The 144179-nt window shown below is 47.4% G+C and overlaps 5 protein-coding genes across 7 annotated transcripts; 3 read left to right on the top strand and 2 right to left on the bottom strand.

Annotated features, from left to right (window-relative positions):
* Positions 1–17479: 17479 nt before the first annotated feature.
* Positions 17480–18513, top strand: LOC109778886 (uncharacterized). Its single transcript, XM_020337471.1, has 2 exons — positions 17480–18118; positions 18172–18513. Exons 1-2 carry the CDS (start codon positions 17480–17482, stop codon positions 18511–18513), a joined length of 981 nt encoding a protein of 326 aa, XP_020193060.1.
* A 17554-nt stretch (positions 18514–36067) lies between these two features.
* On the bottom strand, positions 36068–45511 carry LOC109781821 (probable LRR receptor-like serine/threonine-protein kinase At1g06840). 3 transcript variants are annotated; one of them, XM_040397143.2, is made up of 21 exons: positions 45372–45511; positions 44207–44394; positions 43857–44007; positions 43331–43402; positions 43149–43220; positions 42794–42937; positions 42643–42714; positions 42495–42566; positions 41808–41882; positions 41558–41626; positions 41293–41361; positions 41097–41168; positions 40708–40794; positions 40522–40590; positions 39932–40422; positions 39144–39293; positions 38600–38883; positions 38112–38163; positions 37261–37511; positions 36742–36876; positions 36068–36626 (listed from the first exon to the last, which is right to left on the bottom strand). In XM_040397143.2, the coding sequence occupies exons 2-21, from the start codon at positions 44304–44306 to the stop codon at positions 36255–36257; spliced, it is 2859 nt and encodes a 952-aa protein (XP_040253077.1). In that variant the 5' UTR covers positions 44307–44394; positions 45372–45511; the 3' UTR covers positions 36068–36254. The 3 variants fall into 3 exon arrangements, with proteins under 3 accessions (XP_040253077.1, XP_020196005.1, XP_073359186.1); XM_020340416.2 differs by lacking the exon at positions 45372–45511 and adding an exon at positions 44889–45127; XM_073503085.1 differs by lacking the exon at positions 43857–44007 and having other exon boundaries at positions 45372–45487.
* A 1682-nt stretch (positions 45512–47193) lies between these two features.
* Positions 47194–49397, top strand: LOC120968145 (uncharacterized). The gene is made up of 3 exons (XM_040394686.3): positions 47194–48479; positions 48634–48901; positions 48993–49397. Exons 1-2 carry the CDS (start codon positions 47348–47350, stop codon positions 48867–48869), a joined length of 1368 nt encoding a protein of 455 aa, XP_040250620.1. The 5' UTR covers positions 47194–47347; the 3' UTR covers positions 48870–48901; positions 48993–49397.
* Positions 48890–50585, top strand: LOC109781814 (uncharacterized). The gene is made up of 3 exons (XM_020340411.3): positions 48890–48901; positions 48993–49139; positions 49617–50585. Exons 1-3 carry the CDS (start codon positions 48890–48892, stop codon positions 50217–50219), a joined length of 762 nt encoding a protein of 253 aa, XP_020196000.2. The 3' UTR covers positions 50220–50585.
* A 15324-nt stretch (positions 50586–65909) lies between these two features.
* On the bottom strand, positions 65910–67430 carry LOC109781817 (putative E3 ubiquitin-protein ligase SINA-like 6). Its single transcript, XM_020340414.4, has 2 exons — positions 66985–67430; positions 65910–66890 (listed from the first exon to the last, which is right to left on the bottom strand). The coding sequence occupies exons 1-2, from the start codon at positions 67246–67248 to the stop codon at positions 66186–66188; spliced, it is 969 nt and encodes a 322-aa protein (XP_020196003.1). The 5' UTR covers positions 67249–67430; the 3' UTR covers positions 65910–66185.
* Between the last annotated feature and the right edge of the window lie 76749 nt (positions 67431–144179).

Genomic DNA, 144179 nt, shown 5'->3' with positions numbered 1-144179 from the left:
GTGAAGGTTGGTGGTCTATGGTAAAGAGAAAAGTGTCCGGATTAATTGTAAGCCGGAGATTATCATTCAAACTACAATGGCGGCTTATGAAGAGGACTAATGATATATATTCAGATACGGTGGGTTATCTAAGCCGTAGGGGCATTCAGAATAAGTTGGTCATCTACGGCTTACTGCAGTTAAGCCGGAGGATTCTACAGAGCATGGTTCTCTTTAAACCGGAAAGTTCTACGGCGCGTGTTTTCTTTAAGTCGGAAATATAAGCCGCCAAGATTCAAGGGCTGCAGTTTTTACTAAGTGTGGTAAAACAGATTTCACATATTTCAGTAACTTTTTCGGATCAAAATGGTCGGGTGAAATGAAACTCTTCTAGACCTAAAAAACAGAGGCGGAAGAAGTTCTTGAGGATTGAACATGGTTCTTATGCAGTAAAAAGAGGGTTTTTTGCAGGTGAAATGGATCCCAAACATCTACCGCACTGACTTTATGCAAGGTAAAAGATCAACCGAGTGGGGTGACTACAAGAGCTACTGAGGTTTGCGGCAATGGTGATGAACGCGAAGAACACAAGATGAACCCTACCGTAGATCTATCTGACAGGGCAAAGGAGACTCACCGGAGTTGGAAAGAGCGGAGGTTGCTGCCGTGAATCTGGTCCGAATCAGGGTGATGCAGCGGCCGGGTTGATGAAGACCAGGGGCGCGACAGCGGCGGCAGTGGCGGAGCTCGGGCAGAGAAGCGACGGCGCGAGGAGGAAGAAGGAGAGCGTGAGAAGAAAGCGCTAGGCCGGCCTATTTATAAGGCAGAGTCATAAGTGGGCGCGAGATTCAAGGAGACCACGGCGTGGTTATCTCCCCCTCACGGCGCCTCGATTTTCGGAATGACAGTAAAAGCAAAGATCCGTTGCGGATCTGGCGGAGTAAAAAACGGACTTAATGGAGGATGATGTCACGGCGGATTATCCGGAGTCCAGAGGATGACGTCACTCCGGGTTATGGCCTTCACATGAATGGTAAGCCGGAGATTTTTTCTGTTGGCAGAGTTGAAGATTGACACGAGCCGGCTCAAGTCAATCTGGGGCCTAATGTTGAGGATATAGACCTTGGAGTCACCCGCCAGGAGGGCCGGGTTACTCTAAGGGTCATTGCCAGAAGCCCGGAGCTAAGTTTCAAGATGATGGGCCAGAGATGGGCTGAGACCCGGATATGGCTTAAAGCCCGTAGTTACAATCATTGTTATAGTAGACTTGTAGTATAAGGCAAGTATTGTTTAGAGTCCGAGCCGGACGCTCTTATGAGCCGGCCGGGTCTCTGAGGGCTGCTGGGCGTCAGCCTCCCTATATAAAGGGACGACCCGGCAGCGGTTCGGGGCGACAACAATCTCATCGAGAGCCAGGCATAGCTGTTCAGCTCCCTGGCGATCGTAACCCTAATCAATAACACCTCAAACTGGACGTAGGCTTTTACCTTCACTGTAAGGGGCCGAACCAGTATAACTCCTCGTGTTCCTTGTCCCGCATAACCCCTTCAAGCTTCCTAGTTGCGATGGTTCCACGACTAAGTCCTAGCTTAAGGACATCTGCCGTGACAATTCCACGACACCCAGTCCAGTCCCTTGTTAAGCAACGATGTAAGCTGCATTGGAGGCCCGGATTTGAACTCAGGAGTGGCGGCCCATGTGGCGTCGCGAGGTTCCGTGATATAGAACCACTCCTGTTGCCATCCCTTCACGGTCTCCACAAATGCCCCCTTGGGCCATGTGAGATTGGGGAGCTTGCTCACCATGGCGCCGCCGCACTCCGCCTGTTGACCATCGACCACTTTTGGCTTCACGTTGAAGACCTTGAGCCATAGGACGAAGTGGGGGGGATGCGGAGGAACGCCTCACACACGACGATGAACGCCGAAATATGGAGGAAGGCATTCGGGGCTAGATCGTGAAAATCTAGCCCATAATAGAACATGAGGCCACGGACAAAAGGGTGGAGGGGAAACCCTAGTCCACGGAGAAAGTGGGGGATGAACACTACCCTCTTGTTAGGCTCCGGAGTAGGGATGATCTCTTTTTGGCAGGAAGCCGGTGGGCGATGTCCGCGGCCAAATACCCTGCTTCCCGGAGTTCCTTGATGTTCCTCTCCATGACGGAGGAAGCCATCCACTTGCCCTGCGAGCCAGATCCGGACATGGCTTGAGTGTTTGGTGGCGACGGAAAGATCGAAACTTGGGCGCTGGAGCTCAGGGATGGAAGGGCTGAGGAAGAAGAAGGCGTGAGGTAGAAAGATGGCTCCTTATCCTCTTATAAAGGCAGTGAATATCAAGCGCCCCCTCACAAGCCTTAAAACTCGCCTATTCCCAAGGGGTCGTTCGGACGGCATGGTTGGATTACTCAAACTCATATTGATGAGAATCCCGCAATAACGGGACACGACCTCTACTTTGACAGGACGTGTCAATGGAGGCCGCACCTCGAAGCGCGAAGCGGGAGGCCACAAAACGGTTCAGAATAGTGATAAGGCCAGACATAACGTCTCACCGAAAAAGCTGTCAGTGGACATGACTTATTTTGTTTAAATATTTCACCCTTGTGGTTCAGGGTTGTAGCTGTTATGCAGAGCCGGATATAGTTCTCTTGTTCAACTGCTTTGAAGTATTCGGAGGAGGAACCCGCCTTGCAATGCCGAAGACAATCTGCTCGCCGGACACATCATCATTGAAGCCTGGTTCAGGGGCTACTGAGGGAGTCCTTGATTAGGGGGTCCCCGGGCGTCCGGGCTATGTGACATGGGCCGGACTGATGGGCCGTGAAGATACAAGATAGAAGGCCTTCCCCCGTGTCTGGATGAGACTCTCCTTTGCGTGGATGGCAAGCTTGGCATTCGGATATGAAGTTTCCTTTCTCTGTAAACCGACTCTGTAAAACCCTAGACCCCTCCAGTGTTGATATAAACCAGAGGTTTTAGTCCATAGAGGCAATCATAATCATACATGCTAGACATCTAGGGTTTAGCCATTACGATCTTGAGGTAGATCAACTCTTGTAACCCCTATACTCATCAAAGTCAATCAAGCAGGAAGTAGGATATTACCTCCATTAAGAGAGCCCAAACATTGGTAAACATTGTGTCCCCTGTCTCCTGTTACCTTCGATCCTCAGACGCACAGTTCGGGACCCCCTACCCGAGATCTGCCGGTTTTAACACCGACAGCGACCCCCTCGTAACTCCGTTTGACCTAATTCTGAGCCAATAAATTCCCTAAAATTTATAAACCACCAGGGGGTGACCCGAAACAATTATTTCGCCGCCGCAAGCCTCTATTTTTCCGCGATCCCATCTGGAGGCCTCCACCGGTACTCTGCTAGAGCGGAATCAATCATGGAGTGACTCTACATGAACGTTGCTGCCTCTCCGATGATGCATGAGTAGTTCCTCACAGGACCTACGGGCCCATAACAGTAGCTAGATCTCTCTCTCTCTCTCTGATCTTCAATAAAATGTTCTCTTGAACTTTATTGTGTGTGATTCTTATAGCTATGTAATGCTTTCTGATATATGAGTTTTCTTTGGCCAAGTTGATGAGTAGATCTTCAGTGGAAGTGGTGCATAATAGTAGGTTCAATCTTGCAATGTCCTCATCTCGTGACAGAAGGGGTAGCGAGGCACGTATTTGTATTGGTTCTACTAAGGCTAAAATGGCGGGCTTCGATCATATTGATTGATCTTATTTTGTCTACATTATGTAATCATGCTTAAACCATTACTCTGTTTGTCGTGAACTTAATACCTAGAGAGGCAAACATAGAAGCGCTCTCGAAGTGGAGTAATAGTAGTAGAGACGAATCATTTCGGTCTACTTGTCACGAACATAATGCCTATGTACTGATCATGCGATGAATAATGTCATAACTATGCATTTCTATCAATTGCCGAGTAATTTGTGTACCCACCATTGCTATGTTTTTGAGAGCCTCTAGTGAAAGCTATGCCCCTTGGTTTATTCGCATCATATTACTAAAACCCTAAACACCTTGCTGCAATTTATTTACTTTCATTTAGTTTCACAATTTACATATCTACCACTATCAGAATTAATCCTTACAATTAATGAGTACAGGGGGATTGACAACCCTCTTGCGTGAGTTGGGTGCAAGTATTTGCTTGTGTATGTGTAGGTACTATTGAAAGTTGGTTGATGAATCTCCTATTGGTTCGATATACCTTAGTTCTTTACTAAGGGAAATACTTTCAGCTACTATTCTACATCACCCTTCATCTTCGGGGAAATCTCAACGCCTATCACAAGTAGCAGGTTGCCCTAGGTCAACCTGATCACCCCTAGGGCCTTGTGGATCACTGCTCTCCAACACGAAGAACGAACAAAGCACGAGGAAGGAGAAGAACAAGGGAGAAAGGAAAGGTAAAGGTAAAAATATGATAGATAGATAGATTGATTGTGTGTTGTTCAATCGGCCATCACTCTCATCTATATATGAGGCGGATGGACTTCTTGTACAAGAAAAAGGCTCAAAATCCCGACCAACAAGTCAAAACCTAGTCTGAATCGGACAAAAATGTGTTTTCTGGCAGGTTTAGACATTGGGTCGTATTGTTCGACAAAGTTCGGAGCATCGTGCTACTGTCAAACATTAGGTCGGATATTTCAACTTGACTGCCTCAGCTTCTGTCAACGGCCTTGTTTAGGATCCAAAGGTTGCATACAACCTTGGATTGAGATGATCCAAAAAGTAAACTTGTTCGTTTTGACGGTACTAATAATTTTCATATTGAGCACGTTTTCATTTGAACCTGTGTTTCTATCTATGTCATAATCTTGTGACAACACATGATTGATTCTGTGAAATTGTCATAACTTTCACATCCGAGCTTCGTTTTGGACCATCTTTATAACTATTTTGATCTTCTCGGAAAGGATCAATGGTGACTTCCAATCATAATTTCGACTTCATCTTACTATGGCTTCAAAGCTACTCTTTATGATTGTGCCATTTTTGTCAACACCAAGCTTTATGCTCGTTTTAGTGTTTGTAGTCGTTGATAGTTGGTCTACATGTCTAGATGTAATTTTTATTATTTTTTATATTCTAGTGCTTGTACTGTCATGATACATGATAAATAGACCGGTTTTTTCCCGCAAAAAATATTGGCAGTGGTTGAAAATGCATCAAATCCATGGAAACCAACGTGATAAACAACTGCATGAACTTGAATCAATTGTATAAGCATGGCTAAAACTGGTGGTAGCATGGATGGAAACAGATGTGTAATTGTGTGAAGGAAACGAAGGCAACTTAAATCCCAGTGTATAAATCATCTGCGTAGTTCTAGGTCATCGATTTGAGGATTTAAATATGTGTTATATGTCATAAAAAGTATATCACTAGATTTCTACACGGATGTACTTTATATATATATATATATATATATATATATATATATATATATATATATATATATATATATATATATATATATATATATACATATATCATATATAATACATATTTAGATGGTTAAATTGTCGATCTAGAATGACACAAATGACTTATACACCGAGACAGAGGTACAATTTTCGTTACGTAGAGGTTGCCGTAGATGGAGTTATAATTTTCATCCATCGACTAGTGATTTTCCGGGAGCAATACAATGTTATAGACCAAAGTGTGATTTTCGGAGCAGTTTTTATTAGGAAGCAAATGTTGTACATATATATACAAGCTAATTTTTTTTAAATAATACATTTTTTAATTAAATTACACAAATATTACGCCCAAACAATAATTTCCAAAAATAATACACCGTCGGCCTGCCGCAGGCCGACTGGACCTAGTCGGCTCACAGCAGGCCGACTGAGATCCTATCGCCTTGCTGCTGGCCGATTGGCCTGTCGGCCACCAGTTTAGGTCCGGTCGGCCAGCAGTGGGCCGACAGGGACTAATTGGCCTGCAGTGGGCCGACAGGGATTAATTGGCTTGCTGTGGGCCGACAGGGATTAATTGGCTTACTGTGGGCCGACTGGTGCATGCCACCATTTTTTCCCGAACGATCCCCGGATTTTTTTAAAACTATGACGTATTCCACGCAACCCTTTCCCCACCATATGTTCCCGCCAACTCTTTCCCGCCACCCCTTTCCCGCCATATGTTTGCGCCAACTCTTTCCCGCCACCCGTTTCCCGCCACCAATTTCCCGCCATACCGCAGTCGTTCTTCCCCGCCATTTTCTCCTCTCTACCTATAAAACCCCCTTCAGACGGAGGTGGATAAGCATTCTAGTGTAGTGCAGTTGAGATGTCCCATTATCCTTTCGATCGTAGTTTTCACCCTGGGATGAGCACGACTCTTCTGAGGCTAGCTACCGATTTCAGGATGGACAATAGGATAGTTCCATGGGACGAACTCACCGGTAGTGACACCATAATGAATGAGTTGGCTCACGAATTACGTAGGTCTGGGTGGCCTGAAAGGACCTATGAGGAGGTACGTAAAGAACTTCTTAGGTTGCATGAAAGGTGGAAGAAGGTAGTGGTGCCGAAGAGTGAAACTTTCAGAAGGACTGCAGCAAATAATCCATGTTTATGGACTGAGGAGAGCGAGGACGAAGATGATATCTTCATGCCGCCGCTTCCGGGTTCTGCATCGTCGAAGGGCAAGAGTTCTTCATCGTCGAAGGGCAAGGTTTCTGCACCGTCGAAGGGCAAGAGTTCTTCATCGTCGAAGGGCAAGGTTTCTGCATCGTCGAAGGGCAAGAGTTCTTCATCGTCGAAGGGCAAGAGTTCTGCATCATCGAAGGGCAAGAGTTCTTCATCGTCGAAGGGCAAGAGTTCTGCATCGATCGAGGATGACGATGATGACTTCATGTAGTTTTTATGCTGTATGTTGTGAGTTCAGTCGTACGTACCATTTAATTTAGATGTAGTTCTATCTAGTTGTTTGTAATGTCTTGTTGTATGAGCATTATGTTCTATCTAAATATGATCTTGTAGTTCGGATAACAGAGTACTAAAATAGAGTAGGCATATGTCTCATACATAAGTACATAGTCATTTGCCTCATACATAGAATAGACATAAGTCTCACACAGAAATAGATGGTAATGTCTCTACTGATAGATAGAAGCGTCAGTGACGACGTCTGGCCTGGCGGGGAGGCGGATCTGGAAGCGGCGACCATCCCCACCTGTCGGGTGCCCTAATGTGACGAGGAGGAATCTCAGACTCTCCCTGTTCATGTTGTGTATCCTGTGTGGGGCCTGGTGGAGGAGTCGAAAACATGTTCATCCACTGGGTGTGCTGCGACATCTGAGCCTGTATGTTCTCCTCGGGATGTTGATCACTCCCCCACGTATCATGTGATGCCGACATAGACGCCTGATATCCGTAGGCTCCTGCGCGATGGAACGTTTCTGTTGGAAATATGCCCTAGAGGCAATAATAAATGGTTATTATTATGTTTCTTTGTTCATGATAATTGTCTATTGTTCATGCTATAACTGTGTTATCCGGAAATCATAATACATGTGTGAATACATAGACCACAACGTGTCCCTAGTAAGCCTCTAGTTGACTAGCTCGTTGATCAACAGATAGTCATGGTTTCCTGACTATGGACATTGGATGTCATTGATAACGGGATCACATCATTAGGAGAATGATGTGATGGACAAGACCCAATCCTAAGCATAGCACAAAAGATCGTGTAGTTCGTTTGCTAGAGCTTTTCCAATGTCAAGTATCTTTTCCTTAGACCATGAGATCGTGTAACTCCCGGATGCCGTAGGAGTGCTTTGGGTGTACCAAACGTCACAACGTAACTGGGTGACTATAAAGGTACACTACGGGTATCTCTGAAAGTGTCTTTTGGGTTGACACGGATCCAGACTGGGATTTGTCACTCCGTATGACGGAGAGGTATCTATGGGCCCACTCGGTAATGCATCATCATAATGAGCTCAATGTGACTAAGGAGTTAGCCACGGGATCATGCATTACGGTACGAGTAAAGTGACTTGCCGGTAACGAGATTGAACAAGGTATTGGGATACCGTCGATCGAATCTCGGGCAAGTAACGTACCGATTGACAAAGGGAATTGTATACGGGATTGATTGAATCCTCGACATCGTGGTTCATCCGATGAGATCATCGTGGAACATGTGGGAGCCAACATGGGTATCCAGATCCCGCTGTTGGTTATTGACCGGAGAGGCGTCTCGGTCATGTCTGCATGTCTCCCGAACCCGTAGGGTCTACACACTTAAGGTTCGGTGACGCTAGGGTTGTAGAGATATGAGTATGCGGAAACCCGAAAGTTGTTCGGAGTCCTGGATGAGATCCCGGACGTCACGAGGAGTTCCGGAATGGTCCGGAGGTGAAGAATTATATATAGGAAGTCCAGTTTCGGCCACCGGGAAAGTTTCGGGGGTTATCGGTATTGTACCGGGACCACCGAAAGGGTCACGGGGGTCCACCGGGTGGGGCCACCTATCCCGGAGGGCCCCATGGGCTGAAGTGGGAAGGGAACCAGCCCTTAGTGGGCTGGGGCGCCCCCCTGGGCCTCCCCCTGCGCCTAGGGTTGGAAACCCTAGGGGTGGGGGGCGCCCCACTTGCCTTGGGGGGCAAGCTTCCCCCCTGGCCGAAGATGGAGATCAAAGGAGAAAAATGATATTGGCCATATCATGTCACTATTTGATTGCATGTGATGTTTATCATGTTTTGCATCTTATTTGCTTAGAACGACGGTAGTAAGTAAGATGATCCCTTATAATAATTTCAAGAAAGTGTTCCCCCTAACTGTGCACCGTTGCGAAGGTTCGTTGTTTCGAAGCACGATGTGATGATCGGGTGTGATAGATTCTAACGTTCGCATACAACGGGTGTTGACGAGCCTAGCATGTACAGACATGGCCTCGGAACACACGCAATACACTTAGGTTGACTTGACGAGCCTAGCATGTACAGACATGGCCTCGGAACACGGAAGACCGAAAGGTCGAGCATGAGTCGTATAGAAGATACGATCAACATGGAGATGTTCACCGATCTTGACTAGTCCGTCTCACGTGATGATCGGACACGGCCTAGTTAACTCGGATCATGTTTCACTTAGATGACTAGAGGGATGTCTATCTGAGTGGGAGTTCATTGAATAATTTGATTATATGAACTTAATTATCATGAACTTAGTCTAAAATCTTTACAATATGTCTTGTAGATCAAATGGCCCACGTTGTCCTCAACTTCAACGCGATCCTAGAGAAAACCAAGCTGAAAGATGATGGCAGCAACTATACGGACTGGGTCCGGAACCTGAGGATCATCCTCATAGCTGCCAAGAAAGACTATGTCCTAGAAGCACCGCTAGGTGAAGCACCCATCCCAGAGAACCAAGACGTTATGAACGCTTGGCAATCACGTGCTGATGATTACTCCCTCGTTCAGTGCGGCATGCTTTACAGCTTAGAACCGGGGCTCCAAAAGCGTTTTGAGAAACATGGAGCATATGAGATGTTCGAAGAGCTGAAAATGGTTTTCCAAGCTCATGCCCGGGTCGAGAGATATGAAGTCTCTGACAAGTTCTTCAGTTGTAAAATGGAGGAAAATAGTTCTGTTAGTGAGCACATACTCAGAATGTCTGGGTTACACAACCGCTTGTCTCAGCTGGGAGCTAATCTCCCGGATGACGCGGTCATTGACAGAATCCTTCAGTCGCTTCCACCGAGCTACAAGAGCTTTGTGATGAACTTCAATATGCAGGGGATGGAAAAGACCATTCCTGAGGTATATTCAATGCTGAAATCAGCGGAGGTGGAGATCAGAAAGGAACATCAAGTGTTGATGGTGAATAAAACCACTAAGTTCAAGAAGGGCAAGGGTAAGAAGAACTTCAAGAAGGACGGCAAGGGAGTTGCCGCCCCGGTAAGCCAGTTGCCGGGAAGAAGTCAAAGAATGGACCCAAGCCTGAGACTGAGTGCTTTTATTGCAAGGGAAGTGGTCACTGGAAGCGGAACTGCCCCAAATACTTAGCGGACAAGAAGGCCGGCAACACCAAAGGTATATGTGATATACATGTAATTGATGTGTACCTTACCAGTACTCGTAGTAGCTCCTGGGTATTTGATACCGGTGCGGTTGCTCATATTTGTAACTCAAAACAGGAGCTGCGGAATAAGCGGAGACTGGCAAAGGACGAGGTGACGATGCGCGTCGGGAATGGTTCCAAGGTCGATGTGATCACCGTCGGCACGCTACCTCTGCATCTACCTACGGGATTAGTTTTAAACCTCAATAATTGTTATTTAGTGCCAGCTTTGAGCATGAATATTGTATCTGGATCTCGTTTAATTCGAGATGGCTACTCATTTAAATCCGAGAATAATGGTTGTTCTATTTATTTGAGAGATATGTTTTATGGTCATGCCCCGCTGGTTAATGGTTTATTCTTGATGAATCTCGAACGTGATGTTACACATATTCATAGTGTGAATACCAAAAGACGTAAAGTTGATAACGATAGTCCCACATACTTGTGGCACTGCCGCCTTGGTCACATTGGTGTCAAGCGCATGAAGAAGCTCCATACAGATGGACTTTTGGAGTCTCTTGATTACGAATCATTTGACACGTGCGAACCATGCCTCATGGGTAAGATGACCAAGACTCCGTTCTCCGGAACAATGGAGCGAGCAACCAATTTATTGGAAATCATACATACCGATGTGTGCGGTCCAATGAGTGTTGAGGCTCGCGGAGGATATCGTTATGTTCTCACTCTCACTGATGACTTAAGTAGATATGGGTATGTCTACCTAATGAAACACAAGTCTGAAACCTTTGAAAAGTTCAAGGAATTTCAGAGTGAGGTTGAGAATCAACGTGACAGGAAAATAAAGTTCTTACGATCAGATCGTGGTGGAGAATATTTAAGTCACGAATTTGGTACGCACTTAAAGAAATGTGGAATCGTTTCACAACTCACGCCGCCTGGAACACCTCAGCAAAACGGTGTGTCCGAACGTCGTAATCGCACTCTATTGGATATGGTGCGATCTATGATGTCTCTTACCGATATACCGCTCTCATTTTGGGGCTATGCTTTAGAGACTGCTGCATTCACTTTAAATAGGGCTCCGTCGAAATCCGTTGAGACGACACCGTATGAATTATGGTTTGGGAAGAAACCTAAGCTGTCGTTTCTAAAAGTTTGGGGATGCGATGCTTATGTCAAGAAACTTCAACCTGAAAAGCTCGAACCCAAGTCAGAAAAATGCGTCTTCATAGGATACCCTAAGGAAACCATTGGGTATACCTTCTACCTCAGATCCGAAGGCCAGATCTTTGTTGCCAAGAATGGGTCCTTTCTGGAGAAAGAGTTTCTCTCGAAAGAATTAAGTGGGAGGAAAGTGGAACTTGATGAGGTGATAGTCACTCCTTCCGAACCGGAAAGTAGCGCAGCACGGGAAGTTGTTCCTGTGGTGCCTACACCGACTGGGGAGGAAGTTAATGATGATGATCATGAAGCTTCGGATCAAGTTACTGCTGAACTTCGTAGGTCCACAAGGACACGTTCCGCACCAGAGTGGTACGACAACCCTGTCTTGGAAATCATGTTGTTAGACAACGGTGAACCTTCGAACTATGAAGAAGCGATGGCGGGCCCGGATTCCGCAAATGGCTAGAAGCCATGAAATCTGAGATAGGATCCATGTATGAAAACGAAGTATGGACTTTGACTGACTTGCCCGATGATCGGCGAGCCATAGAAAATAAATGGATCTTTAAGAAGAAGACAGACGCGGATGGTAATGTGACCATCTATAAGGCTCGACTTGTCGCTAAGGGTTATCGACAAGTTCAAGGGGTTGACTACGATGAGACTTTCTCACCCGTAGCGAAGCTGAAGTCCGTCCGAATCATGTTAGCAATTGCCGCATACTATGATTATGAGATATGGCAGATGGACGTCAAAACGGCATTCCTTAACGGCTTCCTTAAGGAAGAATTGTATATGATGCAGCCGGAAGGTTTTGTCGATCCTAAGAATGCTGACAAAGTATGCAAGCTCCAGCGCTCAATCTATGGGCTGGTGCAAGCATCTCGGAGTTGGAACATTCGCTTTGATGAGATGATCAAAGCGTTTGGGTTTACACAGACGTATGGAGAAGCCTGTGTTTACAAGAAAGTGAGTGGGAGCTCTGTAGCATTTCTCATATTATATGTGGATGACATACTATTGATGGGAAATGATATAGAATTCTTGGAAAGTATAAAGGCCTATTTGAATAAGTGTTTTTCAATGAAGGACCTTGGAGAAGTTGCTTATATATTAGGCATCAAGATCTATAGAGATAGATCAAGACGCCTCATTGGTCTTTCACAGAGTACGTACCTTGACAAGATATTGAAGAAGTTCAATATGGATCAGTCCAAGAAGGGGTTCTTGCCTGTATTGCAAGGTGTGCAATTGAGCACGGCTCAATGCCCGACCACGGCAGAAGATAGAGAAAAGATGAGTGTCATCCCCTATGCCTCGGCCATAGGGTCTATTATGTATGCCATGTTGTGTACCAGACCTGATGTAAACCTTGCCGTAAGTTTGGTAGGAAGGTACCAAAGTAATCCCGGCGTGGAACACTAGACAGCGGTCAAGAATATCCTAAAGTACCTGAAAAGGACTAAGGATATGCTTCCCGTTTATGGAGGTGACGAAGAGCTCGTCGTAAAGGGTTACGTCGACGCTAGCTTCGACACAGATCTGGATGACTCCAAGTCACAAACCGGATACGTGTATATTTTGAATGGAGGGGCAGTAAGCTGGTGCAGTTGCAAGCAAAGCGTCGTGGCGGGATCTACATGTGAACCGAAGTACATGGCAGCCTCAGAGGCAGCGCAAGAAGCAATCTGGATGAAGGAGTTCATTACCGACCTAGGGGTGATTCCCAATGCGTCGGGCCCGATGACTCTCTTCTGTGACAACACTGGAGCTATTGCCCTTGCCAAGGAGCCCAGGTTTCACAGGAAGACCAGGCATATCAAGCGTCGCTTCAACTCAATTCGTGAAAGTGTTCAAAATGGAGACATAGATATTTGTAAAGTACATACGGACCTGAATGTAGCAGATTCGTTGACTAAACCTCTCCCTTGAGCAAAACATGATCAACACTAGGACGCTATGGGTGTTCGATTCATCACAATGTAACTAGATTATTGACTCTAGTGCAAGTGGGAGACTGTTGGAAATATGCCCTAGAGGCAATAATAAATGGTTATTATTATGTTTCTTTGTTCATGATAATTGTCTATTGTTCATGCTATAACTGTGTTATCCGGAAATCATAATACATGTGTGAATACATAGACCACAACGTGTCCCTAGTATGCCTCTAGTTGACTAGCTCGTTGATCAACAGATAGTCATGGTTTCCTGACTATGGACATTGGATGTCATTGATAACGGGATCACATCATTAGGAGAATGATGTGATGGACAAGACCCAATCCTAAGCATAGCACAAAAGATCGTGTAGTTCGTTTGCTAGAGCTTTTCCAATGTCAAGTATCTTTTCCTTAGACCATGAGATCGTGTAACTCCCGGATGCCGTAGGAGTGCTTTGGGTGTACCAAACGTCACAACGTAACTGGGTGACTATAAAGGTACACTACGGGTATCTCTGAAAGTGTCTGTTGGGTTGACACGGATCCAGACTGGGATTTGTCACTCCGTATGACGGAGAGGTATCTCTGGGCCCACTCGGTAATGCATCATCATAATGAGCTCAATGTGACTAAGGAGTTAGCCACGGGATCATGCATTACAGTACGAGTAAAGTGACTTGCCGGTAACGAGATTGAACAAGGTATTGGGATACCGTCGATCGAATCTCGGGCAAGTAACGTACCGATTGACAAAGGGAATTGTATACGGGATTGATTGAATCCTCGACATCGTGGCTCATCCGATGAGATCATCGTGGAACATGTGGGAGCCAACATGGGTATCCAGATCCCGCTGTTGGTTATTGACCGGAGAGGCGTCTCGGTCATGTCTGCATGTCTCCCGAACCCGTAGGGTCTACACACTTAAGGTTCGGTGACGCTAGGGTTGTAGAGATATGAGTATGCGGAAACCCAAAAGTTGTTCGGAGTCCCGGATGAGATCCCGGACATCACGAGGAGTTCCGGAATGGTCCGGAGGTGAAGAATTATATATAGGAAGTCCAGTTTCGGCCACCGGAAAAGTTTCGGGGGTTATCGGTATTGTACCGGGACCACCGGAAGGGTCACGGGGGTCCACCGGGTGGGGCCACCTATCCCGGAGGGCCCCATGGGCTGAAGTGGGAAGGGAACCAGCCCTTAGTGGGCTGGGGCGCCCCCCCCCTTGGGCCTCCCCCTGCGCCTAGGGTTGGAAACCCTAGGGGTGGGGGGCGCCCCACTTGCCTTGGGGGGCAAGCTTCCCCCCCGGCCGCCGCCCCCTTGTAGATGGGATCCCGGGCCGGCGCCCCCCCTCCCAGGGGGCCTATATATAGTGGGGGGAGGGAGGGCAGCGGCACCACAGCCCCTGGCGCCTCCCTCTCCCCCTGCAACACCTCTCCCTCTCGCAGAAGCTTGGCGAAGCCCCGCCGAGATCCCCGCTACATCCACCACCACGCCGTCGTGCTGCTGGATCTCCATCGACCTCTCCTTCCCCCTTGCTGGATCAAGAAGGAGGAGACGTCGCTGCTCCGTACGTGTGTTGAACGCGGAGGTGCCGTCCGTTCGGCGCTCGGTCATCGGTGATTTGGATCACGACGAGTACGACTCCATCATCCCCGTTCACTTAAACGCTTCCGCTCGCGACCTACAAGGGTATGTAGATGCACTCCTTTCCCCTCATTGCTAGTATACTCCATAGATGGATCTTGGTGATGCATAGGAAATTTTAAAATTCTGCTACGATCTCCAATAGTTTCATCATGAAGAATGAGGTCGCGTCAATTAATATTGAAAACAATAAATATGAAGACACATACCTGCTGGCTGTGACGGTTGCTCTGGCTCAAACACGAAACTGGACGAGGGACCGTGCTGCTGTGGCTGTGGAGATAACACGAAGCTCGACGAGGGACCGTGTTGCTGTGGCTGTGGAGAAAACACGAAGCTCGACGTGGGACCATAGTGCTGCGGGTGCTGCCACGTTGACTGCCAGGTTTGTCAGGACGGGGTGGCTTGGTTGTCGGCTGAGGTGCTAGACGTGGACGTGGTTGATGTCGGTGCATGGAGTGACGCGGCTGCTGCTGCTGGTGTTGAACAACGTCGGTTCTCCGGGTGCACGTGATAGCCTCGTATACAGTCTGTATCTTGTTCTGAATTCGTTCCAAGAAGGGTTGTAGCACTGGTGAAAACCCTTTGCGTGGACATTGCCCAATTAATTATTGCATCCTTCAGGGCTTGCTTGTTCGGATACATAGCACCCGTCGCAATATTGTTCTGGTGATATTGCCAGGCTGAATCATGTCCATCATTCACGGTCATTGCAGATGAGAAGTCATGATTCCACGATTCAGGATTCGGGACCTCCTCTGCATTTTCTTGTTCATCTGACTCGTCAGAATCATCGGCATGACCCCTTTCAACATTGGTGTCTTCTTCTTCCATCTAGTCCTGCATGTGCCCATCTACCTCGTCAGCGTCCACCTCGCCATTGTAATCACCATCGGCATTTCCTCCTTCTACCTGACTACTCTGCCCTGGTTCATAACCATAAGCATTTCCTCCTTCTACCTAACTGCTCTGTCCTTGTTCGTAATCATAAGCATTTCCTCCTTCTACCTGACTGCTCCGTCCTTCGTAGCCACCCTCGCCTTCATGTGCAGTGACCTCCTTCACGACGGGAAGCACTAAAGCAACAGGATTGCATCCCCTTCGTTCGCAACCTTGTAACCACCGCACCCAATCAGAATCTCCCTCTATTGGCCTCAAATAAAAGTAAATTATTGAACTTGACCGTGTCCACAATGCATGAACACCGACAGTGTGTGTTTCAGTATCAAGACCTAAACTTGCCGCAATCCATTCTTTCAACTGACAGACAGACCATGTTTGAGGTGCGCTCATTGGCACCTCTATGTGAGTAAATTCACTCAGATCTTCTCCCATCTCAGTTGTTTGGACAGTACCAGGACCATAGTAAAATCTGAACTTCACTACATCGGACATCTCGGCTCACCTTTTTTTTCAACAACGAAATACAAGTATTAAGCAACAACTTAATATACCCCCACTAACAAATATTAGACATGTCTATATATTAGCTAGCTATATATTACAGAATATTAACGGAGCACCTAATACAATTCACACACCTACAAGTATATTACGAATATTTGCTGTAGCAACTACAAATATTGACAGATTAATATATTTGACTGGACTGCCTATATTACGGACCTTTTTTTCGGAGCTACTACAAATACTGACACTCCTAAATATTTGACATCCACATATAGTACGGAATATTACCGGAGCAACTACACATTTTTACACAACTAATTAGTTGACATCTAAATATATTTATGTATACTACCAGGGCAAATAACAATAATCGCACACCTAATTTATTTCACATCGAAACATATTAACAAATACTACCGGAGCACCTACGAAAAATAAAATGTTTGCTGAAATATACCCTTGAAGCGTGCGTGCGAACGAAGAACAACGAACGGCGGCCACCAAACTGCCGGTGCTCCGCCTCCAACGAAGAAGGACGAACGACGACCTTCACCTCCACCACCTCAACCACACTGCCCCAACTTCACCACCACCACCTCCACCAAAATGCTCACCACGACCACCACGAGCTACCCCATCAGTAGATCGAGACCTCTTTTGGCTGCCCTAACTAAGTTGAATCCATTCACGGTGCCAAAATCGCAAAAAACTGGCTCATTTAGGTGTAGAAATTGGTGGCATTTTTGTATAGAGAGAGGAGAAAGTAAGAACAGAAGAAGAACAGAAGCTTGGGCGTGGAGCGTGGAGGAAAGGGAGGATAAGGCCGCAGGGAGCCGGGCCAGCCGCGCGCGAGGTGGGGCCGCACCCTGTCGGCCAGCAGCCGGCCGATCGCCCCGCGGTAGGCTGACAGGGGCGCACCCGCGCCGACAGCTCCCTCCCTCCCCCTCGCGACGTGGCCAGCCCAATCCGAGGCCGACACGTGCCAGGCGGGCCAGCTGTCGGCCGGCTACTGGCCGACTGCGCCCACTCGGCTGGCTGCGGGCTGACTAGGCCCAGTCGGCCCGCTGCGGGCCGACGGTGTATTATTTTTAAAAAATAATTTTTCAGCGTAATATTTGTGCAATTTAATAAAAAAATATTATTTTAAAAAATTAGCTATATACAAGGGAAATCAATACAGGTTTCTAATCCGTTTCTGATCCAACGATTGGCTCCTTTTTCAGCGACCGAGCCCGCACGAATCGTGGGGTCCTGCTCATGGGTACGATACGAGGGGCAGCAGAAAAAGAAAGGTCGCACCTCGTCAACCCGGTCACTGGCGAGCAGGCGGCGCTGCCGGACGTCACCACCATGGGGACGATCCACGCCGACTGTGCCGGATTCCATTACGCTCTGGAGATCGAACGCTTCGTGCAGGTCCGCTTGGGCAGCCCGCACCCTCCTAGTCTCAGGGGCCCGGTATGGGAGGCAGTCGGGCCGCGCTCGTCGCTCACGCTCGCCGGTACCCAGATGCTCCAGTACTTCTACGGCAAGGTCGTCCTCTCGGCCTCCCCGCACCCGGGCTGCTACGCCGCGATGCTCATCCTGCACAGGGACTTCGGCGCCCCGGCCTTCGCGTCGGCGGAGGACCCCGTGTGGCGCCTGGCGCCCTCGCCCGACGCCATCGACGACGCCATCCACCACGACGGCCGGTTCTACTCCGTCACGTGCTCGGGCGTCGTGCAGGCGTGGAAGCCCGACCCTGGTGTCGACGGCGAGATGACCGGCACGGCGGTCGCGCCGAGGCTGACGCTGGCGGATCAGGACAAGGCGGCGGAGTCGGCAACCCCGAGGCTGACGGACAATTACTCGATGTGCCACAAGTACCTGGTGGCGGCGCCGGACGGCCGGCTGATGGTCGTCGTCAAGCGCTCGGAGGAGCTCTGGCTGAAGTGGACGTGCTCCATAAGGTGTACGTCCTCGACGGCGCGGCGGGGCAGTGGGAGGAGACCCACGACATCGGCCAGGCGGCCCTGTTCGTCGGGCTGAACAACTCGCTGTGCGTGTCGACGAAGGAGCACGCCGGGCTCAGGGCCGGCCGCGTCTACTTCACCGACGACGAGCTGGAGCACGCGGCGTGGCGCACGGAGGAGCGCAATCGCTATCTCTACGGCAGGCGTGGCTTCCAGAAGCGGTGCATCGGGGTTTACGACCTCAAGAGCGGCAGGATGAAGAAGGTCAGGTCGTCCGTGGAGCGGCCCAGCTTCTGGCCGCCGGCAGCCTGGTTCACGCCTTCGACGGTCTCAACGTAGCCACCAGCTTTTCGCAATCAATCTCAAATTTCTCAATAGTGTTATTTGTTTCCTTTTGGCGACTGGGCAGCGACGCAATAAGCTTGACGCCAATGGGGCTACCCGTTTCATCCGCCCGCGTCTGTTTGGGTCGGCGCGGACAAAAGTGGCGGCTCAACGCGCCGACCCAAACGGACGCGTGTCCGTTTTTCGTTCGCGGGTGACCCATTCCAAGCCTAATTTTGAGCCGGATTTGCGTCGGCGCGGACACGAGACGGACGCGCGCGCGCCTACTCCTCTCCCCGGGCCCGCCGGTCGGTGGCAGCCACCAACATCCCCCCCATTTTCCCCAAAAACGCTTCCGCCTGCGCGCGCCCCCGTCCCCCAACCAGCCATGGAGGACGCCATCGACCTCGACCTCGACGCCGCTGCCGGCCTTGCCTCCCTCGCCTCGTCCGGCGCCGTCGCCCCTCCGGGAAAGGCAAGCCTCGTGCCCCGCGCAAGACCGCCGCGGCGACCAAGCCGAAGAAGGCGCTGACATCCGAACAGCGGGCAAGGGAGTCGGCCAAGAGGAAGGGCCGGAGGCACGCCGCGGGCCATCTTTTTGTATGCACCACGGGAGCCGCGATGACGTGGTCGAACTCAAGTCCCACCTTTTTTGTGTGCAACTATGGTATTTTCTGAAGCCGGCATTGTACGCCGGCGCTGGCATGGTGCCGGTATGAGACATGGCCGCTGGCATGACCGGCCGCGGGCCTTTTTTATTTAGAAGTTGAATGCGGACATGAAATGGGTCGGCGCGTTGGGCGCATTGCCGACCCAAATGCAAAACTGGGCGGACGCCGGGCGGACGGCCGACCCAAACGGACAAAAAGCGGACAAATGCGTCGTCCGTTTGGGTCGCCCCATTGAAGTTGCTCTTACCCCTCCTTTTCTTTTGTTTTGAGTTTTGGCAGCAACGCCGTTAAGCAAGGCTAAATTTGTTTTACACTCCATGGAGTACCAATTCGGCAATGAAACTGTAGTGCGCATGAATATGAATTCAATTGTTCGGTTGTTCACTGAATTGGCTCATGGAATTCTTGGGAGGTTTCAATATCAAATGTTATCATTAGAGCAACTTCAGTGGGCCGACCCAAATAGACGGCGCATTTGTCTGTTTTTTATCCGTTTGGGTCAGCGGCCCGCCCGGCGTCCGCCCTGTTTTGCATTTCGGTCGGCATCGCGTCCAACGTGTCGACCCATTTCATGTCAGCACTCAATTTTTAAAAAAGGACCGCGCCCATAGATCATGCCAGCGGCCATGTCTCATGCCGGCACCATGCCAGCGCCGGCATACATTGCCGGCTTCAAAAAATATCACCATAAAGTTCATGCTAGGGCACTCGCCAGCGGCCGGCACACATGCCAGTACAAAAAAAAGGGATGGGACTTGAGTTCGACCACGCCATCGCGGTCCCATGGTCATGCCAGCACACAAGCCGGCATACAAAAAAGGAAGGCGCTCGCGGCCACGAGATCACTCGTCGGTGAACTTGAGCATGTCGGCCCGCATCTTCTCGAACCACGGCCTCTTCCTTGGTGACACGGTGTTGAGATCCACCTTCATGATCTCCACCCCGGTCATCATGCTCGCGAGAGCCACTTCTTTCGCCTTGGTCTTGGCGTTGGCGGACTCGATCTCTAGCACCTTGGCTTGCTTCTCCGCCTCCATCTCAAACTGCTTGGCTTGCATCTCCGCGTCCATATCAAGCCTCCTCCTTTGGATCTCCACGAAGGCGTTCATTTGTTCTTCTTTGAAACTCCGCCGCTCCTCCTCCCTTGAGTCTTTCTTGTTCATCATGCCCTCCACGCTTGCGATCAAGGCGTTCGATGCCGCATCCTGCTTGTCCTCCTTCTTGGAGTTGGTCTTCCCCCGCGGCCGTGCCGGCTCGCCGTCCCCAACCTCCTCCACGGCTTTCTTCCCCCCACGCGACTTGAGGGCGGCATATTGCGCCTTGAACTTCTCCTCGTCCTTGATGACCCTAAAGCAATGGGAGAGATTGAAGCACTTGCCATTGTGTTGGACCTTGAATGCCTCCAAAGCTTGAAATGCCTACAAATGTTTCCATGCAAGCATATTGGCAAATGGTATGCAAATGAACACGCAAGCATGAACAAAAGAGGGCGTCTTGCTAGCATACCATGTCTTGCATGCCGATGCCGCTCACGGGGCGGGCCTTGACGCTCTCAAGAGTGGCACAAAACTTGTTGCACTCTTGTTGGATCACCCTCCATCGCTTCGAAATGGACACCCACCCGCACGTGCTCACAATTTGGTAAGGCGGAAACTTCTTGCGCTCATGAAACTCCTGGTGGACACGAATCCAAAAAGTTGAATGCTTTTGTTCGGCACCGGTCTTGGGGTCTTGTCCAATGTCTCTCCAACACTCGCAAAGAAGCTTGTCCTCGGCCGTCGTGTATGCCTTCGTCCGCTTGCTTTTGCGCTTCGTCTTCAGCCCGGCGGCTTGGTTGGCGAGCTCGTCCTCGAACAAAGGCTCCGCTTCGATGTCGCACTCGTCCTCTTCCTCTAGCCCGTAGTCGTCCGGAAACTCGTGGTCAAGTGGGAAGCCGTCCAGGTCCATGCTGACCTGATCACGCATGAAGGCCGCCTGGTCGGGATCATAGCCAGCGGCCGGCCTGAACGCCCCGCGGCCGTCCTGGCTTTGTGTCTCGTCGGGATCGTAGCCAGCGGCCGGCGCACTGCCCTGGAAGATGAGGTTTTGCATGTAGTCCTCGTCGCCGGCTGCCGGCATTCCGTCGAACAGGTTGCGGGCATCCGGTAGCATGTCGGCCGGCAATTGCCGCGCGCGTTTCCTCGCGCCTCCGGATGACGAGCCACCGGCCACAGGTGTGGCGTTGAGGTCGATGGGCGCGGGCGCGGGCGCGAGCGGGGAAGGCGCCACCACGCTCACCTCGGGCGAGCACTCCCCAGAGAGGCAGGAGGCCTGCGGGTAGACGTGGAAGCCGGGCATCGGGGTGCAAACCGACGCGCAGGGTGAGTCGGGCAGCACCATCCGAGGGAACGCGGATGAGCCGGTGCTGGCCGTGGCGTCCACGACGGCGTTGACAAGGCCGTGCTGGTTAGGGTTTAACCCTAGCATATAGAGCGCCTCCCTTGTTGCCACCGCGACGCGGGCGTTGGTGACCTCCTGTTGGGCGGCGGCGGCGGCGGCCGCCGCCGCGAAAGCTTCATCCCTCGCGTCCGCGGCGTGCCTCCGGCCCTTCCTCTTGGCCGACTCCCTTGCCCGTTGTTCGGGCGTCAGCGCCTTCTTTGGCTTGGGCGCGACGGCGGTCTTGAGCGGGGCACGAGGCTTGCCTTTGCCGGACGAGGCGAGGGAGGCGAGGCCGGCAGCGGCGTCGAGGTCGAGGTCGGTGTGGGGCGGGAGTGTGCGCAGGCGGGAGGGTTTTGGGAAAAATGGGGGGAGGGGGGGAATGGTGATGGCTGCCACCGACCGGCGGGCCCGGGGGAGGAGTAGGCGTGTGCGCCCGCGTCTGTCTCGTGTCCGCGCCGACGCAAATTCGGCTAAAAAATAGGCCGGGAATGGGTCGGCATGAGGACGCCAAGCGGACGCGCGTCCGTTTATGTCGGCGCGTTGGGCCGCCTTTTGTGTCCGCGCCGAGCCAAACGGACACTCACGGACGAAATGGATCGCCCTGTTGGAGTTGCTCTTAGGATGACAAGCTCTGAAATTGTATAATAACATTGGTATGAAGATAATGATTATGTGTGAGTATTGCTTCAAACTTGGTGTGAGTAGTTATCATGTGGACTAATTTGGAGTTAAGGGCAGCTCCAACGCTGACCCGTAAATTGTACACCACATCCGTTTAAATAATCCTTGCGATATTATTCATACTTGGATAATTTTTACAAATGTCGGCCTAAGATGACCACTGCTGTTCGTTCCCCATCATTGACAGGGGTGGTCAGAAGCGGACGTGGCAGCGATCCAGACGCCTGTAAAGCCCTCCACCCCACCCCTCCTCCTTCTTGTTTCTACTTTGCGTGAAAAATCACATCCGGGCCGGTCAGCGCATCTATACAGGTTTGCATTAGATGGCAAAATAAGTCCGAATCTAATAATCCGAATGGATGCCTAAGGTACCACAGCTTGTGTTGTACGCCGCCACTTTATTCATTAGTAGAACCAAATCATTCACTATGTGCAAGCTGGTCGATCGAAATAAATGCTTCTGAAATAGGGCACTGGGACAGGTTGATATGGACAGCATACCGTAGGGCAGTATGAAATATGAACCATTTTGCCATCTCGATCGTATTCCAGAAATTAGACAATCTGGCCATTATTTGCACAGTTCTCAAAACCATGTTCGGAACGGATACATGTTCTGCCTGCAAATAGTTTCGCAAAATCCGCTTTCGAGAAATATTGTTTATATCGTGTGAATTTTCACTACAGCTAGTTTCCACATTTTTTAGATGTAGATGATCTCACAATGCCAGTACCTATTGTAAGATAATATTATTGTGTAAAACAACCTGAGCATGGTAGTTTCAATATAGCTATAAAAATATTGTGACGATAAGTGGTTGGTATTATGATGTCCGAATCACTTCTGTCATTTAATGAAGACCTCTATATGGCTAATTTTTTTTAAATAAGACATTTTTTTAAATTACAGAAATATTACGCTGAAAAAAGAATTTACAAAAATAATACACCGTCGGCCCGCTGCAGGCCGATTGGGCCTAATCGGCCCACAGCAGGCCGATCGGCTAGCAGCAGGCCGACTGCAGGCCCGGCTGGCACGCGGCGGCCTGTGGTTGGTCGGGCCACGTCGCGCGAGGGGGAGGGAGTGGGCTGTCGGCTTGTGCGCCCCTGTCGGCCTACCGCCCGCCGATCGGCCAGCTGCTGGCCGACAGGGTGCTGCCACCTGACGCGCTGCCGGCCCGGCCTTATCCTCCCCTTCCTCCATTCTTCTTCTCCCGTTGCTCATTTTCTTCTGTGCTCTTCCCTTCTCCTCTCTCTACAGAAAAATGGCACCCATTGATACACCTAAATGAGCAAGATTTTCGCGATTTTGGCATCGTGAATGGGTTCAACTCATTTAGGGCAGCCAAAAGAGGTGTCGATCTACTGATGGGGTAGCTCGTGGTGGTCGTGGTGAGCATTTTGGTGGAGGTGGTGGTGGTGAAGTTGGGGCAGTGTGGTGGTGGCGAAGTTGGGGCAGTGTGGTGGAGGTGAAGCTGTTGTTCGTCGTTCTTCGTTGGAGCCGGAGCACCGGCAGTTTTTCGTTCGTCGTTCGTCGTTCGCACGCACGCTTCAAGGGTATATTTCAGCCCACATTTTATTTTTCGTAGGTGCTCCGGTAGTATACGTAAATGTTGTTATTTGCCCCGGTAGTATACGTAAATATTGTTATTTGCCCCGGTAGTATACGTAAATATTCTTCGTTCGCACGCACGCTTCGTTCGATGTGAAATTAAATTTGTATGCGATTATTGTTATTTGCCCCGGTAGTATACGTAAATATTTGTAGTTGCTACGGCAAATATTCGTAATATAGTTGTAGGTGTGTGAATTGTATTAGTTGTTAGTGGGGATAATAAGTTGTTGCTTAATACTTGACACGTACACAGGTGCGTGATAAGAAGTTGGAAACATGAATAAAAAGTTCCAAAGAAGAGACAAGTTTTTTTAAAGAGTTCGGGTGGGCATGTGCATAGCATGTCAGTGTGATGGAAATTTAACAAGCAAACAAAAAATGGGTGCTGATTATTCTTAAAAAACGTTAAAGAGTTCGGGTCGGCAAGTTAAAAAACGTTTCAGTCCGTATCCGATGCCACACTGTTTTTTTTTAAAACTGCCACGCTGTAGTTTAACCCATAACAAGCAATAGCACCCCGCTAATGCCTCAACGTGGGCCTACTGACAAAAAAACTTCGGATAAAAACTTCTTTGCAAGGAAGAATTTTACATGATCGTAGAAAAAAGACGCATGCCTTTTTCTAAATTATTCTTAAAATAGATTAGATTAAAATAAAAAATACATCAACATGGGCCATATAATTCAAATAAACTGAATTATCATATTTGTCGATTATATTATTATTATTATTTGAGGCCTATTTATTATTAGTAAGCATGGACCTATTTATTATATTATTATTAAAACAAGAGTCAAGCAACTCATCATAATCGTCCACATAGATTAAATTATATTGATCGTGAAATTTACTATGGTCCTGGTAATATATAGACATGTCTAATACTTGTATTTCGTTGTTGAAAAAAAATAGGTAAGTCGAGATGTCCGATGTAGTGAAGTTGAGATTTTACTATGGTCCTGGTACTGTCCAAACAAATGAGTTGGGAGCAGATCTGAGTGAATTTACTCACATAGAGGTGGCAATGAGCGCACCACAAACATGGTCTGTTAGTCAGTTGAAAGAATGGATTGCGGCAAGTTTAGGTCTTGATACTGAAACACACACCGTCGGTGTTCATGCATTGTGGACACAGTCAAGTTCAAAAATTTACTTTTATTTGAGGCCAATAGAGGGAGACTCCGATTGGGTCCGGTGGTTACAAGGTTGTGAACGAAGGGGATGCAATCCTGTTGCTTTAGTGCTTCCCGTCATGAAGGAGGTCACTGCACATGAAGGCGAGGGTGGCTACGACGGACAGAGAAGTCAGGTAGAAGGAGGAAATGCTTATGGTTACGAACAAGGACAGAGCAGTCAGGTAGAAGGAGGAAATGCTTATGGTTATGAACCAGGGCAGAGTAGTCAGGTAGAAGGAGGAAATGTCGATGGTGATTACAATGGCGAGGTGGACGCTGACGAGGTAGATGGGCACATGCAGAACCAGATGGAAGAAGACACCGGTGTTGAAAGGGGTCACGCCGATGATTCTGACGAGTCAGATGAAGAAGAAAATGCAGAGGAGGTCCCGAATCCTGCATGGTGGAATCATGACTTATCATCTGCAATGACCGTGAATGATGGACATGATTCAGCCTGGCAATATCACCAAAACGATATTGCGACGGGTGCTATTTATCCGAACAAGCAAGCCCTGAAGGATGCAATAATTAATTGGGCAATGTCCACGCAAAGGGTTTTCACAGCTCAGGTGTCCAGTCAGAAATTCCTGACAATGGTATGCAAGAACGCAGATTGTCCCGCCAGGGTGCACGGCTTTCTCCCTAAGTATGGCACAAGTTGGGTGATAAGTGACTTAGTTAATCACACTTGCCTTATTCCCTGCATCCCTCAAGATCATGCCAACCTTTCATCCACGCTTATTGCTCGATTGTTTTACGATGAGATAGTGCAGGGCAAAGCTATGGAAGTGAAGGCAGTCCAGACAAAAGTCTTCGCCAGGTTCAAGTACAGAATTTCTTATGGCAAGGCTTGGAGGGCTAAGCATGCAGCGCTTGAGAGGAGATTTGGTTCTTATTTTGATGCATATGACTCTGTTGTCCACCTCCTCCACACCCTGCAGCAGCGGAATCCAGGCACCTATATCGATATCCAAGACATGTTCATGCCAGAGTTCCCAACTGTGAGGGTATTGCATCGTCTCTTCTTCTCTTTCGGTGTATGCATCGAAACTTTCAGGCATTGCCGACCGGTGATATGTGTTGACGGTACTTTTCTCACAGGCAAGTACAAGGGTCAGATCCTGACAGCCATAGGTCAAGACGGCCAAAATCAAGTTGTCCCACTGGCATTTGCTTTTGTGGAGAGTGAGAACATTGAAAGTTGGACATGGTTCTTCAGGCAGTTGAAAATATCAGTTGTGAAGGAGAAGCCCAATGTGTGCATCCTTCATGACAGGCATGCACGTATACTCAGTGCGATAAGGACACTGACAAACCCAGGCCCTGAGGAACAAGTTCCATGGAAGGACTTGCAGAGCCGTTGGTGCATGCGCCATCTCGGGGCTAATTTCTTCTCGCAGTTTAGAAATAAGAACCTGATGAATCTGTTCAGAAAACTCTGCAAGCAGAACCAATTATGGAAGTACAATTTGATACGCGACAGACTTAATGTGTGCACGCAGAGACACGTGAGGGACAGGAAAGCTGCAAGAGATGCAGCGGTGAGGGCACATGTTGAAGCAGTAGCTGCACAGTTGGCAACAGGAACATCGGCCGTGGAGGAGGAGGCTGTTGGGCTATGTGACCTGCCAGGCTTTGACCCACCTGGTACTAGGAGAAGGCTCGGGAGGTCGATTAAAACCTTCGAGCAGTGGATAGAGCATGAGCCTCTGGAGAGGTGGTCTTTGCTACATGACACACATGGAGCAAGGTACGGTGTCATGACAACGAACCTCGCGGAAACATACAACTTTGTCCTCAGAGGAAACCGGGCATTGCCATTTACAACCATCGTTGAGGGTATTTTCTATGGCACCGTCAAGTATTTCAGAGACGGACGTCAAATAGCAGAGCAGCATATCTTGAACAACCCAAATACACGGTACTGTGAAAGAGTCACGAAGTACATGGACAACAAGATGCAAAAAGCTAGGTCACACACTGTAGTCGCCATCGGTAATCAAGAAAGAAGGTTTGAGGTCCGCTTAGCCAACAACAAATTCGGATGTGCAAATGAGTTGAGGACGCATGAGGTGAAAATTGGCAATGAAGCCTGGCCAACGTGTGAGTGCACATGCAATAAACCGAAATTGCTTCACCTACCTTGCTCACATGTACTTGCTGCTTGCGGGCAGCTTGGAATGGACGCAATATCGTTTGTGTCTCCATATTTTCTGAAAGAGGCTGTCCTCAATACCTGGACAGGTGAGCTGATGGGTTTTCGATCAATGGGTAATTTCAACAGCGTCAACCCCGCCGAAAGGCGTTACATTCCAAACCCAGAGCATATGCGTACAAGTAGAGGCAGACGACAGTGTCAGCGCATCCGAAATGATATGGATGAATCTGAAGCAGGAGGTCCGACTAGGCAATGCATTCTATGCAATGAATTTGGCCATAGGGACACTAATTGTCCCACTTTCGTCACTGGGCGTGGACGAGGCAACCGGGGAAGAAGAGGAGGTAGAGGCAGTAGAGGAATAAGGGCGAGAGGAAGAAGCTAAGCTAGCACTAGTTTGTTCTGAATTTGTATTAAGTGTGGTGTGGCACTATGTTCTGAATTTGTATTAAGTGTGGCACTATGTTCTGAATTTTTATGAAGTGTGGCACTATGTTCTGAATTTGTAATAAGTGTAACACTATGTTTTGAATTTTTATTAAGTGTGGCACTATGTTCTGAATTTTTATTAAGTGTGGCACTATGTTCTGAATTTTTATTAAGTGTGGCACTATGTTATGAATTTTTATTAAGTGTGGCACTATGTTCTGAATTTTTATTAAGTGTGGCACTATGTTCTGAATTTTTATTAAGTGTGGCACTATGTTCTGAATTTTTATTAAGTGTGACACTATGTTCTGAATTTTTTATGTGCAGGAATGTCGGGATTGTGGTTGCTGAATGGGGACATTGATAGGGGTCATCATGCTGCGATATGGTATGAGCGCAAGCTTGAGCCTCTGATCACTCGCACTCCTAAGGAAAACTGGAAGATACACTCAGGATGGCTTCAGCGGTACGTGCTTTATTAATTTGCACACTGACATGCATATTAATGGTTGAAATGGGAGACACTAACTGAAAAGTTCTCTGATGAAGGTTGAAATGGGCCGGCCTTTTACCTTTCGCGCGTCTGGTTGAGTCTATCCCGGGTGAGAAACGCCTCGCCATCGATGGGTCTTTGCTGAGCTGCTTAGTGGACCGTTGGAGGCCAGAGACCCACACGTTTCACTTCAGATGGGGAGAGATGGCTCCTACTCTGGAGGATGTGTCACTTTTGCTCGGACTACCGTTGGCAGGTCATGCCGTAGGACCGTTGGACGCACCGGCTGGTTGGGAGCGAGCTCTTACAGAACGTTTTCATGGTGTTTTTCCGGATGCTCCGGATCCGGTATGGGAGCATCACGGACCTAAGTATGAGTGGTTGCTAAATTTCCAGGTAATTTCCCCTACCTAGTATCTACAAGTTATCGTGCATAAAGTTTTACAGAAAATAATTGCGGCTTACTAAAACTTTCTCTTTGCTTAATGCAGATCCAGAACTTCCGGGCGCCGTTGACTGCGGAACAGATCACTCGGAGCCTGGAGGGCTACTTACTGTGGCTTTTCGGCAAGGTGATGTTCACGGAGAACCATGTCACCACTATTAGCGCCCTCTACATCCCTATGGCACTCGAGATAGCGAGCGCTCAGACGGCGGATCAGATCAGACAGAGGAGTTTGGGTTCGGCGGTCTTAGCGGCTACATACCGAGGTATGTGCAACGGTTGCCAGCTTACATCGAGAAAGCCAGTCCTTCTTGGATGCCCTCTATTCCTATAGCTGTGGTCGTGGGAGAGGTTCTCTATAGGGCGACCAGATGTACGTGTTCATGAGCCTATAGACGCCATGTTTGATGTTGACGGCATCGACATGCCTACTTTCGGTCTGTGTTGGACTCGTCGCGAGGTATGCACCGTGTTGTAGTTTAATGCAACTTTTTCTGCACAAGAGATAGTTCGATGCTAGCGGCTACTAACTTTTCTTCTCTGCAGAGACGCTTTGCTAGTGATCAGACCAGGAAGGCATACACAGCATTGAACGAGCAGTTCGATGCGTACACCGGGGTCATCTGGCAGCCCTACACGGAAGCAGCCATACAAGCGAGATACCCTGCTGGTATGTCTGTGCTATGCACAAGGGACCGAGATTACTGGATGACAAAATCTAAGATCATCTTCGATGTCTTCGTCGAGGAGATGGCACAACAGAGGGTTATGAGGCAATTTGGTCTTCTGCAGTTGGAGCTACCTCCCCCTATAGAGAACCCGGTGCCAGCACACATCCACAGGTATTAACCAGTTTTTCAATGTTGCATTATCTTTCATAGTACTCCATTCGAAGCTTTAGGTAATTGTTGAACACACACCACAATTTTAGGACGACAAGGAAGGGCATGAACAGGACAACTGCTGACTGGCTAGTTAGACTAGAGCCGTATGTTATAGAATGGGAGACAGCAAACACAAATCTATGGCACGAGAATCACAATTTCGATCTCGATGAATTCAATCTCTATTTGCGGCGCTACATGACCGGAACACGGTTACGCATTGTTGAGTACTCCCACCCAGAGGAGATACCGGATCCTACTCCGTCGGATATGTACCCGAGCTATGATACTTCGGGCTCTAGGCAGTACGCGGTAAGATATATTTTCTTTACGTAATGTTGTCACATACTTTGACGTGCAAGAGACAGACATTATTGATCATCATGGAAATTTGCAGGCTACCTTGACACGCGAACTCTACGACGACGTGACCACCTTTGGACGATCACTATCGTCTGGACCTCTTCTTCATCATCGTCCAGTGGTACAGCCCTTCTTGGAAAGAATTCGGAATAAGATACGGACTGTGTACGAGGCTATCACGTGCACCCGGAGAACCGATGTTGTTCAGCACCAGCAGGAGCAGCCGCGTCACTCCATGCACCGACATCAACCACGTCCACGTCTAGCACATCAGCCGAGAACCAGGCCACCACGTCCTGACCAACCTGGCAGTTCTACGTGGCACCCGCAGCACTATGGTCCCACATCGAGCTTCGTGTTTTCTCCACAGCTACAGCAACACGGTCCCTCTTCGAGCTTCGTGTTATCTCCACAGCCATAGCAGCACGGTCCCTCGTCCAGTTTCGTGTTTGAGCCGGGGCAGACGTCACACCCAGCAGGTATGTGTCTTCATATTTATTGTTTTCAATATTAATTGACGCGACCTCATTCTTCATGATGAAACGTTCCATCGCGTAGGAGCCTATGGATATCAGGCGTCTATGTAGGCATCACATGATACGTGGGGGAGTGATCAACATCCCGAGGACAACATACAGGCTCAGATGTCGCAGCACACCCAGTGGATGAACATGTTTTCGACTCCTCCACCAGGCTCGACACAAGATACACAGCATGACCAGGGAGAGTCTGAGATTCCTCCTCGTCACGTTAGGGCACCCGACAGGTTGGGATGGTCCCCGATTCCAGATTCGCCTCCCCGCCAGGCCAGACGTCGTCACTGACGCTTCTATCTATCAGTAGAGACATTACCAACTATTTCTGTGTGAGACTTATGTCTATTCTATGTATGAGAAAAATGACTATGTACTTATGTACGAGACATATGCCTACTCTATTTTATTACTCTGTTATCGGAACTACAAGATCAAATTTAGATAGAACATAATATTCATACAACGAGACATTACAAACAATTAGATAGAACTACAAATAAATTAAATGGTACGTAACTGAACTCACAACATACAGCATAAAAACTACATGAAGTCATCATCGTCATCCTCGATCGATGCAGAAACCTTGCCCTTCGATGATGAAGAACCCTTTCCCGCCATATGTTCGCGCCAACTTTTTCCCGCCACCCGTTTCCCGCCAACCCTTTCCCGCCTTACCGCAGTCATTCTTTCCCGCCATTTTCTCCTCTCTACCTATAAAACCCCCTTCAGACGGAGCTGGATAAGCATTGCAGTGTGGTGATGGTGAAGTTGGGGCAGTGTGGTGGAGGTGAAGCTGTTGTTCGTCGTTCTTCGTTGGAGCCAGAGCACCGGCAGTTTGGTGGCCGCCGTTCGTCGTTCTTCGTTCGCACGCACGCTTCAAAGGTATATTTCAGCCCACTTGTAGGTGGTGAATTGTATTAGTTGCTCCGTTAATATTCTGTAATATATAGCTTGGTAATATATAGACATGTCTAATATTTGTTAGTGGGGATATTAAGGGGTAGGTTAGGTACTCAATGCGATTTGTGTGTTGCAGATGGCTAAGGGTACTCAGTGGGTGCTTAGCCCTATTGTTCATGTCCAAGGCTTTTCTCCAACTGTTGTGCAAGTTAGTGAAGTGGACCTCACTTTTGATTGGTTGAAGACTAAATTCATGTTGAAGCAAGGGTTGAAGGAAGACGATTTTGTGTACTACGTCAGCAGGAAGCAGTCAGATGGCCCTGGGGAAAGAAAATTGATTGACATAACTGATGATGGCAAGATTCAAGAAATGCTGAGCGAATGGGAATGGAAAAGGGTTGTTGAGTTGCATTGCTACAGGAAACCGAGTTATATGTGATGAATTTGTCATTCGAGATCCGCCTCCCCGCCAGGCCAGACGTCGTCACTGACGCTCCTATCTATCAGTAGAGACATTACCATCTATTTCTGTGTGAGACTTATGTCTATTCTATGTATGAGACAAATGACTATGTACTTATGTACGAGACATATGCCTACTCTATTTTAGTACTCTGTTATCGGAACTACAAGATCATATTTAGATAGAACATAATATTCATACAACGAGACATTACAAACAACTAGATAGAAGTACATCTAAATTAAATGGCACGTAACTGAACTCACAACATACAGCATAAAAACTACATGAAGTCATCATCGTCATCCTCGATCGATGCAGAACTCTTGCCCTTCGACGATGAAGAACTCTTGCCCTTCGACGATGCAGAAACCTTGCCCGATGATGATGATGAACTCTTGCCCTTCGACGATGCAGAACCCGGAAGCGGCGGCATGAAGATATCATCTTCGTCCTCGCTCTCCTCAGTCCATAAACATGGATTATTTGCTGCAATCCTTCTGAATATTTCACTCTTCGGCACCACTACCTTCTTCCACCTGTCATGCAACCTAAGAAGTTCTTTACGTACCTCCTCATAGGTCCTTTCAAGCCACCCAGACCTACGTAATTGGTGAGCCAACTCATTCATTATGGTGTCACTACCGGTGAGTTCGTCCCATGGAACTATCCTATTATCCATCCTGAAATCGGTAGCTAGCCTCAGAAGAGTCCTGCTCATCCCAGGGTGAAAACTACGGTCGAAAGGATAATGGGACATCTCAACTACACTACACTGCAATGCTTATCCACCTCCGTCTGAAGGGGGTTTTATAGTTAGACAGGAGAAAATGGCGGGAAAGCGAGCTCCAGTATGGCGGGAAATGGGTGGCGGGAAACGGGTGGCGGGAAACAGGTGGCGGGAAAGGGGTGGCGGGAAACGGGTGGCGGGAAATGGGTGGCGGGAAACGGGTGGCGGGAAAGGGGTGGCGGGAAACGGGTGGCGGGAAATGGGTGGCGGGAAACGGGTGGCGGGAAAGGGGTGGCGGGAAACGGGTGGCGGGAAATGGGTGGCGGGAAAGGGTTGTGCGGAATACGTCAAAGTTTTACAAAAAAACCCAGCGATCATTCGGAAAAAAATGCTGGCATGCACCAGTCAGCCCACTGCAGGCCTATCGGCCAACTGCAGGCCGACTGGACCCTGTCGGCCAACTGCAGGCCGACTGGGCCTGATCTGGTCGCCGACAGCCCAATCGGCCAGCAGCAAGCTGATGGGCCACCAGTCGGCCTGCTGTGGGCTGACTGGGCTCAGTCGGCCTGCAGCGGGCCGACGGTGTATTATTTTTGAAAATTCTTTTTTCAGCGTAATATTTCTGTAATTTAAAAAAAATGTATTATTTAAAAAAATTAGCCTCTATATGTGCATGTCCGTTTTCCCATATTTTGAAACCAATTGCAGGGGGCTATGGCCTATAGGGGAGTCCGGACATCCACTTGACCAATGAAAAAGCAACCTTGTGGGCCTCTCTTTTCTCTCTCTTCTCTCAACCACACACCACACATGCACATATCCAACCAAGCGGACAGGGCTTGCCTGCTCCGCAGTTGTGCTCCCATCTGTGCTCCCACTAATCCCTCAGCGCTACCCACGTCTCCCTAAAATCAGTAGAGAAAAAACCAACAAATAAACCACAAGCCACGGAGCACGGATGGGAGCACAGCTGCGGAGCATGAATGGGAGCACAGCCGCGGAGCAGGCAAGCCCCGTTCACCACAAGCAACCACATGCATGGGTCCCTCCCGCATCGCAGACATTTACATTTACGCTGTTCGTTTTTGGGGTTTGCATTGGAGATGCACTAAGCCCATAAAAAATCCTTCAGAGTTATTCCCAAGGCTTAGGGGGGGGGGGGGCCTTGGGTAGCACCCCATATATATAAGACACTGAAGAACTCTGAAAGTGTTTTTTTTTTCAGTTGAAAGTTAACATTGAATGTAACTAGAGAAGTTACTGCTATTCTATATAAATGTACTACTTTGCAGGTACTAACATAAATATTCCTATTACATAATGAAACCATATTGTGGGAACAAATATGAAAATGAGTAATAATTTACCAACTCTACACCAAAACTTATCCTCGCAGAAAGACCAAGGAAAAAAAATCAAAATCAGCCTCGTACGGAATAGAGTAGACCGATCCGATGAACGTTCGAAGCTCCAACGTCGAAATGAATGGTGGCCCGTTGTCACAAGCATATGTCTCCTTATCAGCACAATGACCTCAACAACCTCAACCGAGCTCGGATTGTCGATCATGACAATGGACCAGTGAGCAGCCCTGAGTAAGATCTCAAACTTGGGGTAGATAGAGCTCGTCGAAGCTGCCCTAGAGAAAAGTTGCACCCACAAGCAGATACCGCGCCCTCTCCCTCACATCTATGGTGTAGCAGTACTTCCTGGTCTCTACAGGGAAGTTACATCCATAACATACCCGACAAACACGATCAAGAAGAGACACCCGACAGGTTTGTCTCCAACTCTTTCCACTTCCAACTGCAGATATGCCATTTGCTCAAGTCAATTATAGCAGAAATTATAAGTTTTATTTATCTATAAACTGAATAGAAAAATGGTATAACCTTTCAAAGTATAGAGCAAAGGGAATAAACACAACATCAACCATACTTCCATAAAATAGTAACAAAAATATGATCGTTCTAGCGTTCGCGGCAAGTTGAACCATGCATAGCGCTAGTTTCCACCAGCCTCCCGTGTGACAATTTTAAGATTAATATTAGAGGTATTTCCTTGAAGTAAAACAAATTGAGAACCTCAGTATAGCCCGTGTGAGTGTGTGTGTGGACGTCATTTCCAAAGCAAATTGAGAACCTCACTCCACACATACCGTTGGTTTGGCACGGGGGGCGGGAGGGGGGGGGGGCATTGCCTCCATTGGCCCTACTAAAGCTTTGGCAATGCGTGTGGCTACCAATATACCCTGGCGGCTCCTGGTGCCAACAAACCCCACATCAACTCTCATTGTTGTGTGGAGGCTCACGGAGCACCACACGCCACACAAAATCCAGAGGCGATGAAGAAAGAGATTTGGTGATGGAGGCAACGAATCCGGGGGTTTACCATGGTCACTCATGGTTGACCACTAAAAGTTGGCGCATATGCTACTGTACTACTAGGGAAAGTATCAGGTACTCCCATTCTTGGGGTCCTTCTGGTGCTCCAAGTTTAAAAAAGACATTCATAAATATTTTTAAAAATTCCGGGAAAATATGTGAATGTTCGGAAGGAATGTGACTACAACCCCTAAAAATTTCAGATCCAAACTCGAAATGTACATTAAGAAACAAAAATGTGAAATCTGGCATCAATAGTGTAAAAAAAAATTCAACATTGACACTATTCACGTCTGGATTTCACATTTTTGTTTCTCAATGTACATGCCGAGTTTAGACATGAAATTTTTAGGGGTTGTAGTCATATTCCTTGCAAACATTCACATTTTTTTCCGGAATTTTTAAAAACATTTAAGATTTATTTTTGAACTTGAAGCACCAGGAGTACCCTAAGGATAGGAGTACCAGATATTTTGTACTACTAAACCCCTGGACTCCCAGAGCTCGTGACGGACGTGTAGTACTAATCAAATAGTACTCACTTGTCCTTCGTCCACCACAATGATGATCTCCGCGTACTCCTGGCATTCGACCGCACATGCTTAGTTGCACTCGCACTACCACCATGGTCGGCAATGCCTCAGCGGCTCCGGTAAAGCCCTCGGTTCTCGGGGAGGCATGGACGGGCGACGAGCGCATGCCACTCAATACACTAGAGCCAGCGTGGTGTGGGGGAAGTTGTCGATGCACGGGGAAGGGAGGTGACGGGGAGCGTTGCTCCGGGCGTTGTGGTCTTGTGGACGTGGACATGGCGACGGCGAGGCATGTACAGGAGGTCCCTGAGACAATCCTCACAGTCTGCCGGATTGTTTCAGGAGTGAGAAGCCGAGAAAGGAACGTGCCATCCCTGAAATGGGATTTTGTGTTCTACCGTGGATCTGACAAGGGTCATGTGCAACGGTTTGTACTTGGGCTTCAAAGTTTCAATGAAAATTCCAGAGGGTGCCCAAATAGCTTCCGGCGACAAATTCAAATTATGTCCAACTTCAATGAAATTTAGACAAAATTATACCAAAATAAATTCCAGAATCTTGGATCAAAATTTCAGCGAGACCCGAGGGAAGTCTAGTGGGGTACCTGGTGGTGGCAAGGAAATCTGAAACATCGTATGGCAGCAAACGCACGTTAATATTGTAGCCTTCTAGGCACGCACCTGCTACACTAGATGATACCCCGCGCATCTTTATTTAATACCTTAATATTACACACATCTTTATTTATTTACAAACAGGGGGTAGAAACGAATTTCAAACAACTACCAGCACGAATGAAACTCACAAATTTCTAATACTCCTGCCTACCAGGACAAACATCATCACCAACTAATTAGGCTCTCACATTTTCTCAGCGAGGGTTAGTGCTGGGCACCAAGCCGCTGGGCAGGTTGCTGCCGGAGACGTCCGACGACGACATGTACTGGTAGGCCATCATCGACCCCCCGGCAGACCACGACGACGGCTGCGTGCCTGTGCGGCTGGGGTCCATGGACACCGACTCCGACTCCAACTCCAACGGCACGCTATCCGTCTCTGGTGTCATCTGCCATATCGTCTCCAGCTCCCGCACCACCTCCGCCATGGACGGCCTCGCGTCCGTCTCGTCCCGGCAGCACCGCAGCCCCAGCGCCGCGAACCTCTCTAGGCACTCCCCAGGGCACGGCCCCATCCGCGTGTCCACCACCGACAATATCATCCCTGACTGGTTCGCCGCCACAACCTGCATATGCATGTAATGTATTTTTGTCACAATTCAGTTTCAGTTTGCTACCATCACAAAAATCACCACAGTGCAATATATTCCCTGCTCCATCGATTTAAACTTTGATGATTACCTCTCTGACCAGGTTTTTCCCATGAGAAATGGGCTGCATCCCAGTCAGCAGTTCCAGAAAAACGACACCGAGGCTGTACACGTCGCTCTTGTCCGTCAGATTATGCGTGAGGAAATACTCCGGGTCAAGATAACCCTGCATGGTGTAAACAACAGCAACTAAATCAACAATGCGGTGTCGTTAACATGACGCCGAGAACTGGCATGTTACCGAAAAAGGGTTTCCCCCGCTTTGTATTCCAAAGCAACCAACACCGATACAGGATCGCTGAGGCGAACAGCACAACAAGCCCAAAAGAAAAAGAAGAAGAAGCAAATGCCAACAACGGCAGCTCGACAGAGCGCGGATGACCCGCCACCGCTACGCCCACCAGAGACAAACCACTACAACCCCCGCTCGACAGAACTGGCATGTTAAAAGATACGTGACACTCAAAACTAATACAGATCCTCACCTCAAGTGCCACATGCTTATTTATGCGCAACTAGTTGATGCCAAGATATAAAATGTTATACTCACCGGGGTACCCTTTACGACAGTGGACACATGACCAGGGGCGACCCCCTCCATTGCCGGCAGTGGGGCAAGCCTCGAGAGACCAAAATCAGCAACCTTTGCTACAAACTTCGAGTCCAATAAAATATTGCTAGACTTGATGTCACGATGATATATCGGAGGGTCCGCTTCCGTGTGCAAGTAGAGGATCCCTCGTGATGATCCCAGTGCAATTCGTAACCTCATGGGAAAACTTAGAGCCTCTTTAGCTTGAGCTGTTACGTAAATAAAGCACTAGTTAGAGGAACTTTACAGGACAGGCAGCACACCAAAAGCAAGGTAGAGGGATATCTTACACACGTACAATAAAGCAAAAATAATTTGCAAGCAAGCAAAAATGCATGGAGATTTCATTGGCTTGAGCCTGACCATCAAAATCCAAAACATAGATATCCAAAATTAGGTTCCTTCACACCTCATGAGTGATTGAATTTCCCTGCTGTGATCAGTTGTGAGTTCTAGCTGAGGAACTATTGATGGAACAGAGACATTTATCATCAAGATGGCATGCACTAGACTATTATGTGTGTCACAATGATCACGACAGGGAGATTTCATACGTTTGTCTCGATATCATTTCTCAGCTGGATCTAACACCTAATTGAGTGACTGTAAGTCTGTAACTATGTGATCTGTGGCAAGAGAAAAGGCCAAAGATTGCATATCTGTGCATGGTAGATAAATAGAAAAACACCCTTGCCTGACAGGATAAACATGGAACAAAGTAATTCAGTAAGATAAGCACATTTCAGAAATTATGACCAAGTGTACAATTCTGAGGTGCAGTTTAGTGGCTACAGAAATGAAGTTCTGACCTGAAAGATGATCGCGTAGATTACCATTTGGCATATACTCATACACCAGCATCTGCAATACATGGTTCAAAGTATGAGTTTAATCGTCATAAGGTTGGACCAAAAATTAAGTAACATTAGGCATAAACAGCAACAGGCCAGCTTCTGCCATTAAGAGTGCCCTGAAGATGAGCTCTCGATACCAAGTGCCAATCAACAGAAAATGAGCTTACAATGTCTATGGACAAGGAATCACTTCTGCACTAAACAATAAACAATATGTTGAATTGATCTAGCAGAAATAGCCTAAACGTGTGTTGATGTATAGAAATGGGTTGATAATGTGTTGATGCATATGTACTTCACCAGATACATGGATCGCAATAAATATGGATATCAAATTTTCCATGGCCCATTCTAGAACACGAAAGCAGCTGAATAATAAAGCAGCATTTGATGAAATTAGTATTTCTGATTAGTATATATAAAAAAGAAGTTGGGGGGACAACCTGCTCATTATCTTCGTCACAATAGCCAACCAAAGAAACCAGGTTTCGGTGATGCAGCCTGGACAGCAATTCTATCTCTGTGAAGAACTCCTCTGAACCCTGAAGAGATCCCTGTTGTGTACGTTTTACTGCAGCTCCTGTTCCATCAGCCAGAATCCCCCTGTATACTTTTCCATACCCTCCTTGACCAATTAGTGCCGAGTCACTAAAATTGCTTGTAGAATTTGATAATTCTTCAAAAGTGAGGTCTTTTACGCCATCAATCTTCATCTGAATTTTTTTCGCTGCAAAGTCAGTAGAATTTTGTCATTGAATGACCATAACAATTTCATCACAACAAGCTCAGATGAATAGCAACTCATATAAAAAAAATCATGACAATACGTACAATGCTGCAACTCTGTACTAACAAAATCAGAAACAAAAGAAGTGACAACTGTTTTAAATAAGAAAAGGTGGATAACTGAAATATTACAATGTATTTGAAAAAGAGATGAATAATCTAACAATTTTAGACCATAGAAAGAACAAATGAATGGTTTACCATTGCGTCTCTTTGAAATTTGACTTGAATGCCTTCTCAATATAATTAGAGTAATGAGGGATGAAAGAATTGCCGCTGCAGCAAATGCTGCGATGACAATACCAACAGTGGCACCTGTAGTGAGACTGGACTTTGTACGACGCGGTAGTACTGAAAAGAAAGCATGGGAACATGTGAGTTCTCTCTTCAATAATTGTACAACTGCTGCATACCAAGCTGGCAACACTTTTGTAGTGGTTACATTTGATAAAGAGCACCATATATGATGGATACTTCCACAACAGTGCTATCCACATCCTCTTAGATCCCAAACTATTCATTTAAGATCCCAAACTATTCTTTTCTGTAGACCTAGATATATTGTATTCGATCCAATATTTTTTATTTATCGTGAGCCAAGAAAACCGTTAGATGTTGTGTTACTCTCTTCTTTGCTTATTTTTACATGCATGTACATATACATATATTGGCCTTTGGCCCAGGGAATACAGCAAGGTTCCAGCACAGGGGTATACTTGACCAATTAATTAAAAAGACATTTGAGACATACAATGAAGCTTACTAAGTTAGGACAAGTGGGCAACGGTAATATGCTTATTCGTGGGGTTTGGGGATCTGCGTTGGGGAAGATGAAGAGAGGAGGCCTCGGCAGTTCGAATGTGCGCACGTAACTGCACGTGTGATCACTAATACAAACATCTATACACGACCAAATAAACATGGTGACAAAAAATTGCAACCAAACGAAATATAGAATGGAGTGAAGATAGAGTAACATATATACATACCATTTTCGTACCACCCTGGGATGAAGTCGATAAGCTCATAGGGCCCAAATATATCCGAGTCCGTGATTAGCCACCCTGTGAACATGTCTCTCAGTCTCAGCACTTCACCTGAGTTAAACAACGCAGTGTTGTTTGGGAAAAGCTTCAGGTTCATCTTCAGCCTCGGGCCTTCTTCCCACATAAAAGTAGAGACTTCCAATTGGTACGAGGACAATGAAAGACCAGATGATAAGTAGTGTTGAAATTCGGCTTCGTATGGAACAAAATCCCAGAATCCTGGACTCTTCAGCCGGTAATCGACGTGAAGTGGAATAGCACATAAGCACGGGATTGGTGACCTTAGTATGTTTTCGTGAGGAAGGTCAGTTGAGCATGGCGGGCAAAGTGTATCGTTATTTGTGGAACCTCCAGGAACAACAACTGAAGTTGATTGACAATACTGAGATATATTCAGTTGATTTTGTGATGTGCATATGGGGTTACCAGATAACCTAAAAACATGGATGGTAAAGGAAAGAAAATATAAGGTACCGGAAATGACGAATGGATCTGAAAAATGGAAAAGATAATTGTTCAATAGAAATGCGTACAGGATGGTAACATTCGCAGGGGGTGTAAGAGGATTTGCTAGAATCGTGAGAGCGTTGTTATGGAAATCCCTGCAAAATATGTAAGGGGGGATATTAGATTACCAGTCCTGAAGAAATATGTCAATTATATACCGTTCTCTAAAATCAAAAAGCTGAAGCAGAAGGTTCAGTTTATGATGATCTTACAATATCAGGCTTCTATTTCCACTGAAATCAATATTTCGCCAGACATCAGATGGAACAGAACCATCCAAGTTATTATTCTCCATTGACCTAAATGAAGACCAAAAAAAAATCAGCTCAGCCTGATTCAAATGATCATTCATGAACAGTACTGTCATGCAAAACTGTTTAAACTTATGTTTGTTGAAAATTAAAGTTGTTGTCATGGCATGGACCCGCAGAAGGTACTCTGCAATCAATCATTGTCCATGCGAGAATACCCTAAGGGACAAAGGGAATGATTCACTACTATTGAGCAATAATGAAGTAAGAGCATCCCCCTTTTCTAGAGATTTATCCCTTATCAAATATTAAAGGACATAATAGCATGGTGAATGTAATATCAGACTTACAATCTTTGGAGATTAGGAAGGCCAGAGAAACTTCCAGGAATAGAACCGTTAAGACGATTGTGGGAAAGATCTCTGCACAACTTGCAAAAGTGAGTGTAAACTGAAAATAGAAGTTTCCTTGGGGGGAAAGGGATCAATAAATAATACTTAAAAAACAAAATGGCATGAAATCTTTGCGAGGGCCTTATTTTTATACATTGTAGTTATGTTGCTCGCTAGTTTGCCAGATGGTATAGGACCCGTCAACTGATTCCAACTAATATCCCTGAAACAACACAACAAAGATTAGAGCAAGTAACATTAAACTCTCTCTTTTCAATACAATGAAACGCAAAGGTCCTTTGCGTTTTCCCGAAAAAAAAGATTAGAGCAAGTGATAGCTGCCAAATTCCCCTAAGCATCACGGGTGAGATTTTTTTTCCTAAACAAATAGGCAGTACGTAGTTCAGAATTCTACGTACAAGTAGCCAAGTTGCGGTATTCCACTGGCATCAAGAGCGGGACCTTCCAAGCTGCAGTTTCTCAAACTCCTAATGTAGACCATATCAATTAGATTAATCTGAAACTGTCATAATACTTTAAAAGAAAAGCAAGCCAAGATTCTTTATTTCTTTTAATCAACCAAATTAAGGGCCATTCTCATTGCAATAATGATGACCAATGTGAAAATCGTTCTGGCTACAAAAGCAGAGAGATGTAGAACATACTTACAATTTCAGAAGTGTGGTGATATTGCCATAAGATGAAGGAATTGAACTTCCTGAGAAGTTGTTATTGTCTAGCTGGCTGGGATCATTTTGAAAAGAGGTAATCAGACATACAGTGAGTGTATATATGTCTTATAAATGTGATATCTCAAAGACATGACAAAAAAACTAAGAAAATGAACTGGAAGTTACTCGAATTGCTATGGGTCTTCTTTCCAATTACTTTGAATTACTCATGGTATATAAATAAGAGAAAAATGCAAAATCGACTAGCAGTTATATTGTTTCAGCAGCATATAAGCTTTCAGTGGTTTACTACTGGCAAGAAATAATGCCGTAAAGATCAGGGTAAAATCAGAAGTAATCCTAAACAACTAACTCAGCTAATGCCAGTTAAAGCAACTTACCATTGAATAAGTTGGCACAGGAAACATGCCAGCAGCTACTTTTCAGTAAAAGAGAACAGTGGAGCAGACATTCTTTGTTTGTGTTGCTCTCTAAGTTGTAAGTAAACCGTAAACTATTCATTCAAGCTACAAAACAACAAATAAAGAACTACTGCTTATGAGCTTCATTTAAGACCGAGAAATTTAGTCCAATTCAAGCTCAAAGATTGATATCCAACCCACCCAACAAAAATAATCAAGAACTGTATATTATTCAAACTACTGCACAATAGTAGGTTTCATACACAATAAGCAGTTTTGGTAGCTGTGATAATTCTGGAGGAAGATAGCCCGATAAGTTATTGTTATCCAACAATCTGCAAACCAATTATACTGTCAGTAGGGTATAAATGAGAACCAATATTATGGCACGTGCAGAGGTCAGGTACTTACAGATGAACAAGTGAAGGTAATCTGGACAGTTCAGGTGGAATTTGACCACTCAACGAATTATTGTTCATGTGACTGGATAGTAAATGGAAATCCATTAGGATAAGGATAACTATCACTCGTTAACAGAGAGGCTACAACATATCCTACTTACAAGTGCTCGGTTTTGTTCAGGTTAGCGAATGATTTAGGTATGGATCCGGATATATGGTTCTGATCAATCTGAATCCTATTCAAATTAGGAACGAAGCCAATTTCCTCTGGTAAAGAACCAGTCAACTGGTTCCCATTTAAGAGCCTGCAAATATAAACAATGCACACCTTGTTACAGGAGCAAAACAAACTGTGAAATCATCTCAGAGAAACAACTATTTATTGAAACACCTGCAAGCAATAACTAAGTTAACATATACAGAAAAATGATAACCTCCATGTCTAAGCAGAAATATATTAAGGAAATTGATTCAGGTAGACCATGTTTCTAATCCGTGGTGTAGATTTCGACTTACAATAGTTCCAGGGAAGTAATGTTGCCAACCTCCTTAGGAATGCTCCCACCAATTGAGTTCCACATAAAATCCCTTGAAAGGAAATTAAAAGAAGTACTCAGTCACCCCTTGTGCATGTAGGACTGGATTAAATGAACAGGCAATCCACATGATAATTAGCGAGCTCAGCTCACTGCACTTACATTATTTTCATGCGAGACAGCTGGCCAAGCTCAGGAGCTAGAGTCCCAGATAAATTTAACCGTAGAAGCTCCCTATAATCACATAATACGAGGATATCATCAAGCAAAACATATTATAATAAAATGTCACAGGAATTAGATTCATCTGGAATTAAAATAAGCATGAGACTTTTCACTTTTCAGAGGGAAAATGCTCCTCTACTCCATCTATACACATTTTGCATCCTTTTTTTACTGCACTTTCAGCTCCATCAAATATGCTGATACCATAAATAATATGGTTTATTTTGCAAGAAGGTAATGAACGCTGAAACATTTTTCTGGTTTATTTTAAATGAATCTGTCAACGAATCAAAACAGAATCAAGGATGGCAAAATGATCTATTAAGAAAGTCAACAAAACAGTATATACGACCAAGCCCATGTTCTCAACTCCTGACCAAAAGCAAGCCAGAATAGAAGCAAAGGAGAAGGGTTGTATAAATGATATGGACATGATTGACAAGGAGAACACTTATGCACATACAGTTGCCGCACATGAAAGTATCCATCGCTTGCTGTTACATTGTAACAGATAACACGGGACCAATTTCCGCCGCATGGATCTCCACGGTTCCAGTTATCGAGACGTCCCAGTGGATCACTCAAGCTGCCTCTGATAGCTCTCAAAGCATCGACTGCAGACCAGTTGAACCAAATGTACAGCAAGTTGGTCTCATAATGCAGGAAGAATACAGAAAAAAAAATGTAGCACCCTGGACTTGTGTGCTCCTTTGCATCTCTCCTCAAGTGGGCCATGGTTATGAGGAAAATGTAAAATGAACAAGAACACCTACCAAACTAAACAAGAGGTATGGTGGTGAAGGTGGATTTTACCTTCCCATGGTGCCGTGATCTGTGCAGTCGTCTGTTGCACATGGGCAAAATAGAATGTGAAGATAATGGAGCAAATATAGAACAGTCGGGACCGTAGCATGATGCCGTTGCAGAGAAAAAATCCCTGATTTGGCGGTAATATTCAGAGTTCAGCGATGCAGGTTCCTTGTGATGGCAGAGCCAATTTCCTGAAAAGAAGCAGAGGAGAAACAGTTACTTGTCCAGATCCAGGAACACGAAAATGATCTTGTCAGCAAACTCGTGACGATGTGCCCTTATAGTACTTGGGACTTTGTTGACATGTGTATCCGAGAATTCTCAAAAGTCTGAGGAACACTCTGTGAAAAGCATACAGTCATGAAGAGCTTGGCAACCAGTAACCACAATAAACACCAAAAATGGATTCAAGTGGTTATGTGATTGGAGGCATAAACTTGATATGACATGGGAGATTTGGTGAAGGAAGAAGCGTCCAAATCCTTCCGCCGATGCTCAGCGCACCGCGTGCATATCCACTGGAGGAGGCTAACAATCATGGTCATGGCATCATAACATGAAGGAAGCTAACAAATAACAATCATGGTCATGGAGGAACCTAATAATCATGGTCATGGCACCACACCATAGCATGAAGGAAGCTACAATGTCTACGCTTTTACGGAAGAAGGAATGGATTCGATACCGCGCAAGGAAGACACCGGTGGAGAGGAATCGGTCGATACGATGATGAAGTGAAATGACAAACATAGGAGAAGGAGACAAGAATGGTGGCGGTGGGCCAGTTAAAAGGTGTGGGCAGTAAGCAGCACCGAGTTCTCTAGACAGTAGAGAACTGGAGTACGTGTTGTGCTGGATGTTGGAGAGGGGATTGACTAACGGGGAGGGAAAGGGACGGCAAGCTGAAACCTTTCCTTCCTTCCCATGCTCTTCCATTCTTGAATCCATCCAAGACCCGTTCCTCCATATCTCGATCTTGGACAGTTCCATCTGTCGCTCGCCATTGAAAAGGAAACGAGAAAAAGAATTGAGAGATTGGGGATGTGTCTCCCCTGACCTCAGCAGCGCATACAATTCGCCGTTGAATCTGGTGTCAGCGGAACTAGATTGGGCCAGCAAAACCTAGGCAAGTAAGAAGAGGAACGAGTCAGGGTGAAAGAGGCCGTACTTGAACGCCACGCCCACCCTGACGTCGCGTCATCCTCGCCGGCGCCGCTGGCCATGCTTGCTGCGCCGCGGCGATGTGTTCCCACGGATCCACCGGACATCAGTTGACACAAGGACAAGGGGATGGAGGGATGGAAAGATGCCGTTACTGACGTGTGGGTCCATCATTTTCAAGAGCGATAAAAATCTTGAGACCCTCTATTTTGGTCAAATTTCAACCATAAATTTATCTAACAAAATATAAGTAGTATATGTTACAGTAATTATTTTGGTCTCATAATTCATACTTAGTTAAATTTATGGTCAAAATTACGCCGCAAACAAATTATGGTCAAAATTGGATAAAAATACCAGGGAGACTTTGTTTTGAGCAACCATGAGAAGAGAATTGTCCGGTTAATAAGGAGAGATGGCCGAAAATCAATACAAATGCCCCATACACCCCTCCCCCCCCCCCCCCCCCCGATGTTGCGAGTCGACGACTACGTCACCCGCATGGCCATAGTCAACACCCTACAATACGAACCAGAGCCGTCGCTCCGGCATACAGACCACAACAACGCACACCATCCCGAGGCCTCTTGACAGACGAGTCGACGACTCTGCCTCCCAAGAGACCCAAATCGACATCTTGCAATAGAAGACACCCTCCAGAGTCATGGCTCTGGCTTCCACGCATGCACGAGGACGTGTCGCACACGAGCAGATAACTCTACCATCCAAGTGATGAAATTCGACGCTCTACAACCAACCATGCTCTCCAGAGCCGCCGTCAGGGTTCCACACCGGTCCCTAGACCGCGCATCCACCTAACCGATGACGAAACTGTAGGATGACACAAACCATCGAAGTTTGACAGAAGACCATCGCCAAGGAGGAGAGATGAGTACGACGACACACACTCCATCCGTAGTCGAAGCTTGGTTTTCATTCCAAGTTTTAACACTTTGATTTCTCGCTAACGTGGGTTATTTTCTAGCGGAAAGGACATTCCCGTCAGTGACAAGGCACTTATGAGACTGAAATGTCCACGACAAACCATTAGCAATAATGGAGGCTAAAAAAATCTGAAGTGGATCTGAGGCCACAAGTATATGAGTGAGTGCAAGTGAAGTACCTTTCCTTTTCAAGTCCTCTTATGTGGTACAACGGTAGTATATGAGCTCATGCACAAACTCAATCCGCACACACACCATTGACACCAACACACAAGCTAGACCCCAACTATCCACACAAAATCACTAAAGGATTTTGTTGTTGTGGCACATCCGCGTGGGAGGGGAGGGGGGACTCCGACGAGGGCTTGAACAGAAACGACATGAAGTTGACGACGATGGCATGACATCGCAGGTAGAGGGAAGTCCGATGGAGTGAGGGTTGACCATCGGATGGGGGGGGGGGGGGGGGTGCCGGTGCGAGAGGTCGTGGGGTAGAGGTTGCAACAACACAACAGTTGGCAAAGTGGAGGGGCTGACGAGGCGCAGGGGAGCACCGCCCGACATTGGGGGTGGGAGCGGATGGTTCGACCGAAGCAGACAAGGGCGGGAACCAGAGGAAGAAGAAATCGTGTGGGCGTGGAGAGAAAGATGAACTAGATTATTTAGACGATGAAGAAGGCAGGGCAGCCGATCCAATTGCCCGTGCCAATCGACGGATGAATGAAACAGGTTTTTTTTATCATGAATTTTCGGTCACATGATGAATGAGTGCTCCACACATAAATTATTTTTCTTAATTTTTTTAAAGGATCTTAAAACATATACAGGCCCTCGGCAGGCTCGGGTCTATTTTCGCGCCAATGCCAAACGATTTTGGCGCGAAAAGTAGGCGCGCGCCTAATGCGAAACGATTTTGGCGCCATATCAGTACATCCCAAACATCTTGGCGCCGAACGTGGCAAGAAAGGAGAAATCCCCTCCCTCGCAAGACAGAGCGAAGCAGAGCAGTTCAGCGGTCCAGCAATCTCGTCAGAAAGAAATGGAGCCATGGCGGAGAGGCGAGGGGTCCAGCCTCAAGAAGCCCATGGCCCCGCCCGTGGCCGCCCTCGGCGCCGAACTCCTCGGGAAGATACTCCGCCGCCTCCCCGACATGGCGTCGCTCGCCAGCGCCGCCCGCGTCTGCAAGCGCTGGGGCCGCGTGGCTTCCGACCCGGCCGTCTTCCGCCGCTTCGGCTCCCTCCGCAGGCCCCCGCTCGTCGGCGTCCTCGTCACCGACCGCGGCCGCGAGAAGTTCCCCCTCTACCGCCCTGATGTCTGCTTCATCCAGGCCCCCTCGCGCAACAACCCCGAGCTGGCCTCCGCTGCGGCAGACGGCGACTTCTACTTCATGCACCACCCCAACGTCCACGACCACGACGAGTGGCGCCTCCGCGGCTGCGACGGCGGCCTCCTCTTCTCCCTCGGCCGCTACAGTACCGACCTCGCCGTCTACGGCCCCCTCGACCGCACCGTCGTCTTCTTCAAGCCGCCCGACGACCGGCTCTTGTTCTTCTACGCCATCGTCGCCGACGAGGCCGACGCCTCGTTCCAGGTCATCGCCATACAGCCCGGGGACGACGAGACCTCATTCGTCTTCTCCCCCCGCACCGGCAGCTGGGTCGAGAATGGCTCCGTGTGCTCCGAGTGCTACACTGACGGCATTGCCGCGGGGCGGTTCGCTTACTGGCGGTCCAACACCAAGAAGGACGATTACAACGAAGTGAAGGAGGGTATACTGGTGGTTGACACGACGACCATGGTGTGGTCGTACATGACCGCGCCGTTCCCCGTCGGCGAATCCTACTGTGTGGCGCACATGGCGGAGCACGGCGGGCTGTGCATCGTGTCCAGCAAGGAGCAACGCGTGCTGCTGTGGGTCCGTGACGCCAATGGTGGATGGGTGGTCAAGCAGGAGGTCTCGCTGCTGAATCAGTTTCCCTCCCTGAAAAGGCTTCGTCGTTACCAATGGATGAAGAGGGTGCGCATCCTGGCAATGAAAGCTGGCTATCTCTACATGGAGTTCTGGTCCATAAGGAATAATGACTCCTATCTTCTTGTGCTCAATCTCAACACCGTCAAGCTGGAAATGTTTCTCAACAATGGGCTCAACAATGAGGGCAAGCCTTACAGAGGTGAGTTAATTGCACGTTGGTACCACACTTGCGCACCTACTCACGAATCAGTACTACTACTCGTGCATGTCGCGGTTCAGTACTAACTCAGGGCCTAACTATTACAAAATTGACTGACAGCCGTATAAGTGAGTATTGACCATGTATCTGACAGGCCGGGCCCACCTGTTAGGTGACACGGTGGCCAATCGGTGCGTGCCCGGTGCGCTGACTAGGACGAGGCCGGTGCGGTCGGTTACATGGGCTCGGTCGGCTCGGTCGTGGGTCGGACTCGCCTCACTCTCGCTCTCCCTCCTCTCTCTGATTCGCCACCGCCGCCGCCACCTCAACCGGCTCGCCGTCGCGCCATGGAGGACGAGAGCAGCCAGGACTCCAGCGTGCAATACATGAACCTCTCTGACGACGAAGCCATGCATTACCGGGTGAGTTGTAAAGCTAGGGTTAGGGTTTGGTTATCTGATTTGGGGGGATTTGATTTGATTTGGGGATTTTCTATTCCTTTTGTTCCTGTAGATCCCTGCTAGCATTGAAGACCAAGACTACAGTGGCATTGAGATAGCACCCAGAGTTCTTTGCCATCAGCATGGTGTGGCGGCTGAGAGGCGTGTAGCATTCGAAGCATTTAACACGGGCAAGAGGTTCTTAGTTTGTCCTAAGAGTGTAAGATTCTGTCCAAACTCTGTGTTAATTGTATTGTTTAATCTAGCCATGTGCATAGAATTGTCCAGTCCAGTGCATAGAATTCATGTTCTTTAATCTAGCCATGTGCTGATGCACATTGTTTAATGAGTACTCTTGTACCATAACTGTGATGGTCATTTTGTAGCTGTGATGGTCATTTTGTAGCTGTGATGGTCATTTTGTAGCTCAATGTCAGAGAGATTCAATGTCAGAAGCTCAAAATCCAGTTAGTGTTTAGTGTCAGAGGTTCATTCTTTAGTTGGCTATATTATTAAAGTTGTTTCTCAAAGATGCTTAAAGTTCATTTTTTTTAATTCAGTGGCTAGTCATTTAGGGTCCTACATTGTTTAAAGATGCTCAAAGTTCATTGTTTAAAGCCAGTTGCTCAAAGTTTATTGCTCAAATAATTTGCCTAGGTGATTGATTTTGCACATGCTATGGTTGTTTATATTGCAGGAAGATGACAACTGTGGTATTGTTCTCTGGGTTGACCCAGAGTGGCCTCCTACATTGCAGAATGCCTTGTTGAAGCTATGGGAAATGTATCATGACAGCAAGAGTGATAGGAGGAAGGATAACCTGGAGAGTTCACTCACTATTCACCATTTGATTGAAGAAAAAAATAATCTAGAGGCCAACTATGACAAATTGGTTGAGGATGTGCACCAATTGTTCAATGCTCAAGAGGATAGGATGGTAGATTTCAGCTATTTGCAGGCTAAGATGCAGAATGTGCATGTTTCTGATTCAGTTGTATCTGACATGAAGACAGAGATGGGGAAGAAAGATGCAGAGATCTTCAAGCTGCAGGAGAAGTATAAAGTACTGATGAACCTGACACAATCTCAAGGCACTTGCATCAGGAACCTGAAGTTCAATCATCTAAAAGAGAAGGAAGTGCTTAGTACATCCACCAGGAACCTGCAATTCCAGGTTGATGAACTCAAAAAATCTGAGGAAAAGCTCATCCAGGAGAACACCCAGCTGCTCCTTCACATGGGTGATCTCAAGAAGGGGCATGACAAGCTCACAGCAAGGAGGGATCAGCTAAAGATTTAGATTGCTGAACTGTTGAAGTCAGAGGAGAAGAACAAGCAGAAATTGAAGGGGATGCTGGACATCTTGTCAGAATGAAGATGTAGAGGAAGAGCAAGAGCAAGAGCAAGAGTAAGATCCAGATCAACATGAAGAAGAAGAATGCTTGCTTTGCTGACCTTTTGTGAAGTATGGTGTTGTTGTGAACTAAGTTATGTACTATGGATGTGTAGTTGTTGTGAACCACTATGTTGTTGCTTTAAGTTGTTGTGAACCACTATGGTGTTGTGGTGAACCACTATGTTGTTGCTGTGAACCACTATGTTAACTCTTAGTTGCTGTGAACCACTATGTTAATCAATATGTTGTTGTTGTGAACCAGTTTGTTAACTCTTAGTTGCTGATGTCGAGAACCCCCTAAACCAAAGTGGTTAGGTATTTAGGGTCCGTCGACGTCGACCCCCTAAACCAAAGTGGTTAGGTATTTAGGGTCCGTCAACGTCGAGGACCCCCTGAACCAAAGTGGTTAGGCATTTAGGGTCCGCCGACGTCGAGAACCCCCTAAACCAAAGTGGTTAGGCATTTAGGCTCCGTCGACGTTGAGAACCCCATAACCATTATCAAACCTTAACATTGCCAATAACACTAATCATCAAATCTCATAATCAAACCTTAACATTGCCAATAACACTAATCATCAAATAATCATCAAACCTTAACATTGCCAAATTGATAGCATAACATTGCCCATAACACTAAGATAGTTGATAGCAATTCAGTACACTCAAACATAATCATCCAACCAGTTTGACTTGTTGGTTCAGTACAATCAAACCTAAGCATCCAACCATGGTTCAGGACACAAAACATTGATCAGTACCATAGTTTTGAGAAACAACAACTCATTACACTCATCTGTTACCCCTAGGAGAAAACCAGGTCATCCAACCAGTGTGACTTCTTGGGGCAGAAGATGTAGAAGGAGTTGCATATCTTGGGGCAGTGAATGGCCTTGCACCACTAGTTGATGGCTGTGAACTTGCACCAGACCTTGCTCCAGATCTTGCACCAGTCCTTGCACCAGACCTTGCTCCAGATCTTGCACCAGTCCTTGCAGGTGGAGGCTGTGATCTTGGTGCAGGCTAGGATCTTGCAGGTGGAGGTTGCTGCTGTGATCTTGCAGGTGGGGGCTGTGATCTTGCAGGTGTAGGTTGCTGTTGTGACCTCTTGGTCTTGCAAAAAGAAGTGAGATTGGTATTAGTAGACAACATTAAAATATTAACAAATGCACTAGTCAACTAATACAAAAGAAGTGAGATTTGGTATTACCACATGCTTGTTTTTCCTCATAGCCAAATCTGGTTTCAATTGTTTCAGGCAGTTGGTGTATCTATGGCCTTGGAGACCACAGTTAGAGCATGTTATTTGGCCATTCTACTGCTGTCCTTTGGCTTTGGCACTTCAAACTTGCCCTTGATCCTCTTCTCTTGCTTTCTTCCTCTCCTAACATGAAATTCTGGGGGCTCTATGTCTGGTCCAGGTGTCCTTATCCAGTCATGTTCACCAGGAACAGGAAAGATCATAGGTTCATATGCTGCCACATAAAATGGTTTTCTGAAGAATTTACAAACAAAGTCCTCTGGAAACCTCTTGGCCTTGTTAATTGCTGAAATTGCATGGTTGCATGGTAGGCCACTGAGGTCCCATTTTTTGCAACCACATGTATGATTATCCAAGTTCACAGGGTGTGTTTGCTACCCACTGGTCACTTGCCATAAATTAACACCAGCTTGAATGGGTTTGCAGTATCTAGCCCTCTCCTTTTCCAGCTCTAGCTTCTCAGCATAGTGTGGTGTGATCTCCCAGAAAGCTGCCTTTCCTCTCTCTCTCTCTCTCTCTTCTCATGCCACCTCACCATTTGCTTGTCCTTAATACCATCAACCATAGTCCTAATAGGCTTTTTCCTAAAATCAAGGATATACTTGTTGAACACCTCAGATAGGTTGTTAACAACCAAATCTGTCTTGCAGTTAGCGTCAAAAGCATGCCTTGCCCATGTTTTCTTAGGAATTGCATTAAGCCAGATCCAAGCATCCTCACACTCATTTCTCAAATCATTCATAGCAATATTAAACTTATATTCATTGTAAGCATAATTGGCATTATCCATGAATTTCTTTAGATCTTCCCCCCTAAAACCAGCATTCTGAAAATTTGCATATAAGTGTCTAAGACAATATCTCTGGTGGCAGTTTGGAAATACTCTATTCACTGCATTGAGTAGCCCTTGTTGAAATTACAACAGCAAACTAAGCTACTGACTACAGATACAGTTGAAAAAACCCAACAAAGTATGCTACTGAAATCACACAACAAACTAAGTACTTACCTTCTGTCTATCTGACATGATAGTATAAGGACCAAATTGGCCAACTTCTCCTCCTAGACATATCTTGAGTTGGTGCAGAAACCAGCACCAATTTGATGTATCCTCCTGACCAACAATGGCAAATGCAATTGGATAAATGTTGTTATTGCCATCTCTGCCAGTTGCAGCAAGGATCTGTGCACCTGTGGTCAGCTTAATAAAGCATCCATCAACACCTGTTTTGCAAAAAAAAGAACCAATTAAGTTAGTACATAGCAAAGAAACTACAGCAAAGGTGTAATCATGTACATAGCAATGAAACTAAAGCAAAGAAACAACTAACTAACCAATGAAAGGTCTGCATCCATTGAGAAATCCCTCCCTTGCTCCATTTAAGCAGAAAAACATTGCATGAAACCTTGGCCCTGGATGTGGTATTTTTTTGTTGCTTTAGGAACTAGAGTTGTAACTACAACCCTACTTCCAGGGTTTGTCTGCATGATGGTTGCTGCATAGTCCCTTAACCTGGGATACTGCTTCTTGTGCTCTCCTAAGACAGCTTCCACAGCTAAGTTTTTGGCCCTATAGGCCATGTGCTTAGGAACCTCAACACCATACTTCTCATTGCAGGCATCAATCAGAGTTTGTATGCTAGTGGTTGGATCAGACCTGAACAATGACTCATATGTCTTTGCAAGCCACTTTGCACTAACCCTGGAAGACTCTGTAGTGGTAGGGCAAGTGTGCTCCAGGTTCATTTTTTTATAGCAGAAGTCTTTTCACCTTTGATCACAGCAGCAACAATATGGAACTGACAGTGCTCATTTCTGCAACATGCAATGATCCTTTGGTCAGAGTTTCTATGATATCTGAAATCTCTTGCCTGTGAAATGTGCAAGCTCAACAGAGCATCTCTGAATTGCTGCTGATTTGTGAAGCACATGTACTTACATAATTGCTGGTGTGGGTGCTCCATTTTTTTCATTGAACCATATCCTAGGTTTTCTTTTCTGTGCCCTACTCTTCTTGCTTTTCTTTAGGACAAATTGCAGTGGCTCATGCCCATCATCTTCACTATCCATCAGCCAACCAGTTTCTTCTTCATCTGATGAAGGAATGAAATCTTTCTTCACCTCCTTTAAAACACTAGAATGTGTTCTAGTGGTGGGGCACCTCCTAATTGGCAGCTTCTGTCTCTTCTTTGGAGGTTCTATCTGCAACTGTTGAGCTAACTCCACATTCAAGCTCTCCTCCCTCTCTTCATCCCCACTCTCTTCCTCCTCCCTCTCAAACAGATCCTCAACCTCAGTGTCACCCTCATAATGCAGTTGTTCCTCCTCTTCTGACTCATCATCTGAATATTCATCTTGATCATCTGCTAGTTGTTCCTCATCTGCTTGTCTCTTTCCATCTATTATCTCCGTGTCTTGAGAAATCCTGTACTTCTCCAAGTAGTTGTCACTGTCATATGCCCCTTCTGAATTATCACTACTGCAATATCCCTCCTCCAACAAAACTTCATCCTCCATCACAGATTTCAGCTTTTGTTTACCTAGATTTTTGCTCTCTTGTGTGCAAAAACCACTAGCTTCAACATTGGTACTGCTACTGCCCTGACTATTAAAAACAACCCCTTGGTCATCAACAGCAAGCACAGCTGGCTCACTGAGATCATACACAACTGGTGGTGCATAAAGAATGGTTTGTAGTTCAACATTTCTCTGAATTGCAGCACTGTCAGTGGTTGTTGCTCTAACTAACAGATTCAAAACTAAAGTATGCTCATGCTGCTTCTTAATTTGCTGCAATTTAATGTTTGTGTCAATCAAGTCTAGGCCATGCTCTCTCTGCTCTCCTATGCATGTGTTCTCCATGTGATACAATTCATCAAAGAATGTAAATTCTTGTGTATGCAACAGTGCATACAGATTGAGAAAAGTGACATCAGAACTGCATATCTTCCTATCCAAATTATGTAGGGCATCAAAGTGAATCCTAACATCCCAGATAGCCTCCTCCACACTACAAGTGCCAGCAAATTTGGACATTTTCATTAACACTAACCCTAGCCCCCAAATTGGAAGAAAGAACAGAGGAGAGGGAGGAGGACTTACAACACTCCACCACATCCATGGGGTCCAGTGATGGCTCGTGAAAGGGTTGGCGACCCAGATCTCTGCCATCCGCAGGCACTGCTCCATGGTCAGCGGGGCCTCCTCCATTTCTTCCTCGCCGCTCGAGTAGTACGACGAACTGTCGCCGTCGCCCTCGGCCAATCCTGGGTGCACATCGGCCCCGAGGCAAGGAAGATCTCCATACCCGCCCACACCGCCACCGCTGCTCGAGCCGCCGCCTACACCGCCGCCGCCCGGATTCGCCGTCGCCATTGACACAGAGGAGCACGGGGAGGAGAGGGAGAGGGGAACGAGAGTTAGGGTTCGAACCGGCGGCTCGGTTCGACCTAGCCCGTTAGGTCGGACTCGTCCGAGTCAGCGACCCGTCCACGCGCCGATTCGGCCAGCGTGTCACCTGACATGTGGGCCCGACCTGTCGGATACGCGGTCAATACGCGCTTATACGCTCCTTAGCCCGTTATGCACCACTTAGGCCCTGAGTTGGTACTGAACTGCGACATGCACGAGTAGTGGTACTGATTCGTGAGTAGGTGCGCAAGTGTGGTACCGACGTGCAATTAACTCTACAGAGGTCCTGCTTGAGCAGTGCTACGCGTACGATAAATACTTGTACGACTTTGTACGACACTGCTCAGTCACCCTCAGATCAAATCTCTGCATCAGCGGCAATCGTGGGATCACTGGATCAGACTGAATCGTACATTTTAAAGTCGTACGCAGAGCAATTTCGGGTCCTGCTTTTCCGTTCTTTTTGCGGATGGCACCTCTACCTGCCGCAGATGACGACGAGAAGCTTCAAGATGCTTGATAACATGGAGTAGGTGATCTCTGTGCGATCTGTTTGTTACATTTATTTGTCTCGTGTCTACTTCATTGGTACAAATTGCTCACCATGTCACTTGGATCATGTGTGCCCTGCTCTGGTTTTTTTTCATGGATTCGTTAGCATTATAAACAGTTGCGTAATGCCTGTTTTGTTACTAGGGGGTCCAGCTTCCCTGGCACCAATCAGTTTCCTAGACCCCCCTCCCCCCAGAACTCACAATCTTGTGTACGATTTGTTGCTTGAATTGTGACTTGTTTATTTATATGAATGTACCCTTGTTTTCAGATTATTTTTCTAGAAATCACCATCACTTGTAGAAGTAGTAGTTGATTTGTTTTCAGAAGCTGTTGAATTAATTTATCTTGTTTGATCGAGTGGTAATCTATCTTGTTTATTAGGCTATTGATATGTTGACGAAAATTTAAGAAGGCCTACCTAATTGTTTAATTAATAGTAATTTTTTCTCGGACATTACAAACATAACATCAGAGTTAAACTTGTGAGTTCATGTGTGCTAAGTGAAAACTGATTACTTGATATTGCCATGTTGCAAATAACTGAATTTTCTTGCTTGTTTGCTATTTCTTTTGTCACTTCAGACCTCACTTTATAGTCTGTAGTTAGCAGCTGAATTCGTTGTGGATAAACACACTACAGTTGAGTTGGTTTTCAGGAACACATCAAGGCTTAGTATCGGGTCATAATTTGCATCCTTGACTTGTATGCTTAACTTCACTATGTTTTCTTCAGTTATCTCAGTAAAAATGACAAACTTAAATTCCATAATTTTTCTTTACCAAATAATTTTGCAAAATGCTCTGAGTATTTGATTACTTTGGAATGCATGAATCACAATCAAATTGTCAACCATGCTCCCCCATTTCCAAGTATCTAGTAGTCAAAAATGGTGCATTTGTGTATCAACTGACCTCGAGGTGACCCATGACTGTTATAGTTTGTTTTTCGACAAAGGACTGTCATAGTTTTGTTGGAAATATGCCCTAGAGGCAATAACAAATGGTTATTATTATATTTCTTTGTTCATGATGATTGTCTGTTGTTCATGCTATAACTGTGTTATTCGGAAATCGTAATACATGTGTGAATACATAGACCACAACGTGTCCCTAGTAAGCCTCTAGTTGACTAGCTCGTTGATCAACAGATAGTCATGGTTTCCTGACTATGGACATTGGATGTCAATTGATAACGGGATCACATCATTAGGAGAATGATGTGATGGACAAGACCCAATCCTAAGCATAGCTCAAAGATCGTGTAGTTCGTTTGCTAGAGCTTTTCCAATGTCAAGTATTTTTTCCTTAGACCATGAGATCGTGTAACTCCCGGATGCCGTAGGAGTGCTTTGGGTGTGCCAAACGTCACAACGTAACTGGGTGACTATAAAGGTACACTACAGGTATCTCTGAAAGTGTCTGTTGGGTTGACATGGATCGAGACTGGGATTTGTCACTCCGTGTGACGGAGAGGTATCTCTGGGCCCACTCGGTAATGCATCATCATAATGAGCTCAATGTGACTAAGGAGTTAGCCATGGGATCATGCATTATGGTACGAGTAAAGAGACTTGCCGGTAACGAGATTGAACAAGGTATTGGGATACCGACGATCGAATCTCGGGCAAGTAACATACCGATTGACAAAGGGAATTGTATACGGGATTGATTGAATCCTCAACATCGTGGTTCATCCGATGAGATCATCGTGGAACATGTGGGAGCCAACATGGGTATCCAGATCCCGCTGTTGGTTATTGACCGGAGAGGCGTCTCGGTCATGTCTGCATGTCTCCCGAACCCGTAGGGTCTACACACTTAAGGTTCGGTGACGCTAGGGTTGTAGAGATATTAGTATGCGGAAACCCGAAAGTTGTTCGGAGTCTCGGATGAGATCCCGGACGTCACGAGGAGTTCCGGAATGGTCCGGAGGTGAAGAATTATATATAGGAAGTCCAGTTTCGGCCACCGGGAAAGTTTGGGGGGTTATCGGTATTGTACCGGGACCACCGGAAGGGTCCCGGGGGTCCACCGGGTGGGGCCACCTATCCCGGAGAGCCCCATGGGCTGAAGTGGGAAGGGAACCAGCCCTTAGTGGGCTGGGGCGCCCCCCATGGGCCTCCCCCTGCGCCTAGGGTTGGAAACCCTGGGGGTGGGGGCGCCCCACTTGACTTGGGGGGGGGGAGTTCCCCCCCCCCCCGGCCGCCGCCCCCCCTTGTGGATGGGTTCCAGGGCCGGCGCCCCCCCTCCAAGGGGCCTATATATAGTGGGGGGGGAGGGAGGGCAGCAGCACCACAGCCCCTGGCGCCTCCCTCTCCCCCTGCAACACCTCTCCCTCCCGCTTGCGCTTGGCGAAGCCCTGCCGGGATCCCGCTACATCCACTACCACGCCGTCGTGCTGCTGGATCTCCATCAACCTCTCCTTCCCCCTTGCTGGATCAAGAAGGAGGAGACGTCGCTGCTCCGTACGTGTGTTGAACGCGGAGGTGCCGTCTGTTCGGCGCTCGGTCATCGGTGATTTGGATCACGGCGAGTACGACTCCATCATCCCCGTTCACTTGAACGCTTCCGCTCGCGATCTACATGGGTATGTAGATGCACTCCTTTCCCCTCGTTGCTAGTATACTCCATAGATGGATCTTGGTGATGCGTAGGAAATTTTAAAATTCTGCTACGATCTCCAACAGTGGCATCATGAGCCAGGCCTATGCGTAGTTACTATGCACGAGTAGAACACAAAGCAGTTGTGGGCGTAGATGTTGTCAATTTTTCTTGCCACTACTAGTCTTATCTTGTTTCGGCGGTATTATGGGATGAAGCGGCCCGGACCGACCTTACACGTACGCTTACGTGAGACAGGTTCCACCGACTGACATGCACTAGTTGCATAAGGTGGCTAGCGGGTCTCTGTCTCTCCCACTTTAGTCGGAACGGATTCGATGAAAAGGGTCCTTATGAAGGGTTGGCGTGACAACTTCATGAAGACACAATGATGGAGATCATGATGATGGAGATCATGGTGTCATGCCGGCGCCCCGAAGATGGAGATCAAAGGAGCAAAATGATATTGGCCATATCATGTCACTATTTGATTGCATGTGATGTTTATCATGTTTTGCATCTTATTTGCTTAGAACGACGGTAGTAAGTAAGATGATCCCTTATAATAATTTCAAGAAAGTGTTCCCCCTAACTGTGCACCGTTGCGAAGGTTCGTTGTTTCGAAGCACCACGTGATGATCGGGTGTGATAGATTCTAACGTTCGCATACAACGGGTGTTGACGAGCCTAGCATGTACAGACATGGCCTCGGAACACACGCTATACACTTAGGTTGACTTGACGAGCCTAGCATGTACAGACATGGCCTCGGAACACGGAAGACCGAAAGGTCGAGCATGAGTCGTATAGAAGATACGATCAACATGGAGATGTTCACCGATCTTGACTAGTCCGTCTCACGTGATGATCGGACACAGCCTAGTTGACTCGGATCATGTTTCACTTAGATGACTAGAGGGATGTGTATCTGAGTGGGAGTTCATTGAATAATTTGATTAGATGAACTTAATTATCATGAACTTAGTCTAAAATCTTTACAATATGTCTTGTAGATCAAATGGCCCACGTTGTCCTCAATTTCAACGCGTTCCTAGAGAAAACCAAGCTGAAAGATGATGGCAGCAACTATACGGACTCGGTCTGGAACCTGAGGATCATCCTCATAGCTGCCAAGAAAGATTATGTCCTAGAAGCACCGCTAGGTGAAGCACCCATCCCAGAGAACCAAGACGTCATGAACGCTTGGCAATCACGTGCTGATGATTACTCCCTCGTTCAGTGCGGCATGCTTTACAGCTTAGAACCGGGGCTCCAAAAGCGTTTTGAGAAGCATGGAGCATATGAGATGTTCGAAGAGCTGAAAATGGTTTTCCAAGCTCATGCCCGGGTCGAGAGATATGAAGTCTCCGACAAGTTCTTCAGCTATAAAATGGAGGAAAATAGTTCTGTTAGTGAGCACATACTCAGAATGTCTGGGTTACACAACCGCTTGTCTCAGCTGGGAGTTAATCTCCCGGATGACGCGGTCATTGACAGAATCCTTCAGTCGCTTCCACCGAGCTACAAGAGCTTTGTGATGAACTTCAATATGCAGGGGATGGAAAAGACCATTCCTGAGGTATATTCAATGCTGAAATCAGCGGAGGTGGAGATCAGAAAGGAACATCAAGTGTTGATGGTGAATAAAACCACTAAGTTCAAGAAAGGCAAGGGTAAGAAGAACTTCAAGAAGGACGGCAAGGGAGTTGCCGCGCCCGGTAAGCCAGTTGCCGAGAAGAAGTCGAAGAATGGACCCAAGCCTGAGACTGAGTGCTTTTATTGCAAGGGAAGTGGTCACTGGAAGCGGAACTGCCCCAAATACTTAGCGGACAAGAAGGCCGGCAACACCAAAGGTATATGTGATATACATGTAATTGATGTGTACCTTACCAGTACTCGTAGTAGCTCCTGGGTATTTGATACCGGTGCGGTTGCTCATATTTGTAACTCAAAATAGGAACTGCGGAATAAGCGGAGACTGGCAAAGGACGAGGTGACGATGCGCGTCAGGAATGGTTCCAAGGTCGATGTGATCGCCGTCGGCACGCTGCCTCTACATTTACCTACGGGATTAGTTTTAAACCTCAATAATTGTTATTTAGTGCCAGCTTTGAGCATGAACATTGTATCTGGATCTCGTTTAATTCGAGATGGCTACTCATTTAAATCCGAGAATAATGGTTGTTCTATTTATATGAGAGATATGTTTTATGGTCATGCCCCGCTGGTCAATGGTTTATTCTTGATGAATCTCGAACGTGATGTTACACATATTCATAGTGTGAATACCAAAAGATGTAAGGTTGATAACGATAGTCCCACATACTTGTGGCACTGCCGCCTTGGTCACATTGGTGTCAAGCGCATGAAGAAGCTCCATGCAGATGGACTTTTGGAGTCTCTTGATTACGAATCATTTGACACGTGCGAACCATGCCTCATGGGTAAGATGACCAAGACTCCGTTCTCCGGAACAATGGAGTGAGCAACCAATTTATTGGAAATCATACATACCGATGTGTGCGGTCCAATGAGTGTTGAGGCTCGCGGAGGATATCGTTATGTTCTCACTCTCACTGATGACTTAAGTAGATATGGGTATGTCTACCTAATGAAACACAAGTCTGAAACCTTTGAAAAGTTCAAGGAATTTCAGAGTGAGGTTGAGAATCAACGTGACAGGAAAATAAAGTTCTTATGATCAGATCGTGGTGGAGAATATTTAAGTCACGAATTTGGTACGCACTTAAAGAAATGTGGAATCGTTTCACAACTCACGCCGCCTGGAACACCTCAGCGAAATGGTGTGTCCGAACGTCGTAATCGCACTCTATTGGATATGGTGCGATCTATGATGTCTCTTAACGATCTACCACTCTCATTTTGGGGCTATGCTTTAGAGACTGCCGCATTCACTTTAAATAGGGCTCCGTCGAAATCCGTTGAGACGACACCGTATGAATTATGGTTTGGGAAGAAACCTAAGCTGTCGTTTCTAAAAGTTTGGGGATGCGATGCTTATGTCAAGAAACTTCAACCTGAAAAGCTCGAACCCAAGTCGGAAAAATGCGTCTTCATAGGATACCCTAAGGAAACCATTGGGTATACCTTCTACCTTAGATCCGAAGGCAAGATCTTTGTTGCCAAGAACGGGTCCTTTCTGGAGAAAGAGTTTCTCTCGAAAGAATTGAGTGGGAGGAAAGTGGAACTTGATGAGGTGATAGTCACCCCTTCCGAACCGGAAAGTAGCGCAGTGCGGGAAGATGTTCCTGTGGTGCCTACAACGACCGGGGAGGAAGTTAATGATGATGATCATGAAGCTTCGGATCAAGTTACTGCTGAACTTCGTAGGTCCACAAGGACACGTTCCGCACCAGAGTGGTACGGCAACCCTGTCCTGGAAATCATGTTGTTAGACAACGGTGAACCTTCGAACTATGAAGAAGCGATGGCAGGCCCGGATTCCAACAAATGGCTTGAAGCCATGCAATCCGAGATAGGATCCATGTATGAAAACGAAGTATGGACTTTGACTGACTTGCCCGATGATCGGCGAGCCATAGAAAATAAATGGATCTTTAAGAAGAAGACAGACGCGGATGGTAATGTGACCATCTATAAGGCTCGACTTGTCGCTAAGGGTTATCGACAAGTTCAAGGGGTTGACTACGATGAGACTTTCTCACCCGTAGCGAAGCTGAAGTCCGTCCGAATCATGTTAGCAATTGCCGCATACTATGATTATGAGATATGGCAGATGGACGTCAAAACGGCATTCCTTAACGGCTTTCTTAAGGAAGAATTGTATATGATGCAGCCGGAAGGTTTTGTCGATCCTAAGAATGCTAACAAGGTATGCAAGCTCCAGCGCTCCATCTATGGGCTGGTGCAAGCATCTCGGAGTTAGAATATTCGTTTTGATGAGATGATCAAAGCGTTTGGGTTTACGCAGACTTATGGAGAAGCCTGTGTTTACAAGAAAGTGAGTGGGAGCTCTGTAGCATTTCTCTTATTATATGTGGATGACATACTATTGATGGGAAATGATATAGAATTCTTTGAAAGTATAAAGGCCTATTTGAATAAGTGTTTTTCAATGAAGGACCTTGGAGAAGCTGCTTATATATTAGGCATCAAGATCTATAGAGATAGATCAAGACGCCTCATTGGTCTTTCACAGAGTACGTACCTTGACAAGATATTGAAGAAGTTCAATATGGATCAGTCCAAGAAGGGGTTCTTGCCTGTATTGCAAGGTGTGCAATTGAGCACGGCTCAATGCCCGACCATGGCAGAAGATAGAGAAAAGATGAGTGTCATCCCCTATGCCTCGGCCGTAGGGTCTATTATGTATGCCATGCTGTGTACTAGACCTGATGTAAACCTTGCCGTAAGTTTGGTAGGAAGGTACCAAAGTAATCCCGGCATGAAACACTGGACAGCGGTCAAGAATATCCTGAAGTACCTGAAGAGGACTAAGGATATGTTTCTCGTTTATGGAGGTGACGAAGAACTCGTCGTAAAGGGTTACGTCGACGCTAGCTTTGACACAGATCTGGATGACTCGAAGTCACAAACCGGATACATGTATATTTTGAATTGAGGGGCAGTAAGCTGGTGCAGTTGCAAGCAAAGCGTCGTGGCGGGATCTACATGTGAAGCGGAGTACATGGCAGCCTCAGAGGCAGCGCAAGAAGCAATCTGGATGAAGGAGTTAATTACCGACCTAGGGGTGATTCCCAATGCGTCGGGCCCGATGACTCTCTTCTGTGACAACACTGGAGCTATTGCCCTTGCCAAGGAGCCCAGGTTTCACAGGAAGACCAGGCATATCAAGCGTCGCTTCAAATCCATTCGTGAAAGTGTTCAAATGCAGACATAGATATTTGTAAAGTACATACGGACCTGAATGTAGCAGATCCGTTGACTAAACCTCTCCCTAGAGCAAAACATGATCAACATCAGTACGCTATGGGTGTTCGATTCATCACAATGTAACTAGATTATTGACTCTAGTCCAAGTGGGAGACTGTTGGAAATATGCCCTAGAGGCAATAATAAATGGTTATTATTATATTTCTTTGTTCATGATGATTGTCTGTTGTTCATGCTATAACTGTGTTATTCGGAAATCGTAATACATGTGTGAATACATAGACCACAACGTGTCCCTAGTAAGCCTCTAGTTGACTAACTCGTTGATCAACAGATAGTCATGGTTTCTTGACTATGGACATTGGATGTCATTGATAACGGGATCACATCATTAGGAGAATGATGTGATGGACAAGACCCAATCCTAAGCATAGCTCAAAGATCGTGTAGTTCGTTTGCTAGAGCTTTTCAAATGTCAAGTATTTTGTCCTTAGACCATGAGATCGTGTAACTCCTGGATGCCGTAGGAGTGCTTTGGGTGTGCCAAACGTCACAACGTAACTGGGTGACTATAAAGGTACACTACAGGTATCTCTGAAAGTGTCTGTTGGGTTGACATGGATCGAGACTGGGATTTGTCACTCCGTGTGACGGAGAGGTATCTCTGGGCCCACTCGGTAATGCATCATCATAATGAGCTCAATGTGACTAAGGAGTTAGCCACGGGATCATGCATTACGGTACGAGTAAAGAGACTTGCCGGTAACGAGATTGAACAAGGTATTGGGATACCGACGATCGAATCTCGGGCAAGTAACATACCGATTGACAAAGGGAATTGTATACGGGATTGATTGAATCTTCGACATCGTGGTTCATCCGATGAGATCATCGTGGAACATGTGGGAGCCAACATGGGTATCCAGATCCCGCTATTGGTTATTGACCGGAGAGGCGTCTCGGTCATGTCTGCATGTCTCCCGAACCCGTAGGGTCTACACACTTAAGGTTCGGTGACGCTAGGGTTGTAGAGATATTAGTATGCAGAAACCCGAAAGTTGTTCGGAGTCCCGGATGAGAACCCGGACGTCACGAGGAGTTCCGGAATGGTCCGGAGTTGAAGAATTATATATAGGAAGTCCAGTTTCGGCCACCGGGAAAGTTTCGGGGGTTATCGGTATTGTACCGGGACCACCGGAAGGGTCCCGGGGGTCCACCGGGTGGGGCCACCTATCCCGGAGGGCCCCATGGGCTGAAGTGGGAAGGGAACCAGCCCTTAGTGGGCTGGGGCGCCTCCCATGGGCCTCCCCCTACGCCTAGGGTTGGAAACCCTGGGGGTGGGGGCGGCCCACTTGACTTGGGGGGGAAGTTTCCCCCCCTGGCCGCCCCCCCTTGTAGATGGGTTCCAGGGCCGGCGCCCCCCTCCAAGGGGCCTATATATAGTGGGGGGAGGGAGGGCAGCAGCACCACAGCCCCTGGCGCCTCCCTCTCCCCCTGCAACACCTCTCCCTCCCGCTTGCGCTTGGCGAAGCCCTGCCGGGATCCCGCTACTTCCACCACCACGCCGTCGTGCTGCTGGATCTCCATCAACCTCTCCTTCCCCCTTGCTGGATCAAGAAGGAGGAGACGTCGCTGCTCCGTACGTGTGTTGAACGCGGAGGTGCCGTCTGTTCGGCACTCGGTCATCGGTGATTTGGATCACGGCGAGTACGACTCCATCAACCCCGTTCATTAGAACGCTTCCGCTCGTGATCTACAAGGGTATGTAGATGCACTCCTTTCCCCTCGCTGCTAGTATACTCCATAGATGGATCTTGGTGATGCGTAGGAAATTTTAAAATTCTGCTACGATTCCCAACAAGTTTGTGGTTGGATGGTTTACATAGTTATCTACATTTGATGCATACCCTATAAAACAATCACCATGTGTGCTCTGTAAGGAATAAATCTAGATCTTTGGATTTCAGGTCAAGTTGCTAGAAGTAACTTAATCTGGAGCATGAGGGCATCATCCACTCATCCTGTCGAAATGGAACTGCAGCAGCAGATTGGCACATGTTTTCTGTTTGACATGGGAATGGAGGCATGCAACTACTATGCAAGCCATGTATGGTTTATTTTGCGGAAATGGCTTGAATGTAATCTGAACTTGGTCCTTTCAGTTGTGAGACCTGTTTGATGTTAGTTAAATGAAACTTCAACTTAGATGGTTTAATTTAATTCTGTTTGTGTACTTGCGTTTCATATTAATTAGACCAGCATGACATCATAATTCAGTTGGGTAGTAGAGCTCTACATTTTTTATACTAGTCTAGTACTTTTACCGAAATGCTAATACTAATATAGTACGGTAGTATCATGGGATTACTATTTCAAAAGTGTGGAATATATGTGTGGTAATTCAAGTTGCACGTGAGAGCATGGTCCTAGGGTACAAAAGGAAATTCATATGTAAAATGTTTATGAAAATTCACACTTGATGTGTGTAACACATGGAACAAACTTGAATGTCAACGTGCGTGCGCCAGTGATTTTTACATTGTAAATCTATTCTTATATATCCTCTTTTAGAGTTAATCTATTATTCCTTTTTCTCTTTTTTCAGTGGTTATACCTATCCTCTGTTTGTGTGCTCAACAGAGATATTTTGCGGCATGCCAAATTATGTGTCCCCAATGTCATGTCATAACACATTATCTGATCGTCATATAAAGCTATCTTCAACTTATATGGACACTCTGCTCACAAATACTAGTACAACTGAAATGCGTTGTAGCTAGTACTCCCTCCGTAAAGAAAATATAAGAGCATTTAGATCACTACTTTAGTGATCTAAACACTCTATATTTCTTTACAGAGGGTATATGTTAAAAAAATTAAAGCAACGAACCATCACATAATGCATAACTTAGTGGAATAAGTATACGGCAATTTCTTAATAAACACATGTAACCACCATACATTTAGTTCACTTGCTACCCCAAAATATCTTACATCCAACAGCCACAGAATACCTCTTGCACTGTTGGAAATTAACAAGTAGAAATACTTGTCGGATGTTGAAGTAATTGCTGCAAGGCTCACAAGCTGAAGTAAACCAAACTAAACTAGATCATATGTACTATTAGCATAAGAAGGTCAGTAGATTACTAAGCTTCATGGAATCATTTAGGAGGTGATCTTGTCTATGCGAATGTGGAGAGACACCGTCCTGGACGGCCCAGCCCCACCCAGCAGCTTGGACGGCACCGTCAAGAACGTCAGGTCCTCGACGGCGATGGCGCCGGGCTCCTTGCTGCTCGTCACCTCGATGTCCGCCCTGACGATGTCGGCCCTGCCGTTGGCCGCCGCCGGTGGCCCCTTGGCCCACACCTTGGCCGCGTAGTGCGGCAGCGAGGACGCCCCCGTCCTGATGCACACCACCGACACGGCGATAGGCGCGCCCAGGCCAAGCGTGCCGCCGACCACGAGGAATGCGCGGCCGTCCTTCTCCGCGAACAGCAAGCGCCGTGGCTCCGACACCGGCACCTGCAGCTGGAGCACCTTGCCGTACTGGACGCTATGTACGGGCACGGAGTGGAGGGTGTTGAGGTGGTGGAGGAGCGCGGGCGGCGGGCCGGCGAAGTCGCAGCCGGGAACCGGGCACCTGCATGCCGCGTGCGGGCACGCGCTCTGGTGGTCCTCGAGCTTGTGGTAGGTGATGTACCTCCCACAGCCGTCGTGCGGGCACTCGACCCTGGCCGAGGAGACGACGGCCTCCATCGCCGTGCTGCGTATGTGGAAGGGGCCGCCGCGCTCGCACCTCTCGCACTGCCACTGGCTCCCGGGCCGCTCGCCGCGGCAGTCGCCGCAGGCCAGGTGGCCGCCGCTGCACTGCACAAATTGATCCAACACCACATCAAGAAACCCGCGCCTTCCTGGATCAGGTGCACGGAACAAACAAAGATCGATGGGGTGTAGTCTGAACCTGGAAGACTGGTGGCTTGAAGGGGAGGAAGCAGAAGGGGCAGTGGAGCACGGCGACGTCCATCTTGACGGAGACCTCCATCGTCGGGCCCTGTTCCGCCGGCACGATCTCGCCCGCCTCGTGCACGACCATCTGTCGCTTCACAGGGCCGTTGGCCACCACCAGCTCCAGCCTCGCCTTCCTGGCGCTCTGGTCGCCGCCCTTCTCCATGGCCGACGGCGAGCCCCTGCTCCTTTCCTCCGAAGTAGCACCAGCAGCCTGCATCCTCAACGTCTCTGCCTCTCTCAAGTGTGAACTGCTCTGCTCGCGAGGTGGAAGAGGACCAGAAGTAGAGGGATGGTAAAAGCAAGCGCGGCTCCGTGAATCAATGCCCAGCTGGCTCACCAGCCGATTGATTTGACGTCAAAGCGGAGGGCAGCGGAAGAGGAAAACGGGAGAGGCCATTGCGAGCCAGCATCGCATACCCCAAAACGGAAAGAAACAGGACAATAATTTGAGCCTGTGCAGCCTTTGGTGCATTTTCGTTTTGACTGTTCAAAGAACTGAACCTTATCAGAGAGACTGTATAGACTGTATGTATTTGCGGTGATTTTCCATTTTATAGTTGCTTTACAAAACCGAAAATGTGGGATTTGATCTTACCGAAATTTAACAGTGTAATACACCCTTGCAAACTGCGTGGTTAGTCGTGGGATTTGTGGTTTGGGAACAATTTAGTCCACAAATAAAGTAAAAAAACATTACAGAATCACAATTCTTTTTAAAAATCATCAAACATTTATAGTGGTAAATTACTCACATGTGTGCGCATGAAATTTTTCTTTCAGTTTTCAAAAGAATTTCAAGTACTCCCTCCGTTCCAAAATTCTTGTGGTGGTTTAAGTTCAAATTTCAATTAAAACCACAACAATTATTTTGGAACGGAGAGAATAGTTTTTATCTGACAACATGAATCTAGCAACAACTTTGTCATTCCAAATATTCACATTCCCTTGACTGGTCAACAGGGACAAACAATGTTTTTATGTGAAAGAAATGTATATGCATACTCGGGTCCTCAGCCTTGGTATGTGCAAAAAATGAGAACAAGGTGTCACCCTGTTTGCTACTTTGCTAGGATAGCACAGAGCTATCTAGCCCATTCGGGTTTGAGTCACGGAATGACTTGTGGTGCTTAGAGTTTCTTCTATAAAAATATGCCTCTAAAGGCTAGTCTCGGATGGTTTTTTTAGTTGTGCAAAACTCGTACTCAATATTTGCAATGGTAAATAAAGTTTGATGCCATCATATGTCATAGAAGATTATCCTTCTTTTGGTCACACTCACGCCTTCAGGACTACTAGATCGAGATCTAACAACTCATCAAACCCATTTAGTGCTTTTTATTGTTATCTCAAGGACCAAATGTCCTCATCCTCCTACGCGTATGCACGGAGGCCTCTTTTTCACTATCCACATTCAGCTCTCCCTATTTTTTCTTAGGATTTCTCACCAACGCGACAACGCCTTCTCAACTTCATAATAAAAGTCATAGAAGCGCCCCACCCCCACCCCACAAAAGAAAGCACCCTTAGCCACAGGGGAAAATCATCAACATCTCTACATCCAAATTCCAGTCCCACACATGCCACATCTTTTTCGCTCCTCTTATCAATGGGAATGTTACTAACGTTCACCCATGCCAGTACTCCTTTAGCACCTACAACAACGGACCACTGTGACACATTCACGAGAACCCCAAATGATTTTAGGTTCATCCGCTCCTGAAAACATGGTTTCTTAACTTCCCTGGGATTAGGAAACCTCATCACATAGGGCGAGAAGTATGTAAGTGCAAAAGATTGCTTAATTTCTCTACAAGTGGGGACCCCCTTCAAAACCTGGATCACACTGCTACTAGATCTATTCTTAACTCGCTTAGTCGTACATGAATGACGAATGTATTAGAAACCCTACCCTCTAGCTTGAAATTCACACATAGCAGCAACGCATTCCCAAGAAGGAAAAGCAATGAAAACAAAAGCTAAATGGTCCATTTATTGCAACACTTGCAAAAAGCTTGATGGCACTGCACAGGAACATGCCTAACAGACTTGCAAATTGCGTATACTTCGAGTTTTTAAGGATTAGGTTTCACCTGAGTGGGATTCTCATGCCCCGCTCGTCGTGGAGGACCCGCCTCGACAGTCGGGCGGTTAATTTATTGTTGGAATTGCTGCCACCATCTTGAGCTTTGTCAGCCACCTCGTAGCGATCTATCGCTCCTAACTCGGTGACCACGTTGGAGGAAGAATTTTCAGTTTTCTAAAAGTCATAGAAGCCGCCTCCTTAGCATCCTCGTGGTTCCACACAAAGCACCCGCGTCCTTAATGAAGCTGCTTATATATCGGGCATCAAGATCTATAGAGATAGATCAAGACGCTTAATTGGACTTTCACAAAGCACATACCTTGATAAAGTTTTGAAGAAGTTCAAAATGGATCAGTCAAAGAAAAGGTTCTTGCCTATATTACAAGGTGTGAAGTTGAGTCAGACTCAATGCCCGACCACTGCAGAAGATAGAGAGAAAATGAAAGTCATTCCCTATGCCTCAACCATAGGTTCTATCATGTATGCAATGCTGTGTACCAGACCTAATGTGTGCCTTGCTATAAGTTTGGCAGGGAGGTACCAAAGTAATCCAGGAGTGGAGGTGACAAGGACTAAGGACATGTTTCTCGTTTATGGAGGTGACAAAGAGCTCGTCGTAAATGGTTACGTCGATGCAAGCTTTGACACTGATCCGGATGACTCTAAGTCACAAACCGGATACGTATTTATATTGAATGGTGGAGCTGTCAGTTGGTGCAGTTCCAAGCAAAGCGTCGTGGCGGGATCTACGTGTGAAGTGGAGTACATAGCTGCTTCAGAAGCAACAAATGAAGGAGTCTGGATGGAGTTCATATCTGATCTAGGTGTAATACCTAGTGCATCGGGTCCAATGAAAATATTTTGTGACAATACTGGAGCAATAGCCTTGGCGAAGGAATCCAGATTTCAGAAGAGAACCAAACACATCAAGAGACACTTCAATTCCATCCGCAATCAAGTCAAGGAGGGAGACATAGAGATTTGCAAAATACATACGGATCTGAATGTTGCAGACTGATAACCCACAAGTATAGGGGATCGCACCAGTTTTCGAGGGTAGAGTATTCAACCCAAATTTATTGATTCGACACAAGGGGAGCCAAAGAATATTCTCAAGTATTAGCAGTTGAGTTGTCAATTCAACCACACCTGGAAAACTTAATATCTGCAGCAAAATATTTAGTAGCAAAGAAGTATGAAAGTAACGGTAACGATGGCAAAAGTAACAGTGGAAGTTTTGTAGTAATTGTAACAGTGGCAACGGAAAAGTAAATAAGCAAAGATCAATATGTGAAAAGCTCGTAGGCATTGGATCAATGATGGATAATTATGTCGGATGCGATTCCTCATGCAACAGTTATAACATAGGGTGACACAGAACTAGCTCCAGTTCATCAATGTAATGTAGGCATGTATTCCGAATATAGTCATACGTGCTTATGGAAAAGAACTTGCATGACATATTTTGTCCTACCCTCCCGTGGCAGCGGGGTACTATTGGAAACTAAGGGATATTAAGGCCTCCTTTTAATAGAGTACCAGACCAAAGCATTAACACTTAGTGAATACATGAACTCCTCAAACTACGGTCATCACCGGGAGTGGTCCCGATTATTGTCACTTCAGGGTTGCCGGATCATAACACATAATAGGTGACTATTGACTTGCAAGATAGGATCAAGGACTCACATATATTCATGAAAACATAATAGGTTCAGATCTGAAATCATGGCACTCGGGCCCTAGTGACAAGCATTAAGCATAGCAAAGTCATAGCAACATCAATCTGAGAACATAATGGATACTAGGGATCAAACCCTAACAAAACTAACTCGATTACATGATAAATCTCATCCAACCCATCACCGTCCAGCAAGCCTACAATGGAATTACTCACGCACGGCGGTGAGCATCATGAAATTGGTGACGGATGAAGGTTGATGATGACGACGGCGACGGATTCCCCTCTCCGGAGCCCCGAACGGACTCCAGATCAGCCCTCCCGAGAGAGATTAGGGCTTGGCGGCGGCTCCGTATCATCAAACGCGATGAATCCTTCTCTCTGATTTTTTTCTCCCCGAACGTGAATATATAGAGTTGGAGTTGAGGTCGGTGGAGCTCCAGGGGGCCCATGAGATAGGGGGCGCGCCCAGGGGGGTAGGCGCGCCCCCACCCTCGTGGCCAGGGTGTGGGCCCCCTTCGGTTGATTCTTTCGCCAGTATTTTTTATTATTTCCAAAAATATTCTCCGTGAAGTTTCAGGTCATTCCGAGAACTTTTATTTCTGCACAAAAATAACACCATGGCAATTCTGCTGAAAACAGCGTCAGTCCGGGTTAGTTCCATTCAAATCATGCAAGTTAGGGTCCAAAACAAGGGCAAAAGTGTTTGGAAAAGTAGATACGTTGGAGACGTATCAACTCCCCCAAGCTTAAACCTTTGCTTGTCCTCAAGCAATTCACTTGACAAACTGAAAGTGATAAAGAAAAACTTTTACAAACTTTGTTTGCTCTTCTTGTTGTAAATATGTAAAGCCAGCATTCAAGTTTTCAGCAAAGATTATGAACTAACCATATTCACAATAACACTTAGGTCTCATGTTTACTCATATCAATGGCATAATCAACTAGCAAGGAATAATAATAAATCTTGGATGACAACACTTTCTCAAAACAATCATAATATAATATAACAAGATGGTATCTCGCTAGCCCTTTCTGAGACCGCAAAACATAAATGCAGAGCACCTCTGAAGATCAAGGACTGACTAGACATTGTAATTCATGGTAAAAGAGATCCAGTCATACTCAATATAAATTAATAGTAATGGATGCAAATGACAGCGGTGCTCTCCAACTGGTGCTTTTTAATAAGAAGATGATGATTCAACATAAAAGTAAATGGATAGGCCCTTCGCAGAGGGAAGCAGAGATTTGTAGAGGTGCCAGAGCTCGAGTTTTGAAATAGAGATAAATAATATTTTGAGCGGCATACTTTCATTATCAACATAACAACCGAGAGATCTCGATATCTTCCATGCTATACACATTATAGGCGGTTCCCAAACAGAATGGTAAAGTTTATACTCCCCCGGTGAGAAATACGTCCCCCCCACCCAAGATTAGGCTTTTGGCCTAAGTTGGTCTATGCCCAAGGATCAAAGTGGTCCTCTCTAGTCTACTGAGAAGAACCCTCTGGGTGCCACTGGTTGGCGATCTCCTCCGGATCCCACTGATAAACAGACTGCCGATAAGGGTCAAGTGGTGGCTCCGGCTCAGCCTTTGGAGCAGGTGTCACGCTTAAGTATGCATGAACGGCCTCCGGCAAAATGAGGTACGTGCTGTTCGCGCTGGTCGCGGAGGAAGTCAGTGAGGCCTGCATTCTCAGCCAAGTGATAAAAATCATCATAAATTCCAGCGGCTCTCAGGAACTCATCAGAAGGCCATTCACACGGCCGAACCTCCGCAGTGCGAGGGAGATTATATTTGGGCTTCTTATTCTCCTCACTTTGCTTATCCTTTGAGCTTCGGCTCGAAGAGCCCCTCAATAATCTGTTCATCATTTTCTGAAAATTTCTGAAATTTTAGTGACTCAAAATAAAAGTGAACCAAACTCAACAAAATTGATAGCAACTACTCCCACAAGTGCCTAGAGACTATATCATGCATTAGAACTACTTGGGACCAAATAAATTTGACATGCAAGCTCAAGAACAGGGTCACCTAAGTAGCAAAAATTTGCAATAAATAAAGCACTAGAACAAAAACTAATTGGACCATTGGAGGAGTCACATACCAAATAACAATCCCCCAAAGCAGTTTTGTGAATGGAGCTTTGAGCAAGGAGATCGAAAATCGCAGCAAAACGAGCTAGAACACGAGTTTGAGCTGTGTGGTGATTTTTTCTGGAGGAAGACGAAGTGTGTGGGTGCAGGAATAAGTGGAGGGGGGTCACGTGGGGCCCATGAGGCAGGGAGGCGCGCCCAGGGGGTGGGGCGCGCCCTGCACCCTCGTGGCCAGGTGGTTGCCCCCTCTGGTGTGTTCTCAGTGCCAGATGTTCTTAAATATTCTACAAAAAAATCATATTTCAATTTTAGGGCATTTGGAGAACTTTTATTTTCGGGGTATTTTTTATTGCATGGATAATTCAGAAAACAGACAGAAAATACTATTTTTGCTTTATTTATTCTAAATAACAGAAAGTAAAAGGAGGGTACAGAGAGTTGTGCTTTCTAACTTCATCCATCTCATGCTCATCAAAAGGAATCCACTAACAAGGTTGATCAAGTCTTGTTAACAAACTCATTCCGAATCGCATGAAACCGGAGAATTTTCGAATAGCACTAGGTTACCTCAATAGGGATACGCACGTCCCCAATAATAAGAATATCATATTTCTTCTTGACAGTAGGACGAGGAAATTCAAAACCTCCAATAGTAATTGTTGAAGTTTTTCCAATAGAATTTATACTGTGGACTTGAGGTTGTTTCCTCGGAAAGTGTACTGTATGCTCATTACCATTAACATGAAAAGTGACATTGCCTTTGTTGCAATCAATAACAGCCCCTGCAGTATTCAAAAAGGGTCTACCAAGGATAATCGACATACTATCGTCCTCGGGAATATCAAGAATAACAAAGTCCGTTAAAATAGTAATGTTTGCAACCACAATAGGCACATCCTCACAAATACCGACAGGTATAGCAGTTGATTTATTGGCCATTCTCAAAGATATTTCAATAGGTTTCAACTTATTCAAATCAAGTCTATGATATAAAGAGAGAGGCATAACACTAACACCGGCTCCAAGATCACATAAAGCAGTTTTAACATAGTTTCTTTTAATGGAGCATGGTATAGTTGGTACTCCCGGATCTCCTAGTTTCTTAGGTATTCCACCTTTAAAAGTGTAATTAGCAAGCATGGTGGAAATTTCAGCTTCCGATATCTTTCTTTTATTTGTAACAATATCTTTCATGTACTTAGCATAAGGATTCATTTTAAGCATATCAGTCAAACGCATACGCAAAAAGATAGGTCTAATCATTTCAGCAAAGCGCTCAAAATCCTCATCATCGTTTTTTTGGATGGTTTAGGAGGAAAAGGCATGGGTTTCTGAACCCATGGTTCTCTTTCTTTGCCGTGCTTCCTAGCAACGAAGTCTCTCTTTTCATAACGTTGTTTCTTTGATTGTGGGTTATCAAGATCAATAACAGGTTCAATCTCTACATCATTGTTATTGCTAGGTTGAGCATCAACATGAACATCATCATTAATATTATCACTAGGTTCATGTTCATTACCAGATTGTGTTTCAGCATCAAAAATAGAAATATCATTGGGATTCTCAGGTGTGTCAACAACAGGTTCACTAGAAGCATGCAAAGTCCTATCATTTTTCTTTTTCTTCTTCTTAGGAGAACTAGGTGCCTCAACATTAGTTCTTGAAGAATCTTGCTCAATTCTCTTAGGGTGGCCCTCAGGATACAAAGGTTCCTGAGTCATTCTACCACCTCTAGTCACAACTCTAACAACATTATCATTTTTCTTATTATTTAATTCATTGAGCAAATCATTTTGAGCTTTAAGCACTTGTTCTACTTGAGTGGTAACCATAGAAGCATGTTTACTAATGAGTTTAAGTTCACCTTTAACTCTAGACATATAATCACTCAAGTGTTCAATCATATAAGCATTACGTTTCAATTGTCTGCCAACATAAGAATTGAAGTTTTCTTGGTTAACAATAAAATTATCAAACTCATCTAAGCATTGGCTAGCAGACTTATAACGAGGAATATCACCTTCATCAAATCTATAGAGAGAATTTACCTTTACTACCTGTGTCGGGTTATCAAGACCATGTATTTCTTCAATAGGTGGTAAATTCTTAACATCTTCAGCTTTAATACCCTTTTCTTTCATAGATTTCTTTGCCTCTTGCATGTCTTCAGGAATGAGAAATAAAATACCCATTTTTTCGGAGTTGGCTTAGGAGTTGGTTCAGGAAGTGTCCAATTATTATCATTACTCCACATATTATTCAATAGCAATTCAGCTTGATCAACAGTTCTTTCCCTGAAAACACAACCAGCACAACTATCCAGGTGGTCTCTGGAAGCATCGGTTAGTCCATTATAAAAGATATCAAGTATTTCATTTTTCTTGAGGGGATGATCAGGCAAAGCATTAAGTAATTGGAGAAGCCTCCCCCAAGCTTGTGGGAGACTCTCTTCTTCAATTTGCACAAAATTATATATTTCCCTCAAGGCAACTTGTTTCTTATGAGCGGGGAAATATTTAGCAAAGAAGTAATAAATCATATCCTGGGGATTACGCACACAACCAGGATCAAGAGAATTAAACCATGTTTTAGCATCACCCTTTAATGAGCACGGAAATAACTGAAGGATATAATAGTAACGAATTTTTCCTCATGAGTGAATAGGGTGGCTATATCATTTAATTTAGTAAGATGTGCCACAACAGTTTCAGATTCATAGCCATAAAAATGATCAGATTGAACCAAAGTAATTATCTTAGGATCGACAGAGAAATCATAATCCTTATCAGAAATACAGATAGGTGAAGTAGCAAAAGTAGGGTCATGTTTCATTCTAGCATTCAAGGATTTTTCTTTTATCTTAGCTAACCATTTCTTAAGATCATATCTATCATTGCAAGCTAAAAAGTCTCTAGCAGTTTCTTCATCCATAACATTACCCTCAGGCACAACAGGCAATTCATATCTAGGGGGAGAATCTTCATCATCACTTTCATCAATATTATCAGTTTCAATAATTTCATTCTCTCTAGCCCTAGCAAGTTGTTCATCAAGAAATTCACCTAATGGCGCAATATTATCAAGCATAGAAGTAGTTTCATCATAAGTATCATGCACAGCAGAAGTGGCATCATCAATAACATGCGACATATCAGAATCAATAGTAGGTGTAGGTGTCGCCAATTTACTCATAACAGAAGGTGAATCAAGTGCAGAGCTAGATGGCAGTTCCTTACCTCCCCTCGTAGTTGAGGGATAAATCTTGGTTTTTTCGTCTTTCAAGTTCCTCATAGTGATCAGCAGATATAAATCCCAAGTGACTCAAAGAATAGAGTTATGCTCCCCGGCAACGGCGCCAGAAAATAGTCTTGATAACCCACAAGTATAGGGGATCGCAACAGTTTTCGAGGGTAGAGTATTCAACCCAAATTTATTGATCGACACAAGGGGAGCCAAAGAATATTCTCAAGTATTAGCAGTTGAGTTGTCAATTCAACCACACCTGGAAAACTTAATATCTGCAGCAAAATATTTAGTAGCAAAGAAGTATGGAAGTAACGGTAACAGTGGCAAAAGTAACAGTGGAAGTTTTGTAGTAATTGTAACAGTGGCAACGGAAAAGTAACTAAGCAAAGATCAATATGTGAAAAGCTCGTAGGCATTGGATCAATTATGGATAATTATGTCAGATGCGATTCCTCATGCAACAGTTATAACATAGGGTGACACAGAACTAGCTCCAGTTCATCAATGTAATGTAGGCATGTATTCCGAATATAGTCATACGTGCTGATGGAAAAGAACTTGCATGACATCTTTTGTCCCACCCTCCCGTGGCAGCGGGGTCCTATTGGAAACTAAGGGATATTAAGGCGTCCTTTTAATAGAGTACCAGACCAAAGCATTAACACTTAGTGAATACATGAACTCCTCAAACTACGGTCATCACCAGGAGTGGTCCCGATTATTGTCACTTCGGGGTTGCCGAATCATAACACATAATAGGTGACTATTGACTTGCAAGATAGGATCAAGAACTCACATATATTCATGAAAACATAATAGGTTCAGATCTGAAATCATGGCACTCGGGCCCTAGTGACAAGCATTAAGCATAGCAAAGTCATAGCAACATCAATCTCAGAACATAATGGATACTAGGGATCAAACCCTAACAAAACTAACTCGATTACATGATAAATCTCATCCAACCCATCACCGTCCAGCAAGCCTACGATGGAATTACTCACGCACGGCGGTGAGCATCATGAAATTGGTGATGGATGAAGGTTGATGATGACGACGACGACGGATTCCCCTCTCCAGAGCCCCGAACGGACTCCAGATCAGCCCTCCCGAGAGAGATTAGGGCTTGGCGGCAGCTCCGTATCGTAAAACGCGATGAATCCTTCTCTCTGATTTTTTTTCTCCCCGAACGTGAACATATAGAGTTGGAGTTGAGGTCGGTGGAGCTCCAGGGGGGCCATGAGATATGGGGGCGCGCCCAGGGGGTAGGCGCGCCCCTACCCTCGTGGCCAGGGTGTGGGCCCCCTTCGGTTGATTCTTTCGCCGGTATTTTTTATTATTTCTAAAAATATTCTCCATGAAGTTTCAGGTCATTCCGAGAACTTTTATTTCTGCACAAAAATAACACCATGGCAATTCTGCTGAAAACAACGTCAGTCCGGGTTAGTTCCATTCAAATCATGCAAGTTAGGGTCCAAAACAAGGGCAAAAGTGTTTGGAAAAGTAGATACATTGGAGACGTATCACAGACCCGTTGACTAAGCCTCTTCCACGAGGAAAACATGATCAGCACCAAGACTCCATGGGTGTTAGAATCATTACTATGTAATCTAGATTACTTACTCTAGTGCAAGTGGGAGACTGAAGGAAATATGCCCTAGAGGCAATAATAAATTTATTATTTATTTCCTTATATCATGATAAATGTTTATTATTCATGCTAGAATCGTATTAACCAGAAACTTAATACATGTGTGAATACATAAACAATACCGAGTGTCCCTAGTATGCCTCTACTTGACTAGCTCGTTAATCAAAGATGGTTAAGTTTCCTGACCATAGACATGTGTTTTCATTTGATGAACGGGATCAGATCATTAGAGAATGATGTGATGGACAAGACCCATCCGTTAGCTTAGCATAATGATCGTTAAGTTTTATTGCTATTGCTTTATTCATGACTTATACATGTTCCTTTGACTATGAGATTATGCAACTCCTGAATACCGGAGGAACACCTTGTGTGCTATCAAATGTCACAACGTAACTGGGTGATTATAAAGATGCTCTACAGGTGTCTCCGAAGGTGTTTGTTGGGTTGGCATAGATCGAGATTATGATTTGTCACTCCGAGTATCGGAGAGGTATCTCTGGGCCCTCTCGGTAATGCACATCACTATAAGCCTTGCAAGCAATGTGACTAATGAGTTAGTTGCGGGATGATGCATTATGGAACGAGTAAAGAGGCTTTCCGGTAACGAGATTGAACTAGGTATGAGGATACCGACGATCCAATGTCGGGCACGTAACATACCGATGACAAAGGGAATGACGTATGTTATCATGCGGTTTGACCGATAAAGATCATCATAGAATATGTAGGAACCAATATGAGCATCCAGGTTCTGCTATTGGTTATTGACCGGAGATGTGTCTCGGTCATGTCTACATAGTTCTCGAACCCGTAGGGTCCGCACGCTTAACGTTCGATGACGATTTGTATTATGAGTTGTGTGTTTTGGTGACTGAAGTTTGTTCGGAGTCCCGGATGAGATCAGGGACATGACGAGGAGTCCCAAAATGGTCGATAGGTAAATATTGATATATTGGAAGGTTATGTACGGACACCGGAATGGTTCCGAAGAGGTTCGGGGATTTTTCAGAGTACCGGGAGGTTACCGGAACCCCCCGGGAAAGTTAATGGGCCTCATGGGCCATAGTGGAGAGAGGGAGGCAGGCCACAAGAGGTGGCGTGCCCCCCATGGCAAGTCCGAATTGGACAAGGGGTGGGGGCACGGCCCCCCTTTCCTTCTCCCTCTCCCCCTCTTTCCCCTTTCCCCCTCTCCGTTGGAAGGAAGGGGGGAACCGACTAGGACTAGGAGTCCTAGTGGGACTCCCCCCACTTGGCGCGCCCCTAGGGCCGGCCACCTCCTCCTCCCCTCCTTTATATACGGGGACGGGGGGCACCCCAAAAGGTGCATCAATTGTTCTCTTAGCCATGTGCGGTGCCCCCCTCCACAGTTTACTCCTCCGGTCATAGCGTCGTAGTGCTTAGGCGAAGCCTTGCACGGATCACATCACCATCACCGTCACCACACCGTCGTGCTGACGGAACTCTCCCTCGACCCTCTACTGGATCAAGAGTTCGAGGGACGTCATCGAGCTGAACGTGTGCTGAACTCGGAGGTGACGTACGTTCGGTACTAGATCGGTTGGATCGTGAAGACGTTTGACTACATCAACCGCGTTAACCTAATGCTTCCGCTTTCGGTCTATGAGGGTACATGGACACACTCTCCCCCTCTCATTGTTATACATCTCCTAGATAGATCTTGCGTGAGCGTAGGAATTTTTTTGAAATTGCATGCTACGTTCCCCAACGGTGGCATCCGAGCTAGGTCTATGCGTTGATGATATGCACGAGTAGAACACAAAGAGTTGTGGGCGATAATAGTCATACTGCTTACCAGCAGCGTCTTACTTTGATTCGGCGGTATTGTTGGATGAAGCGGCCCGGACCAACATTACATGACCACGTTCATGAGACCGGTTCTACCGACGTGCTTTGCACACAGGTGGCTGGCGGGTGTCTGTTTCTCCAACTTTAGTTGAATCGAGTTTGACTACGGCCGGTCCTTGTTGAAGGTTAAAATAGCACACTTGATGAAAGATCATTGTGGTTTTGATGCGTAGGGTAAGAACGGTTCTTGCTAGAAGCCCGTAGCAGCCACGTAAAACTTGCACCAACAAACTAGAGGACATCTAACTTGTTTTTGCAGGGCATGTTGTGATGTGATATGTTCAAGGCATGATGTGATATACGTTATTGTATGAGATGATCATGTTTTGTAAAAGTTATCGGCAACTGGCAGGAGCCTTATGGTTGTCGCTTTATTGTATGAAAATGCAATCGCCATGTAATTGCTTTACTTTATCACTATGCGGTAGCGATAGTCGTAGAAGCAATAGTTGGCGAGACGACAACGATGCTACGATGGAGATCAAGGTATCAAGCCAGTGACAATGGAGATCATGACGGTGCTTTGGAGATGGAGATCAAAGGCACAAGATGATGATAGCCATATCATGTCACATATTTTGATTGCATGTGATGTTTATCTTTTATGCATCTTATTTTGCTTAGTACGACGGTAGCATTATAAGATGATCCCTCACTAAATTTCAAGGTATAAGTGTTCTCCCTGAGTATGCATCGTTGCTACAGTTCGTCGTGCCGAGACACCACGTGATGATCGGGTGTGATAAGCTCTACGTTCACATACAACGGGTGCAAGCCAGTTTTGCACATGCAGAATACTCGGGTTAAACTTGATGAGCCTAGCATATGCAGATATGGCCTCGGAACACTGAGACCGAAAGGTCAAACGTGAATCATATAGTAGATATGATCAACATAGAGATGTTCACCATTGAAAACTACTCCATCTCACGTGATGATCGGACATGGTTTAGTTGATATGGATCACGTGATCATTTAGATGACTAGAGGGATGTCTATCTAAGTGGGAGTTCTAAAGTAATATGATTAATTGAACTTTAATTTAGCATGAACTTAGTACCTGATAGTTTTTTGCATATCTATGTTGTTGTAGATCAATGGCCCGTGCTACCGTTCCCTTGAATTTTAATGCGTTCCTAGAGAAAGCTAAGTTGAAAGATGACGGTAGCAACTACACGGACTGGGTCCGTAACTTGAGGATTATCCTCATTGCTGCACAGAAGAATTACGTCCTGGAAGCACCGCTAGGTGCAAGGCCCGCTGCAGGAGCAACTCCGGGCGTTATGAAAGTCTGGCAGACTAAAGCTGATGACTACTCGATAGTTCAGTGTGCCATGCTTTACGGCTTAGAATCGGGACTTCAAAGACGTTTTGAACGTCATGGAGCATATGAGATGTTCCAGCAGTTGAAGTTAATATTTCAAGCAAATGCCCGAGTTGAGAGATATGAAGTCTCCAACAAGTTCTATAGCTGCAAGATGGAGGAGAACAGTTCTGTTAGTGAACACTTACTCAGAATGTCTGGGTACCATAACCACTTGACTCAGCTGGGAGTTAATCTTCCTGATGATAGTGTCATTGACAGAGTTCTTCAATCACTGCCACCAACCTATAAAGGCTTCTTGATGAACTATAATATGCAAGGGATAGAAAAGACAATTCCCGAGCTCTTCGTGATGCAAAAGGATACGGAGGTAGAAATCAAGAAGGAGCATCAAGTGTTGATGGTTAACAAGACCACTAGTTTCAAGAAAAAGGGCAAAGGGAAGAAGGGGAACTTCAAGAATAATAGCAAGCAAGTTGCTACTCCCGGGAAGAAGCCCAAGTCTGGACCTAAGTTTGAAACTGAGTGCTTCTACTGCAAAGGGACTGCCACAAGTATTTGGCGGATAGGAATGATGGAAAAGTGAAAGGTATATTTGATATACATGTTATTGATGTGTACCTTACTAATGCTCGTAGTAGCGCCTGGCTATTTGATACTAGTTCTGTTGCTAATATTTGCAACTCAAAACAGGGGCTACGAATTAAACGAAGATTGGCTAAGGACGGGGTGACGATGCACGTCGGAAATGGTTCCAAGGTTGATGTGATCGCCGTTGGTACACTACCTCTACATCTACCTTCAGGATTAGTTTTAGACCTCAATAATTGTTATTTGGTGCCAGCGTTGAGCATGAACATTATATCTGGATCTTGTTTGATGTGAGATGGTTATTCATTTAAATCAGAGAATAATGGTTGTTCTATTTATATGAGTAATATCTTTTATGGTCATGCACCCTTGATGAATGGTCTATTTTTGTTAAATCTCGATCGTAGTGATACACATATTCATAATATTGAAGCCAAAAGATGAAAAGCTAATAATGATAGTGCAACTTATTTGTGGCACTGCCGTTTAGGTCATATTGGTATAAAGCGCATGAAGAAACTCCATGTTGATGGGCTTTTGGAATCACTTGATGCTTGCGAACCATGCCTCATGGGCAAGATGACTAAGACTCCGTTCCGGAACAATGGAGCGAGACACTGACTTATTGGAAATAATACATACTGTCGGTGTTCTGGGAACGGGGGTCCCCAGACTTGCCTTCCTGCGGCCCACAGCGTGGCTAAGCCAGCAGGCCGTACGGCCTATCTTCATCAACAAGGCATCCAAGACCCTCGCGAGGCGGACGACGCAAGACCTCCTCTGGAGTAGCCTAGCCAGGCAGGCTCACGAGGAGCGGAGATATCAAGGCGGGGCAAAACCTCACGAGGCTCTCGTGACGTGAGCCATGACGAACGGCACCAGGCGGGCGCCAGCGCGCGCAGCGTCCTTATTTCCTCTTTGGTGCTAAGAAGGCCAGCGCAGGCGAAGAGTACCGAGGCATCAGGCAAAGGTTGCTATATTGGTGCAACGAGACCAAGACCAGGAGGACGGCAAGATGGAGGTCATCGTGGAGCCGAAGACGACGTCACCACCAGAGCTTTTCGCAGGCGAAGACCACTTTTGTCAGGATAGCTTGTACTAGCTGTCCCCCTTCAAATTTGCCCGCCGTTGTTGGCTCCCTTCCCGCTCGACATTTGGGAAGAGGACCGGGGCCTATATAAGTAGAGCTAGCCACCATAGTAGAGGCATCTCATCTTAGCTTGATCCAACCCGATCGAGAGCCTAGCCACAAGAACACCTCAACCTCAGGAGGCTGTTCTTCCCTTGTACTGTTCATCATCAGCCCTAGAGGCAATCCACCACCACCACACTGGAGTAGGGTATTACACCACAGCGGTGGCCCAAACCAGTATAAATCTCGTGTCTTTCTGTGTTGCGAGTTCGTCCAGTTCGTCTGCGAGATCTAAGCGAGCTAGGGCGTAGATCGGTAGGAGGGAAAGACTTCGCGCGCACCCCAGTGTTCGAACCTTAAGGGTTTGCCGGAACCCCACATCCGACATTTGGCACGCCAGGTAGGGGTGCACTGGAGCTCCTCTCCACCACCCTGCACCCCGTACCGCCGCACTACGCTCCCATGGCAAGTGCCCCGCCACCCACCTCTGCGGCCGACACCAGCAGCAAGGAGTCTGGATACCGAGCCCTGGCCCCCGCCCTGCGGCGAGTGCAGTGGCCGACCAAGTTCAAGCCGGAGATGCCGTCACGTTACGACGGCGTGGCAGACCCGGCGCCATTCATGCTGGCGTACGAGGAGGCCGTCCTCGAAGCCGGAGGCGACGACAAGATCATGGCCAACTGGTTCCCCATGGCCCTCCCGGCGAGCCGCGCGCCTAGCTGCTCAACCTCCCGGGATCCACGGTGGCATCTTGGGGGGACTCCGCAACCTCTTCACCGCGCGCTATGCGGTGCCGGCACACCATGCAGTCGCGGCACTGCTGGGTGGCTCTCAAGCACCGCCTTCAGATCGCCACGTCAAACCTTTCTTCCGTCAGGTTGGGGCAGCCTCCAAGCGCCCGGGGGCTCCACCGGGTTGGGCTGCGCTGGAGGCCGACCTCACCTTCGGCTCGGAAGACCACCCTGACTCCATCGCCGGCTCCGGGATGCTCCCGATGCTCTGCACGCCCACCATCTGCAATGTGGCCGTTACCAAGACCCTCATCGACGGCGGCGCCGGCCTCAACTTGCTCTCCGTAGAAGCCTTCAGCCTTCTTCATGTGCCGCTCGAGCGGCTCGGCCTCAGCAAGCCCTTCATGGGAGTGGGTGGTGGAGCTGCCCACTCTCCGGGACAGATCCGCCTCCTTGTCACCTTTGGCATGCGAGACAATTATCACACTGAGCTGGTGGACTTTGACATCGCCCGCATCGGTCTCCCGTACAATGCCATCCTCGGGTACCCGGCTCTCGCTTAGTTCATGGCGGCGACTCACCCGGCCTACAACCTCATGAAGATGCCAGGGAGCAAGGGCGTCCTCACCATCAAGGGGGACACTAAGGAGGCCGTGACGGTGCTCAGGCTCGCCTTCAAGACCGCGGCAGCAGCACAGCCAGCCGACGCCGGTACGCCCGAGGCCAAGGAGACCGCGCCCACCAAGAAGAAGCAGGTGTTCACCCAAGACAAGGCGGAGACCAAGCAGGTGCCGGTCAACGAGGACGGGTCTTCAGGAGCCACCTTCACCATAGGAACCGGCCTTGACCCGGGAGAAGAAGAAGCTTTGGTGAGGTTTTTGCATGCGAACAAGGAGATATTCGCATGGGAGCCCAATCAGCTGGTAGGGGTCCCGAGAGAGGTAATCCAGCACCATCTAAGGGTGTGCCCCAGCGTACGCCCCGTGAAGCAGCGAGCAAGACGACAGTCCACTGAGAAGCAGGCCTTCATCGTCCAAGAGGCACGCAAGCTGGAGGCGGCAGGTACCATCCGAGAAGTTCGATACCCCGAATGGCTGGCGAACCCCGTCGTAGTACCGAAGAAAGGCGGGAAGGAACAGATGTGCGTCGACTTCACCAACCTTAACAAAGCTTGCCCCCAAGATCCGTTCCCACTTCCACGCATCGATCAAATCGTCGACTCCACCGCCGAGTGCGACTTGCTATTTTTCCTGGATGCATTCTCAGGATACCACCAAATCAAGATGGCGGTGGAGGATGTGGAGAAGACAGCCTTCCTGACACCATGCGGGGTGTATTGCTACACCTGCATGCCCTTCGGGCTGCGCAACGCGGGCACAACCTTTCAGCGGTTGATGCACATCGCTTTGGGGCGGCAGCTCGGCAGAAACACAGAGGCCTACGTTGATGACATAGTGGTCAAATCTTGCGAGGCGAGGACATTGATTCAAGACTTGGAGGAGACCTTCGAGAGCTTGCGCCAAGTGAACTTAAGGCTTAACCCGGAGAAGTGCGTGTTTGGCGTCCCCTCCGGCAAGCTACTGGGGTTCCTCGTATCCCACAGAGGGATCAAGGCGAACCCGGAGAAGATCAAGGCCATCGAAGACATGAGCCTACCACAGACCCTCAAGGAGATGCAGAAGCTAGCGGGGCGGGTGACCGCATTAGGGCATTTCATCTCCAAGCTAGGCGAGCGCGCCTTACCCTTCTTTAAGCTCATGAAGAAGAAGGACCCGTTCGAGTGGACCCCGGAGTCCAACCGGGCCTTCCAAGACCTCAAGAAATACCTCACCAGCCCCCTGGTGATGGTGGCACCAGCGGCGGGAGACCAAGCTCAGCAGGGCAACATCGCAGAAGCTCCTGAGGACGGTCAGGTCTCAGGAAATCCACCACCTCAGGATGTGCCAAAATCTCCGCAGGACCCGAGCCTCGACAGTGTGTCAGCCCTCGTCGAGCACCCGGTGTACTTCGTCAGCACCATACTGCGGGACGTGAGGGCGCGCTACCCCATGCCGCAAAAGCTCCTGCTCGCACTCTTGGTGGCCTCGCACAAGCTGCGGCACTACTTCCAGGGCCATCCCATCAAGGTTGTCTCAGCCTACCCATTGGAGAGGGTACTCATGAGCCCTAACTCAGCCGGAAGGGTCGCTGAGTGGAAGATCGAGTTGCAAGCATTCCAGTTGGAGTTCAGCACTACCAGGATCATCAAGGGAGCCGCGCTCGCCGATTTTGTGGCAGAATGGACAGATGCCCCGGCTCTTGAGGAAGGAGAAGACTGGTCCACCTCCCCAGGAAGCGAGGCACCAGACGGCTGGGTCATGTATTTCGACGGCGCCTTCGCACACCAGGGCGCGGGGGCTGGAGCAGTGCTCATCTCGCCCACTCAGGACAAGCTCTACTACGCCGTGCAACTCTGTTTTCAGCACGGCGAGAAGGTCTCCAACAACATCGCAGAATACGAAGGCCTCATAGCAGGCTTGAAGGCTGCGGCGGCTCTAGGGGTGAAGCGCCTCACCGTCAAAGGCGACTCGCAGCTCCTCGTCAACTTCTCCAACAAGGTGTACGAGCCGAAGGACGAGCACATGGAGGCCTACCTCGAGGAGGTGCGCAAGATGGAAAAGCAGTTCTCGGGCCTGGAGCTGCAGCACGTGCCCCAGGGCACCAACAAGGAAGCCGACGACATCGCCAGGAGAGCATCCAAGCGGCAACCACAAGAGCCCGGCGTCTTCGAAGAGCGGCTCTTCAAGCCATCAGCTACGCCACCTCTTTCAAGCACGACTCAGCCTCGGGAGGAGCTCCCACAGCCCCCGGCCACGGGAGCCCCAGCCTGTGGCCCGACCTCAGGAGCTCGGCTGCTCTTGGCGCTCGAGCCCCAGGAGGAGTGCTGGACCAAGGAATTCATAGAGTACCTGATGCACGGGACGCTGCCGAAAAAGGAAGAGGACGCGGAGCGCGTGGCCTAGCAAGCCACATACTGTATCCAAGACGGCGAGTTATACAGGAAACGACCGAACGATGCATCTCCAGCGATCAAGGAAGGGAGTTGCTGATTGACATACACGGCGGTGACTGCGGACACCACTTGTCGTCACGGACCCTCGTTGGCAAGGTGTTCCGCAGTGGGTTCTATTGGCCTACAAGACTCAACGACGCGGCCGAGCTGGTGAAGTCCTGCGAAGCTTGCCAATTCCACGCCAAGCAGATCCATCAGCCTGCTCAGGGCCTCCAAACCATCCCGCTCACGTGGCCGTTTGCGGTCTGGGGGCTGGACATCTTAGGCCCGTTCCCTCGAGCGCCAGGGGGCTACCGCTATCTCTACGTCGCCATCGACAAGTTTACCAAGTGGGCGGAAGTGGAAGCCGTCCGTACCATTCTAGCCGGCTCTGCTGTCAAGTTCATCAAGGGCCTCGTGAGCCTCTTCGGGGTCCCCAACCGCATCATCACAGATAACGGTTCGCAGTTTACTAGCAACCTCTTCAAAACCTACTGTGCTAACCTTGGAACGCAGATCTGCTACGCTTCGGTGGCCCACCCCAGGAGTAACGGTCAGGCCGAATGCACTAACGCAGAGGTCTTGAGGGGCCTCAAGACCAGGACCTTCAAGAAGAAGCTGGAGGCCTGCGGCAGGGGCTGGCATGACGAGCTCCAGGCCGTGCTGTGGTCCATCCAAACCACCGCCACCAAGCCAACGGGCGAGACTCCATTCTTCCTCGTCTAGGGAGCTGAAGCAGCCCTCCCTCACGAGGTCAAGCATCGCTCCACGCGGGTCCTGGCATTCGATGAAACGCGGCAGGACGCCATGCGGGGGATGGACCTCGTGCTGGGGGAGGAACACCGACGCGAAGCTGCATTGAGGGTGGCAAGGTACCAACAAGCGCTGCGGCGATACCACTGCCGCAACGTGCGCTCCAGGACGCTCGAGGTGGGCGACCTCGTCCTGAGGCGGGTCCTCTCCAGAGAAGGGCTGCACAAGCTTTCACCCATGTGGGAGGGCAGTTCAGGGTCGTCCATGTCTCCAGGCCGGGTGCAGCGCGCCTGGAGACGCAGGACGGGATACCCATCCAGAACGCCTGGAACATCCAGCACCTCCGGAAGTTCTATCCATGAAGCAAGGCCCAGAGCCTGAGAAGAAAGGCCCAGAGCCTGAGAAGAAAGGCCCGAAGCCCGTGAAGAAGGCCCAGTGCCTGTGAAGAATCACCACCCGTGACACTCTCACGTAATAATGAGTGGGGCTGTACACACCCCGGAGTCTCAGGAGCGCCGGCCTCAGGCCCTGGGGCTCCCTCCCATGCCTAGTGGACAGCACTTAGCTTCGCGCTGGTGAGAAGACTTGAAGACTAGATTAGGTGCCGGACGCGGCTTTTCATTTGCTTTCCGTAGTTGGCCCGCTTTTCCTTAATCAAAGTTTGCCTTTGGCGTTCCTTGCTGATTTGGTTCCCTCACCTCTCACTGCATTTTTTCCGGCTCGAATTTGCTCGTGTTCTCTCTCTCTCGCATGCCTCACGAGGGGGCTAGGAAGGTGCCCTCGCGAGCATTTTTTCTCCTTTCTGCCTTCTCGCGAGCCACCCTCATTCGAGCCCAAAAGCTGGCGCACCTCTCCTAGTCCGTGCCCCTCGGGTACCGCGATACAAAGCGCCAGGTCAGGGCCAGGATGAACGGCAAATTTTTTAACGCACTTCCTAACGAGTTTTTCGCAGTTCCTGAGCGAATGCAAGCCACCGAGGCAAGATGGATGCGAGGAAATAAACGCCTCGCGAGGAAGAGGGCGTCCTGAGTATACCAGGTTAAGTTATCCTTGCGCAAAATAACGACACATCACGAGAACAACACGCATACTGTTATAATCGAGGAACCATAGTTCGATACGCGCCCCCTGGGCCCATACTGGTTTCATTCTTGATGCAGGAAAAGAGTAAAACAAAAGTAGCGTTGCAGCGATCCGCGAAGACAGGCCCCTAGCGCTACCCCGAGCCTAGCCGGATCCTTCCTCACGCTTCATGGAGGTACGGCGACGAGACGACCCACTGCCGCCTTCGAAACGGGCGCAGCGGCACGGCGGCTGGTCATAGCCGCCACTGCTGGAGCTGTTGCCGGAGGAAGAGCCTCCGTAGCTGGATGAGACACGGTCGTCGCCGAGGGCGGGCTCGCCCTCGTCCTCGTCGCGACCGTCCCCAAGTCCGAGTACCTCCTCACCGTCGTTCGCCTCGAGGCAGCACCCGGCGCGGTGACCATCTTCCCCAAACACCCTCACATAGAGGGTCGATCCACCAGTGTACCTGAAGTGGAGGGTGCACTGCCTGCCCAGGCCACGCGCGTGGGCGAATGTCTGCCAGCTGCGGGCCAGGAATATGTTGCCCGCGGCGGAAGTCTCAACCGCAACCCAAGACGCCTTGCTGCAGCAGCCATCCGCCTACAGCCAGAGTCCGCCTGGATCAGAGGCCCGCAGTTCACCGGTGAAGAAGCGCGGAAGTTGGAGCCAGTTGTCGGCCGGGTTCTCCGACCAGACGACAAACTCCGGCGACACCTCCGCCGTGTGGAAGCGCGGACGAGGAGGCCGCTCTACCATAGTACGCCTCCCCTCGTCAACTGGACCGCCATGGCTGGGATGACCCGATCCACATGCCGTGGCGCCGTCTCGACAATGGGCCACGGTGGGGGTCACGGCATGCTTGCGTGGGCGGCCGCGGCCGCGCTTGGGCGCCGGGGAGCCGGGTCCCTCGCGAGGAGCCTTTCCCTTCTCGGCCGCAGAGAACTTCCTTCGTGGCGCCATCGGTGGCGCTGCAAGCAGTGGAGCGAAGAGGAAGAAGCAAGCAAGCGGGGAAGAGATGGGCGACGGGGGCTCCGCCCTACTCCCCATTTATAGCAAGAGAAGGCCAACCGGCGTCTCCCACGATCGCAGGTAATTATGGTTTTCCTTGCATGTCGCAGGGACTTATCAAGTCATGCAGTTGCCGAGGCGGCATGGGGAAGCGGAGACGCCCACGTCCAATCAACCGCCACGCGTCAACCAAGGCCGCAGGCTTTTGGGGCCCGCGGTGCTCCGCACTTGACCCTTGGCTTAGCCGCGAAGCCAAGCCCGAGCGCACCTTGGGCCCGGGGGCTACTGTCGGCGTTCTGGGAACGGGGGTCCCCAGACTTGCCTGACTGCGGCCCACAGCATGGCTAAGCCAGCAGGCCGTACGGCCCATCTTCATCAACAAGGCATCCAAGACCCTCGCGAGGCGGACGACGCAAGACCTCCTTTGGAGTAGCCTAGCCAAGCAGGCTCACGAGGAGCAGAGATATCAAGGCGGGGCAAAACCTCACGAGGCTCTCGTGACGTGAGCCATGACGAACGGCACCAGGCAGGCACTAGCGCGCGCAGCGTCCTTATTTCCTCTTTGGTGCTAAGGAGGCCAGGGCAGGCGAAGAGTACCGAGGCATCAGGCAAAGGTTGCTATATTGGTGCAACGAGACCAAGACCAGGAGGACAGCAAGACGGAGGTCATCGTGGAGCCCAAGACGGCGTCACCACCAGAGCTTTTCGCAGCCGAAGACCACTTTTGTCAGGATAGCTTGTACTAGCTGCCCCCCTTCAAATTTGCCCGTCGTTGTTGGCTCCCTTCCCACTCGACATTTGGGAAGAGGACCAGGGCCTATATAAGTAGAGCTAGCCACCATAGTAGAGGCATCTCATCTTAGCTTGATCCAACCCGATCGAGAGCCTAGCCACAAGAACACCTCAACCTCAGGAGGCTGTTCTTCCCTTGTACTGTTCATCATCAGCCCTAGAGGCAATCCACCACCACCACACTGGAGTAGGGTATTACACCACAACGATGGCCCGAACCAGTATAAATCTCGTGTCTTTCTGTGTTGCGAGTTCGTCGAGTTCGTCCGCGAGATCTAAGCGAGCTAGGGCGTAGATCGGTAGGAGGGAAAGACTTCGCGCGCACCCCAGTGTTTGAACCTTAAGGGTTTGCCGGAACCCCACATACCGATGTATGCGATCCGATGAGAGTTGAGGCTCGCAGCGGGTATCGTTATTTTCTGAACTTCACAGATGATTTGAGCAGATATGGGTATATCTACTTAATGAAACAAAAGTCTGAAACATTTGAAAAGTTCAAAGAATTTCAGAGTGAAGTGGAAAATCATCTTAACAGAAAAATAAAGTTTTGACGATCTGATCGTGGAGGTGAATATTTGAGTTATGAGTTTGGTCTTCATTTGAAACAATGTGGAATAGTTTCGCAACTCACGCCACCTGGAACACCACAGCGTAATGGTGTGTCCGAACGTCGTAGCCGTACTTTATTAGATATGCTGTGATCTATGATGTCTCTTACCGATTTACCGCTATCGTTTTGGGGTTATGCTTTAGAGACGGCTGCATTCACGTTAAATAGGGCACCATCTAAATCCGTTGAGACGACACCATATGAACTATGGTTTGGCAAGAAACCTAAGCTGTTGTTTCTTAAAGTTTGGGGCTGCGATGCTTATGTGAAAAAGCTTCAACCTGATAAGCTCGAACCCAAATCGGAGAAATGTGTCTTCATAGGATACCCAAAGGAAACTGTTGGGTACACCTTCTATCACAGATCCGAAGGCAAGACATTTGTTGCTAAGAATGGATCCTTTCTAGAGAAGGAGTTTCTCTCCGAAGAAGTGAGTGGGAGGAAAGTAGAACTTGATGAGGTAATTGTACCTTCTCCCGAATTGGAAAGTAGTTCATCACAGAAATCAGTTCCAGTGATGCCTACATCAATTAGTGAGGAAGTTAATGATGATGATCATAAAACTTCAGATCAAGTTACTACCAAACCTCGTAGGTCGACCAGAGTACGTTCCGCACCAGAGTGGTACGGTCATCCTGTTCTGGAGGTCATGTTACTAGACCATGACGAACCTACGAACTATGAGGAAGCGATGATGAGCCCAGATTCCGCGAAATGGCTTGAGTCCATGAAATCTGAGATGGGATCCATGTATGAGAACAAAGTGTGGACTTTGGTTGACTTGCCCGATGATCGACAAGCCATAGAGAATAAATGGATCTTCAAGAAGAAGACTGACGCTGACGGTAATGTTACTATCTACAAAGCTCGACTTGTTACGAAAGGTTTTCAACAAGTTCAAGGAGTTGACTACGATGAGACCTTCTCACCCGTAGCGATGCTTAAGTCTGTCCGAATCATGTTAGCAATTGCCGCATTTTATGATTATGAAATTTGGCAAATGGATGTCAAAAACTGCATTCCTTAATGGATTTCTGAAAGGAGAGTTGTATATGATGCAACCAGAAGGTTTTGTCGATCCTAAAGGTGCTAATAAAGTGTGTAAGCTCCAGCGATCCATTTATGGACTGGTGCAAGCATCTCGGAGTTGGAATATACGCTTTGATAGTGTGATCAAAGCATATGGTTTTATACAGACTTTTGGAGAAGCCTGTCTTTACAAGAAAGTGAGTGGGAGCTCTGTAGCATTTCTAATATTATATGTGGATGACATATTGCTGATTGGAAATGATACAGAATTTCTGGATAGCATAAAAGGATACTTGAATAAGAATTTTTCAATGAAAGACCTCGGTGAAGCTGCTTATATATTGGGCATCAAGATCTATAGAGATAGATCAAGACGCTTAATTGGACTTTCACCAAGCACATACCTTGATAAAGTTTTGAAGAAGTTCAAAATGGATGAGTCAAAGAAAGGGTTCTTGCCTGTATTACAAGGTGTGAAGTTGAGTCAGACTCAATGCCCGACCATTGCAGAAGATAGAGAGAAAATGAAAGTCATTCCCTATGCCTCAGCCATAGTGTCGTGGACTTAACACGGCAGATGTCCTAGCGTAATGACTTAGTCGTGGAGCCATCACAACTAGGTTATGTCACGACCGGTTTTCCAATAAAAATATTTATTGAGAAATCGATCCCTTTTACGGACCAGTAGAGAAGAATCCTTCTTACTGGTAGACAAAAATCTTGGTCACAGAAGAAAATACCAGGAGTACTGAATATAATACAAGGTTGAGCGGAGACTGCTCAACAATTTATTACAAACACGCCAATAACACATAAAGGCGGATAGGGTGGCATAACTACTAACTCACGATAAAAGCGGTGGTGGAAATATCACAGCGAAGTGGGTGATATGACTCCTGAAACTAATAGCTCTTCGAGCGTCGGAGTGAGGCTCGAGAATACTTATTGTGGGTGGCGGAAGCGTATATAATACAAGTGACCAATATCCAGGATCGCACGGGACTGACTGGGACTCCTCTAGGCGTCGGACTCACTATCAAACTCTTCATCCATGAGATGCCTTCGTCAACATCTGGCCAAATCAACAAGCCAGGTGAGTACTATGAAAGTACTCGCAAGACAGTTTGGACATAGGATATAACAAATGTAAACATGATGCATATGAACAGATTAACAAGCGCACTTAGACAATGAGATAATAATGCATGGGAAATAAAAGAGAAGTCGGGCGGTAGTCCTCCCGAAATCCCAAAGTAATACTGAGGGCCAATCGAGTGTCTGAACGACTCCTCGAAAGGATACAAAAAGAATAACAATGCCGCAGTCGGGCGTCAAGGCGACACCACATAAAGGGCTTATAATGGGAAAATAAATAACAGTACATGCCACAGTCGGACGTCTGAGCGACATCACATAAAGGGCTTATATTAAAAGTAAATGACAAGAATGCCACAGTCGGACGTCTGAGCGACATCACATAAAGGGCTTATATTGAAAGTAAGTGACAAGCATGCCACAGTCGGACGTCTGAGCGACATCACATAAAGGGCTTATATTGAATGTAAAAGACAAGAATGCCACAGTCGGACGTCTGAGCGACATCACATAAAGGGCTTATATTCACAACTTAATAATTTAGTAGCTCATGAATTTAATATCGCAACAAGGGAATATTCAGATACGTGATAAAATAAAGGTTAGTCCATCCACAGGAATAACAATTCAAACGGGTATACCACTCAAGCTTGTTCACCGGGGATTTACCACGAGGATTGACATAGATATGGATACACTGGCCATGGTCTTTGACCATGGACACGATGACTCGGAAGGATTTGACTCTGCAGAGTTTGTACTTTAACCACTGCCAACGGATTTCAGTAGTCACAGGGACTAGTTCCGTTTACGGTGTTTTAGGAGAAACACATCTAACCAGTACACACCCATTCAACATTCCGATGCCAGGAATCACCCTCGGCAGCGTTCAAGAAAAACTTTGAGACGGGGAGGCTACAACCTCGCGTAGCATGGGATCAAATTTATATACGCGCGCTCTAAGGGGTGCCCCCCTCTCGGTCCCAACCGGAAACACCCATGCCCCCTGACCGGATGACTGGCTTTAATCCAGGGCCATGGAACCCTCATCCCGGCCCCTCTATTTGGTGTGTACACGGAAAGAGGTTAACAACTTACTAAACCGTATCCTTTGCAGAAAACATGTGGCAGCACGAAAGGGGAAGAACGATAACGTGACTCAGTTCACGTTAACGTCGGAGTTTATCGGATGTCGTAAGGCTGGCATGCTACAACAATACCACCTAACTGTCTTTCATGTCACCACATGACTAGGCCATCTCCCATCAGAGATCACGGTAACTTCGGAACACACGGATAGTTGCCTTACATGCAACGAGATACTCACCGATGCTCATATGCCATGCACAAACCATTCAAGCAAACATGCAAAACACCCGTCATATCAAAGGTTCAAACATGCTTGCCTGGTTCGGAGAAGTCGGAGTCTAGATCGGCGAAGTTCGCGGCTCCGTCACCTCTTCCGGAACCTACGGTATAGCGAAAACGTACACTAACGTGAAAATCATCGCGTGCATAAAAGTTGTTCCACAATTTTTCCAAATAAATACTAAAAAAACTAGACAGAAATATAAGACTGTCAGAAAAAGAATCAATCAAAAATCATCTTTTATTAAAAAGTTATAAGGGTTTTAGTCCAGGGACTAATCTGTGATGAAACAGAAAAGATCCAGGGACTTAACTGAGAAAACAGAAAACGGTTCGGAAAGAAATGCGCCAGCCCAAAGAGATAGCGTATTTGCCCGAAGGCGCCAACAGAAAACGGTTCGAGGGGGAAAAAGAAGAGAGGCTGACGGGGGGGTCCCACATGTCAGGTTTAAAACTTCGCCGGCGCCCGAAGGCTGCGGTGGTTGCCGGCGTTTAACCACGGCGAGGCAGGGAGATCGGAGGGTACCAAGAGGTTCAGTGTGTTCTTCTGCGTCGGTGGGTGGTGGACTTGGTCGTCGGAGAGCACCACGTCGACGGCGACACTTTCTCCGGCGGACGGTGGCTCGGGCGATGGTGGAGAACTCCGGAGGGTGCTGCAAACTCCAAATTGAAGCGCGGGTCAGCAGAGTGGATGCACTAGAAGGCTACTGGGAAGAGCTGAGGGGTAGGGGTGCACGCACGGGAGCGAATCGAGCTGGGTCCCGTGGCGGGTCGAGGCGGCCGGAGTTGGGGAAGAAGGCTCCCTCGGGGCTCTTCCAGTGGCTTGGCGGGATATTGGAGGTGTGTAGAGGTGGTGTGGGTTCGAGTTCGAGCTCGGGGCCTCTATTTATAGGTGATGCGAGGGGGTGGCCGTGAACGGGAAATCTCCGGCGAGCGATTACGGCGAGGCAGTGGTTGGGCAGGGGGTTTAGGGGGCTAGGCACCATCAGGCAAGATCACTGGTGCCGTTCCACCGCTAAACCTCGGTCGGGCTTGGCGTAATGCGTTGGTCCACGACGGGGCGGCCGTACGGGCACGACGGCGGCAGAGAGCGCGCTCCACGCGTAGCAGTTCACGACGAGGGTGTCAGCGCGCACGGGCGAGTGGGTGGCCACACGGCGGCCTCCGGTGGCTTGGGCGGCGCTGGACGGCGCCGTCCACGCTGCGCCTCTCTCTGGCGGCCGCAAAGCCGCCGCTGCCGTCGCTCACGGGGTGGCGCACCCCCTCCTGCTCGTCCCCGACGCCCGCAACCTTCCAGGTGATCGTGCGGCACAGAGATAAGAAGGAGGGGACAGGGAGCAAGGCGCCACCGCGGCTACTGGCCAGATTGAGAACGAGCTCTGAAGAAAACGACAGTGTTCACTGAAACTGTAACTCTGAAAATCTGAACTTGACAGAAACAGTGTCCATCAGGTGTTCGACAAAATGATTTGGCATGAAGAAATTTTTTTCTGGAACTGGGACTTGGTGAGGTGACCTCTCAATGCACCCAGAGGCTGCCTGAATTTTCTCAGATTTGTAGGAGGAGAATTCAAATGAATTTCATCAAATTTGGCAAATAAGGTCCAAACTTGTAGCAAGCACAATTTGAAATATTTGAACTGGAGATCAGTGGATCTTCATGGATCTTGGTTGAGGGCTCAAAGGACTAGCTAGGCAAATTGGTTTGGAGGCAAAACTCAAAGTAGAAGTGGTAGCTCCTTTGTAAATCTCCAATAGCCAAAGTAGAGGGCAGAAATTTATTTTTGGTAAGAAATAAATGGAAGAGAAATTTTGGGGAGGTTCAACTTGCTGGATTTGAAGTATAACTTGACACAAGAATGGGGGATGGCTCTTGGGAGGTGGTTTCCACTTAGGTCATGGCAAGAGGGGTTTTTGAAAAAGGGGAGAAGAGCATTCCAAATGCCATAGGGCTATTTAAAAGATTTTTCAAAAGAAATTTTTTCCCAAGTGAAAAGCATTTGGTTTTGAGTCCAAATAAGGAGGGAAAACCTCCAAGACCAAAAACCAAGTCTTGGGTGAATCCAAACAAAATACTTGTCATAAAAGAAAATTTTTGAGAGGGAGAGTTCTTTAGAAGAAAATTTAAATACCCTCCTCAAATAAGAATAAAAGTTTGGAAAAGCCAATTAAAAATTTTGGGTGTCACAACACCTACCCCCTTAGGAAAAATCTCGTCCTCGAGATTTCTGGTGATCCTCAAATAGATATGGATACTCTGCCTGGAGAAAATCTTCCCTTTCCCATGTAGCTTCATCCTCGGTGTGGTTGCTCCACTGAACCTTGAAATTTTTTATAGTTTTCTGACGGGTCCTCCTTTCAGACTCTTCCAAAATCTTTACTGGCCGCTCTCTGTAGGTGAGGTCTGGTTGCACATCAATGATTTCATGAGATACATGCTTCTCCGGGTTACTCACACATTTTCTCAATTGCGAGACGTGGAACACGTCATGGACGTCTGACAGCACCTTGGGTAGGTCTAGTTTGTAGGCCACTGTGCCTCTTCGTGCAACTATACAGAATGGTCCAATAAATCTCGGGGCTAGCTTCCCCTTAATTTTGAACCGTTGCAGGCCCCTCATCGGAGACACTCGTAGGTATACGAAATCACCGGGTTCAAAGCTGACCTCACGATGTTTTTGATCGTAATAGCTCTTTTGTCGGCTTTGAGCTGTCTTGAGTCTGTCCCTGATCTGTTCAACTTTCTCCTCGGCCTCCTTGAGCATGTCTGGGCCGAAGATACGACTGTCACCTGTCTCTGACCAATTTAGTGGGGTACGACACCTCCGTCCGTACAATGCTTCAAAGGGTGCCATTTGTAAGCTGGCTTGGTAACTGTTATTGTAAGCAAACTCGGCATATGGCAAACTTTCTTCCCAACCGGATCCATAGGTGAGCACACAGGCCCTCAGCATGTTCTCTAGGATTTGGTTCACGCGTTCCGTTTGTCCATCAGTCTGAGGGTGGTATGCTGTACTGAAAGCTAGTTGAGTGCCCAGAGCTTGTTGTAAGTGATCCCAGAATTTAGAGACAAATTGAGTGCCTCGGTCGGATATTATAGTCTTTGGGACTCCATGCAAACAAACTATACGGGAGAGATAAAGCTTGGCTAGCCTTTGTGTGGAGTAGGTCGTCTTCACGGGAATGAAATGTGCTACCTTGGTTAGCCTATCTGTGATGACCCATATGGCGTTATTTCCGCGTTGCGATTGAGGTAGTCCGACGATGAACTCCATTCCAATTTCATCCCATTTCCACTCCGGTATCCTGTTTGGCTGGAGTAGCCCTGCTGGCTTTTGATGCTCGGCTTTAATGCGCTGACAAGAATCGCAACAAGCAATGAATGCGGCTATATCCCTTTTCATACCGTGCCACCAAAATCTTTCCTGAATGTCTTTGTACATTTTGGTTCCTCCAGGGTGGATCGAGTATGGAGCGGTGTGGCTTTCGGTTAGGATTTGTTGCTTGAGTTCCTCAATGTTAGGTACGCAAAGTCTATCCCCGTACCATAATATTCCTTCATTGTCTGTGACGAACTCTGAAGCCTTGCCAAGGCTCCTTCGATGCTGGGATGTCCATGCTGAGCCTTCTTAATTTGTTCCATTAGGGTGGGATGTATCTCCAGATTTGATACGGTGCCCTTAGAGACTAACACCATGTGGAGTCTAGCGAACTCCTGCTGAAACTCAGGCCTCAAGTTTTGTGGACCATCGTTGCCCGGGCTGGGGTTCCGACTAAGGGCATCTGCCACTACATTTGCTTTCCCTGGATGGTAGTGAATGCCGACATCATAGTCCTTGACCAATTCCAACCAGCGTCGCTGCCGTAAATTTAGCTCTGGTTGTGTGAAAATATATTTAGGGCTCTTATGGTCCGTATATATTTCACAACGATTTCCCAACAGAAAGTGCCTCCATTCCTTGAGTGCATGGATGACCGCTGCTAGCTCCAAGTCATGAGTTGGATAATTTTCCTCATGCTTCCGTAGTTGCCTGGAAGCATACGCGACCACTTTGCCATCTTGCATTAGTACGCATCCGAGGCCCTTCCGGGATGCGTCACAATACACTTCAAAACTCTTGTGTATGTCTGGCACGGTCAAAACTGGTGCTGTTGTTAGTTTCTTCTTGAGTTCTTGGAAGCTTTTCTCGCATGCTTCCGTCCATACAAACTTCTTGTCTTTCTTGAGCAACTGTGTTATTGGTTTTGCCACAGTGGAGAATCCTTCAATAAATCTTCTGTAATACCCGGCCATTCCAAGGAAACTCCGTACATCTGTCACGTTGGCTGGTGGTTTCCAGTCAAGTATGGCTTTGACTTTTTCGGGGTCTACGGCCACGCCTTCTTGGGTTAAGATATGGCCTAGGAAACCAACTTGCCTTAGCCAAAATTCACACTTGCTAAATTTGGCGTACAATTGATGTTTCCTTAATTCTCCCAAAACAATTCTGAGATGTTCGGCATGTTCTTCTGGTGTCCTTGAGTATACCAGAATATCGTCAATGAACACCACTACAAATTTGTCCATGAATTTCATAAACACTTTGTTCATGAGGTGGGCAAAATATGCGGGGGCGTTCGTCAGTCCAAAAGGCATCACTGTGAACTCATATAATCCGTATCTGGAGGTGAATGCTGCCTTAGGGATATCTTCTGTCCGTACTTTCAATTGATGATATCCCGATCTTAAATCAATTTTTGAGAACACCTTGGCTTGTGCGAGCTGGTCAAACAAATCATTTATCCGTGGCATCGGATACTTGTTTTTGATGGTGACCATATTGAGAGCTCGATAGTCTATACACAGTCTCAGTGTCCCATCCTTTTTCTTGGCGAATAATACTGGCGAACCCCAAGGTGAGGAGCTGGCTCTAATAAATCCTTTGTCCAGTAATTCCTTTATCTGCTTCTTCAATTCTACCAACTCTGAGGGTGCCATCCTATAAGGTTTCTTGTAGATGGGAGTGGTGCCAGGTGCTAGTTCGATGCTTAACTCTATCTCTCGGTCTGGTGGCATGCCTGGTAGTTCTTCAGGAAATACGTCAGAAAATTCGCACACCACTGGAACTTTCCTCAGTTCTGAAATGTCCACTTTGTTCAATTTTGGTTGCCGTGACCGTGGTCTCTCTTGAGCGGTAACTTTTATTGTCTTGCCGTGATGGTGAGTGAGAATCACGGTCCGATTGAAACAATCAATAAATCCTTTGTTGGTGGTTAACCAGTCCATCCCTAGGATGACATCCAGTCCTTTATTTTCCAACACGATGAGATTAGCTTGAAACTTTAGTCCTTCGAATTCAATAATCACTCCTTGGCAGTAACTCTGAGTGATCTGCTTATTCCCGGGGGACTTGATGATCATAGATTTTTCCAAGGGAAGTATCGGAAAACCATGTTGTAAAACAAAACTCTTCGAAACGAACGAGTGAGAAGCTCCAGAATCAAACGAAACTGTGGCAGGTACTGTGTTGACAGGGAACGTACCGAGCACGATGTCTAGGGCATTCTGCGCTTCTTCTCTGGTCACATGGTTCAGGTGACCCTTCCTGTGATTGTTGTTGGGGTTGAAATTGTTGCGCTTGGGGGCTGGATTGTTCCCACCATTTTTTGCCTTGGGCTGAGTTCCTTGGTTTTGGGCACTGTTTGGCATAGTGCCCTTCTTCACCACAAGCATAACAAGTGACCCCTGGACGGTACGTGAAGTCCTTGTCCCTGGAATGAAACTGTCTGGTTGGCCTTAGATCAGTAGTCGTGGATTTTCTTGCTTCAATCCTCTGAACATCAGTCTTGCTTCGGTTGTTGCGAGCAAGAGTCGTCTTGTCCCTCTTTCGCTTACGAATATCTTCCAGACTGCGGCGCTCATTCTCCAAAGTAATGGCCTTGTCAACCAGAGTTTTAAAATCCGGGAAAGTGTGTACGACCAGTTGGCATCTTAGTGCTGGCGCCAGGCCGTCCAAAAACTTTTCCATCATTTTGTTCTCAGTCATATGCTCATCGTAGGCATAACGAGATAGCTGGGTAAACTGACCGTTGTATTCCGTCACGGACATGCCTCTCTGCTTGAGGTCATCAAATTCTCTTTCTTTATTTTTATGATGCTCCTGGGGATGTGTGCCCCACGAAAGCCTTCCTTAAACTCTTCCCAGGTGATGTTGTGTTCACTGGGATGCACGTGTAGGAAGTTTTCCCACCATGCTGCAGCTGCTCCAGTAAGGTAGTGGGGTGCATAAAGCACCTTCTCATGATCTGAACACTGTGCAATAATCAGCTTTCTTTCGATGTCTCGAAGCCAATCATCGGCTTCAAGCGGCCTATCAGTGTGAGCAAACGTTGAAGGGCGTGTCTTCTGCAGTTCAGACAACTTGGAGTGTGGTTGATATGGCTCACGGTGGTTCCCCATATTGATGACGTGATTCATCATTTCTTGGTGTTGCTGTTGGCTTTGTTCGAAAAGGCGGCATACTTGAGATAAGGCTGCTTCGCTGTCCTGTTGACTAGACTGTCCCTGAGTGAAGTTGTTGCTGGTCTGTGTTCCATAAACTTCTTCTGGTTGATTGGGCATGGAACGAGTCCACGGACGAGACATTTTCCACTCTGGGGTATTATTTTGCAAAACTCATGAGAACAACTGTGTGGCACAAGGAAAATCTTGCAAAGGCAAAAATTCAAAAGACCTCAAGATTTTTCAAGAAAACATAAACGATTTCGCACGGAGAAGGACTGCTTAGCACATATCTTACATGCGATACGCAAACATACGATACATCACTCAGGATGTGCGTACACACTCCTGACATGTTATTTAGACTAGCACACTCCTCCGGAATGCAGCGCACACAACTACTACAAACTTAAGTACATAAAACATAACATACATGCAGGCGCAACGCGCGGCTACTAAGCGCACTCAGTCGGAGATGGTGACGATGTCCTTCCCCTTGCCGAGGGTAAGACCCAGCGGTGCAGGAGACTCAACCTCCACCTCCTCCCTAGTAGGCTCCAGGCGCGTAGCACTGCGCTGAGGTGATGGCGCGAGAGCGACAGGCGGCAGTGCGGGTGCGGCAGGCGGTGCAGCTCTGACTGGAGTAGGAGCGATGACTCGGTCGAACTCCTCAGTGGTAGGCAGACGGCGAGCAGTGGCCAAAATGGCCGGTGCATAAGATGCTGAGGACGAGACGAAAGTCAGTGGCGGTGCCATGTGGAGAAGCTCCTTCCGGCTGGCAGGACCGCCCCGAACTAAGTCCATGCGGGCAGCCACAAGATCGTCCACGAGGTTGTCGAAAGATTCCTCCAGAGCTTTGAGATACTCCACAACCATCTCGATGGCTTCATCTCGCTCTCCCCTATGGCAGGCGAATGCATAGTGACAAGTATATGGCACATGGCATGGGAGGTAGCGGTAGCGACGAGTCTTCATCATAGGGAGGATATCCCGAAGGCGAGCTATCGCCTCACGGGCGGCCATCTGCATGGCATGCCTCTCCATAGGCATGGCCCTTCCCACAAAACGGAAGTGGCGTGACGCAGAACGTCCTCCCTTGAATTGCACCACGACTTGGTGCATAGACACGTCGTCGCTGAGCTTGTGTTGGTAAAGCGTGAACTCTGGACGAGTCGCTGGCCCGATCGCGAGCTTGGTGATGGAGACGAGGAGTTTGAAAAACCCCTCAGGCACGTTAGTGAACACCCGAGTCTCGCAGCCGTTGCCAGCCATCTACAAAAGTAGGCAAAAATTCTGAGTAGTCAAATCATAAATTTATGATGACCAACAGAAAATAGCTACATTTGCAAAATGCTGAAAAAGCACTAAAGACGCTAATAACTGATTAGCGATCGCACCTAATGGCTTCCTACAGTCAGCCTAGCACTGATACCAAGCTTGTCACGACCGGTTTTCCAATAAAAATATTTATTGAGAAATCGATCCCTTTTACGGACCAGTAGAGAAGAATCCTTCTTACTGGTAGACAAAAATCTTGGTCACTGAAAAAAATACCAGGAGTACTGAATATAATACAAGGTTGAGCGGAGACTGCTCAACAATTTATTACAAACACGCCAATAACACATAAAGGCGGATAGGGTGGCATAACTACTAACTCACGATAAAAGCGGTGGTGGAAATATCACAGCGAAGTGGGTGATATGACTCCTGAAACTAATAGCTCTTCGAGCGTCGGAGTGAGGCTCGAGAATACTTATTGTGGGTGGCGGAAGCGTATATAATACAAGTGACCAATATCCAGGATCGCACGGGACTGACTGGGACTCCTCTAGGCGTCGGACTCACTATCAAACTCTTCATCCATGAGATCGCCTTCGTCAACATCTGGCCAAATCAACAAGCCAGGTGAGTACTATGAAAGTACTCGCAAGACAGTTCGGACATAAGATATAACAAATGTGAACATGATGCATATGAACAAATTAACAAGCGCACTTAGACAATGAGATAATAATGCATGGGAAATAAAAGAGAAGTCGGGCGGTAGTCCTCCCGAAATCCCAAAGTAATACTGAGGGCCAATCGAGTGTCTGAACGACTCCTCGAAAGGATACAAAAAGAATAACAATGCCGCAGTCGGGCGTCAAGGCGACACCACATAAAGGGCTTATAATGGGAAAATAAATAACAGTACATGCCACAGTCGGACGTCTGAGCGACATCACATAAAGGGCTTATATTGAAAGTAAATGACAAGAATGCCACAGTCGGACGTCTGAGCGACATCACATAAAGGGCTTATATTGAAAGTAAGTGACAAGCATGCCACAGTCGGACGTCTGAGCGACATCACATAAAGGGCTTATATTGAATGTAAAAGACAAGAATGCCACAGTCGGACGTCTGAGCGACATCACATAAAGGGCTTATATTCACAACTTAATAATTTAGTAGCTCATGAATTTAATATCGCAACAAGGGAATATTCAGATACGTGATAAAATAAAGGTTAGTCCATCCACAGGAATAACAATTCAAACGGGTATACCACTCAAGCTTGTTCACCGGGGATTTACCACGAGGATTGACATAGATATGGATACACTGGCCATGGTCTTTGACCATGGACACGATGACTCGGAAGGATTTGACTCTGCAGAGTTTGTACTTTAACCACTGCCAACGGATTTCAGTAGTCACAGGGACTAGTTCCGTTTACGGTGTTTTAGGAGAAACACATCTAACCAGTACACACCCATTCAACATTCCGATGCCAGGAATCACCCTCGGCAGCGTTCAAGAAAAACTTTGAGACGGGGAGGCTACAACCTCGCGTAGCATGGGATCAAATTTATATACGCGCGCTCTAAGGGGTGCCCCCCTCTCGGTCCCAACCGGAAACACCCATGCCCCCTGACCGGATGACTGGCTTTAATCCAGGGCCATGGAACCCTCATCCCGGCCCCTCTATTTGGTGTGTACACGGAAAGAGGTTAACAACTTACTAAACCGTATCCTTTGCAGAAAACATGTGGCAGCACGAAAGGGGAAGAACGATAACGTGACTCAGTCCACGTTAACGTTGGAGTTTATCGGATGTCGTAAGGCTGGCATGCTACAATATACCACCTAACTGTCTTTCATGTCACCACATGACTAGGCCATCTCCCATCAGAGATCACGGTAACTTCGGAACAGACGGATACTTGCCTTACATGCAACGAGATACTCACCGATGCTCATATGCCATGCACAAACCATTCAAGAAAACATGCAAAACACCCGTCATATCAAAGGTTCAAACATGCTTGCCTGGTTCGGAGAAGTCGGAGTCTAGCTCGGCGAAGTTCGCGGCTCCGTCACCTCTTCCGGAACCTACGGTATAACGAAAACGTACACTAACGTGAAAATCATCGCGTGCATAAAAGTTGTTCCAAAAAATTTCCAAATAAATACTAAAAACAACTAGACAGAAATATAAGACTTTCAGAAAAAGAATCAATCAAAAATCATCTTTTATTAAAAAGTTATAAGGGTTTTAGTCCAGGGACTAATCTGTGATGAAACAGAAAAGATCCAGGGACTTAACTGAGAAAACAGAAAATGCTTCGGAAAGAAATGCGCCAGCCCAAAGAGATAGCGTATTTTCCCGAAGGCACCAATAGAAAACGGTTCGAGGGGGAAAAAGAAGAGAGGCTGACCGGGGGGTCCCACATGTCAGGTTTAAAACTTCGCCGGCGCCCGAAGGCTGCGGTGGTCGCCGGCGTTGAACCACGGCGAGGCAGGGAGATCGGAGGGTACCAAGAGGTTCAGTGTGTTCTTCCGCGTCGGTGGGTGGTGGACTTGGTCGTCGGAGTGCACCACGTCGACGGCGACACTTTCTCCGGCGGACGGTGGCTCGGGCGATGGTGGAGAACTCCGGAGGGTGCTGCAAACTCCAAATTGAAGCGCGGGTCAGCAGAGTGGATGCACTAGAAGGCTACTGGGAAGAGCTGAGGGGTAGGGGTGCACGCACGGGAGCGAATCGAGCTGGGTCCCGTGGCGGGTCGAGGCGGCCGGAGTTGGGGAAGAAGGCTCCCTCGGGGCTCTTCCAGTGGCTTGGCGGGGTATTGGAGGTGTGTAGAGGTGGTGTGGGTTCGAGTTCGAGCTCGGGGCCTCTATTTATAGGTGATCCGAGGGGGTGGCCGTGAACGAGAAATCTCCGGCGAGCGATTACGGCAAGGCAGTGGTTAGGCAGGGGGTTTAGGGGGCTAGGCACCATCAGGGAAGATCACTGGTGCCGTTCCACCGCTAAACCTCGGTCGGGCTTTGCGTAATGCGCTGGTCCACGACGGGGCGGCCGTACGGGCACGGCGGCGGCAGAGAGCGCGCTCCGCGCCTAGCAGTTCACGACGAGGGTGTCAGCGCGCACGGGCGAGTGGGTGGCCACGCGGCGGCCTCCGGTGGCTTGGGCGGCGCTGGACGGCGCCGTCCACGCTGCGCCTCTCTCTGGTGGCCGCAAAGCCGCCGCTGCCGTCGCTCACGGGGTGGCGCACCTCCTCCTGCTCGTCGCCGACGCCCGCAACCTTCCAGGTGATCATGCGGCGCAGAGATAAGAAGGAGGGGACAGGGAGCAAGGCGCCACCGCGGCTACTGGCGAGATTGAGAACGAGCTCTGAAGAAAACGACAGTGTTCACTGAAACTGTAACTCTGAAAATCTGAACTTGACAGAAACAGTGTCCATCAGGTGTTCGACGAAATGATTTGGCATGAAGAAATTTTTTTCTGGAACTGGGACTTGGTGAGGTGACTTCTCAATGCACCCAGAGGCTGCCTGAATTTTCTCAGATTTTTAGGAGGAGAATTCAAATGAATTTCATCAAATTTGGCAAATAAGGTCCAAACTTGCAGCAAGCACAATTTGAAATATTTGAACTGGAGATCAGTGGATCTTCATGGATCTTGGTTGAGGGCTCAAAGGACTAGCTAGACAAATTGGTTTGGAGGCAAAACTCAAAGTAGAAGTGGTAGCTCCTTTGTAAATCTCCAATAGCCAAAGTAGAGGGCAGAAATTTACTTTTGGTAAGAAATAAATGGAAGAGAAATTTTGGGGAGGTTCAACTTGCTGGATTTGAAGTATAACTTGACACAAGAATGGGGGATGGCTCTTGGGAGGTGGTTTCCACTTAGGTCATGGCAAGAGGGGTTTTTGAAAAAGGGGAGAAGATCATTCCAAATGCCATAGGGCTATTTAAAAGATTTTTCAAAAGAAATTTTTTCCCAAGTGAAAAGCATTTGGTTTTGAGTCCAAATAAGAAGGGAAAACCTCCAAGACCAAAAACCAAGTCTTGGGTGAATCCAAACAAAATACTTGTCATAAAAGAAATTTTTTGAGAGGGAGAGTTCTTTAGAAGAAAATTTAAATACCCTCCTCAAATAAGAATAAAAGTTTGGAAAAGCCAATTAAATTTTTTGGGTGTCACAGGTTAGCTTAAAGGGGTTAAACGGGACAAAGGACACAGAGAGTTTATACTGGTTCGGCCCCTCGCAGTGGAGGTAAAAGCTTACTCCAGTTTGGGACTGTATTGCTTGGGTTTCGATTACCAGGGAGCAAATACGCTTGACCTAGTTCTCGATCTCTTGTTTCTTGAGTTAACCCGCCACCGGGTCACCCCTTTATATACACAGGTTGATGTCCGACGGCTTACAGAGTCCCGGCCGGCTCATACACATCGTGTCTGGCTCGGTGACTAACTAAGAATCTTATTAAACCGCCATGATGTCATTTCACATTAACTTCGCATGAGGCCCAGAACATCTTAACTGATCCTTATCTTAATAAACATCCCGAAAATCGAGGCATCCATATAGCCACATGATGATTTCTGCCTCCTCGATTCCCGCGCATGCCTTGTATCCATCCTCTTATAAATAGGGAGGGGGTCCTGGTCTTCATTTTTTCCCTCACCTCATCGTCTTCATCTTCCTCCTTGCGACTCCGCCGCCGATCCTAGCTCTGTCGCCGCCCTCCTCCGTCCGTTGCTTCAACTTAGCACTACAAAAAAATACACTTCCGTGATGATACGTGTTTGTCACAGTAGGTCGCGTTTTTTGTCATGCATGTACATCCATGACAAATTTATGATAGAATTAAGATAGTCATACCTGTGCTGTCGTAGAAGTGTTCCATGACATTACCAAAATTATCATCACGGAAGTGTCCACTTCCATGACGATAAATCGCGCGTCACAGAAGTGCTTTCGTCAAGGGTGACCGACACGTAGCATCCACCGTAACGGAACACCGTTAAGCTATCAGGTCGGGTTTTGGATCCGATAACCCGTTAACAGCCCCAACCAATGGGGATTTTCCACGTGTAAAATCATCATTGGCTGGAGGAAACACGTGTCGGCTCACCGTTGGGACAGATGTCATCCGCTCATTGGACCGAAGGCGCCTATGATACGACGACACGTGGCATGGCCCAACAGAGGCCCATTCCTGTGAAAAGGCCGGCCCGTTTGACTTGGTCAAAATGTGGCGGGCCGGCCCACGGAAAGCCTGTTAACGGCCTGTTCGCATATAGCCCATTTACAGCCCGCTAACCCAGGGCCCGTTACGCCCTATCCGAATTAGGCCCAGTAGCGTCATCTGGGCCGTCTAATATGATTCAGCCCGTTTTAACTTCCGGCCCATGTGTGGCCCATGACTTCTTTCGGCCCATATGAGGACCTTTGCAACTCTTGGCCCATTAACGGCCTGTGGTGAAATTGGCCCGTAATGAACAGTGTATCACTTTATACCCATTAACGGCCCATTATTCCATTGGACCGTTTCCAGCCCAAGTTATCTTTCGGCCTTCTCAGGGCCCATTGATTCTTGGGCTCATTTGCAGCATTCGGTTACATACGGCCCGTTACTGTCATTTTCTGCTTGTGGGCCAAATTCAGCCCGTCGTTACAGTCGGCCCATTTGCGGACCGTTAATACGTTGGGCCGTTTTCACGTCAAAAAAACCCGTCGGGCTGTTTTCATAGAGTTATCAAATACAGCCTATTAACGGCCCGTTATGGTCCACGAATAGTACGGCCCATGATTGGCGAAATGATGATACGCCCCGTAGAAGGCCCATGGATCCTACGGCCCGTATGAGGCCCATGGATAGTACGGCCCGTAGAAGGCCCATGGACCCTATGGCCCGTAGAAGGCCCATGGACCCTAAGGCCCGTATAGAAGGCCGATGGATCCTACGGCCGGACGAAGGCCCATGGATCATACGGCCTGCAGGAGGCCCATGGTTACAACAGTCCGTGTGTTGCCATGATTATTTTGGCCTAGTTACCAAAAATAGGCTATTGTGCCCACTAGAAAAAAACAGAAAAAGAACTGCAGTGACTACAAGCAAACAACTAAACAAGACAATAAGGAAATAAATAAGCAAGCAATTAACGCTAGCCTATTACCGCTATTACACATATTACATCCACTGGGCATCAAAGTTCGCCACCAGTGCAAATATAGGGAACAAAGCAGCACATTACATACACTGGCCGTCAAAATTGGCCACCAGTGCAAATAAACACGGCAGCAAAACAAGAGCATAACTGAAACAACTTCAGAAGAGCTCAAGAAACGTTATCCTGGGTATCCACCATGCTGGCAATAAGCTTAGCAAGCTGATTAGCTTTGTCCTGTTTGGCGCTAAAATCCTCCAACGCTTGCTGTTGCACCAGAAAGTATGCATCTGAATGCTCCAGGGACTTCCGCAGTCCTTCCGCTTCTTGTCGCAGCACAACTGATCGATGTCTTTCAGCTTGTAGTTGAGACTCAAGAAACCGTACTGATTCAGACAGTGAGTTTGAATAGCTTGTGCAAGCGGTAGTGGCCAGTAACTCGAACACTAAACCAAGACAGGACTTTGGGGTTGTCTCGCTGTCTTCAAGATAGTCTTCCTTAGCTGTTTTATCAGCTTTGTTGGAGACCAACAAGGATGTGTCACTATCCTGAACCTTATCTGCATTACTTCCTTTACCATTGCTTAATAAGGCACTCTTCCCCAATATTCTGTCAGCATTCTAAAAGAAGAAACAAGCAGACACCTAACAAGTTTAGCATGTACTAGTATATGAAACTCATTTCGGTGAACCAGTTCTTTAGTAAGGTGGACAGGATTAAACTACCAAGTCTACTATTGCCAAGTACTAGTACATAATAAAAGCATCAAACAAACATATATCTATGTCCTATGGTCACTGCATTGTCTTGCCAAATCAAAATAGAGAAACGGTTCAAATCATATCAGTTCAACACAAAGCAGCAGTGAAAGAATACAAAGCGTGGGAAACTACACGGCACAACAAGATTTCAGATGGGTACCACGGGTCTACATGTACAACAACACTATTGGCTCTGTTGTGATGCTAGTAATGTGCATGATATGAAAGTCAACTGTATACACAAATGACATTGAAATCAACAGAGCTATTGATAAGAGCAAACCTGTTAAAGAAACATGCGTGAACATACCTGCTGTGCCATTGGAGTTTCGATTGGATCCTTCAATTTAAAAATAAGTTTGTATGAGTAAATATAGTGATACAAGAGCAAAGCAATGACAGTTAAAAAAGGCGCGCCTAAGCAAGCGCTTAAGCGCGCCTAGGCTCTAGGCGTTGGCAAAACGCATTGCGCATAACTACGCATAATCTATGCATAACTGCGCATAAGCATGCGCTTTGGTCAGTAAAGCGCAAGGCGGTGGCAAAACGCACAATTAACGCCTAGCACTTTTTTGAACTGTGATAGCAATGGAATCTTAAATTAGAACAGTTGTTCTTCAGGTTTAGGCACTTGTTCTACATGAACAGAGTACAGTAAGATGCAGGAACATAATACTTAAAAATAGAAAGTGAGCTCATAGACCTTACCACATTCTTGGTTCGGGACCAGTATAGAACAAGGCGTTCCCAGTCATCGTCCAATAAATGTGTCTCAGGAGAACGTAAGGGAATTTGATGAGTTTCTTTGTCGGTGAAGTACGTTTTCTTCAGGTAATTCCGATACTGCCACCAAGCATTCTTGAAGATAGCAGAGGTATTAGCACAGGTTACCTCATCCTGAGTTTCCAAATCGGCCCTTCTCTATAGAGAAAAATGGGAAAATTTGTTGTATTATAACCATCATGGAGGTAGGATGTATGGGACGAAGCAAAGTAATTGCCATGAATAACATTACTTACACATAACTCCTGCACAAACACCTGCAACTGGCATTTTCCTTCATCTTCAGTATAATATTTCCAAGATGGGAATATACGCACATACGATTTAACAACATCAAATGCGATAGATGCTAAACTACGACTAGCTGGTTGTGCTTCCTCCACAGGAATAGGCGTACTAACTGGTGGAGTTGGGGTTCGCCGTGATAGTACTGGCCCTTTGGGCACTGGAGCTGCCTTACTAACTGCTCTTGTTTGGGAGCTCTGTGGTGGAGATGGTGCTCTGTCAACAGGAAATGGGTTACTATCGGCTGGGGTTGGGGTTAGATTGGGTGAAGCTGGTTCTCTATCCATCGCGGTAGGGGTACAATCTGCGAGAGTTTGGGTTATGTGTGGTAGGGCTGGTTCTTGTGCATGTACAACCAGGGTGCTATCTCCACCAAGAGGTAGCAATGTTTTATTTGAAGACCGTGTTTTTAGTCCGCTAGATACTGGCATCACCCGCTCCAATTCAAATGGCTGATAAATAGGAAACATGGTTGAATGTACAGACATTGTATGAGAGACAGATGCAATAGATAGTGTGGAAAAAAGAGGGCATGAAATAGTTGACATGTATATTGTTTAACTAAAACGGATAGCATGAAATAATTTCACATATATGATGTCTATCTAAACTGGATAGCATAGCATAACATAATTCAAAGATATGATGAATAACTAAACAGGATCCCATGACATAATTCACCTACATGTTATCTAAGTAATCAGGATCGCATCATTTAATTCACATATGTGATTTATATGCTAAACAGAGGGCATTCGATATGATGTCTGAACTAAGAACATGGTGTTGAATATTGTGTATATGATGTCTAAACTATGCAATGCAAGACACCGTATGCATGATATGAGCAGTATAACCGTGCCAAGTTAGAGCATACACATCAGTGGGGGAATAGGACTGGTCATCTGTCTCTGAATCCATCTCTGAGGAGCTATCGGGACCCAACAAGAGATCTGCTTCGACAGGTAGCACTGTCTGCTCTGAAGGCCTTGTTTTCACTCCAGATTTTTCCATCTCCCACCCAAATGGATGATTCATAGGAAGAGTAGTTTAATGTACAAACATTGTCAACAAATGGAGATGTAATGAAGAAAAGGATGGGCAAGATATCATTCAAATATATGATGCCTGGTTAAACAGGATGGCATTGCACATTTCACATATATTATCGCTGGCTAAAAGACATGAGACTGCATAATTCCCATATATGATATAGAAACTAAACAGGTGGCATTACAGAACATGTCTAAACTAAGCAGATGACATATATGATGTCAAAAGTAGGCACTACAAGGCAACATATGCATGATATGACTAACATCATCATGCCAAGGTAGAGCAAACACCTTGGGGGGTAAATAGGAGTGGTCAGCGGCATCTGAATCCGCCTTAGAACAGATATCTTCCTCTGGATTACAATCTGGAGAGGGGTGGGGACGGTTTGCCATTGAACCCACCATGGAGCGATGTCTGCATGACATTATATTGCTGCGCAAAACTCTTCTCTTTTTCTCTACATGTTCAGCATGACTGTGTACAATATCTGACATGCATACAAAAAATATGGTGAGATTATGTAAGGAGAGCATGCAGAAATTTAGAGTGATGGTAACAACGAGTGGATCGACGTTTTTTCGTTGAACCAAAATAGCCGTAATGGATCGACGTGAATGTATAGTAATAAGTGATGCAACAAGTGTACAACCTCTTTGCGGTAGCCGTGTCGACCTCAACATCATTGGGTTGGTCGCTGAAGCAGTTGAGGCAGAGGTGGCTGTCGGAGGTGTGGAGGAAGATCTGAGGAATCTGTAGACGGCGTCCAGGGCACTGCTCTGTTGTGATGGATCGTTCTGTCGTTGGAGCAGCTCCGATGAGCCGTAAGACGTCAAGGCTGAAGCAGCACAAGACAGACATCGTCAATCTCAAGTGGGATTCTAATAGCATCTCCAATAGATGATGTAAAATGGATGTAAAATTAATATAACCAAAAACCACCTGACTACAACAGATGAGGTAAAAACTATTGACTCTGAACTTAACTGTCGAAACTGAAATTTACTGTGGAATCTGAATGCTACTGTCGAAACTGAACGCAATGGTAGCAGAGAGGCACTTGACATGTAGTTTAGGGAGCGCCTGTAGTTCATCTTCATCCTGCACCCCCCCTGAGCCGCCAGCCACCGCCGGCCGAACCGCCGGCCCCAGCGCCGCCTCGCCGCCCCGAAACAACTCGCCACCGCCGCCCCGGCCAGCCCTCTAGGCCCCCCGCCCCCACCCTGAACCCTAAGATAGATAGTGGGGTACCTCTCCGGCGAGCCCCCGTCCCCGCTGCGGGTGGTTCTTCCTTAACTCCGGCGAGCCCCCCAACCCCTGAAAATAGACTGACCCAAAAGTCGATTCAGTCGACTGAAGTGTGGCTTAATCGGAGCAGAGCAGCAGCATGAGCGAGGGGGAGAGCAGCAGCAGCAGCTAGGCGAGAGAGCGATCGAGCGAGAGCCAGAGCAGCAGCAGCAGCAGCGCGAGCGAGCGAGCGAGCGAGAGCCAGAGCAGTAGCAGCAGATCCGGCTGGTATGGATGCCGCTACCGAAGGGGCCTCGCACTGGGGGAGAGCCGCCGTGGAGATGTTGCCCGCGGCGCCGGCTTCAAGGTAGCCGCTCCATGGGGGTGCGGGATGGAGCATCGTCGGCGCCGGGAGGTCGAGTTAAGGAGAAGGTGCGATGCGATGAGTGTACAACCTCTTTGGTGGCGCCGAGTAGGCCTCGGCTTCGTTCGATGAGTCGGTGAGGATGCTGCGGTTCCGGTGGAGCAGGTTAAGGCAGCGTTGTGGGGATGGAGCAGCCGCGATAGACGAGGCGATTGTCGGAGTAGCTCCTTGGAGGTGGAGGACGGGGCGGCTGAACCGGCGGGACGGCAAGATGGACGACGAATCCTCATCCGGGGAGGTGGACGAGGGACGTCGAGCTGTTGCGGTGGACGACGTCGTCGGGGAAGAGGCTCCGGCTGGGCAGCGATGACATGGCGGACAGAGGAGGCTGGGGTTTCGCGGCTGGAGCGGAGAGGTTATGGCGGCCTGGGATTTCGAATGGCGAAAAGCGGGCGATGGGAGGGGGTGAAGCATGACTTAGGGACGCGCTTGTCCAAAATGTAGGGTGTGTTACAAAAGTACCCCCCACCGATTTGAACTAGTGGCCCTTTCGGCTCAGGGTTAGAAGGGGGATTTCGCGTGTCGGGATTTGGCACCTGGAGGGAGTTTTCGCGCGCATTGTAATTTTGGGATAGCAAGGCGCGGGTTGTGAAGGCGCCAGTTTTGGGAGCACGATATCTGAATTTTCGGGATATAACAAGACGTGGGTTGAATTTTAGGGACAAGCCTAATGTGTAGTAATATTGTACTTGTACGTACCAAATCAATTCGCACTTCCCTCAACCAAAAAGAAAACGAAAAAAATAAAACTATTCACACCACACAAAGAGACAGTCTTGCCCCGTTTTACTATACAAATGTTATTCAAAGCTACTCCCTCCTTCCATATATATAGGGCGTAATGCGTTTTTTGATGCTAACTTTGACCAAATATTAGAGCAATGATATATGACATGCAACTTACACAAAGCACACCGTTAAATTCATCTGTGAAAGGTTCTTTCAATGATATAATTTTCACATTGTGCATGTCATGTACTATTAATCTTATCAATACTCAAAGGCGGTCTTAAAAATCTCATTACGCCCTATATAGATGGAAGGAGGGAGTATGAATCCATGTTATGTCCGATTAAATTTTTTCGCTTGCTGTATAATGCATGTAACCTACTCATACCAACATTTTAGTGCATTCCAAATGTCTATACTACCGCTGCAATTCGAACTAAATTTGAATTTGTTTCTCTATTTCAATAAGAATCTACAATCATGATTGTTGCCAACTTCAACCATCATAGTTTCCTTGCTATCCGCTAGATATAAATCGGACGGCCTATAATGCAGGATGGCATGCACACCATCATCAACAACTCTGCTTTTTTATAAGAGTAGAGATAAAATATATTAAACGTAGTATAACATGTTCATAACCACACCATGTGTATCACCGTTATATATATTCACACATGCGTCGGTTTGAAACACTATGATAAATTCTTCAAATATCCAAATTCGCTTTTTATAATGAAGTATATATGATCTCTATTCGTCTTTTACACCCACACAACCCTCTTATCTTTGTAGCTAGCGCTAACTTTCTCTTGTGCATGCACACGCCCGCATCCCTCTCACCCTCCCTTAGCATTCTCTAGCTCCATCGCGCAAATTCGTCTTTTCACTTTAGGTCGTTCACCCATGGTGTGTGTAGGCCCCCCAGCTCCTTCTTTACGGCACACATCGATCGATATGCCTCTCTAGCCAGGTGTGCCTAGCACAAACACAAGCTTCCCCTCTTCTCTTTTCACCGTCAATGCCTCACTCCCACCACTCTTTTCATCGTTCTCGTACTCGCACACTCCTCCCCCCTCGATATAGTATGCCTCTCGTACCACCTCCTACATGCATCCCTCTCTCTCTATCCTTCTCCTCGTGCCTCATTTGCTTCTAACACACACATGCATGTATACCGATCGATCTCCCAACATATACCTAGATCGACTTTAACTACCCCCCCCATCGATCGACGTACCTCACAAGTTATGTCTCTCCTTTCTCTAACAAAGGGCGATTGATCTTCCTATGTAGTTACGTCTGCTTACCACAACCACATCGTCCCCCTCATCATTCGTGCATGCCTCCTGACCCGTCTCTCACACGCACGTGCACAGATAACAAGCAGCCATCTCCTCTCTTATTGATATTGCGGGCGTGCCCTTCGTTTGTCTAGCAAGCCTATCCCACCATTTGTTAGAAGCAACTCCACTACCACCCCCTCCAACACTCTAGCTCTGTCTCTCTCCCAACCTTATTCCTCTCCTGCACATATGCATGGATGCCGATCGATCTCCCTTAATACATGAGGCAGATTGATCTCCTTAATACATGAGGTAGGCCTCTCTCCTCCTCCACACATATACCAGCCATTGTACCTCTATAGTTAATTGGGCCTCCCTCTTCCCCCACCACACACCGGTAGTCGAGCATTGCAGGTAGGTATCCATGCCACAGAGACAAACTGCACATGTCCCATCTCACGTTCCAGTAGGCCAGCCACTCTATATCTTTGACGTGGGCACACACAAATTCGATGGCACTCTTTATCGATCGCGCGCACACACACACATCATCCCTCTCTTCGATTCTATGGACACCTCAAGCCGATGATACCTCCACTCTCTTCTCGTGGATCGCCCCCTCTATATATATGTTATATCCAGGACTCTATTTCACACACATTGCATATGTTACATTTTTTGATTGACCCCCCCCCCCCAAAAACTCTCAAGAACCCACACACTATATCTCTCTAGGTTTGTATCTCTCTCACACAACCCCACGTAGGTGGTGTACGTATACAAGAAGAGAATAGGTGCACCGTGCACGTACTCACGCTTCGTGCCCAGCCACACCCGCGCGGGTACACGGTGGAGCTCATTTCTTTACGAAATGGCAGCCCACGTGCTAATTTGAACGCCTGTAGCGGTTGTTTACCTAGGGAGGTCGTGTACCACGCGTGCACGAAACAAAGTTCGACTTGACGCGTTGCCGCGTTATTTTTAAATAAAGTTATAGCGCTCAATGGCACGTACACAGAATATAAAACGATTTTTATGGAGAAAAAGGTATTCCGCTCACTATATACAATGGAGCCTGCCTGCCTGGTTTGTCGCTCTTCAGAGTATCTCACACAAGGCTGCGGTGGCCTCTCTCTCTCTCACCGTTGGTCACTGATCCGGCCGCATCCCATCTGCCGGGGGAAAGGGAGGAAGTGCATCGTTTCTCCGTTTGACGGCGCCGAGGCAGCACGTCCCGATCTGCGGTACACGTCGTTCTCTCTGACCAAGCTCCGGCGCGGCACGGCCTACGCCACCTGCTCGCAGATTCCGCCCGCCGCTGCTCACCTAGTTACATCCCGACGACCTCCAGGTATCCCCTCCGGCCTTGCTCCACTGCCCGTCTTCCCACGTCACTGCATGTGGATCTTCCATAGTTCTTTGCCCAAAACGTAGCTCGTCCGGTGTACTTTCCATATTGCATTCTCGTCCTCACACCGTTTTAGACAAACACAACCGTGTTGTTATCTTCCCTTAGGACAAGGAATATGCTTCTTTTTTGTCGTCGCATGGGTCATCAACTGTTATTGGCTAGTAATTGTTTCCTTTCTACTCGTTGCTATTGCGACCTTTTGGTGAACTGCACAAATCACTTTTTTCTTAAGAGTGTTTTGTGCAGTTGTACTAAAATGTCACACGGGCAACGTCTCTACATTTCAGTGCGACTGCACAAAGGGAGATTTGTTTTGCTCTATCCTCCTCATCCAACTCCGAGCCTAATCTTCTCCAACTAGTTAGTCTTAAGAGAGACTGCAAAGGTGACCGGCTTCTATTTGTGTGTTTATTGTTTCATCAGCAGTCCTCTATTATCGTAATCACACTTAATATCTTTGGAACAGGGACGCTCAGCTCTATTTTAGTGGAACTGCACAAAATGATCGGAATGTTGCATGCTCCAGACAGCTACTTTTTTCCCAACATGCCTTGTTGATTTAGACAGAGCTGGGGGGACGTTGCTGCCAATGAAAGCATGGATCAATTTTAATTTAACACCTTCTCATAACTCTGTCTTCAGTTGTGATGTAATTATTAGCTCTGATCTGCTAATAATTGACATGCATTAGCAAGGAAGTTAGTTTTTTATTGTTTCCGAAAGAGCATCGATGGCAAGACACGCGAAACAAAAGTTGAAAGCTCACACCATTGTACAATTTCATGTCGCTGGAAAATTATTTGTATAGTACGTCAATTATGTAAACAAATGATGGAAGCTTGATAGCATTGCCAGAAGCCTCTTCATCATCCGGGTCCATGTGCCATGCACAAAATTATACTCCTTCGTTCCTAAATATTTGTCTTTTTACAAGTTTCAAACGGGCATATTTTAGAGTGTAGATTCACTCATTTTGCTTCGTATGTGTACTCCCTCCGTTCCTAAATATTCTATTCGTCTTTCTAGAGATTTCAACAAGTGACTACATACGGAGCAAAATGAGTGAATCTACACTCTAAAATATGTCTATATACATCCGTATGTGCCAGTCCATTTGAAATCTCTAAAAAGACAAATATTTGAGTAGTCACTCGTTGAAATCTCTAGAAAGACAAATACTCCGGAGTATATTTAAGAACCGAGGTGGTAGTGCACAACCGCATGGGAGACTCAGCCCGGTCGTTGCGCCGTATTAATAGTGAGTAATGAGCAGTCAAATCATAAGCCCCACCTTTCCCACTGTAAGTTGCTCTGAAGAAGCAACCATCAATACACTCTTCTTTGAATCCGCTCATACTATTCCATCCGTCACTGTTTATACAGCACGCTTCAGAAAAAAGAAAAAAAATCTGTGGGACCAAGGCGACTAGCGATCGGCCTGAAAAATAGCATTGGTAGTTATAGCACGGCGTCTATTACTAGAGGGAATAATGCGTACACACATGCATGCAGTGCTTCCACCCCGGGTACACACATGCATGCACTTACTCCACTCCGTAGTAGTACAGTACATGGAGAGAAAATTGTGGACTTGATTGCGGTTACCACGCCCTAATTAATTGAGCATTAAACCAAACGCGTCTAAAGTCTCTCTGGTGGTGGAAATGCATTGAGAGAAATGCATCATAATGAAGCGCGCCCTGTAAACTGTGATGGAGGGAAGAGTAGTATGAAGGTGCAAAGCCAAGTACGCGTATGGCCAATCAGTCAACGCACCTCCTCTTGGCATATCACTGACATGTGGGACAGGAGTGTGAGCAAACCGATCTCAATTGACGGCAAAGAGCCAACCCGCCGTTCCTTGAGAGAGACGAGGAGCGAGAACACACAGACGGGCTCGCACGGAGGCCAAGATATATTCGAGCATGGTTGGTTGATCGATATCATTCATTACATGTTGGGCTGCCGTTTTCCGCCCTTCTCCGAAATAAACGTGTACTTTATCAGAGATAAAAAAAAATAAGAGTACAGACGCTCCACCATGCGGTTCTAGTAGTAGTACTACTCGTACTACTGCGCTTGGCTCTTCGCCTCTTCGTGAAGTCGAACAATGATGGTACTCCGCATGTTGGGTACTACAGTGTATGCCTCTGACAATCTGACACCGAATGGACTGATGCATGTCCACCGAGGGTAGGTTGCATTAGTCAAAAGGCGTAAGCGAGCTTCACCTTGTCCTGCAAGCTTCTCCTCGTTCTGCGAGTTGACGGGACACACCAAAAAGTAGTGCTAGTCCATACTCCCTCCTTTCTAGTTAATATGGCTTAATCTTTTTTGCGGGTAAATGAGAGAGCTTTATTCATATATAAGCATTCTTAGGACGATCAGCCAAGACACTGGTCACTAGGAAGCGAGGTACCCCGCAAAAAAAGAAGTAGGAAGCGAGGTGTTTCATCAAGCCAGCTCTCGGCCACATTCAAAGTGCAGCAAGCACGGTTCGCACGAAGATGCGCCGCAAGGTTTGCTGACCTATTTACATGCTGAATAACAAAAAAGGGGAAATATTACCGAGCGCTACTATTTGTAACAGGATATGAGCCAGAATTAAGCGAGAATTGTGGCGAGTGTTCCATGCAATCAACTTCCATTATCACATGCGAGAACCCTCGAAGAGAACCAAATGTGTTGAAGATTGCTTTATCACATTTTAAAATTATAATAAGAGTGCAAACGCTCCTCCATCCGGTTCCTAGTACTAGTATAGTACGTACCTTTATAGACTATAGTAGTAGTACTAGTAAACTTTGCGCTTGGCTGTTCGCCTATTCGGGAAGTCGAACAATAATAGCACTAGTAGTATAGTGTATGCTTCTGGCACTCTGACACCGAATTAACTGTTGCACGTCCACCGCCTGAGCGAGGGAGAGCTTGCATTAGTCAAAAGTTTCTCCTTGTCCTGCGAGCCACCGCGCGCAAGCTTCTCCCGTCCTGCAACCTTCTCCTCGTTCGGCAAGTTGACGGGACACGGCAAAGTAATGCTAGTCCATACTGCCTCCTCTCCGGTTAATATGGCTTAATTTCAAACGAGATAAATACACTGTCTGTCATTGTATATTTGTAAAAATACAGTCAATGGACTTCATAATATGCTCATTGCGCTCAATATATATATTTTCCGGTGTTTATACGGTCACTAGCTCACCCTGACTGAGTATGTGTGTGCATGCACATGTAGGTTGAGCACTTGAGCGTGACCGTGTGTGTTCCGTTGTGTGCTCGGACATGCATGCATTAGGGCGTCGCGCGCGTTTTTGCGTCCATGTGTACGTGTGACTGTTGCATACACGTAGGGGGAGTACGTGTAGGGGCCACTAAGGAGCAGTCAAATCACACAGTAAGTTAGTCGGAAGAAGCAACCATCATTTCACTCTTGAATGACACGTACGCAATATAAAATGGTTGATATGGAGAGAAAAAGAAAACCACTATATATACACTAGCAGGAGCCTAAGCTACAAGCCTGCTTGCTTAGGTTGCTCTCTTCACAAGCATAGAACGACGGGCCTGATCCCGCAGCTGGGGGAAGGGAACAATGTTCTGCGTAGACGCGGTCGACATCGGCGAGGGAGAAAACCCACAGTCGGTGCGTCCCAATCGGGGGTCACCGCGGTATGGGCCGATGTCGCATCCCAACCGCCCTTCTTTCTACAGCCCGACGTCCCAGGTAGTCCATCATCCTTTTGGAGACGGCTTGCTCCACTGCCGTAGCTCCATCTCCATGTCGATCTTTCTCTACTTCTACCGGCTTCTACTTGTGATGAGTTTATGTCTCATGAACTAGTGCCAGTACTATTATTCTAATCACACTTCTTCAATATCTTTGCCATCAGGGATGCTCAGGTCGATTTTAGTGGAACTGCACAAAAGCATCGTATGATCCGAGGGTGCCAGCCGTCTTTCCTTCGACAGGTTCTACCTGGCTAGGAAATTAAATCATGTTTAGGGTTTAGGGTTTAAGTCGTAGTGACCCCATCAGTAGTTTTTCTTTCGTACACACTCTCACAACTTTTTTCTTTAGTTGTGAAGTAAATATTGGCTATGATCTGTGAATCATTGAGATGCATCAGCATGCGTGTTAGTTTTCCTTTGTATTTGATGGAATGTTGTAACGGGGCAACCTTGGAATAGGAATGAAAATGGAGTGGAAAGTTTCCGTTTTTCCGGAGAAAAAAAGGAAACGGAGAGAAACCAATGTTTCATTTCGTTGGATCGCGCCATCGAGTAAAACCAACGTTTAAATCACGTCTGTCGTGTTCGTGTCTCACCCTCCTCCACGGCTCGACCCCACACGGTCACTCGGCATGCCACTCACCACAAACCGAGTATACGATAACTTTCCCGCCTGCTTGTCGATGGACCGCGCCATGGAGTACTAGCACTACTGGAAGAGATTGACGAGTTGGGGGAGGACAGCTAGCTGTAGCACGGACTCCCAAGAACTTTTTACATGCATGTTGTAGCCGGCTATTGCGACCTTTAAACGCGAAGCAGCCGCGTGCACCCGGAAGCGGCGCGGGCGACGCTCTCTTGGCCGGCGCGCCGCTTCAATGCCGGCGCCAGTGAGAGGTCGCGTCCGCTCTGGCCGGGCATGAATGCGGCACTGACCGTTTTGGGCGGGAAGCACGCGCGGGTGATGAAGAGGGTTCGGAGTGGACATCAACTTAGATGTGACATAACTATGTCACATCTAGATGTGTCCTAGACAGATCCTTAAAAAATTGTCCGCCAGTTTTCGTTTCTTTTTTCCGGGAACGCGCGTATTCTATTTAAAACCACTGCTATGGAGAGATTTTTTTTACTCCATTATAGCCTCTTGTTTGATAGAGTTTCTCGCGTCTCGCTCTCTCACCCTCTCCATATATGTTACACGTTGGAGGCTCAGCGTTCATTTGCTAGGGTTTGCTATATTCACAGTCTCTCACCCTCTCTTCACCAGATCTAAACAAGACTACGTTGGCCTCTTGTCTCTCTCTCCCCCCTCACAGCTGGTGAAGGAGGCATCCGTATCCCGTCGCACTGGGAAGGGGAGGAGGTGCAACGTTCACTCTATCGCCTTTAGCGAGGGAGGCAATCCACTGCCGGCTGCGCTGTTCTCTTTCACCCAGCGCCTGTGCGGGAGGGCCACCGACCCCTTCTTCCTCGCTGCCGTACGTAGTGTGGGCAGATCCGGCCTCCCGCCGCACGCCTTGCCACATCCCGACGACCCTAAGGTATAAGTTTCTTTGAAACCGTCGTTGCTCTAGCTGCATGTGGATCTTTTTCGATCTGTAGTCGAATCTAGGTCTTGGTTCAAAGAGGAAAGAAGGGTGCGGTGGGCTGGAGCAAGAATCTAGGACGTGGTTCAATGAGGAAAGGAGGGGCAGAAAGTAGTATAGACTGGCTATCCAGCCGCTTTGTAGGTCGAAAAGGGAAAAAGGGGGTAACCCAGTACACACATCTGTAAGGAACCGATCTCTTTGTTGAAAAGAGAAAGAAACTGGGTGGTCGGGTAGTTTGTGCGGGACTAGATTTGCTGCCCTCACATAGGAAGAAGGTTCAAAGAGAACAAATATGGGACCAGCGCATATATGCTGCTTGGCTACATACTCTGCATCACCCATTTATACGTGTGGACGCACATGGTGCTGGCATGTCCCATACAGCTATTTTGCTGTTGTTAATCTAAGAATGCCGCCGGAAAATTGAAGCAATGCCACTGTTAAAAGTAAATTACATTTTAACCGAATGTTGTTTCAAGATAATGTCTCTGTTAATATGAATCAATGCAACCGTTTTAGAAATGCTACTGTCCTACTTTGTTTTCCATCCAAGATAAGTTAGATGCTTCTTTCTGTCACCGTTTGTTTCATCCTCCTTTATCGGCAAGTAATTGTTTCCTTTTTTGCCTCTGTTAAAACAGGGCTATCGATTCAACTTGTTGCTATTGCGACATTTTGCTTCGCTACTCGAAACACTTATGTTTTAAGAGTGTTTTGTGCAGTTCAACTTGAATGTCACACCGGTGACTTTGCTTAATTTTGGTGGAACTACACAAAAGGAGATCAAGATTTGTTTCCAGTCTTCGTGGTGAGTTGTTTCAAATCTTGGTCTCAACCACATGATGTGCAGTGTGCTTTGAGATGTTGTGCTACTTGTTTTGGTACTGTTTTAAATAAATGTTGAATTGAAGCTATTGTATTGATGTCTTTTCCCATTAAGTAGTGAACAAAAATGGGACCAACCCAGACATGATGCTTGTTGCTTTGTTACAACAAATTCAGCATCACCCCCTTTATAAGCCAGTAATTGATGCCACTCTCAGAATTAACTACTGAATCTTATTTCAAAACTGCAACACTTGTTAGGGATTGGCGGGATTACCATTTTTGTGGCCGCGTGTTTCATCCTCCTTTATTAGCCAGTAATTGATTCCTTTTTTGCCTCTGTTTAAACAGGGATATCTATTCAACTTGTTGCTATTGTGACATTTTGCTTCGCTACGCGAAACACTTTGCTTGATTTCAGTGCAACTGCACAAAACGAGATTGGATTTCCTATTCGTGTTGGCAGATTCGTATTTTATCTTGTCCGTCTCATGAAAGGTCAGTACAAGCCTTCATCCACATGATTGTGCAGTGTGCTTTGAGATGTTGTGCTACTTGTATTGGTACTGTTTTAAATAAATGTTGAATTGAAGCTATTGTATTGCTGTCTTTTCCCATTAAGTAGTGAACAAAAATGGGACCAACCCAGACATGATGCTTGTTGCTTTGTTACAACAAACTCTGCATCACCCCCTTTATAAGTAGATGGAAGCACATACTGTTGTTGCGCCCACTCTCCCCTGGAACTGTTTATGCTTTTCGTTAATCTAATGCCGCTGGTAAAATTAAGCAATGCCACTCTCAGAATTAATTAACTACTGAATCTTAGTTCAAAATTGCAACACTTGTTAGGAATGGTACTATCCTGCTTTGTAGTTCTTTCTACATGTTTAACCAAGGTATTGTTAAGATAATGTCTCTGTTAAAATGAATTAGTTGCATTGTTTTAGGAATGGTACTTTTCTGCTTTGTCGTTCTTTATACATGTTGAAACAAGGCATTGTTAAGATAATGTCTCAGTCAATATGAATGAATCACACTGATGGAGAATTGCTACTCTCCTGCTTTGTTTCCCATTAAGATAAAGTAGATCAGTAGATGCTTTTCTTCTGGGAGTACAAGTCATCAACCGTTATTTCTTAGTAATTGTTTCCCTTATACCTATTGTTGCTTACAGGGATATCAAAATTAAAGCTCGGTTTTATTCCGACTTCGATTTTAGTTGAACTGCACAAAAGGAGCCAATGTGTCCAAGGCAAACTGCTGCATTACTGGGTCCAGTTGGTCGTTCCACTTTGCAGAAAGAAGCAGTCACTGTTTGCGCTACATTACAGAAGGAATGACCATGAAGCTTTACAGAGTATTATTAGACACCGGTGACATGACTAGTCTGTAGAGACCATTGGCAATTTAACAACACATGGAGTGCCCTGGGCAAAAAGTGCCCAAACAAGTACAAGAAGCTACGACAGGACTCCACGATCATAGGCATTACATATTTTGAATGGGAAAAGCTTGTCAAAGTTTAATCATTGATGATAGCAAGAAGACATTAGTTTAATATATTGGAATTGGAAAACCTTGTCAAAATTTGCTCATTGATGTTAGCCAGAAGACATGCATTTGATATTTTTTAGTGGGACGCCCTTTCTGTGAGCAGCGTCGAGTGTTTTTTCCTATTCCTATGTTCAGTTTAGAAGTAAATAGTTACTCTGCTGAGATATTCCTGTGTTAAGAGTTTGTTCTGAATATGTCTATGTAATGCCAGGCCTTGTGTTTGATTGCAAAGTTGAGCTTGGAATGTTGTGGCATGCGGCATCACGAGCTGTTCACCATGCCTCCTGAGAATAATGCTTCGTATTGTTTTGCATGTCGATCTAATGCCAGTGATTTGCTTGTTAAGAAGATCATCCTCTTCTGTTGTTTCCGTGCTTAAGAAGTTCATTGTCTGATGTTTCATTCATAGCCTATACGACAAGTCGGGTAGGTTAGACGTGAAACCATATGATCTTCCGACCAACTCATGATATTAGGCCGTGATTGGATCGTCGTTTTCCAACCGAAACCGCTTGTAAAACTGACGCTTGTAAATTAAAGCAGATGGTCTCGGGCGAAGGCGCTTGGTTGGTCGATTTCGACTAGTAAAATATTGGAAGTACTTCACACACGATAAAAACGCTGAACGACACTCGGACGATTGCTAATCCAGCCGTTAGCTGCTATTTCAGCCTTGCCCATGGATGGCATGATACGCACGTCGTGCATGTATCGTCTGGTAATGTCGTCCATATAGCAGTGCTCGTAAAATATACACTGGTCTCTCAAATTACACGCGTAACCCGCCGGTTTTACTTACAGACCTCGGGCCCTCGGTTTCATTACGCCTGTATTTTACGCGTTGTTTCCGATGACGAGTAAATTACACTTGTATGTTAATACAGGTTTGAAATAAACCAGAGCTCCCAAGCGCGACCTTACCGTTTCATGCCGTCTCGGTTTCTCGAAGGTGCTCATAGGTGTCTGATGATCCTGGCTTCCTGAATGAGCAGCGGGCGCTGTATCAGACCATCCGTAGGGCCCGCGAGGCCCTCTCCGTTGTCCTTCGAGTTGTTGTGCTCGCTGTGGTGCCGAGCATTGTTAACATCGTCAACGAACATGAGGATTCAGGAGATGACTTTATTTTGACTGGATGACACTAGGGACCCACTAGGGCCATAGCCGTACGTACGCAAGTGCCTCCTTATTATGTACAACTATATATTTTTTTTGCTTTCTCCTGGTTTCCTGACATCACGGTCCCACACCATTGTCAACCTATGTAGTCAATATAAACGAGAGAACTACACAAGGTGCGGCTGACAGCTGGGACCAAGCAGCTCGAGCAGTATTTGTGTTTTTGAGGCATGAGCACTGCAGAGTTTTTCTTGGCGATGATTTCGTTGTTGTTCAGAGGAGAGCAGGGTATTAACTGGGTGGGCTGTGGCCCGTCTAGCCCAGGCCAGATATCCAGCCCAGATACTAATTTTTTCAAGATGAAAATGGCTAGCCCAGCTATACGTCTTTTTGAGGAATACCCAGGCAAGGTCAACTTGTTATTCTCCGCCCCGCTGGGCTGCAAATCTTTCCTAGGAGGGATGCATTAGGCTTAACAGGAAAATGGGCTTTAAAAAATAATAAATGGGATGTAATTATAAAAACTAGGCAGTAACTATAAAAAATGCACCAAACACGAAATTAGTTTATAAAATATTATTTACGGATTTTGAAAATCTTAAATTTTCATTATTGCGCGCGCAATGTTTCGTTGGATTTTTACGTAATACAAATTTATATTTAATCTGACTAGAAATTTCAGGATAAAAATATTTCGGATCCCATCAAAATGTGGGAAATTTTATTGAATTCTGTCTTCAACGGTTGGTTGAAATTATTAATTGTTGTCCGAGCTAGAAAATGGGTTGTACTTTTAACAAACTGTAAATGGGTTGTTGTAAATTCCATTAGAATTCAAAAATGGGCTGTACATTCTTACAAAATGCAAATGGGCTATAAGTTCTCTGCCACACACTTGTGGGCCTACTAAGTGACGCGTCCCCTAAAAAAATAAGTTCACGCGTATGCAAGGCTTTGTGAACTTATTATAGTCAACACACGGTTCTAGCAGCAGTGGCCGTTGGATGTCTATCCAACGGATGTCGTGCTTCTTCTTCAATCTCGGATATTCTTAGCTTCGGCCGCCCAAAAATGATTCCTCCCCCTGACATCTGGGGCGCACCGTTTCGGAGGCTGACCTGTGGGCCTACTAAGTTGGAGCGTACCAAGGGCTTTGTCAACTTAGTCAATATAAACGATTCTAGCTTCAGTGATCGTACGATGTCCATCCAACGGCCGTAGTGTTTCTTCAACCTCTAGTCTTCTTGGTCCAGCCACCCAAAGCAGCGCCGGTCGTGCCGCCTACTCCTGCCTCCCGTGGCCGGCTGTGCTGCCGTGGAGGCCTCACTGCCCCCATACTACTCCCACCGCTGGCCAGGCCATCCCTCCACTCACCCACACCCCCTGTTATTCTGCGGCGACGGCAGCCTCACACCGCAGCCGAACCAGTGAACCCTTGTACTCCTCTCTGCGCGGGCTTCCACTGCTGCGTCTTCCCCGGCTCCGTGTCGTCCCCTTCCTAGGCCTCGCCTTGGTCCACCGCCCTGGTGCTCTCGGCGCGGCGTGGTCAACGTGGTCAACGACCGACTTCCATCGGAAGAGTACTGTACGTGGAGAGGCTGACAGCTGGGTCCACGGCGGCCGCAAGGAAGTGCCTCCTTATTACACGCAAAATAATTATTCCTCCACCTGACAGCGGGGACCCACCGGACGGGCCACCTTATTTCGCGAAAAATATGTTTCCCCCCTGACTGCTGGGACCCACCGGACGGGCCACCGTATTTCGCGAAAAAACGTTCCCCCCGCTGTCAGCTCGGACCCACCGGAAGTGCCTCCTTATTACGCACAAAAAAATGAATACTCCCCTGCTAGCTGGGACCCACCTTGGTGGGAGGCTGACTTGTGGGCCTACTAAGTTGACGGGGACGGAGGGCTTTGTCAACTTAGTCAATATGAACGATTCTAGCTCCAGTGACCGTACGATGTCCATCCAACGGCCGTAGTGCTTCTTCAACCTCTGGTCTTCTTGCTCCACCCGCCCAAAGCAGCGCCGGTCGTGCCGCCTGCTCCTGCCTCCCGTGGCCGGCTGTGCTGCCGCGGAGGCCTCACCGTCCCCTACTATTCCCACCGCTGGCCAGGCCCTGCGGCGATGGCAGCCTCACACCGCAGCCAAACGAGTGAACCCTCATACTCCTCTCCGCGTGGGCATCCACTACCGCGTCTTCACCGGCTCCGCGTCGTCCCCTTCCTAGGCCTCGCCGTTGTCCACCGCCCTGGTGCTCTCAGCGTGGCGTGGTCAACGTGGTCAAGGAACGACTTCCATCGGACGTGGACTGTACGTGGAGAGGCTGACAACTGGGTCCACGGCGGCAGCAAGGAAGTGCCTCCTTATTTCTCGGAAAATAATGATTCCTCCACTTGACAGCAGGGACCCACCGGACGGGCCACCGTATTTCGCGAAAAAAACGTTTCCCCCTGACTGCTGGGACCCACCAGCTACACCTTCGCACGCAAGGAAGTGCGTCTGGGCAAAAAAATGATTCGCCCCCTGACTGCTGGGACCCACCAGCTACACCTTCGCACGCAAGGAAGTGCGTCCGGGCAAAAAAACGATTCGCCCCCTGACTGCTGGGACCCACCAGCTACATCTTCGCACGCAAGGAAGTGCGTCCGGGCAAAAAAAACCAAAACGATTCGCCCCCCTGACAGCTGGGACCCACCAGCTACATCTTCACAGGCAAGGAAGTGCGTGACAGTCGGGACCCACCTGGTTGAAGCGTACATAGCGTTGTCATTCTGGTCGTGAACGTGTATCTACATATATACTGGTCGATGTAGAGGCGCGCACATGTCGTAGTAGAGGCGCGTACGTGTCGTAGTAGAGGCGCGCACGTAGCATGTACACGTACGTACAGCGGCCAAGGTGCAAGAAAGAAATACGGCCGCGTATGTACATACGGGCAGGGTCTCGAAACGGGGGTCCTGTTGATTGGGTCGGAACGGAGAAACAGCGTCGTCGTCGTGTTCATGGGGAGGCAACAGAATGCGTCGTGTTCATGGGGACGCAACGGAATGCGTCGTGTTCATGGGGAGGGGTGTGGCGTACCGCAAAACAGAGGAAACGGACCTCCTATGGTTGAAACTGGGGTCCTGTTGATCGGGAGGAGTGTGGCGTACCGCAAAACAGAGGAAACGGACCTCCTACGGTCGAAACGGGGGTCCTGTTGATCGGGAGGGATGTGGCATACCGCAAAACGGAGGAAACGGACCTCCTACGGTCGAAACGGGGGTCCTGTTGATTGGGAGGGGTGTGGCGTACCGCAAAACGGACGAAACGGACCTCCTACGGTCGAAACGGGGGTCCTGTTGATCGGGAGGGGTGTGGCGTACCGCAAAACGGACGAAACGGACCTCCTACGGTCGAAACGGGGGTCCTGTTCATCGGGAGGGATGTGGCGTACCGCAAAACGGGACTCCACGGGATACTGTTCATCTCCACTGTCGACCTCCTCCAGCCTCCACGGGCTACCGTCGACCTCCTCCAGCCTCCACGGGCTCCTGTTCATCCAGCCTCCACCGCGCGCTACTCCACCGGCTACTGTTCAACCACCCCTCCACGGGCACCCCTCCACCGTCTACTGTTCATCCAGCCCTCCACACCACGGGGTCCTATTCAACCACCCCTCCACGGGCACCCTTCCACCGTCTACTGTTCATCCAGCCCTCCACCACACCACGGGGTCCTGTTCATCCAGAGGCGACGCCGCCGCTCACTGTTCATCCAACCCCCCCTCCCCCCCGCCGCAACGCTCACTGTTCATCCAATCAATCGGCTTCAGTTAGCAGCAGTAGCGAAGGAATCGCTCGATCGGGTTCAGTAACGCGTAGCCTGCAGTGCAATCGCTCGGGTTCAGTTAGAGCCCAACGCCTTGCTTGGGTTCAGTTAGAGCCAACGCCTCGCACACACGCGCGTACGTGTACGAGAGAAACGCGCATCGCTCGGCCCCCGACCTCCCACCGTAACCGGGAACTCCCCGAAATTTTCCTCCCCCTCGCTTCTACCATGGTTTTTTCTGTCATGGACGGCCCAAAGAATGTCATGCAGCTGCGTCTCTGGCCCGCCCAGGACGAAAAGCCCATTTTCTGTCATGATTTTTTGTCATAGAAGTAGGAGCCCACCACATCTATGATGATACCGGGTTTTGTCACAATTATCGTCATAGAAGTGTCATATGTATGACAGAAAAAAATTCGTTCGGCCCAAAATGTCACGGATGTGTCTTTTTTTTGTAGTGTAGGCCGCTGCATCAACTTGATTAGACCAGAGAACGCCGGCGCACCACTGTTGTTCCACCGCATCCGTAAGTACTCCTTTACCCATGCCTCAGATCCGTACTAGGGTTTGAATAGTTCATCACTGTTCTTGTTGTTCTTCACTGTTTCTCCGTAATGCACTCGTTTCAATCTGAAAATAGAATTAGAGGCGTGCGAAAGCTGTTTGACACCCCCTCTCAAGCATAGGAAACATTCCTTCTATACAGAGAATCTTCGCACAAATGAACTTTTCCACTGTCACAACCTTTAGGTTTAAAATTTACTTTTCTTTTCCCAACTGCGGTAGATCCATAATTATACATCCATCTGTAGAATCTTGTTTATCTAGCACTTAGCCAAATGTTTATTGATAGATCATAAGTATTATAGCTGCCATGGCGGCTTATATAATGTTTAAACCACCATCATATGCTTCATAATCTGAATAACCCGGCAATATCCTCCGGCTTAACCATGCTTATTTATTCATCCTCATAACTCAGTTCTCCGGTTTTTCAACTACATATTCTGAACTGGTAAATCCATAACCATTAGCCCTTCACGGCAGTTTAAACGATAATTTGTAACCCACCAGGTATCTGTCGGTTTAATAACATCTTGAATCGTCTTGTTTAGGCCATGCACCCAATCATGACTAAGACAGTTACGTCATGCGATTGGGTCCCATCCATCGTCACAGAAGCAATGCTCCAAGAGTATGTAAAAATTGGCTTCTTACCAGCAAAAGACGTCATTCACTGGCGCGCCCCAAACCCCGATGAAGTCATGCCTCAGCCACAAGATGATGAAGTTATTGTTTTCACTGATCACATGAATCGGGGCTTCTCACTGCCCGGGTCAAACTTCTTCCGTGACGTTCTGCATTTTTGCATCTTCATCCTCAAGACATCGGACCCAATTCTGTTTCAAATATCTGCAATTTCCAAGTCTTCTGTGAAGTATACCTTCAAGAAGAACCCAGTATTGAACTCTTCAGAGAGTATTTTTATTTGAACCGCCAAAATGAATTCACTGACGGGCCCAGCCAAGAACTTGGAGGGATCTCGATTCAGCGGCGAAGAGATGCTATTTTCTCTTATGCTCAGCTTCCAAGTCATCCCAAGGATTGGAATCAAACCTGGTTCTATTGCAAAGATACTTCTCCTGCTGATGAAAATCCCTTGCCAGGCTTCCATGACCAGCGGCTCAACCCGAAGCACCCTCTCCCCGAACGGCTTACCACTGCTGAACGAGCCAAACTTATGCCTACCTTTTCAAAGGTTAAAGCATTATTGGCCAATGGATTGACTGGGGTCGACCTGGTTCGAGGCTGGGCAGCTTGGAGGATTATACCTTTAAGCCACCGGTCCGGTTTAATGTGCACATATACTGGTGATGCCAAAGATCCCCTACGCTACAGCTCAACATGTTTGATTAATAAAGCCATTAATGATATGACCAAAACCCTTCTCAATGAAAGCTTGGATAGTTGCAGCAAAGTGGGGTTGAATCCCTTTAGCACACTCAACCTGGCACCGGATGTAAGTCTGTCCGGTTTATATACTTCACTTCATTGTTCATATAACTTGCAAATCTCCAACTTTTATTGTAATTTTTGCAGGCTGGAGCCGCCTTTTGGAAAAGGAAATATGATGAAAAGGCCGCCAAGAAAGCCAGGGCTAAAACTAAAGCCCTGAAGAAGAATAAAAAGAAATCCACTACTTCTGATATGTTGAACCTAGAGGAAGATGATGAGTCGGAGGTAGGCCTTGATTCCCTTGGCTCTTTTTTCAACTATCTTATTGACACTGATTGCTATCGGGATGACGCGGAAACCAGCCAAGCGGGTGATGACGAGGTAAATATTATTTCCTCCGACTCAGAGCCTTTGCCAAGACAGAAAATTCGACAAGTGATCCGGAATTAAGGTTTTCTCACCCTTTAGCTCAGTTGGATCCCAACTTTATTTTGAAGCAACAACAGCATGAGAAGCGGTGCCGAACTCGGACCAATGGAGGCGGAGAACTTTCCTCCGGTTTACCTAACACACCAGCCCCATGCAAATGCCGGAATGAGGTGCTTCGAAATTCCAACTCTATTTATCCCAAGGCAGGTCTTATTCGTCAAGCACTCAATCCTTCTGACTCAAATTATCAGGGGACCTCTCACTCTTCGTCTGGCGATTTATCTCAGACTCAGCTTCCGGCTTTCAAGACTGCCCCTGGGTACAAATTTTATCTTTGCCTTTTCACATTTCTATACTTATACTCACCATTTCTATCCTCTTGCAGTGGAATAGCAAAGCCTAGCAAAAAGGCTAAAATAAACAAGCTAGTAGAAGACCCCAAGACTCATGAACCGGAAAAGCAAGCACCAATATCTGAAGCCTCCGTGCAACACCCAGAGGAACTTGCTGATGACCCGCCACCAGAGAATCCTGATGCCTCTGTTGAACATACAGTTATTGATCCTTTGGGTGCTAAACCGCCAATCCCAGTCAAGCCATCAGAACCGAACACTGAAGTTCTGATCACTAGCACTAGTTTTCAAGAACCGGGGAATCCTGTTGCTCTAGCAAAACATTCTGCCAAGGAAGAATTGATCGAGAAACGCAAGGTCAAATTTGACATGGCCAATTATTCTCATCTGAGCATTAACGAAATCCTCTCCGGCTACCTCAGCCAGGTGCACAGCAGACGCGATCTGGAGATTGACATGGTCAAACACATGCACCAGAAATATGAGGTATCAACTTCTGCCTTTTCTGTAAGATACATTCCTTCAGCCCCCAAGTCTACTGAATATGATAGAATTGAATATACTGTAGATTTTTAGATAGTCATAAATATGTGAAGATCAAACTAGTAGCCCCCAAGGGCCGGCTTAAACTATCAAGTTAAGCCGGGACTTCAATTAATAGTGATCAACTTTGCACCTGTAGCCCCCAAGGGCCGGTTTGATCAATATGAATAACCGGGACCTATCATTGTCACTGAAAATCTCATCTGGTCACCCTTACAAACCGGGTTAACTTGAAAAAGATGAACCGGATTTTTCTGCCACTGCTTCATAAAAGAAATTTTCTGCACCCATTAGCCCCCAAGTGCCAAGTGCTATTGCTTGCAAAGGGCTTGGGACTTGTCACTATCACCGCTTCATAAAGAAACTTTCTGCACCCATTAGCCCCCAAGTGCCAAGTGCTATTGCTTGCAAAGGGCTTGGGACTTTTCTTTGTACAAGACTATATCATAACTGTGTATACTTGTTTCGATCTTCTACTTGCAGGAGGCGTCCAGTCAATTTCAATCTGAGTTGACCGATTTAAAAACCCGGCTTGAAGCACAAGAAGCTGAGACCCGGAAGGCTGAATCCAAGTTCAAGTTTAGTTTGGATGAAAACAGAAGCTTAAATCTGACTTTAATGCTGAGCAAGCCACATGGGCTGAAGAGAAGGCTGCCCTGATACAAAGGGCTGAAAAAGTTGAGGCCTCTTTGGAGGATGTCACCACATACTTACTGGCTTGAAGCATCATATCACACAGAAGACCTCTACTATTTTTTGTAAGATCTTTAACATTGTAATGACTTTCCACACTCCATTCTGTAAACCGCCTGGTGACTTAATCATAATATGTTCTGCATGCCCCAGGAGCAGCAATCTTGGTAAAGAAGTGCTGATAAAACTCAAGGCGGTTTACACGCTAGTAGAGCAGCTATACACTGGTGCCCAGCGCACAATAGTTACCATCTCCCCAACCAATCAAGCACTAGCTCTTCTCAGCGATGTCTTAAGCAAATTTTCTGTCCTGCCTGCCAGAATTGAAGAAATCAAGCGGTCAGCCGCCAGAGCTGGTGCCATTACGGCTTTAAGCCGGGCAAGGCATGGCAGGCAGAATTAGACCCGACCGAGCTAGCTACTGGCTGCCCCAGCTTCAAGGAGGACAGGTCTCCCTTTGACAAGAAAGATTTTGCTGCTTGCGTGAAGGAGATATGTCCATTGGCGAGTCTTATTGCTGAAGAAACATATCTGTCCAAGTATCAGGCGGCTTATACAGCGGAAAACCAAAAGATGCCCACGCCGGCTTACAAAATTGTGGATCTGATCCCTCCAATCCGTAAGCATACTTCCGCCCCTGAAATCGATCCATCTGAGCTTATGGATGACGAGGCTGAATTTCAAGCTTTGACTGGCATCAATTGGTCATCGCCTAACTTCCAGACGATGGAGGGAGAAGAAGAACCGGCGCGGGATGACCCGGAAGCATCAAACCGCCAAGACCAGGAGAATTGATCCACTGGACGGCTCATAATCTGCATCATCAGATATTGCCTGAAAAACATTTAATCATTTGGGCTCATGGAGCCATGTTATAGGCTAGTTAAAACACCGATCTGTCGTGCCATCGTGCATGTTTTGTTTGCATAATACTGCCGATACGTCCTTTGAAGATCTGCCACTTATGCTTATAATATCATCAATTATGCAGACCATGCTTATCATCTTTCCCTGCACATGAGCAGATAACAAGTGCCCTGGCGGTTTACCCCAGGGCGGGTCATAATACCGCATATAAAAACCACTGATGACTAAATAGTCCATAACCAGGGCCGGTTTATCAAAACCTATAACAAAAATCATACCTGTGATATTTGTTCACACTACAGGTTTATCATACATCGTGCAGGAAGGGTAACAGCACAAAGACAGAGCACAACGCCCTGTTCAATTTATGTATACCGCCGGCTGTCAACGCCACATACAGCAAGGGGTAGCATCCCAAAGCTGAGAGCACAGAACTCCAAGCACATAATCATCATACACTAGCGACTTAAAGTCCAAAACCAGGCCAGGTTGACAAAACTCCGGATAGATTCATATATGAACCATAAGGCATCATGGCCCTAATCAGTTTTCAACCATGTATCAACATGGCATAAAAAATCAACCTCAAAAAATGTTCAAATCAAAGAAAAAACAGAAAACAAGGCATTCATAGGCTGCCAAGCCTCCATGTCAAGCGTTATTCAAGGGCCACGCAGCCGCTGAGTTAAACCTTAATTCAAACCTCATAAGTTGTACCTCACATGACCAATCGTTGTTTTAACTTTGACAAATTCAGGGTCTTTACAAGATTGATTGTCAAGAGTACGGCGAGTCATTCCAGGATTACCTCGTCGGAGTGGCAGGCAAAACAAAGGCAGGATAGCCCGTATGTTTTGGTGAATACACCTGGCGTCCAAGCCTATTACAAGGATCAACAAAGCTTTGTTCATTAACAAGGATCCCCCAAGTAATATTTCAGTCCAGGCGTATAAGCCGGATCGGTGGGGTAATCATAGCTATGCTCAATGAGCGGTAAGCCCCCAAGTATTCTACAATCATGGCGTACAAGCCGGATCAAGAGGGTAATCATAGCTATGCTCAATAAGCAGGAAGCCCCCAAGTGATCGTATGAAGTGACAATAAAGACTCGTATTCTCAGAAATGAAACGACAGAGGCCCTAAATTATCAGGGATGACGACTTTATTATATTCATCATAATATGTACATTGATAGAAGTATGTACATCACAAGAGCCGGTGGCTCAAGCGTAATAAGGCTGAAGATGAGCAATATTCCACGGCCGGCGGGTCTCCTCCTCCGACGTGCGTGAGTCCTTGTGGTCTCGAACATCGATAAGGTAGTATGACCCGTTGTTCAAATTTTTGCTGACCACAAAGGGCCCTTCCCAAGGTGGGGATAGCTTGTGCATATCAGTTTGATCCTGGATAAGCCGGAGCACAAAATCTCCTTCTTGAAAGGTCCTGGTTTTAACCCGGCGGCTATGATAACGACGCAGATATTGCTGATAAATCACCGAATGAGCCGCCGCATGATCACACTCCTCATCCAATAAGTCAAGATCATCCTGGCGTGCCCTTTCATTATCTGCTTCAACATAAGCCGCCACACGGGGTGAGTCGTGACAGATGTCACTAGGGAGAACCGCCTCTGCTCCGTAAACCATGAAGAAAGGCGTGTAACCCGTAGATCTGTTGGGGGTTGTATTGATACTCCATAGCACTTAGGGTAATTCCTCCACCCAACAACCCGGTGTCCTCTGCAAAGGGACCATAAGCCGGGGCTTGATGCCTCTCAAAATTTCTTGATTGGCTCTTTTAGCTTGGCCATTGGACTGGAGGTGGGCCACTGATGATACATCAAGACGAATATGTTCTCGTTGACAGAACTCTTTCATAGCACCCTTGGATAGATTAGTGCCATTATCAGTTATAATGCTGTGGGGATAGCCAAAACGGAAAATCACCTTTTTGATGAACTGAACCGTTGTCGCCGCGTCACACTTACTGACCGGCTCTGCCTCAACCCACTTTGTAACTTTGTCAACCGCCACCAGAAGGTGGGTCTTTTTATCATTGGACGTTTTGAAAGGTCCAACCATATCAAGCCCCCAGATTGCAAACGGCCAAGTAATTGGAATCATCCTCAATTCTTGAGCCGGCACATGAGCTCGTCTTGAAAATTTCTGACAACCATCACATTTACTGACCAAATCCTTTACATCAGCATGAGCCGTCAGCCAATAAAACCCATGATGAAAAGCCTTGGCCACGAGAGACTTAGAGCCGGCATGATGACCACAATCTCCTTCACGAATCTCTTGCAGAATTTCATGGCCCTCCTCAAGAGAGACACAACGTTGAAACACCCCTGTGACACTGCAACGGTGCAACTCTCCATTGACAATAGTCATTGACTTAGACCGCCGGGTTATCTGCCTGGCCAAAGTTTCATCTTCAGGTAATTCGCCCTGGGTCATATAAGCCAAATATGGAACTGTCCAATCAGGAATAGCATGAAGAGCCGCCACCAACTACGCCTCCGGGTCAGGAATAGCAAGATCTTCCTCCGTAGGCAATTTGACTGAAGGATTATGCAGAATATCAAGGAAAACATTTGGTGGCATCAGCTTACGCTGGGACCCCAACCATCTTAAAGCATCAGTCGCCTTGTTTTTCCTTCTATCAACATGTTCCACTTGATAATCTTTGAACTGACCAGCAATAGCATCGACCTCGCGGAGATAAGCCGCCATGAGTGGGTCCTTAGAATCCCAAGGGCCTGAAACTTGCTGAGCCACCAGATCTGAGTCACCGAAACACCTCACCCTGCTTAATTTCATCTCTTTAGCCATCCGAAGACCATGGAGCAAGGCCCCATACTCAGCTGCATTGTTAGTACAAGGGAACATCAACCTTAAAACATAACAAAATTTATCACCTCGTGGGGAAGTCAAAATAACTCCAGCCCTCGAGCCTTCGAACTTCCTGGATCCATCAAAGTGAATAGTCCAATATGTGCTATCTGGCTTCACCTCAGGCATCTGCAGCTCAGTCCAGTCATTGATAAAATCCCCCAGTGCTTGAGACTTGATAGTTGTCTGTGGCATATACTTCAAACCATGGGGTCCGAGCTCAATGACCCATTTGGCTACCCGACCCGTGGCTTCTCTGTTTTGAATAATGTCCCCCAAGGGAGTAGAACTTACCACAGTGATGGGATGACCAAGGAAATACTGCTTCAACTTACGACTAGCCATGAACACTCCATATACCAGTTTCTGCCAATGTGGATGCCTCTGCTTGGATTCAATGAGGACCTCACTGATATAATAAACCGACCGCTGAACCGGATACTCCTTGCCCGATTCCTTCCTTTCCACAACAATCGCCACGCTGACAGCTCGGCTATTAGCAGCCACATATAACAACAAGGGCTCCTTGTCAATAGGAGCAGCAAGGATGGGCGGCTCAGCTAACTGTTTCTTCAAGGCTTCAAACGCCTGATCAGCAGCATCACTCCAGATAAAGTGATCTGTTGTCTTCATCATCTGGTATAGAAGGATAGATTTTTCACCCAACCGGCTTATGAACCAGCTTAAGGCCGCAATACGACCCGCCAGACGCTGAACATCATTAATACACGCCGGTTTAGCCAAGGAAGTGATAGCCTTGATTTTATTGGGGTTAGCTTCAATGCCCTGTTCAGAAACCAGAAAACCCAAGAGCTTGCCTACTGGTACACCAAAGACACATTTTGCCGGGTTAAGCATCATCTTGTAGACCCGGAGATTGTCAAAGGTCTCTTTCAAATCATCTATCAAAGTCTCCTTCTTCCTTGATTTCACCACAATATAATCCACATAAGCATGAACATTGCGCCCAATCTGATCATGAAGACAATTTTGAACACACAGCTGGTAAGTCGCCTGGGCACTCTTGAGCCCGAAAGGCATAGACACATAGCAGAAGGCTCCAAAGGGAGTGATGAAGGTTGTCTTCTCCTGGTCCTTAACTGCCATCTTGATCTGATGATACCCTGAATAGGCATCCAAGAAACTCAAACGCTCACAACCCACCGTAGCATCAATAATCTGGTCAATACGAGGGAGAGCAAAAGGATCGGCTGGGCATGCTTTATTAAGGTCTGTGTAATCCACACACATGCGCCAAGTACCATTTTTCTTAAGTACCAGCACCGGGTTAGCCAACCATTCAGGATGAAAAACTTCAACAATAAACCTAGCTGCCAAAAGCCGGGCCACCTCTTCACCAATGACCTTACGCCTCTCTTCATTAAAGCGACGAAGGAATTGTTTAACCGGTTTAAACTTTGGATCAATAGTGAGAGTGTGCTTAGCGAGTTCCCTCGGTACACCTGGCATGTCTGAAGGCTTCCATGCAAAGATGTCCTGGTTCTCACGGATGAACTCGATGAGTGCGCTTTCCTATTTTGGATCCAAATTAGCACTGATACTGAACTGCTTGGATGAGTCACCAGGAACAAAGTCAATCAACTTAGTGTCATCTGCCGACTTAAACTTCAACAAGGGGTCATGCTCTGTGGTTGGCTTCTTCAAAGTTGTCATATCCGCCGGGTCAACGTTATCTTTATAAAACTTCAACTCTTCTGTTGCACAAACAGACTCAGCATAAGCAGCATCACCTTCTTCACATTCCAAGGCTATCTTCCTATTTGCCGTGCATAGTGATGGTGCCCTTGTAACCCGGCATCTTGAGCTGCAGATAAACATAACAAGGCCTTTGCCATAAACTTGGCATAAGCTGGCTGCCCAAACAAGGCATGATAAGGGCTCTTAATCTTAACCACTTCAAAGGTCAATGTCTCCGCTCTGGAATCATGCTCATCACCAAAAGCCACTGAGGGAGTCCTGGACTAAGGAGTCCTCGGGCGTCAGGACTATAGTGCGTGGGCCGGACTGATGGGCTGTGAAGATACAAAACCGAAGACTCTCTCCCGTGTCCGGATAGGACTCTCCTTGGCGTGGAAGGCAAGCTTGGCATCCTAATATGAAGATTCCTTTCTCTGTAACCGACTTTGTACAACCCTAGTCCCCTCCGGTGTCTATATAAACCGGAGGGCTTAGTCCATAGAGGCCAGAATCATAATCACAATCATACAGGCTAGACTTCTAGGGTTTTAGCCATTACGATCTCGTGGTAGATCAACTCTTGTAATACTCATATTCATCAAGATCAATCAAGCAGGAAGTAGGGTATTACCTCCATAGAGAGGGCCCGAACCTGGGTAAACATCGTGTCCCCCGTCTCCTGTTACCATCGACCTTAGACGCACAGTTCGGGATCCCCTACCTGAGATCCGCCGGTTTTGACACCGACATTGGTGCTTTCATTGAGAGTTCCACTGTGACGTCGAAAACAGGATTGATGGCTCGCCTTGTCGTCAAGGATAATATCACCTCCGGAGGAGCCTTGGCCCTAGGCCAAACCCTCCGGCTTGGTGGCGTTACCATGACCGCCTGTTCGGCCGTTAAGCCGACGATCACCTCTCGAGTCATCGAAAATCGCCTCCGGGTTGACTCCAAAAACTCCAAACGTATGGATCCGAAGGAGTTGTCGTCTTTAAACGAACTCCTAGATCGCATCGCCGCTTTGGGGGTCACTACAGACTACGATCGGATTGGGCTTAAACCTGACCAGAGAGAAATCAAATCTCCACCGATCACCCATCAGATAGCGGTAGTAGAGGAGCAAAACAATAACTCTTCCTCCATATTGAGGACGAAATATGTTTGGATTTCCGAGCTCGAGGAGCTGGATACCTGTCCGCGGGACGACGTGCCCTGCCCTCCGAACTTAGAATCGGACGGCGGGCCTAATACATCAGCAGATATCCCAGAGCCCGAACCATTAAGTTCGGAAGATTTTCCAACTCCGGATCCCAAATTGGGTCAGGGATCAGATTTAAATCCACCCACCCACCCAGCTGTACGCGATCTTATGTACATACGACAGCGGTCTCGGGAAACGGTCCATCACTTTTGGGCCAGATTCCTCCTTGTCAAAGACAAGATTAAAGATTGCCGTGACAAAGACTCGATCTCAGTATTCTGCAACAATTGCACGGACCAAGGAATCCTCAATGCCATCAACCGTCGTCGCGTATTACACTTCAGTGACTTGGCAACCATAGTACAGAAGTACTGCGCAATGGAAAGTGCCTGGAAAACTCAGGCAGCTCGCTGGGAACCACCGGTTCTAGCTCAGCCCCTCGTCCGGGCAAAAAGGACGCACCCTCGTGGGGCGCCCGACCCAATAGTAAAGAAATCTAAGCCCATTACGGGGCGCGGAACCGTTCTGGAGGGATGGCTCGATAGGCCATGTAAAATACAAACAACCCTGGATACCACACCAACCCATAGCCTTAGAGCATGTTGGATACTCCGGCAAGTGGCCAAGAGCGGCGAGGATCTCCTCACCAAAAATACCCCAGAACAACACCCCCTGGAAGACAACGACCTTAGAGTATTGAGGGTCTTCGAAACTTTCGCTTCAAAAAATCAGCGCAAAAGGGCACTCCGCGACCTCGCCGAAGTCTGCCAAGTCGCAACAATAAACCCCTCGAACGACACGGCCATAACTTTCAATGCCGGTGACGAACCAAAATTCAGGACAGTCCGGGCACCAGTCGCCTTGGTCCTCAGTCCAATTGTGGACGGATTTCGGCTCACCAAAGTGCTCATGGATGGCGGCAGCGGATTAAACCTCATCTACGAGGATATGCTCAATAAAATGGAAATAGACAGAAGTTGCATTGAGCAAAGTAGCACGACTTTCCGGGGAATCATTCCCAGTCGGGAGGCACGATGCGCGAGAAAAAGCACGCTCGACGTGGTATTCGGCACACCGGAGAATTATAGGTCCAAGGAGATAACTTTCCATGTGGCTCCATTCAACAGCGGATATCACGCCCTATTGGGGCGAGACGCATTCACATGCTTCCAAGCTATACCTCATTACGGATACATGAAGCTCAAGATGCCCGGGCCCAACGGTATCATCCCTCTTGCCAGTGATCCGGACATAGCACTCCGCGCCGAGAATAAAACCGCATCCCTGGCCCTCGAAGCATTGTCGGAAATACTTGCGGCTGCAGAGCTAACCGCGTTGCGCTCTACTATGGATAGGGATGACGTAATCTTGGACAAACGACCCAAATCCACCTCCTTTAAACCAGCAGAGGAAATAGTCAAATTTCAAGTCCACCCGACGGACCCCAAGAAGACAGCATCCATCGGGGTACAACTCGACCCGACGGTCGACGCCGCGCTACGAAAGTTCCTGCGTGAGAACTGGGACATATTCGCCTGGCACCCTTCTGATATGCCAGGAATCCCACGCAGGCTGGCCGAACACAGCCTCAATATATTAAAGGGATATAAACCGGTCAAGCAAACACTGCGGTGTTTTTCCGAACCCAATCGACAAGCTATGGGAGAGGAGCTAGCCAAGTTACTCAAGGCTGGATTCATCAGAGAAATAAAACACCTGGACTAGCTAGCAAACCTGGTGATGGTACCAAAGAAGGATAAATCCTGGCGCCTATGCGTCGATTTCAAAGACCTCAAAAAGGCCTGCCCTAAGGATCCCTTCCCCCTCCCTCGCATCGATCAGATTATTGATGCAACCTCAGGACACGACTCACTGTGTTTCCTCGACGCATACTCCGGATACCATCAAATCAAGATGAAGGAGTCCGATCAAGCTGCAACAACATTCATTACCCCATATGGGCCTTTTTGCTTCAACACTATGCCTTTCGGGCTCAAAAACGCTGGCGCCACCTACCAATGCATGATTCAAACATGCCTGGAGAAACAGATCGACACGACAGTTGAAGCATACGTGGATGACGTCGTCATCAAAACCAGGCACGTCGAGTCATTGATAGACGAGCTACGTCTCACATTCGACAACCTCCGTACATATGACATCAAGCTCATCGTTTCCGCCGGAAAACTGCTGGGCTTCATCGTTTCCAATAGAGGAATTGAGGCAAATCCAGCCAAAATCCGAGCTTTGTCACAATTGGCTACGCCAACATACCTTAAATAGGTCCAAAAACTCGCGGGATGCGTGGCAGCTTTAAGCCGCTTTATCTCCAAATTGGGAGAAAAAGCATTGCCACTCTATCGCCTTCTCCGATGCACCGACCACTTCGAGTGGACGGACGCGGCAACGGCCGGACTGGAGGAAATAAAGGCCCTTTTAGCGAGCAACCCAATCCTGGCCGCGCCGAACGTCGGCGAATCCATGTTATTATACATATCGGCAACACACCAGGTGGTGAGCGTCGTGCTCGTCGTTGAGCGAGAGCAGGACGGACACAAATTCCCGCTCTAGAAAACGGTATACTACGTATCCACTGTCCTCACACCATGCAAATCCCGATACCCTCATTACCAAAAGATAGCATACGCGGTCTTCATGGCATCCCGGAAGCTGCGACACTACTTTCAAGAGTGCTCGATTACGGTGGCTTCCAAGGTACCACTCAATGACATAATAAACAACCGCGATGCCACGGGCCGGATTGCTAAGTGGGCCATCGAGCTCCTTCCATTCGACATAGCATACAAACCGTGCCGCACCATTAAATCCCAAGTACTGGCTGACTTCGTCGCCGAATGGACCGAGGCCGAACTCCCTAAAGAGTACGGCACGTATTCCAACTGGGTTATGTACTTTGATGGTTCCAAAATGTTGGCGGGGTTAGGAGCGGGCGTTGTCTTAACGTCCCCCACAGGAGACGTAGTTCAGTATGTACTCCAAATATTATACACAGACTCCAACAATGCAGCCGAATATGAGGCCTTATTGCATGGTCTTCGGATGGCTGTCTCCATGGGCATACAACGCCTGGAAGTGCGCGGGGACTCAAACCTCGCAATATCTCAAATAAATGGAGATTTCGATGCCAGAGACCCGAAAATGGCGACTTACCGTAACGCCGTTCTCAAAATCTCGGCTCGGTTCGAGGGGCTCGAGTTTCATCATGTGGCTCGAGAAAGTAATCAAGCGGCGGACGTCCTTGCTCGCATCGGCGCCAAGCGCGACCCCGTCCCACCTAACATTTTTCTGGAAAGGCTTTTTAAGCTGTCCATGGTGTGGCAAGGGGAGAGCAGCAACACCAGTCCGGATCCGACTATAACCCCAGATGTCGAACACACCGATATCATCGGGGGCTCAGCCACCGAAATAACACCGTCGGCCCATCTCATCATGGCAGTCATTGCCCCATGGACCGAACCCTTCTTGGCCTACCTTAATAGGCGAGAACTCCCTGAGGATCAGAATGAGGCCCGCCGAGTTGTCTGACGCTCAAAAGCCTACAAGGTTCACGACGGAGAACTCTACAAGAAAAGCGCTACCGGAGTACTCCAAAGAAGTATCTCCGAGGAAGAGGGGCGGCAGCTCTTGGCCGAAATTCATGCCGGTCTCGGTGGTCACCACGCCGCAGCTCGGGCCCTTGTAAGCAAGGCCTTCCGTACAGGTTTCTATTGGCCGACGGCCCGAGCAGATGCACAGGACCTTGTCCAACGTTGCGTCGGATGCCAGCTTTTCGCCAACCAAAGCCATATGCCACCCACTGCTCTACAAACAATCCCCGTCATCTGGCCTTTTGCGGTCTTGGGGCTTGATATGGTCGGACCCCTTAAAGGAGGAAGCCATAAGAAAAAATATCTGCTGGTCATGGTGGATAAATTCACTAAGTGGATAGAGGCCAAACCAGTTAAAACGGCCGAAGCTGGACCAGTGTTAGACTTTATATCCGGCATTGTACACTGTTATGGTGTCCCACACAGCATCATCACCGATAATGGCTCCAATTTCACAGCCGATGAGGTGAAAAACTGGTGCGCTAATCGGGGCATTAAGATCGATTACGCCTCCGTCTATCACCCGCAAACAAACGGTCAAGTCGAACGAGCCAATGATCTTATTATGAGCGGCATCAAGCCTAGACTAGTGCGGTCTTTGAAAGAATCAGACAAGCACTGGGTTGAGGAGCTCGACTCCGTACTCTGGGGCTGCGAACCACGCCCAATCGCACTACCGGATATACACCTTTCTTTATGGTGTACGGCGCAGAGGCTGTGTTACCCTGCGACATTATTCATGACCACCTCGAGTGCGCATGTACGAAGAGAGAGAGGCCGAGCTTGATCAGTAGGACAGCTTAGATGCCCTGGAGGAGGAGCGCGACATTGCAAAAGCCTGTTCCACATTTTATCAACAACAGGCTCGCAGGTATCAAAGGAGAGAAGTGCGGGGCAAGACTTATAATATTGGCGAACTTGTTCTACGCCTGCCGGAGAAGAAAAAGGACAAACTCAAGCCCAAGTGGGAGGGTCCCTTCATAATTGACGAAGTTCTCACTGGAGGAGCGTACCGCCTGCGTGATGCATCAGACAATCACCTAGAGCCGAACCCCTGGAACGCGGCCATACTCCGAAGATTCTATGCCTAGCGCCGAACTCTTTGTTCGTCTCCTTCTCCCTATTGTTTCCATTACTTTTTCCTCTCTTTTTGCTTTTTCCTTTTTAGCCTTAAAGCTCTTCGTGCGGCTAAACCGTGCACCTGTGACATACACATCCTCAAATATGTACGTCCATT

This window comes from Aegilops tauschii, chromosome 7 (genome assembly GCF_002575655.3).
Source record: "Aegilops tauschii subsp. strangulata cultivar AL8/78 chromosome 7, Aet v6.0, whole genome shotgun sequence".
In the NCBI taxonomy this organism is placed as follows: domain Eukaryota; kingdom Viridiplantae; phylum Streptophyta; class Magnoliopsida; order Poales; family Poaceae; genus Aegilops; species Aegilops tauschii.
The sequence above is the reverse complement of the archived record's forward strand: the minus strand, read 5'-3'. Positions and strand labels throughout refer to the sequence as shown.

Excerpts from the sequence above, each read along its gene's own strand:
- LOC109778886 (XM_020337471.1), top strand. The coding sequence starts at position 17,480 with ATGGGTACGATACGAGGGGCAGCAGAAAAAGAAAGGTCGCACCTCGTC. Across the intron at positions 18,119-18,171 it reads CGCCGGACGGCCGGCTGATG|GTGTACGTCCTCGACGGCGC; the intron begins GTCGTCGTCAAG and ends GTGCTCCATAAG.
- LOC120968145 (XM_040394686.3), top strand. The coding sequence starts at position 47,348 with ATGGAGCCATGGCGGAGAGGCGAGGGGTCCAGCCTCAAGAAGCCCATG. Across the intron at positions 48,480-48,633 it reads TGAGGGCAAGCCTTACAGAG|GCCGGGCCCACCTGTTAGGT; the intron begins GTGAGTTAATTG and ends TGTATCTGACAG.
- LOC109781814 (XM_020340411.3), top strand. Across the intron at positions 49,140-49,616 it reads TCTTAGTTTGTCCTAAGAGT|GAAGATGACAACTGTGGTAT; the intron begins GTAAGATTCTGT and ends TTTATATTGCAG.
- LOC109781817 (XM_020340414.4), bottom strand. The coding sequence starts at position 67,248 with ATGCAGGCTGCTGGTGCTACTTCGGAGGAAAGGAGCAGGGGCTCGCCG. Across the intron at positions 66,891-66,984 it reads TCAAGCCACCAGTCTTCCAG|TGCAGCGGCGGCCACCTGGC; the intron begins GTTCAGACTACA and ends CAATTTGTGCAG.
- LOC109781821 (XM_040397143.2), bottom strand. The coding sequence starts at position 44,306 with ATGCTACGGTCCCGACTGTTCTATATTTGCTCCATTATCTTCACATTC. Across the intron at positions 41,362-41,557 it reads ATACCGCAACTTGGCTACTT|GGATATTAGTTGGAATCAGT; the intron begins GTACGTAGAATT and ends GTGTTGTTTCAG. Across the intron at positions 38,884-39,143 it reads AATTTCAAAGAGACGCAATG|CGAAAAAAATTCAGATGAAG; the intron begins GTAAACCATTCA and ends CTGACTTTGCAG.